We start from the raw sequence: 144,179 nt of genomic DNA on the forward strand, positions 1-144,179 counted from the left end.
AGCAACAATTTAATACTGGGGTGGAATTGTGGGGATATTGTACTCGGGTAACAAAGCACAAGCTTGTATTTGGACGGTTAAAAGTAGCAAAATAACTTAAGCAGGTGTATGCCAATAAAACACATCTTGTAATCGTAGCTTACATGAAACTTGAGTCATTTAAAGGAGGAAATGTGGGTATGCAGTGTAGCTAATTTGGATAATACTTCTAAAGGAAACTTTTTTCCCCTTCTAATGTAATTTCGGTTTTACTGTGTCCTTTGAGGTCAGTGAATCTCTGTCTGACTGCGCCTTGGGAAGGTAAACTTAATTTACTGCTATATCTCTTTCCACTACTAAGGCGCAGCATATCCAATAGTGAACCTCCTAAACATAATCAATTATTTGAGCTCCAATGGCAGAGAATGCAGGATGCTGATAAGACTTTGTAGACTTTTTTTTTTCTAATGAAGAGAGAAAAGACGATTTGGTTCAATACCCCGAGGGAGTTTTTTTGTCTCCTGGTAAAAGAGAATTATTCATTGAATCCTCTAAGGGAAAAGTCGATCATTCCCAATAAGTCACCGGATTGTTGTCCCTTTTTCGGTTGTGCTGAGTAGGACCCTAGGCAATGTCGATTTTATGTCATATGCTTTGCTTTGCCTTTTTCTTAAAGGCATGGTTGTCACGACGACAGTGAAGTGACTTTGACTCGGTGGTATTATATATACAACTGATGCTGTAGTATTTATCAAGGTGCAGTGAGTCTGTCATGTCAAGCAAAGCTAGAAATCAGCATCGCCACTGCGTTCAATGTCACCCTCCTCCGGCGAATCATCTTTTCTCTGTCAAGTATTCTGCACTCACAATGAAACATTCTGTGGGTGTGTATGCGTGACGTTTTTTCAGTATATGATTACTTTGACCATGCCTCCTCGGCTGTAATATTTTAGAAATCGTGTTTCTGTTAAAAACATTTATTTTGCTCCTTGGTTAAGCTTATGAGAGGCCGGCTCCCTAATGCATTCTATTGATCATTTCTTCCAGCTGATTTGCATGGGAAGAGCTGCTGTGTGATGCCGATGTGCAGTGCTGCACACAGATAAAGAATGACACTTCCCTGAAGATCATCTGTATTGATTTTTGGCCAGTTTTTTTTTTTTCCAAGCTTTGATGACAACCTCAGGCTTTTCTTGACAAATGCTACATACGGGCTTTGCAAACAAATGAAAACAATGCCTCTTCTGCCTTTTAATTTTTAACAGTAAAATGATTCAAAGTCATGCTGACCTTTTACAAGCAGCATCTGTGGGGAAATAGAATTTATGTTCCGTGGGCCAGGCTTTATGCCAACACACTGGCTGCTGTTTTTGTACCATTAAACAAGAGTTATGTCACACTTCCAATTTAATCACAGGCTTTTTTTTTCAGGGGGTCTGGGCTGAATCGGAGTGCTCAGCCAATGGCTCGCTGTGAGGGGCCCATTTGACAGATTACACCTGCAGTCACACTTAAAGGTAATGTTAGCAGGCCCTCGGTGGAGGTGGAGGAGTGCCGAACAATTTCATTAAATGTTTTCAATTGACCTTCACGGCAATGAGCAGTTGGGTTCCACATAGTCAAGATAGTTCCTAATGCTCACCGAAGCCACAACTTTCAATATTCCTGTAACAAATCTGTTACCCATTATTTCTGTCAAAGTAATGTTTGCCATCATTGTATTAAGTCCACCGCTCTCCCTATTGAAGTCAAATTTTATATCCTATAATTACTTAAGCAGGGGTGTTTTCTCAAGGGTACACCAGCAGCTCTAAGGGCAAACTTGGCAGAGTCACGGTCCAGTGGCGCTGTAAGCTCTGTACCGCTGCCTTGGAGTGTCGGAGAGTGAAACTGTGGAGCACAGACCTGTTTGACACTTCATCATCACCGTCATAGACATCCAAGAGGAGTGAGGCAAATTCACCACATACAGGGAGGGAGACAGACTCCAGGCAAGGTTGATCACATCTGTGAAATTAGAAATACTTTAGGCCTAAACGGCCACCAAGTGTGTTTGCTTTTGTAATTATCTGCAGCCACTCGTTCTCGCCCACCCCCTTTTTCCCAGAACAATGCTGCATGCTGTACCTGTGCTGAATATATACAGCTTGCATTTGTCAAAGTCAAATAGATTTTTTTTCCGCAAATCTCACAGCAATGAATAGACCAACAAACTCTATTTCATGCACTGTTAGATTTAAAGAGTATTTTAAGCCATCCAGGAAGATATACCTTAAGGGTATTAGATTTGGGTGTGTACCAACGTCACGGTATTCAACTGGCTGAATCAGTTCATGATTATACTTGTTCAATAACAGTAAATGTCCTGTTTAATTGGTGAAAGAAAGTCATATCGGTTGATTTCTTAAGTTTCTGAACTGGAGTCTGTGTTTTTATGGAACTGTAAAAATTCTCTTTCTATTTAAAGGAACTGGGATTTTACTGCTTCGTTGCCGCGAGGTTACTGCTATGAAAAAGTTCTGTACACGTCTGTGCACGTATCTTAACCTCGTCTGATGTTAAATAACCAAGCCTTTTTCCACTTTTCACTTCTGAAATTCAGATTGCTTGCCAAAGCAGCGGGTTTCTGGCCTTATTGTAGATAATAAGTGCACTATATGCACATACTGCCCCAACTAGTTTTACTCAACCGAGGATATGACCCAGCTGGCAAACTGAATGTACCACTTAGTAATGGGAATTGAATAGTAGATGCACCTGGGACAGAGCCTGCCTGTGTGTGTGTGTGTGTGTGTGTGTATGTGTGTATGTGTGCGTGCATGCGTTAGTGTGTGTGCGCGTGTGTGCACGAGTACGTGCAAAATCGTATATTCGCAGTTCGTCTGCCTGTGTGTATGTGATCCAGGTGGGTGAAGATGATAAGAGTTCGGAAGGGTTAAAAAAAGAAGTAAGACAGAAAGTAATGTGGATATTGACCCACATTCCCCGTCTGTGTGGAAGTACAGAGGGGGCATGCAGGCAGAGATAGTGGTTCTGCTAAGGCCACATGAGGTGAGGGATGAAGACCGTCATTGTGGAAGTTTAACAAAAGCGATCCAGCAAAGCTTTTGCCCTGGAAAGTATAATTTTAGGGCCTTGCCTTGAAATCTGGTTCAGCTTTCTCTGTGAACTGGCTCCCTCAGAACGGTTGTCATTCGCTGTCCAATCCATGCCCTTTTTGTAAAAGTTGCTTCATCATTTTTTGGCTTCACTGGAAGGCGACGGCTCTTAAGGGAGCTAACTTGCAAAGAAAGAACTGGCTCTCGGGGCATGGGAACTGGGAATTTTCAGAAGTGAAAGCTGACTAATTCAGTTGATATCTGTATTTGAGCCAAGTGCAAAGCTTATTAGATAGTAATCTACATATTAGTATATTTGAAAGTGTATGATAATTGTCATTAAGCAGACTTTACATTTCTAACGTTGGACTTTTAGCTGGTTGTGTGTACAGTGTACGTGTGAGTCTGCATGTGCTTCAGTATGAGCAGCCACTACAGAAAATAGAGGCAGAGCTGTTTGACATTATTGAACACTTACCAATTAGGATTCTCTGAAACCCGCACCACAGGCCTCATGGTGCATTAGTTAAGAAATACTCAATATGGGAAATGAAAATGAATTACTTCTGTGAGCTTTCGAAGTGTGTTAGTGCGATATGGTGGCTTTTGCTCAGTGATTAAGGATCTCGAAAATATTTAGGAAGGCCCGGTTAAATATACAGCCAAGGAGACGTTCTCATACCTTACTTAACCAAGTGTGAAATAGCTTAGGCTAAGTAAGGGGACAACCATTAATACTGATAAAAGTGGGACTAGGTGCTCTCAAGGTGGAATGTGAATTCTCACTAAGAAAGTGATTTATGTCACCTTCATCTGAGGTAAAAAAAAAGAAAAGAAGGCTGGCACCCTGAATAAATTTTTACCCACAGACACACGCACCCACATACTTGTATGCACATTCGCACTTTCTAGGTTTACAATGTTGTAGTACTTTAACTCTGAAAGTTACAGTTATGATATTGCAGAACAGAATACTGAATTATGAAGTTTAAGTCATAGTGTGTGTGCAGAGCTAGTCACATGACACAGCGTAGTTCTACATATTTTCAAAAATTAATTTGAATGTAGCAATTATACATGATCTTTAGAATCGTAGATCATAGATAGAATCATATAATCCTACCTATTTAGAACATATACCTCCATATATAGTCATGATAGGAGTATCCCAGATTTTGGGATCAATGGTCACTATTTTTTGTTTTCTTTCGTCAAATATATTGTTGTGGATAAACTGCTAAAGAAATAGTCCTGATATAATAATCTTGTTACTAAATCCACATTTAAATTGTGATTTACTGGTTCTAATTCAAAAGCTGCAGCTTTACTCTTGTTTCTTCAGTAAGGAATTTGAAGAAACTAAAGAACTACACATTGTTATCACTTGTACCTACTCTCAGTGTTCAGACCCTAATCAGCTAAATTCAAATTCTTCATCTTTGAGATTTTACCTGATTAAAGAAGCTCTGCAGAGTTCCCATGCAGAGAGCAACAGGGGCTGTTGGCACTATCTGCAAGTTTGGACCGAACGCAGGAGTTTGGAATTAATGAAGGAGCCAGAAGTTGGTACAGATCTGTCCCAAAAACCGAGTCGGATTCCAATAAAGAACTTAATGTTTTGTCTGACTTCAGCTCTTAGAAAGTTAGCAAACAAACAACAGCTTTCTGATTGGATCATAATGAATCCTCTGCAATCTGTCTGTGTCAAATGGCCGTTAGAAACGTGACAGGACCCCCGTCTGTTTCGATACCTGTACTGGGTAGTAAAAGTGGATTCTGTCATCCTTTTTACAAGTCCAGTTTCGAAATTTCTCCCTTGTGTCATTATCGTAACATGAGATTCTGCGAGTCTGCATAGAGAATATGTCCAGGGCTTGTCACCTTCCTAACTGGCCAAATCAGTGTGCGGTACATGCCTCTAGATATGCTTTATTAGCCTAATCAGGTCTCCAGAGGCCAGACCCCCAGCATAAGACCCTTCTCAAGTAGTTAATAAGGTCCTTGGTTGAAATCAGCATGGAGCACTATAGCATGCCAACAATGTAACTGTGGGGAGAAAGGTGGTGAGCACTGTATGCCTTTCAGAAAGGATTAGGGCTTCATGTATGAATGCCAATACACTGATCAGTCAAAACACAGACACCAGTCACCTGTTTAAATGTCGTAATGCTGAAACTACTGAAACCACGATACAAACATCCACAACACTGTGCAGTGAAACCGTGAAACAGAACCATTGAGCTCTCATGGCTTTGCTAAGTTTACAGTAGTCATATTTCATCTGTAGTACAACCCATGTCAACAAAGATATAATTCTCTTTTAAGTCATATGCATATGCACATTTCTTTCATTCAATTTCATAAAGCTGGATCTGATCAGACGTATACAAGTCTGAAGTTAAGAAAGAGGATACTGCCACTTTGACAGCATAATATCCCCTTTCCAACATCTGCAACCGTAACTGCATTTGCCTTGAGAAACCGTTTCAATAACAGAAATTCAAATACAGTTCAACATTGTTCACCTAGCGTGCCAAGACCCTGGGGGAAGTCTTTGATGTCCTAAATCCTCTGTTGCACGGAAAGTGATGCATTTAATGTTTTTGGCAGAAGCAAAAATATAATCACCATAAACCGCAAGACATTAACCCAATGTGAAGTCCAAGCTAATGCAAATGGTAGCCTATAAAACAACAAAACACAATTAACACTATATGTCCATCTAAGCACTCTGAATTAATCAACATTAATTAACATTTTACTTCTGTTACCCCTCCCCTTAGCACAAGATGCTACAAAAGGGCATAATGGCAGCACCCTTCTTTAATGTTTGGTGCAAAGAAACTAGTCCTTAACGCTGACTCAGTGAAAAGCCTGTAAACTAAATAAAATGATAGCTTCTTTTTAGCTGCAGTAGATCAAATACCTCTAAAAAAACTCCAGTTTTTTCATTTTTTTTCTTTTTACTCTGTGCCTTCTCTGAAGCTAAATCAGAGAGTATCAAACTAAATTGCAAAGCTCAATTAATAGCAGGAGCATGCCTATAGACTATTCCAGAAAGCCTCAGATGGAATTGTGGCTAATGGTTATCAAGTCCACACAGGGATGACAGAATCCGGCACCATGAACTGTGTTTTATGCAGCTCCTGTACAAAAGAGAATGGACAAATCAAGAGCATCACTGCAGGAGGGAACACGTAAGTACGCTGCTTCTTTGTCCAAAAGTTCTGGCCTTCACAATCTTTCGAAAACTGACCCCAAGACTGAGTTGTTTTTTTTACCAGAAATAGTCATACGGTATATCTCCATCCTATAGTTAAATATCAAAGCAACACGCTTACTTCTTAATGATTATATCTTTAACTAAAACACAAACAAGATTGATTAGCATTGTTGTATAATTGTGGAATTTTATCTTGAAGTTTTGATCACATCATTTTAACAGAAATCTGTTGATGCTCATATTCCTCGGACCACAGGACGAGGAGGAGGAGTAGCAGCAATCTACCAAGCAGACTTATTGCTTAACGCTCGACTTAACCATAGTTTTAACTCATTTGAAAGCCTAACTCTTAGCCTCCTTCACCCTAGCTGGAATTGTCAAAAACCAGTTATTGTAGTCGTTGTTTATCGACCACCAGGCCCTTACTCTGAATTTTTATCTGAATTTTCAGACTTTTTATCTGAGTTGGTGCTTAGCACAGATAAAGTTATTATAGTGGGTGACTTCAACGTTCATGTGGATGTTGCCAACGACAGTCTTAGTTCTGCCTTTAATTCGCTCATAGACTCAATTGGTTTTACTCAACATGTAAACAAACCCACTCACTGTTTTAATCACACCCTCGACCTCATTCTGACCTATGGCATAGACATTGACAATCTTATAGTATTTCCTCAAAACCCTCTGTCCGATCACTACTTAGTTACATTTGAATTCTCCATTATTAACTTTACTGAAGAAAAGTTCTATTACAGCAGGTGTCTATCAGAAAACTCTGTTAGTAAATTCAAAGAAACAGTTCCTTCGTTATTTACTCTACTGCCATGTGTCGATACAGTGCAGGATCGTTATCAAAACTTTACTCCCATACAAATTGATGATGTTGTTGATAGTGCAGCAGCCTCACTACGTTCCACACTTGACACTGTCGCCCCTCTGAAAAAGAAGACAGTCAAACAGAGGAGGATAGCTCCATGGTTTAATGCACAGACACGCGCTTTAAAACAGACGTCACGTAGGTTAGAAAGGAAGTGGCGTTCCAATAGTCTAGATGATTCTCACCTAGACTGGAAAAATAGTTTAATTACATATAAGAAAGCCCTCCGAAATGCCAGAACCAATTATTTTTCTTCACTAATAGAGGAAAATAAAAACAACCCCAGGTTCCTCTTCAGCACTGTAGCCAGGCTGACTGAGAGTAAAAGCTCTACTGAACAGTCTATTCCTCCAACTCTAAGTAGCAATGATTTCATGAGTTTCTTTACTAATAAGATTATTACCATCAGAGAAAAAATTTACCAGCTTCTTCCCACTAATGGCACATGGTCCAGTACTGTAGGTTCTGAACCAATAGTATCGCCTATTTTTTATTTAGAATGCTTCTCCCCTATAGATCTGGCTGAGCTGACTTCACTTGTCACTTCATCCAAGTCATCAACCTGTCTTTTAGATCCTATTCCATCAAGGCTATTTAAGGATGTATTACCTTTAATTAATAATTCCATATTAGATCAGATCAATTTATCTATATTGACAGGCTATGTACCAAAGGCCTTTAAGGTGGCAGTAGTTAAACCTCTGCTCAAAAAACCAACTCTGGACCCAGATATCTTAGCTAACTATAGACCCATATCAAACCTCCCCTTTATCTCTAAAATCCTTGAAAAAACTGTTGCTAACCAGTTATGTGACTATTTACACAGGAATAGTCTGCTTGAAGACTTTCAGTCAGGTTTTAGAAAACATCATAGTACAGAAACAGCACTACTGAAGGTTACCAACGACCTTCTCATGGCCTCAGACAGTGGATATGTTTCTATTCTCGTCCTTTTAGATCTTAGTGCTGCATTTGATACCATCGATCACAAAATTCTGTTACAGAGACTAGAACAAAGTGGGATTAAAGGAACAGCACTAGAATGGTTTAAGTCCTACTTATCTGATAGATTTCAGTTTGTTAACGTTAATAAAATCTTCCATTCATACAAAAGTGAGACATGGAGTACCACAAGGTTCTGTACTGGGACCGATACTTTTCACTCTATATATACTTCCTTTAGGCAATATTATAAGAAAACGCCGCATCAATTTCCATTGCTACGCTGATGATACCCAGCTGTATTTATCTATAAAGCCAGATGAAACTAATCAGGTCGACAAACTTCTGGATTGTCTTAAAGACATAAAGGCCTGGATGACTTATAATTTTTTACTTCTAAACTCAGAAAAAACTGAGGTCATTATACTCGGCCCTAAACACCTCAGAGAAACATTATCTGATCATATAGTTACTTTGGATGGCATTACCTTGGCCTCCAGCTCTACTGTGAGAAACCTTGGAGTTACCTTTGACCAGGACATGTCCTTTGACTCACACATAAAACAAGTCTCTAGGACAGCCTTCTTTCACCTGCGCAATATCAAGAACATTAAAAACATCCTCTCTCAAAAGGATGCTGAAAAACTAGTCCATGCTTTTGTTACTTCTAGACTGGACTACTGTAATTCATTACTGCTAGGATGCCCCAATAAGTCTGTGAAAAGCCTCCAGCTAATCCAAAATGCCGCAGCTCGAGTTCTGACAGGAACTAGAAAAAGAGATCATATTTCTCCAGTGTTAGAATCTCTGCATTGGCTTCCTGTAAAATTCAGAATAGAATTCAAAATACTGCTCCTAACATACAAAGCCCTTAATAATCAAGCTCCATCATATCTTACAGAGCTCCTAGTTTCATATTATCCCAATAGATCACTTCGCTCTGTAAGGATTACTTGTGGTTCCCAGAGTCTGTAAAAGTAGAATGGGAGGCAGAGCCTTCAGCCACCAGGCTCCTCTCCTCTGGAACCAGCTCCCAGTTTGTGTCAGGGATGCAGATACCCTGTCTACATTTAAAGTTAAACTTAAAACCTTCCTTTTTGATAAAGCTTATAGTTAGAACTGCTCAGGTGTTTAATAAACCATTTCTTTATTATGCTGTTATAGGCCTAGACTGCTGGGGGAACTTATATCATGAGCATCTTTCTCCCTCTCCCGTTCTCTCCTTCTCCCTCTTTCTCTCCCTTTATAGCTCTCTCCTTCTCCCACCTTTTCAATCTCTCTCTCTCTCTCTCTGCCCCCATGTATCTACATTACATGTCACTAACTCTGTTTTCTCTCTCCCCTAGTAGATCTGACCCCAGATCTGCAGGATCCAAACCCGTCATTATTATTATTACTATCATTATTATTAATAACATCATTGTATTTATAAGTATCAGTTTTCACTAATTATAAGTATCAGTCTGGTAGAAATTAAAGCAACTGTTACACTACCCCCCCATCCCCCGATATGTTTACAGTACATGTCACTAACCCTGTTTGTGTTTTCTATCTCTCCTAGTGTATCTCTGACCCCAGAGCTGCAGGACCCAAACCCGTCATTATTATTATTGCTATTATTAATATTAATATTAATATCATCACTAATAATGACAACAACATAATTGTATTTTTTAATTATAAGTATCAGTCTGATAGAGATTACAGCGGCGGTTGTACAACTGTCCTTTCTCTCTCTTCTCTCCTACTGTCTCTCCTCCCACCCTCTTTCTGCCCACCTCTCCTCTCTTCCTCCTCTCTCTCCTCAACCCAACCGGTCGAGACAGATGACCGCCCACAACTGAGTCTGGTTCTGTCAGAGATTTCTTCCTGTTAAAAGGGAGTTTTTTCTCTCCACCGTCGCCAAGTGCTTTGCTCATTGTGGGATTTGTTGGGTTTTCCCTGTAATATTGTAATATTGACCTCACTATGTAAAGTGCCTTGAGACAATGTATGTTGTGATATGGCGCTATACAAATAAAATTGAATTGAATTGAAATTGTCCAAATTCATTATTCTTTACCAACTGTAATGAAAAACAGAACAATATTTATGTTAAGTTTTATAATTTTATATACTTGGATATCTAATGAATATTCTTATAAACGTCATGATACTGATTTCAGCCACCTCACCCAGCCCTTAAATAATTTCAATTGGACAAATTTCAATATAGTATAAGTAAGTATATAGGACAATATATTATATACTTGAAAGATAAGCCCACATGAGGGGAGCCTTTGTGCTGTAAGGACCACTTGAATTTTTTTAACATTCCTTTGAAGCCATACCAAATTATTGAGCATTTATATCACACTACACGTGCTCCAACTCATACGATGAAGTCTGTCATATGAGGTAAAGATGACCAATGTTGAATTTGGAGAATAGAGTCTCTACCGGTGACAGGTATGCCACAAATACTTTTTCAAGTGTGTGTGTGCAGGCACAAAATAACTCACTTACTTATGGATGGATTTTCAACAAACTTTTTGGGAATGCTACTTCTCCAGATAATTAATTTTGGAGTTGATCGGTCGAGGGGGGGCCAGGGGTGGGGATGACACACACAACACGCAATTCAAGCACAGGGCTGGTGTTAAGCTGAGGTCTGCCTGCCTGCTGCTGTGTTTTCCATGAATTACCTATTAACTTTGCCCCCGCTGTTGCTCCCTCTCTCTTTTTCTCCGTCTACATCAGTGTTCCGTTAAAACATCCATAATGTTCTTACCTTCCCCGGCAGGCAGGATTCAGCATAACCTCGTTTGATACCGCTTCCACTGTGTGCGTTCACGTGACATCCACACAATTCTCAGCAGGCGGGCAGCAGACCTGCCCTCACTGTGCATCTGGTTTGCATGATGTTGAACTGCGTGCTTATCCACAGGGCATAATTCCAATATTTTAAAAAAAGTTAACATTGCTTTATTAGAATATATACAACATGCACACTCTGTATGAAACCCCATCCAATTCAATTATTTTTGTAATTATTTATGAATTGCCTCAAAGGCTTGATCACTGTCTTGCATACGGCCCAGGTGCTAGATGTTTTCCACCCCTGGCCTACATGATTCCGATACCTATGAGTCTGTTAACAAGATCAGTGTTTGCCTGATGCTTAACTAGTATCTTGGATGCTTTTATATAGGTGCTTGTAACCACACACTCTCGGTTTTTCTCATCGACTCATCTTGTTTATTCCCCGTTTCCCAATGATGTCAGAACTGGAACTATGCTCCACGACACAGGTAGCCCCTGGCTCAAAATGGCCCCATGTCACTGCTGCCGTGCCCGTTCGCTGAACCCCTGCTGGCTTGTGCCTTTCCGTGCCATGTGCAGCTGTCTCGCAAGCCTCCTAGCAACAGTTAGTAATGGCCCCAGCTGCTTTATAGAACACCGCGACTGGGTCAGATAGACACGCTCACATGTGCATAAACACGACCCGGTTTACTGGTGCACACCCGCATGTTTATACACACTGACACTGTCGCACACAAACATACGTACATGCATTCAAGTATAGAAACATGTACACGTGAAATCTAGTCCGTCTGCTTATATTTCTGTTTATATGTAAATCAAAACCAACTTCATAAACGCCCTCAATACCAACACAAAGGTTAGCAGTTATTAGCCATCATACAGAAAAGGCATTAAAAATATCACAGCTCTGCCTTCAAATACGTGGCAGGTGGATGTGAACGGCAGATCCAAGAAACCTCACACTGCCCCGCTGTGATCAAAATGCCCCCACAGTGATTGAAGTATACAGCCCTGAACCTAAATTTACTTGAATCCCACACATGGTCAGACAGTCTTCTCATATCATTGTGTGGCACAGTGCATGGGGCAGGGATACGAGGCATGCTATTCCTGGTGTTGATAATTGATACATTTGACCACCATCGCAGCCTTTCCCAGGTTATCAGGATGTATTTTCCGTGTCCTCACTTTTCATTTCCCTTTCTGCTCGTATTTACAAAATGAGGTAGACATTCATCAAAATTCTGCACGCCAGCCATGAAGGAGGGTAAAAAAAGCCGTGGGAGACGAAGTGGGGCCTCGATATTTAGTGGTACGGAAACAGCCGGAACTACCCAGCAAAATCAGCACAACCAAATTAACACTGTCAGAAATGATTTCAGCACTTGTGGGTCTGTAAAAAAATACTCTCTCACAAAGTCTTTTAAAACCATACAAGTAGGGATGGGTATCATAAAGATATTTTAACGCTACTCTTACTGTATCTGTTCTTTTTGTTACATCTTTAGGTAAAACAATGTAACAAAATGAGTCAGCATTCCTGAATGAATTAACAAATGTTTTATTTCTGCTATTGTACTCTGAACATTTTTGAACACTGAACAGCACTATTTTGAATACCTAACTAATATAAAGTACATGATATTGTGTGTTGAGTGATGGGACTAACACTAACATGAACAACGATAGAGTGTACTGTACATGACGTGACCCCCGCAGTTTACCGCATCCTCCCCCTCTCATACACATTGACTATACACTGTTGGACTTGTTTTTTTATTTTTTCATCTCATCTCATCTTCAACCGCTTATCCGTGGTCGGGTCGCGGGGGCAGCAGCTTCAGTAGGGGGCCCCAAACTTCCCTTTCCCGGGCCACATTAACCAGGTCTGACTGGGGGATCCCGAGGCGTTCCCAGGCCAGTGTGGAGATATAATCTCTCCACCTAGTCCTGGGTCTACCCCGAGGTCTCTTCCCAGCTGGACGTGCCTGGAACACCTCCCAGGGGAGGCGCCCAGGGGGCATCCTTACCAGATGCCCGAACCACCTTAACTGGCTCCTTTCTACGCAAAGGAGCAGCGGCTCTACTCCGAGCTCTTCACGGATGACTGAGCTTCTCACCCTATCTCTAAGGGAGACCCCAGCCACCTTTCTAAGGAAACCCATTTCGGCCGCTTGTACTCGCGATCTCGTTTTTTCGGTCACGACCCATCCTTCATGACCATAGGTGAGGGTAGGAACAAAGATTGACCGGTAGATCGAGAGCTTTGCCTTCCGGCTCAGCTCCCTTTTTGTCACAACGGTGCGGCAAAGCGAGTGCAATACTGCCCCCGCTGCTCCAATTCTACGGCCAATCTCACGCTCCATTGTCCCCTCACTCGCAAACAAGACCCCGAGGTACTTAAACTCCTTTACTTGAGGTAAGGGCTCATTCCCTACCCAGAGTAGACAATCCACTGGTTTCCTGCTGAGAACCATGGCCTCAGATTTTGAGGTGCTGATTCTCATCCCAACCGCTCCACACTCGGCTGCGAACTGATCCAGTGAGTGCTGAAGATCACAGACCGATGGTGCCATCAGGACCACATCATCTGCAAAAAGCAGTGATGAGATCCCCAGGCCACCGAGCTGCAACCCCACCCCACCACGACTACGCCTCGATATCCTGTCCATGAATATCACAAACAGGATTGGTGACAAAGCGCACCCCTGGCGGAGACCAACCCCCTCCGGGAACGAATCCGACTTACTGCCGAGAACCCGGACACAGCTATTGCTTTGAGTATACAGGGATTGGATGGCCCCAAGAAGTGACCCCCTCACCCCATACTCCCTCAGCACCTCCCACAGTATCTCCCGGGGGACCCGGTCATACGCCTTCTCCAAATCCACAAAGCACATGTAGACTGGATGGGCATACTCCCAGGCCCCCTCCAGGATCCTTGCAAGGGTAAAGAGCTGGTCCGTTGTTCCACGTCCAGGACGGAATCCACATTGTTCCTCTTCAATCTGAGGTTCGACTATTGGCCGAACCCTCCTTTCCAGCACCTTGGAGTAGACTTTACCCGGGAGGCTGAGAAGTGTGATACCCCTGTAATTGGCACACACTCTCTGGTCCCCCTTTTTGAACAGGGGAACCACCACCCCGGTCTGCCACTCGTTTGGCACTGTACCCGACGTCCACGCAATGTTGCAGAGACGTGTCAACCAAGACAGCCCCTCCACACCCAAAGCTTTCAACATTTCTGGGCGGATCTCATCAACCCCTGGGGCTTTGCCACTGTGAAGTTGTTTGACTACCACAGTGACCTCCGCCAGGGAAATTGACGATGATCCTCCATCAGCCTCCAGCTCTGCCTCTACCATAGAGGGCGTGTTAGTCGGATTCAGGAGTTCCTCAAAATGCTCCTTCCACCGCCCGATTACCTCCTCAGTTGAGGTCAACAGTGTCCCATCCTTACTGTACACAGCTTGGATGGTTCCCCGTTTCCCCCTCCTGAGATGTCGAATGGTTTTCCAGAAGCATCTTGGTGCCGACCTAAAGTCCTTCTCCATGACTTCTCCGAACTTCTCCCACATCCGCTGTTTTGCCTCTGACACGGCAGAGGCTGCAGCCCTTCGGGCCCGTCGGTACCTTGCAACTGCTTCCGGAGTCCTCTGGGATAACATATCCCTAAAGGACTCCTTCTTCAGTTGGACAGCTTCCCTGACCACCGGTGTCCACCACGGAGTTCGAGGGTTACCGCCCCTTGAGGCACCTAAGACCTTGAGACCACAGCTCACCGCCGCAGCTTCAGCAATGGAAGCTTTGAACATTTCCCACTCGGGTTCAATGCCCCCAACCTCCACAGGAATGCCAGAAAAGCTCCGCCGGAGGTGTGAGTTGAAAATCTCCTGGATGGGGGCCTCCTCCAGACGTTCCCAGTTCACCCGCACTACACATTTGGGCTTACCAGGTCTATCCAGAGTCTTCCCCCACCCCCGGATCCAACTCACCACCAGATGATGATCAGTTGACAGCTCCGCCCCTCTCTTCACCCGAGTGTCCAAAACATGCGGCCTCAGATCAGATGAAACGATCACAAAATCAATCATCGACCTTTGGCCTAGGGTGCTCTGGTACCATGTACACTTATGAGCATCCTTATGTTCGAACATGGTGTTCATTATAGACAAGCCATGGCTAGCACAGAAGTCTAATAACAAACAACCACTTGGGTTCCGATCAGGGAGGCCGTTCTTCCCAATCACGCCTCTCCAGGTGTCTCCATCATTGCCCACGTGGGCGTTGAAGTCTCCCAGCAGAACAACGGAGTCCCCTACTGGGGTCCTTTGCAGGACTCCATTCAGGGTCTCCAAAAAGGCCGAATACTCTGAACTCCTGTTTGGTGCATATGCACAAACAACAGTCAGAGTTTTCCCCCCTACCACCCGAAGGCGTGGGGAGGCGACCCTTTTGTCCACCGGGGTAAACTCCAACACAGCGGCGCTCAGCCGGGGGTTTGTGAGTATCCCCACACCCGCCCGTAGCCTCTCCCCCTGGGCAACTCCAGAGAAAAAAAGAGTCCAACCCCTATCCAGGAGTACAGTTCCAGAACCGAAACTGTGCGTAGAGGTAAGCCCCACGAGATCCAACTGGTAGCGCTCCACCTCCCGCACAAGCTCCGGCTCCTTCCCCCACAGAGATGTGACGTTCCACGTCCCCAGAGCCAGCTTCTGCAGCCCAGGTCCGGTTCGTCGAGGTCCCCGACCTCCACTGCCACCCGTGTGGCAGCGCACCCGACACTAGCGGTTCTTCCTATGAGTGGTGGGCCCACAGGATGGAGAGGAGGTAGGTGCCACGTAGCTTTTTCGGGCTGTGCCCGGCCGGGCTCCGTGGCAAACCCGGCCACTAGGCGCTCGCCGACGAGCCCGCCGCCTGGGCCTAGCTCCAGACGGGGGCCCCGGGCTTCCTCCGGGCTGGGTCCCTTTTCCTCTTCCTCTGCTGTCCATGGTGTCTTTGTTGAACCATACTTAGTCTGGCCCCTCGCCTGAGACCACTCTGCCATGGGAAACCCTACCAGGAGCACTAGGCTCCAGACAACACAGCCCTCAGGTTCATAGGGACACACAAACCCCTCCACCACGGTAAGGTGATGGTTCCCGGAGAGGTATTGTACTCTGAACATTTTTGAACACTGAACAGCACTATTTTGAATACCTAACTAATATAAAGTACATGATATTGTGTGTTGAGTGATGGGACTAACACTAACATGAACAACGATAGAGTGTACTGTACATGACGTGACCCCCGCAGTTTACCGCATCCTCCCCCTCTCATACACATTGACTATACACTGTTGGACTTGTTTTTTTATTTTTTCAACATGAGAAAAAACTAAAAGAGGTTGCACACGCTCGAGTCGTTATAAAAGGTACTTGCATTGTCTCAAAAAATTGTCACAAAATGCAGTCTGATGCCATGCTCTGTAAGGTGTTAATATAGCTTTGCACTGATTAAAAACCAAAGTAGAGGAAACGAGGCAGGCACTTCCTCCAACTCAGCTTCTACACTCGTCTCTCTCATTGGTTCCGCTTGGAAAGCACAGACGTAATCATCCTGAATTGAAATCCTAAATATCGAACATGTCTGATAATTTTTCGGGCGGGCCCTGATCATTCTTCAGTCAGTTTGGGAGGTCTAGGACAGCTCTGTAAACCCCTCACGCTACCATATAATCTGGGCCCGAGCATCTATACCGACCAGGGTTCCAGATCACATTCCCATGGTTTGCAAGTTAAATCGGCCCAAAATTCCTGTTGTCTGAGCCCAGCTTTAGCTTGCTTAACTCAGCTCAAAATGGAAATTTAACCATTAAACTGATCATATCACACTTATCATAGCTAGTTTCAATGAATTAAAATGTATGAAAGAGTTGTGACTGGTTGAGGCTTACGTGATTAAAAGTGTAGTGACGCTATGTGTAACAGTCCAATATTATACTTTTGCTCAAATGTCACACCAAAAAATTCAACTCTTCTCAATTTGCAGTTTGCAGAAGCTATATCAGCTATTTAATGTAAAGATACTTCTCAGTCAAAATATTAAAAGATATATCCACATACTGTGAAGTCTTTGGCGGTTCAGTGTTTCAAGCATTATCCTTTAAGGGGCAGTTAGCGATTTTAAAGAAAGCCAAAAGCCCTGAGTCGTAGACTCATTCACTAGGACGTCTCTTAACGTGTCAGGGAGTGATGTTAACAAACTGCACACACAATGTGTGTTCTGCATTTTTCGTGTTTCACAGAGCCAGGACTGCGCCGAAAAAACAAATTTAGTTTTGGCGCACACAGAACCATCAGCTTGTGGACCGTGAGGATATATTCGCAGATTTTTACAAAAAGTGTATTGGATTAAAATCCCTTACTGCCCCTTTAACAATTCCATTTGCTTCAGCAGCTTGTGCAGCTTTTGGAGCAGGATAAGTACTGTGACCATGCTTTTTTCTTTCCATCACAACAAATAGCCTCTAGACAAGTTTACGAGATGGGAGATGTTCAAGCACAAAGGGGCCAAATAATTATTCCTAAGCGAAAGCTTTGACAACACTGGCATTTGTCTTTGTCTGCATAACCCCCCCAAAAAAGGGAGAGAACAAAATAATTTTTGCTTCAATTACTGAAAAACTCATTTAGCTGATTACTGGTGTAGAATGAGTCAATACTGAAAGCACTTGGCTTCAATACCTGCCATGATGTAACTGAGCAATCTGAAAGACATATGCAACTTGGAAGTGACAGTGTGAAGTTGCATTTAATGAGCATCGAGCCCTACTGGTCTGGTTGATGTACTGCTTGTATAAAAGAATAATTTAGCCAGTTGTTGATCATCGCCAAATGAATGGCTCTTATCAAAATGTCATCCAATGCACCGTGTCTCACTCTGGACAAACAAATCAATCAATCACCACTAGTTATGACATGCTGCAAACTCGCAGGCGGGAGAGGTCCATGGAAACACCGGGGTGTCAGCAGCACTGCTAGATTTACTGTATTGCCCACCACCGTCATCAATATTTCTTAAGGCGTAACACATTGGCTTTTAAATGTATTTAATCTTCTTCCTTTTTTCAAATAATTTCCTTTTTGCTCATCTTAATCATTTTTCAAATGTATAATGTAAGAGAAGGGAAGACAGACAAATGCATTGCCTATAGGCTCAAAAGGATTAATAAAACTGAAGGCTACAACTAGCTTGCAAAAACCTCAGTCAGGCACATACTTAAGAGCCTATACTTAACTTCTGTGAAGGCTACAACTATTTAAATGAAACTCAAGAGGAATACTAAATAATTGACATACCCTCACTGTTACTGCTTGATTAGCCTTTACTTCTCTGATTAATCTCTGCCCCTGCACTGATATTACATCGTCCTCCCTCCATTAACAACCTGCAAAGAAGAGGAGACTATTGTGTGCTGGTTAGCTTTGTTAAAATTTGGAATTGAATCTGTCCTAATTGAGTTATTTCTGCAGCCCTGATATTCAACTCACAGCGAGGCGGTGTCGCCGACCCGTGGCTTACCACTGAATACAGGCGTTCAGAATAAAAGGCAATTTTGTGTAGTGCAGCCATTTTCTAGACATTAATTTGGACAGCAATAATGAGTGCAGTGCTTATACGGTTAGCACCAGTAAATTGGCCACACTTAACATGACATAATTCGTAAGCTTTAAATTACTTTTATTTCCGATACAGAAGATTGGTCACATGCTTTAGTAAATAGCAAGTAATGGTGCGACAAAGCAAAGGGGGTCACACTTCCAAACTGGTTTATAAAAATACTGAAAATGCATTTGTGAAACACGCCTCGAATTTCATGATTCCTGTAATCCTACGACAAACATGCAGCACTGTAGTATTTGCTTTTGGATGCCCGTCCTATGACACATAGTGCAGCTTTGTTATTCATTTCTGCAGAATTTAGTGTCTTGATGACCACTGAAGTCAGTCCACTGTAATAATGATTCTTCCACCATGCTGTCACCCCACGAACATGAGGCTTGCATCCTGCAGTGTGTGATGCTAGCAATCAACCAACCAGTGGGTCAGATAGACACCAATAAGCCATGGTCTCCATCTCACACAGCATGACTGCCTGTGTCGGAGATGACCGGTACCACCCACGAGGTGCCATCTGCTCTCCATTTCATATCAAAGTGGCCTGACTGTCTATCTGCATGCTTAGTGCTTACTTTGGAGACTTTCTGAGGAGCCAGGGCTGCGATTGGCTTGTAAACATCTATTGCTTCGGTGTGGGTGAATCTATGTATTTTGCATTTATGCCAACCTAAAGATGCAATAGACTTATTTTGTGGCAAAAAAATGTCTTTCGATGTTTCTAGCGTTTTTTCCCCAGTCCAGTTATGATTAAACCACTGCCCTAACCCTAACTCCTAGGGAAGTGGCCATGTTTCATTTAAACTGGCTTGGAAAAAAAATGACACATAGTCTTTGTTGTACATATAGCACCATTTAAAAATGGACGTGGTCAAAATTAGACTTTAACTCATGCAATGACGCTGACATCATTCTGTATTTTTTATTCCCATTGTCAACCCCCTTAACCAAGCTGACAACACGTGGTGTTTCTCTCTACTTCCTCACTGTGTTTATTCCACTCACCATCCTATTGTTTCCCACACTGAATCTTTAAAAAAACACCCAAGATAAATTTGCTATGATAGCTCGGCACTGTAGTTTTTGGAAGACATTTCTCAAATAGGCACTTTCATCATTTCCATCTACGAATACATGCATATGTGGTGCTTTGTCTGTTGACATAGTAGACACATAGTTACTTTTAGTTATTGATCAAATCATATCAGCCGACCTTTCAGTTGAGTGAACAACAACTCACTTAAACTTCAATTCTATGTTTGGTTGGAGACGCTTTCGATGCAGATTAACAAAACAAGCCTTAAGAGAAAAATGTGGTCTTTTTTCTTTCTCAGCTACCAGCCTGATTTATTCTGTTGTGGCTTGGTATTGACATAATCTGGCTTTCACTCTTGTTGCATGTGCCGTCACTAGTTATCGAGCAGGAGCAAACCTCAAAGACTGTCCACCAACTGTGTTGACCTTAGGGAAGTAAGAAAACAAAAGAACAACTGGGTTTGTCCAAAACCCAAGTTAATAGTTTTCTTGTTTTTATAGTAAGCTTTCGGGGAGCGTTGAAGAACATTTCAAACCAAGGCAGTTAAAGAATATTTGTCATCATAGTCTGTAAACCGCTTCAGATGAGGCATGAGAAGTGTTTGTGAGAGTGTTTTTGTGTGCGTCCCTGTGCTCGAGGAAGATAGATTTTTTGTTCTCTTTTTCTGAGAACTGCAGCCTCGACGCAATATACATTACGGCGACTGTCATTATCATCTTTGTCATTCTGACTGGGGATTTTTTCAATCAGCATACAGAAACAATAGTAACATTGTCTGCCACATACCATTGTTCTGAAAATGATTCCTCGCCAAACCTGCAGCAGCAGAGGAATACCTCAGTCTGCTGGCGGCCTCGACACAGGAACCTTTAGATCCATCATGCCATATCTTTGTCTTAGGGTGCTTTGTTACCTTTTAGGGGCCTTCTCTCGGGTGAAGATAAATGCTGTAAACACTCCTTTATGAATGAATAAATCCCCCCGCGCCAACACAGCTCCATGGCCCACTGTTAATAAACTGATTCATGGCGTAATCCACTCTCTCAAGCGTTCAGAGCCCCCTTTTTATACCCCCTATTTATGTTTGCTGTTATTTCAGAGTCAGCTGAAAGGAACCACAAGAGGAAGAAGATAAATCGCATTTCCCTGCTTTAATTTATGGAGGTGAGCGGTTGTTATATGAGCAAATTCTATCCCAGCAAACACCACTGGTGCGGTGCAGCGGAGGGAAACCTGAAAGGAGAGTTGGAGTCAGCCACAGCATTTCTCTCAATAACCGGCAAAGCAGGGAAAGTGAGCAAGTTCATTACAAACCTCATTGTGCGTAACCGCGACAGGGAAGAAAAGTTAGTCCGTAAGCAAAGAATATATCGCACTTCAGTCCCCAGAAGGACAACGTCTTTCATCATTGTTATCCAATGTCATGAAAACCTAAAAAGCCATTTTATGTCATTGAAGTGAAATCATTTTGCAGGAATACTGATGAGAAATATCATAATTCTTGATGCTGCTTCCTGTGTAAATATTTAAGAGTCTGACAAATTTGCTCAAACAAATGACAGCTCTTTGGACCTCTTACTTTGGGCAAATGTATCATATCAGTTTCATTCTGTATTTAACAGTGGAGAGGAAAGTACATCACTGTATGTGACAAGATAAATCAATTGTTTTGACAAATTATACCCAGAGGTCAAATAGATTGGTCACTTTGTGCTGATGCCACGATGAACCGTCGTCAGCTTACAAACGTGACACGGGTGTCTGTGGTTTGATCAGAATCCTCAGTGGGAGGCATGATGTTGTTTTCTTTTTCAATTAATAATCACATACCTTACATATACCTGTACACGAACACAAAATACATACCAACTGGTCTTTCAGGTTGAGTGGAACAGGTGAGCGCAAGCTGAGCGACTCCTGCTCACAGAGTGATTTGATCTGCAAATAACGTTGACCCATGGTCCAGGTCTGACGGAGTGGCCATCTGTTTGCAAGCCGCCGAGAGGCTGGCGGGCGAGACATCCAACAGTAATCCCTGTGCCTACAGCCCTCTAAAAATAACCCTTCCATCTTTGTTGTTCTTTCTATGCAGCAGGAATAATGGAAATGTGTTTTGAACACTGCATTTTTGTTTGTTTTTCTATACTGTTTATGCAGACATTTTGATAGACATATCAACACATATCCTGAAGACGCATTTTAAACATGTATTGTTAAGGGTATAGATTTCTCCCTGCCATGATTATTAATATATGTATGAGCTTCATTGTCTGGCTCTCTGCATAATATCCGAGTTAACCTGGATGTGGAGTCAAATGTTTGATTGATGAAAGTTAAATTCAGGGCGTGGTGGCACACTACTGTATATGTGCATTGTTTGCACAATTATTGTGGTTTGTTTGTGTCACTGAAGAAAAGAGAATGAAAACATGTTCTTGACCTTTCCTCGACACCGTCAGAGAATAGTATCTGCAGCCAACAACAATTAGTAATTCATTATTAGCATTACTGCCAGCATCACTGAAGATGAGCAGTTGACTCACTGAAAAGTGCATGTTGAATATTTTCACAAATAGCAGGATGATCTTTTTTTAACGAAAAACTGGCAACTGGCCCTGAAGTTAATCTATAATGAACCAGGAAAGAAAGAACTGCGAATGCTTTAGTATTTAAATATAAAATGCCCTTTGATGTGCAGAAAACACCTGATATAAGAGCTGGCAGGATGGAAGAGCAGAGTCTGAACGCCTCAGTCTGAACAGATCGCATTAAAGCCTTGACCTCAGCTTGGAGTTGCAGTGGGAAGTGTGCGGACAAAATAATCTAGCTGGAAGAAAAGCATCGGTACGAATAGTTCCGAAAACTCCATTTTCACTCGTAGACAGTTCACACCGCAGTGTACAGTACATGTATCTGAGAAGATGTGAACACACACTGAACACAACCCGCAGGAAATGAACAGGGTGAGGATTTGAATAAATGTATGAATGAGGAGCTACAGTGCAGTGCAACAGTTGGATGCAATTCACAAGAGCCGGGAACACGAGGAACATTTATAATGCTGAGGGACAAAGTCGGGTCGGCCGCATGGATATTGATTATGAACGAGAGGCTGCATAGCTGATTAGCCATTCCATTAAGAGAACCTCTCCAAGATCGACACCCGCAAGGCGGCAGGTCCGGACAACATTCCTGGTCGTTCGTGAAGGACTGTGAGAGGAGCTCAAAGATGTCTTCACGGACATCTTCAACGCTTCTCTGAGTCAGGTTGTTGTTCCGTCATGCTTCAGAGCCACCACCATCATACCTGTTCCAAAGAAGCCCTCTCCATCCACTTTCAATGACTATCGCCCCATTTCACTGACCCCCATCATCATGAAGTGCTTTGAAAGGCTAGTCATGGCTCACATAAAATCCGCCCTCCCCCCCCACCCTGGACCCTTACCAGTTTGCATACCGAGGTAAAAGATCCACCGAGGATTCAATCTGTTCTGCTCTTCACCCAGCCCTCACCCACCTGGATACCAAGAACTCCTACGTCAGAATGCTGTTCATAGACTTTAGTTCAGCATTCAACACCATCATACCTCAGCAGCTGATCTGCAAACTGGACCAGCTGGGGCTCAGCACTTCTCTGTGCAACTGCCTGCTGGACTTCCTCAGTGAGAGGCCTCAGGCAGTACGGGTCGGCAGCAACACATCGAGAACCACCATTCTGAGCACGGGGGCCCCCCCCAGGGCCCTGCTCTTCACGCTGCTGACCCATGACTGCGCTCCATCCTTCAGCAGCAACCATATAGTGATGTTTGCGGAGGACACAGCCGTGGTGGGTCTCATCTCCAACAATGATGAGACCCACTACAGGAAGGAGGTCAGCCAATTGGTCACGTGGTGCAGGGATAACAACCTCTTCTTGAACATCGACAAGACCAAAGAGGTTATTATTGACTTCCGGACAGGCCACACCCCTAAACCCCCACTGACCATCAATGGTGCTGCTGTTGAGAGAGTGAGCAGCACCAAATTCCTGGTGTTACACATTTGTGAGGACCTCTCCTGGACAATGAACACTGCATCACTGGCCAAAAAGTCCCACCAGCGCCTCTACTTCCTCCGCAAACTGAAGAGAGCAAGAGCCCACCAACCCATCATGTGCTCCTTTTACCGGGGCACCATTGAGAGCATCCTGACCAGCTGCATTACTGTATGGTACGGGATTGCACCTCCTCCAACCGCAAGACGCTGCAGCCCATAGTAAAGGCAGCTGGACGGATGATGGGTGTCCCACTCCTGGAAACCTATGAAACCCGCCTCACCCGCAAAGCAACCAGCATTGTGGGTGACCCCAGCCACCCGTCACACAGCCTCTTCAGCCTCCTGCCATCTGGGAGAAAGTACGAGCCCGTTCCACCAGACTGGCAAACAGTTTTATTCACCAGGCTGTCAGGAAGCTCAACACCCTCCCCTCCCTCCCTCCCCTCCCCTCTGCCCCCAATAACTCTGGACTTTGAACCACCCCCCCCCCACCTCCATCAGGAACTGCACCTGTCACTTTACATATACTCGTCACATACTTGTGATACTTGTCACTTTCATCAGTGCCCCCTACATTTATTACATTTGATCTGCACTCCATATACTTTATATTGCACATTTTCAATTTATTCAATTTATTTAGTTTCCTGAGTATAATACATACTGTACAGTATTCCTTTCTATTGCACATTTTCAATTTCTTTAGCTTTTCTATCACCGTGGGTCCGAGACAAACGGTTTTTCAATTCCTCTGTATGTCTGGAACAATACTGGAGGAATTGACAATAAAGATGACTTGACTTGATTACAGCCACTGATTTTCCGCGTGTCAGGACCGGAGCAGACAGCTAAACCGTGTCTGACCATCCAGCACATTTCGGAAGAGAGTGTTTAAGTATCGGGCAGGCTTTGTTCAAGTGACCCCACAGAGCTACCACGGGCCAAATAATTTGATAAGAGCACAATGTCCCCAGCAGCGGCTTGTTTTGGCCGGCCCCTGAACCACCATCTTGATCAGCGGTGATATACTGTGACGAGCAGGAATGAGCTGACTTGAAGTCATGTGTGACTCTTACCTCACCTGCGAGTGACTGCTATCTCGCCGAGCTGCTTATGGGAGTTGGGGTTTGAGAAATGTTTTATTTTACATTACGTTATAGTAGAATGTCTGCTTTTGAGTTGCCTCTTACCAAAATGCTTTGAGTGATTTAAAGTCGAGCTTTTGTTGTGAAGGGCAGGAACGGAAGGGGAGAGCGGGATGCGCTGTTGTGGCGTCGTCTTGGTTTCATGCTGGTTTGCCACTGAATCAAATATCGGTTGTAAGTCTGAGTAAAGTATTTATTTTAAATAAGTAGATTCAATAATGCTCGCTTTCAAATAGCTTCTTGTGTATACAAATGCGTATGCACGGATCGCCCGAGACGCACGGATCAGCTTACACGTGCGTGTGGACTGTTGAGACTCTACTTCTGCAGTCCCCTCAACAAAGATGCACACACGTAGGCTGCGTTTATGTGCTCATGGGAAAACTGGGACATATGTGCTTTCAGTGAATTCCGTTATTATTCAAAGTGGTAAAGACGCTCTTCTAAATATACAGAATAGCTCGTCACTCCTGGATTAGAACACATACAATATAAAATTAATCTAAATATATTTTTCACTTGTAGATCACGTGGTACACATTTCTGACCATTATGTGACAATTTCTTCGCCATAGTGCTGAGTTTCAACATTGAGTTATAAAGCAGAAAGTAGTCACATAATTAGAAAACTTCTGCCTTTTAAATTAAGGTTTATTAAGTTGTTGATATAATATGATTATATACAGTTATTTCTGCTACGATAATGTAATACAAATGTAGCCTCCACTTTCTCCTTTAATAACATGCTCTTGCTAAAATTTATTATTATCATATCATAATTCTTATTTATTTTATTAAATACATTTGTTGATCAGTCCCAAATGTTAGTATTTTGTCATTTTTCTCCCAGGTGAACAAAGTGGCAAAATTAATAGTAGTAGTATAAACTAGTGTGCTACCTATATCGTCAACGTTTCTACAAGGGTTAGTGTACATAATTGTTGGTATGATGGTTTGGATGAGGGTGGCCTGGGATGAAGTCAGATACCCAGCCTGAGTTATTGATCCAGTCCTTGTTTGGACCCAACATTATATTTTCCATTACCAGGTAACAACTGACAGTCGCAATGTAGTTTGTGTGTTGGATTCTAAATTTTCAGCTTGGAGGTTGAAATGGTATTTTTTGAGTGGTCATATCCAGGGAGAAAAATGAAAATTGAATGCAGCAATTGAATAAAAATTCAAGTTTGGTGCATTATATTATTTTCCTTGAAGTTTGTAAAACGGTTGGAGACACAAATGGCCTGTGTATTATTTGGGGAGGTTATTGGTCTAATAAGGGTTATGGTCTATCGTGGATATCTCCCTCTGGAAATCACCGCAAAAGTGAAAGCACAGCCAATGCTCACTCCACCACATCTGTCCAAAGCATACAGTAACTTGATATGAGCTGAGCTCTCAGTTGCAAAAAAAGAAAATTAAATGTTTTCCATCTATTCTGCTACCAAAGGAAAACCTTATGCCCCTCATTTTCCGCACTGTGAAAGGCAGAAATAATGATTTCCTATTTGATATGCACATTTCTTTTTTTCTGCCTCTCTCTAGTGGAATGTTGATTCTTTGGGAGCAGAAAAGCAATGTGGTGTCTGGGCCTTATTAAAAATCAGCTCCGTGTTTGGTATCAAACACTGAGACAAAAATTACGCAAACAACCAACTATGTTAGATTGTCTGGCTGAATGGTAAATATCAGGTGAATAATTATCTCTCCCTGTCGCCGTTTCCCTCTTTTGTAATGTAAAGTGGTTGAGCACCTCTGAGAGAAGAGTACTGTGTTGCTTCTGTAAACATCTTTTCTTCTATTGCTCCCATCCCTGGGACATCTGGTAGCTCAGCGGCATAAAAAGCAAACTGCATCCTGAGTCAGCCCAATTATGGGAAAGGTTCGATCAGCTGATCCTGGCCTCGTTTAATAACCTATGCTTCTCTTTCCCATAGAGGGAATAGAGGCAATGTCCCTGTGGACTATCGCAGTATCATTATTGTTGTAAGACTTGACAATATGCATGTAAGGGAATGGAAAGAATGACACGAACGAATGTGAGCATCAGTATCTGATACTCATGAAGTTAGTGTTTCGCGCTCAGGTACATGATTAAACAACGCTAAACTTGTCTAAGACATTTGTATGCACTCATAATTCACTCATAATACTGGAGTGTAGCATACATGGATTTGATTATAAAAACATGCTAAAAAAGGGGCATCATTGTGTCTTCTCGACATGTTGAAGTGTTAAGGGTCAAGGAAAGGTGGACATCCAGGAATTTCCAGCCGGAGACACGCTCCACCTCAGACCTGTTTCTGTGAATCCTGACACCCTTGAATCTTCCTGTAGTCTAATAGGCACTAAAGCTCTTTCCTCCCGTTACACATTTTCTGGATCAATTGACCAAAAAGTCGTGGCTCTCAAGCATTACCGTCCATGTATAGCTTTAGTAAACGGATCAATCTGTATACAACATTTCCTAACAATGCAATAATTTGACATGACGTATTAGTTATCAACCATCAATTCTATACTATATTTTTCACCGTAATCTCTATGCCAAATATAAAAGGCTTTTCATTCGATCTACATTAAAAAGGTGTCAGGAGAGAGAGCAGGAAGCAGGACCCAAATGCAGGATGTGGCAAAAAACGGATATTTAATAATAAAAGAAAACAGACTTACAACGTCTCAAACCAAAACCAAGTCCAACTTAGGGTGTCCACAAGATTTAGCAAGGTAAACTGAAAAAACTAGAGCCAGGGGCAAAAGGACAAACTGTGGCAAAACAACAGCGCTGACCAGGGAACATATCAGGAGCAGACGTCCCAGGACAGACTGGGGGACAACAGACGACCTGACACAGACAAAGGGAAGCACAGAGACTAAATACACACGAGGTGGGCGGGGCTAATAGAACATAGGTGAGACATTAGGAACAGGTGCAGACATTCACAGGGGCAGGAGACACAGGAAAAACAAAGTGAATAGACACGAGCCAGGGAAACCGGAAGTACAAAACAAATTCAAAATAAAACAGGAAATACAAAACCCGAGATCATGACAAAAGGTATCAAAAGGTGATTGTTATAGTGCAAGTCCTCTGAGAGGTTTTACCCACAGCTGGCAATTTCGTTCTTTTTTAAACAGTATTGATGAATACTGAAATCTCCTACCCATTTTTCTGTGACATTGAAAGAATGATAGCTACAAATTGCTGTTCAGATAGTTCATACAGGTTCGTGGTTACTCTGTTCATAGATCAGTCCATAAAAAAAAAAACAGGAATGCAAATGGCTGAATGCGATGGTAACCAAAATAATGCCTCTCTGTAAGATTATTTCACATTACCTTTTGAATTAATACAAATTAGTACAACGTAGAAAACAGAAATCATTTTATAATTTGGACTGTTTTCTAGTAGTTAACCACTACATTTGCATTGTGCCTCCATTCTACTGCAAGTGCTGCATCTACACTCAAATTTGCTCTCGCTCGAGGCTGTTTACTACTTCCACCCAGCAAACTCTACACCTACAGTATTTAATGTCCTGTGAAATCCATTTGTCAGTGTCAAAGTCATCAACGCGACTTCCTCAGACTTTTAAGAAAGCATACCAAGCTGTAACGACAATATGTGATGTTTTCAGACCATGATTTTTATTTTCTTTGAATTGTCAGTGACATGACTCATAAGTAAAAAAAACACACCACTCATCCAGTATCTGGCTTAGCTGAGGTGCTGGAGCTTTTAGGAATCATACTGATTGAGAGAAAATGCGTCTGCACACTAAAAACTGTCCAAATACTGTAATCTCCCACAGGACTCATGTCATCTTTCACAGAACTATATCTCATGGATCATGTTTGGTTTATAGGAAATTGGAAAAAACTATTAATAGTTATTTTAAACAATTGTTCATATTTATAAAATTATTAATTGTGATTAACAATTAGGGGGATAACCTAGTATCAAATTGGTGTCAACTATCATTATCTATGAGATTTTTATGCTAATGGTGAAAAAAAGGGTTGGAATCCCAGCACTGACCGTCACAACCCAGTTGTTATCACAGGTATTATGCTCAAAAAACAGAACCAATAGCTGCATAAAGCATGACAATACATATTAACAACAGCGATATTAATCAACAATAAATATCACCCTTAATAATAAAAACATCTCTTATCCAACTACAGCAGCTGCAACAAGCAACCATGAACACCAGCGACTACATTTCCCCCATCTCTCTCTGTCTCTCACACACATGTACACACACACACACACACACACACACACACACACACACACACACACACACACACACACACACACACACACACAAACACACACACACACACACACACACACACACACATACACAACACATACACACACACACACACACACACACAAAAAGGGCTTTCAGTACAGGTTAAAAATGGCAAATGGAAAAAAGAATAATAAGCAATAACAGTACAAAATCTTCTGCGCATGCCTCCTGATTTACCAGCTCAGTTCCTGCTATCTCTATAAGCTCCACCAGCTCATTCTTATTTTCATCCAATCACAACCTGATGGTTGCCCTGAGATGATCGGTTGTATGATGTTGACGTTAAATAATCTCACTCTCGCTCTCTCCTGTCATTTCAGCACCACGATGGTGATATACCTCCAGCTGGGATTTAAGCATCAAAGTCTGTTCCTCCTGTTCACAATGAATCAATTTTTTTTCTCAATTCAATTCAGTTCTATTCAATTTTATTTGTATGGTGCCAAATCACAACATACATTATCTCAAGGCACCTTACCTAGTGAGGTTGACACCTAACAATATTACAGAGAAATAATAATAACAATAATGATAATAATTTTAATAAGAGTAATAGTTGAGTAATTTTGATCCTGCAGCTCTGGAGTCGGAGAGAGTCGTTCTCATTTGTTTCTCTATGATTGAAATAGCATTTTTTTCTCACAGCCAGCATCTTTTTTTAAATATTGTTCTCAGTGAGCATCATATGGCTGCATACAGTAGAGAGAGAGAGAGAGAGAGAGAGAGAGAAAGAGAGAGAGAGACAAAAAGGAATTGTAGTTGAAAATCTTTTCAGGAAGTCTCTGGTATTGTCACTGTGGCTCATTTTCAAGCAACCAATCAAATTGGATGGGACTTGTCCCCCTGGTAATCAAGGAAATGGAGGAGAAACTTCTGTTCGTGTTTGTCTATCCAAGGTCGTGTGACGTGTCCCACGCGATCACGACGAAGACAGAAAAAAGCTCAATTGTTGGGAGCAGATCGGCTGGACACAACACAAGTGCACAACTGCTTGATCTAGGGGTGTTAGAGTGCGGGGCGACAAGCTCATCCATAAAAAGGACGGATGGTAAGATTCACTGATTTGCTGAGTTCACAATGTGACCGCCCTGATTTTAAAGTGTGCACATAATACATGTCTGGATGAACTTGGGATGTATTGGTGTTAACATTAATCAACTGCTCTTTGCTCAAGGCTTAGTTAGCCACCCTGGTGAAAGTGAAATGTGCTGGCAGTATCCAGCCCCCCCCCCCCCGCATTTCTTTTATTCAATGATAATAAAAGAATACTAAGAAATACAGGAATTAAAAATGAGTGTTTAAGGCCTTGTAGATGACCAGTCTGCTGGCAGTGCTTACTGCACATTGCACTGTGTCATTGTTAATCCTGAGCCGCATTAAAATTGTTTGACTGTTGAGCGCAGGGGGTGTTATAAAAGTGGAGACGGTGAACATGAATGGTTTAGGACACGGATCAGGTCTGGTTTTATTTCATCTTTAGTTTGAAACCATTTTTTTTTCTGCCTGTTTTCGAAAGGGCACAAGTGTTTTTCAGGAGTCAAAAAGCAACTACATATATGAGAGGATTCCTGAACTGCAGTACGAGAGAAACAAATTTCCCCTTTTCAGTGATTCATGATTTGCTTTGTGCTTAACATGTGTAGTTGCTTCATGCATCTTTAATGTATAATTCTGCTGCTACTGTTGTCATCAATAAAGATTAATGAGCCCATTCCACAAGCAGCTGCGCAACCCCCGAGCCATGATACCACCTCCACTGTACTTCACAGATGAGCTTGTATGTTCGGGATCGTGAGCAGATCCTTTCATTCTCCACAAGAGAGGCTCCTCTTGCTCTCATCAGTCCATTAATCGTTGTTCCCTTACGTCTTTTGGCCTTCAGATTCTAAAGGCTGTTGAGTGGTTTGTATCTGTGGCGTGGCCTCTGCATTTGTGTTGTTGAAGCCTTCTTTGAATGGTCGATTGTGAAACCTCCACCTCTGTCCAGCGGAGGTTGGTGACGTTGTTTTTCTTCATAGCTCTCGCAATATTTCTGTCATCAACCACTTTTGATGTCTGTCACTTGGTTCACCAGTAGTCTGTCTTTTCCGGGACATTCCAAATTGTTCTATTGGCTATGCCCCCGTGTTTCTTCTTTTCTCAGCTTAAGGATTGCTTGCTTTTGCCCATTGACTCTCTCTATCCACTCTTAATGTTGGTTCATCCTTTTTAACAAATGCAGTCGTCACAGATAAAACCCAAGGCTCAGACCAAGAGTAGCCTTTCAGAGCTCATACATGAACAATTAATCTAAAACGCAAAAGCTGGGAAACAATACATAATTTTTCTGTTAACGCCTCTAGATGTTAATACCAGGAAATAAAAGCTGAAATTCTGAACTCGCATATTCACTTTTTGTCTCATATTTCGTTCCTTTAACTCAAACATCCTCAGTTTACAACAAAAACCACTGGGGTCCTGTTCATGGTTTTGGTGTTTGGGTGAGTTTTGACTGATGGATATTGTTCTTTAGATGCTCTGCTATTGAAACATATGATGTAAATAGTTTTTTTTTTACGGTCTTGGAAGCCAAGTCTTTATTTTGCCTTTCACTGTTACTTGTGGGGGTGTCTTTTTCTTTCATTGTAAATAGGCTGGATCATCCAGGCATCTGCTCCTCCAGGGCGATTCCTCGCCAGTCAACGCCCACAGACCGCCCTCCTGTATTTGCGCCCAGTCTTCATCTGGTCCCTGCCTTTTTTGTCTTTCTCGATTCCAGACTTCAGCAGCAGTGGTCCAGTTGCACAGAGCCCGCCTGCTCAGGTAGAATTACAGCCACCTCTGTGCCTGTCTGTTAGCTGTTTGTGTGACAAGTAACAAAGGTAACTAGACTAACTAATACTAAGAAAATGTTAACCCGTATTAGACGAGCCATAGGTTTAAGTTATGGTGTTTGTCGTTCTCATTTCTCCTTTCCTTGCACCACATCTAGTTGTTTTAATTGTCCAATTACAAACCTGGCTTTATGGGTTGGAACTTGAAAGTGTTTTATTGTTTTCAAGTTAGAATAGTGTAGATAGGCAGTGTGTTATTTTAGTTTCTTTGAGAGGCGATGGTGAGTAGTGGGTTTTTGTGGGCTAACAAGTGTTTTGTTTTTTTGTTTATTTTATGATTTGTAACCACCATCCGCCATTCCCTTTGTTCTCCACCTCACCTGACTCGTACGTATTTTTTCTTTTTGTGAGATCAATTTTTGGCCTACAAAACCATAAATGGCATCATTTGCCATTCCATGACTGGAAATAGTTACTTCGCTTATTCTAAGAAGGCTGCAGGGTTGTAACAAGGTTAATCCTGTGAGTGATATGACAGGTTTTTCTAGAATTTCAGTTTTGAAAGATGATTTTCTTAGCCATTGTTAGAGAAATGAGTAAAGGGTTTCTCTGTTAAGGTAGGAGGGCATCTTGTGTATTATCTCCCAGCGGGCACTTGCTTTTGGGCCACCGTGCAATTTTACCTCTTGTAATGATGAAAGTGAGATTCTGTTTTTTTTTCCCCCAGTAAAGTTGAGACATTGAAAACAAGAAATCTGAGTTCAAATGTTATATTCAATCCCAAGCATTTTCACACAGTGGTAGTATAGTTAATTTGTTTCAGTTTATCGTCTTGTAAGAGATTGTGTTGAAGTTGTTAATGATGTTGAAAGTTTCTTATAGTGACACGTAAGGCTTCTGTAGATTAAAAAAAAAAGTATCATCTGCATAAAGACTAATTATTTGTTGTAAATTCCTTCAATTATATTGTTTTTCCTATTGCTGCTAGTTTGCTGAACATGGCTGATAGGGATGATGAGAGTGGGCATCCACTGTGTGCTGACCCCATTTGTAATCATTGTTACTAATGTTATGGTGGAGGTAGCCTGAGTTTCTGCGGTAAAAAAAAGTGGTGATGACATATCGCAGAAATGTCTGTAGAATTCAAACAATAGTCCGTCTGGCCGGAGTTATTTATTATTTGGCACTTTAGTCAGGGCTTTGTTGAATTCTTCAGAGGTTAAGGGGTGCAGCGAAAATATTTTCTTTCTCTCTGTGTGGTGCTGGCAAGTCCAGGTTATTTTTTGAAAAAAAAATCAGAAGAGTATAGGTTTCTGTAAAGTCTTTGAAAGACATTATTTATATTTCTCTCTCACTTTTTTTTTCGATTTTGAAAATGAATTTTGATTTGAATTTGAATTGTTCAGTTCATGTTATATTCACTGACTTAGGTTATTGGTATGTAGTGTATCATGATTAATCTAGGGTGGCATTTTAGCCCAAGTACGTTTGGGATTAGATTTAGATATGATCATTTATTTTTTGCTATTACCAAAAACTGAAATACAATTCAAACATCAGACAGGAGAATATGTAATGGTATCATACACACTACATGTAAGTTTGTGACTGAGATGTTATGGTAAAGATATGTTTGTCCACAAAATGGTGAGGAATGGCAGGTAGCACTTTCATTGAACTCCACAAAAACAAATAATAAAGTCCATCTTTCCTGAAACTGTCCGTGTTCATCATCCACTTTTCTTTTTTGTTCCGAAAAAGACATCTGTCACAGCCAAACAACAAATAAAGGGGCACATGTGGGTACCTTTGACCTTGGAAAACCAAATACAGTTCTTATTTTTATTTTGTATTGATCGGTAGTTTAAATTGGAATAAAACAACTAGGAAAAAAATAACTGAATTGAGAATAAGGTTGTGGGCCTGCATAATATTGTATTGCTGTCATTTAATGCAAAACAGAAATGGCCTGTGGGCCAGCAGTGTGGGACCCCTGTCCTAGATGCATTTCTAGTCCATATTTTGTGTAAGATTAGTTGTTGTCATTGTATGCAGTGCTGTAAAGATTGAAGGTCTCTCTCCTCTGGTCATTATTATAGTACGTTTCCTGTTAAGGCCCACCAAATGAAGACTTATCTCACTTACCTTTGTGGTATCACTTCAGTTGGCCTTGTATAACTGATGTCTCCGTAATTCATTGTTGTCGAAAAGGCCACTCAAAGGAGTTTAATTCAAGGCTTCACCAGTGGAGGCTGAGTTTCATTTTTCAGACTCTCATTAGGCAGCCATGCTTATATGTTGTTTTTTTTAAAATAACAGTCACTAACCTTACAAATGCATCCCATTGTATGTGTGCCTGTTTGTTTTCACCCTATATTCTCTTCATTAGCTGCAAAACAGTTGTACCTGGGAAAATCTCAATTATATGCACTGCCGACACACAACAACAAGTGTTTCATGGGATTTATATCCTTGACAGCAGTAGAAAACTAATAAATTATACTGCAAAGTCTTTTCATCTTGATAGCTTTTGTACAAAAACATCTCTACTTCTGCCTCCTCTGGCTGAGATAAATTGCCCCTGTACCCAGCACTGACATCAGCGTTTATGGAGGGAGGGCTGCAGATATGGGATGCCTGTATTTCAGGTCCTCCACCTCCCTTGCTTTTTCATTTTTTATTTTATTATTATTTTCCGTCTGTCTTGCTTATTTACCACTTTGCTGTATTCGCCAGAGGAAAAGCGCAGGGGGAGCATGTAATGGAAATATGGGAGATATGGCACTACAAGCTACTGCCTGCAGGGGTGGAGGAGAGGTGATGTCTCAAGTCATGATCCACCTCCCACATTTTTCTTAAATTCCACCTGCTGCCCTTCTACCACCACTCATGCCTTTGTCACCGACGCAAGTGCACTGATTCTAGAACCAGTAAAACAGTTTGTGTTCACAGTACGGATAGAAAGTATATGTTGCGGCACAGTAAGCGGGTCATGTCTTATCAGCCCAAATATTTGCACCTCCCGGCATTCAGGATTCTCATGTCAGTGACACTGACCTCATCTTTCTCAAAGGGTGGTGGGGAATCAAATCGATGCTATGTGGACAAAATCGGCCGGGCGTCGGACCGACCGTTAATAATTCATCTACCTTTTCCCACACGTGGGACTTCATCCTAGACAACGGCATGTGTCTCGGGACCTGAATAGGTTTTATTCTCAGCTGAATTAATTCTCCCTGTGCATTGTCCTGCTGTAAGGTTCTGGAGAGGGTCTCGGGAGATGAGCACTCTAAAATGCTTAAAAAATTCAATGTGCTTTAACATTGAGCCACTGATATAATGTCCTTGGACACCGCAGCTACAGAGCGTGTTACCTGATGACTAAAGAGATAAGACCTTAACTCAGTTCGCCCTCCCTCCACTACACTCATTTCTACAGGACACATATGTTAAAATAATGCTCCACATTAGTAATAACAGCAACAATAATAATACCAACCAACCCTGTTTTTATTAGCAATTAATCTGGCACTAATATTTCATTAATTAGTTGATCATGTAGCCTATTCAGAAAACAGTAATGAAACGGCATTTCCCCAATTTTATATTTTTATTTATTTTATCATATTAAGAGCTGGAACAATTATCAAATAATTCATTAGTTAATTATTTGATTGACAAAACTTTACCTTTCATGGAAAACGACAAAAATCCAACCCTTGAATCCTTTTTCTGCTTCGTCTTTGTTTTGGGGGCAGTTTCGAATTGTCGTTCAGGCTCTCGGGACGTGTTGGGCATTTTTTAAAAACAATTTATGACATTTGGACAAAAGTAATCGGTCAAAGGGGAAATTCAGCAGACTAATCAATAATGAAAATAATTGTTTCTTGCAGCACCAAACGTACAGAAATGTCTTGTTTTGTCCATGCAGCTAACAGTCCAAACTCAGAGGCATTCAATTTAGAACGATGTTGATCATATAAAAGCAGAAAATATTCACATTTGAAAGGCTTAATTGATATTTCATAAAAACTGTTAATAAATTTATCAAGTATAATATTGTTAGGGCTGATAATAGATAGATCATAACGGCCCTTTTACTAATTCCTTTTATTGTTTCTTGCTCAACACATGCCTGTGGCTCATGTTTACTCAAACCATTCACAGTACTGCTGATGTGTGTCAGTTCAATAATGCGAGCGCAAAGTGCTTGTGTTGCCGTCGACTATCCGTCACAAAGAGCAGGATGAGAGCCAATTCTGTTCCCTCGCCACCTGATTTCGTCTCTCGGGACCGGAATTTTGGTAGGTCCTCGTTCTCGGGTGACGCAGGACCCGCCTTGAGGAAGAATCCCTCACATTCTATTATGCCCCTGCCACCCAGACAACACCTAGAGTCACGCAGCTACCACAGACATCCATCATATCTCCCTGGACACAAACACAAACACAGAGGAGATAAACCAAGCCTCCTCCATGACCATCCATCTCTTCTTCTACTTGCACAGTCTCCTCTGATCTTCCATGAAGCAGGAGGGATTGAATGATAATTGTCTTTGACCACACACTCCAACTTGTTTCCCCTCCCAAAAACAATCACACCAGTGCATTTGTGTCTTTAAGGGGCGCATATGGTTCACATGCATGTTTATCACAAAAGATATGGGCCATTTGATTTGTTTATGGAAAAGACAGCGGAGAGTTAAAGCACTTAATATTTTTATGCTTTTGTCAAAGACATCATTGATTCCCAAACTGTCGCTGTAAAAAACCCATTTACTGACTTTGCAGATGAAGCTCATTTCTGATCACAAATTCACAGAAATCCACCAGGCAGCAACATTAAACGACTGTGCGCTGCTGTTTACCCCATGAAACCCCCCAACTACCCAGCCCGCCCCGACCCACTTTCAAGCCCCAGTGGCATTCTTCTTCTCAGCTGATGAAAGAGATTGCTCGGGTCTTGCACTAATGAATTGCCATTATTATTAAATGATGTTGGTAAATTATGACCCAGTTTGCCCACAATGAATGGTGCAGAAACTCCAAACCCACATCGTCAATTAGCAGCTCACAGCCACTGGCAGCAGCTAGCTGAGCTGAGTTGAACCAGAGTTTGGAAGCAGGTAAGAGTAAAAATTCCATGTGCAGCTCACTGGCGCTGCCTTGTGGTGCCAAGACAAACATCCTAATTTTTCCCCATAGATACATTTTAATAGCAATACATTCAAATATTAAACATTGTCACTATTTCAATGTCATTAGAAATGACCTCTCAATGTATGAGTTAGTCAGTAAAACAGCAGGTTATATGTGGAAAAATTGGAATAAATGTCTATTATGTTTTTACAAAAACGCCACGAACTAGAGTATTTTTCTGGCCACAGTTTCTTAAGGAAAGTGCATGTAAAATATGCACTTGCATAGATGTCGTGTCCCGTCCTCAGCCACAAGGGGGGAGAAGAGGGGAACAGATGCAGACACGGAGCTTCTCATCTCACTGATCAAATATTTCTTTTTCATCTGAAATTCTGCTTTGTTGTTAATGATGTTGACAACAACTTCAGTCCACTTTTGATTATTCTGATGGCTGGGCTTTTGACAAATGCAAATGAGCAAATGTTAATTCATGTTTTGATCTTCCTTTTTTTTATTTTTTTTATCTCTCTGCAGTGTGTTGATTATTTCCCTGCACGAGAATGGTGGGATTTCATACTTGCAGCAAGGTCATCCCTGGATGCTGGCAGACACACAAAACTTATTTGAAAGCCAAACTTTGGACTGCATTCAGATGCAGTTAATCATTCTTAAAAAAGAAGAAAAAAAATGACAGATGGTAACATGGCTGCATTCCATTCACACATTTCACTGACCAGATGTCTGCCCCACGCAGCAGAGAGTGTTTCCAGCCTGATTGTACGACCGTTCACAGAGCTGTCTCCATTTTATCATTTCTCACCACCAGAGAACTTATTCCGCTTAATCAGTGCTGAGTCACAGTATCAATTCAGGGGAAGCCACTCTTCGGAAGAAATCTTTTTCGCTTCTCTGTAAATATATATTCCCAATCCTCTCGGCGTACTTCACTGTTGGTATTCATATTTAGTTCTTCATCTGTAAACAGTTTCCACAGTATTTCATCAGATCCCAGTATTAATTTCAATTTTGGCATTTAGCTTCGAGCTCCATCCATGCTCGGGACATAATGGAAGAAAACTTCACTTAATGCCCATTTTTTATCGTGGCACAACCCTGCAATTTGACAAGGCTTGATTACAGCTCATCTCGGAGAACAAATACTAAGATCCTCCTGCAACTTTAGGACTCTTATTATTTACTTTACTGCTGAAGTGAATCTATATTATCGTAGCGCCTGGTTATCTGTGGATGCCCATGCGTCGCGGGCCGGCTGCATGTGAAACTGTCTCCATCGTAGATGCATTTCACAGCTTTGTCCCTTCCAGACGTCCTGCAGCAGCAGCAGCAGTTAGAGCTGTAGGCTGAGGAGGGGAGGGGGGGGGGGGGGGGGGGGGGGGGGGGGTCACATTCCGGACCCACTGAGGTGAAAAGGAAATGATGTCACCTTTCCCCGACCGCCATGACTCATTAGTTTAAGGCTGCGCTTTAATGTTGCCCCACATTCTGGAACCCTGGCAGTGCCAGTGGCTTGGCAGTGCCACACTAACTCTATGAGGAAAGGCAGCTGCGCTTTCACACTACTTTCTCAACACCCATTTCCATGCTTGTTTTTTTTTTGGTGTGCATGAAAAACAAGCCAAGGTTTTGATCATGCCTGATTTTTTTTTCACCTGATCCATCTTATGAAGCACATTTTTCGTGCCTTTTTAGCAAGCCGTACATTTTTACTTCTCGCGACGCATTCCCCTCTGCGGCAATGGAGTGTGGTACAAATTTAGAGCAATATACAGGATTGATGACTTAGGTTTTGGCACAGGAGACGCTCCTCAATGTTTTTCATTCCATCATGGCTCACTTGAGATTCATTTCAAATCATTATTGCTAATGTAAGTTTAATTTTTAGGAAAAATCTCTGGATATTTGTTTTGCACGTCTTCGGCTATGGGGAGTCTTTTGCAGTGCTAAGGTTAAGGTAAAAATGAGAGTTAAATTGAAATGTATTGACTTAAATACACTTAAATGTTGTCATGTACAGTGGATGACAAGACCAGATACAGTATTAAACGACTTAACGTACACAACGTACATGCAGCAATAAGGAAGTTCCTCCGAGTGCAAAGGGAAACAGAGTTCAGTAGCTGAATCAGCTGATTGTTGACTCTAGAGAACTATCCATAGCTCGGTGGGTACATTCAAATGGCTTCCTGTGCAAACGAAAATTACCCTAAATTGTCTACATCTGCATGTAGGCAAACATATACATGTAACCGCTGTTTGACCCCAGTTATTTCAGCCCTCTGACTTAATCCAATGAGTGCACTGTGTGAGCGTGAGGGTGGGTGTTTATGGTTTGGCCTGTCTACAGCATTTTTTCATACATTTATCATGCTTGCATGCATCTACTTGACTTGTGTGTGTGATGTAAATATTTATTCAGAGGAGTTACATCATGTACTTGAAACTGTACTTTTGAGATGGGGATTGGATACGCCCAAAGTCAGACTTCCTGTAGTGGGTTAAAACAAACTGCTTCATGTTAACAAGTTACTCTTTATCTCGTCACAGACTTGGCATTCAATTTTTTGGTGGGTTATGTCCAGCAACTGTTGAGATCTTCGGTCCATTTGTGGTCTTTGATACAAATTTTACTTTCTACTTTTTGTTTTTTAATTGTGTTTCTCATTGTCATTTGACCACACCATATATTGATTGGTTGCTTTAACAATCTGCGCTAAAGGGGGCCATAAGTGATTCTGGAGAAAGCTTGTTTCTCTCTCTTTGTTGTTATTGGGTTACTGCTCTGGCCCGGCCACGTATGGGAGACCGACGCACTAATCACTTGGCCAAAACCACGGTGTTGCAGTGCTACCCGCCAGCGCGTCTCTTAAGGTGTCGGCGAGTGATGTTTACAAACTGCACTCGCAGTGTTGTGCGGTGCGGTCCGTACCATTTTTTGTATCGCTTTTTTGATTTACGGAGCCAGGACTGAGCCGAAAAACCTGGATTTTCTTTTGCGCACACACGGCACCGACAGCTAGCGGACTGTGAGGAAATTTTCGCTGAATTTTACAAAACGTGTATTGCTTTAGAATTGCTTACTACCCCTTTAAATGTGAATGTTTGCTGTAACATATTTATGCTAGTGTTAGTGGTGAGGCAACGGGTTCGTGGTCCAGTCAGCGCAGTAAAATCCTCAACAACAGCAAAAAGAGAGACAAGCTTTCTTCAAAATCGCTTACTGCCCCTTTAATCCTTATAAGTGTTTCGAGAAATATTAACACAGAAAAGGGTTACAAGAGTATTTGCGGTAAAAGTTAAATTACCATTATTACAGGAAAGATTTTTCCCTTATAGTGGAGTGGCAATCTCATCATTCTTTCAATGGCCACTGTTTGTCCTGCACTAGTGGTCATTGTCAAGGAATGCAGATGCCGTAGGCATTACACTACAGAACCAGATGAACCAAATTATTTGATGTTCATATAAGTCGACACACACAGACATTCATTTTAGGAGTATTCACAAGCATGCCAGCATAACGACAAGCGATGAAATACGAGACTGTCCCAAGAGACTCTACGTTTTAGATGATGTTCCTGATACAGAGCAGGTGGAGACCTACAGTAGACGTGAATGTATTGAAAGTAAGGATTTAAAAAAAAAATCGTTATCAGGTTTGAAAAGTTTGCACTAAGCTTTACTTTTTACCCCTGTTGTGGCGTCACTGTCGTTAATGTTGTCTCACTACGACGGTGGCTTTCCTGAAAGCTCAAATGGGCAAGATGATTTACCTGCAGTCTGTGCAAGGCCTCGGTATTTTATGCCTTGCACCTGTTTGCATCCTCTCGGAGGCTCAAAACAAAGAGGTGAGGCAAAAGTTCAGTAACAGTGGGAAAGCTTGTGTAGAGCTGCATGCTCAGAGGTCAGGAGCCCTGTATGTCAGGCTGTGCACAAGAGGAGATGTATGTACTAAAGTGGAAACATATGTGTGCCAGCAGTGCGCATGTATCCTGCAATAAATCATAGATTATTGAATCATGGACATTTGCCACATCAGTGAGCTCTCTGGCAACTCCCAAGCCACATAGGAGAGGGTTATAAAGTACATGCTATTTTTGACCTATTTTATTCAGTGGTCTCACATGTTTTAAAGGCACCGGTTTGAGGAAAAAAGGTGGTGGAGAAGGAAGCTGCAGATGTAGGAAGAGATCGGAGAGAGAGAGAGAGACACACTTGGCCCTCTGCTTTGTGATTTCATGCTTTCGCAACTCCCATTGGTTTCTGACCTCCGTGTGTTTATGGTTGTTTTGGGGGAGGATGGTAGGGTGTGGGTGAGGATGGGGGGGCTGGGGCCTACCGTGTGCGGTCCTCAACGGCCAACGCTGGACTTTGGCGTTGTGCTCTGCACTTGTTTCTCTACCAAACCCTGACCTTCGAGGACTAAATTTATTCCTCCATCTCACAGAGAGGACCCTCTGCTGAGTTCATGTTCACTCTGTAATTTCATCAAACCAACCCTAATATTACACAGAGCAGCACCCAACGGATTTAAAAGTAATGCACTTTATCTCCCAACACCACAGACAATATGAAATAACTTACATAGAATATTAAAGTCATGTTCTGATAGTGAAAGGGAACGTCTCTAAAATATTTACTGTAATTGTACTGTACAAAACATTGTATTTCTGATTAAGCATTTTCTGGTGACAGACCTGTATTGCACTTGGTCATAGAAATCCCACACATAACATGCAAAACTCCATGTGTAGTTATTATATGTGCAACAACACAGTGCACTTGATTGTTGTTTTAAATTCTCTCCAACACCCCTGACTCAACAAGTTTACTGTCCTAGAAACAGCCTGCACACAAAAGGTTTTGTTTAGCACAGTACGGTTACAGGAAAGTTATGAGTGCCCCGGACATGAAATAATTCAACATGTTCAGCATAACTCTGCAACACTTGATGTAATTATGTGTTTTGTTTATGTAAAGTGAACCAAATTTTTTAAATTTAAGTAAACAAAAAAGTGAGTACTGGACAGAAAAGCATTTTTTTTTTTTTAACTTTATTAAACTTTTAAGATATATGCAAAGTGCGCAATTTATGTGTTGTCAATTAACCTCAAATTAATTGGGCTATATTGACCTGATAAATTTAAGTTAAAAAAAAAGTAGAATTCACTAAAACAAATCTAAAATTGTTTACTTAAAGGGGCAGTAGGCGATTTTAAACCAACACACGTTTAGTAAAAATCGGCAAATATTTCCACACTGTCCACTAGCTGTCGCTAGTGGACAGTGGTACAAAAAATTGGTACGGACCGCACCACATATTACTCTCTCCCATACTCAAGGCTGCGGGTTCGAGGCCTGGTCAGTGGAGTAAAATCATCAACAACAACAACAAACGGAGAGAAAATCTCCAACATCAATCACTGCCCCCTTTATAAAAAAAAATAGTCCTTGTGTGAAGTAAACATAAAGTGTTTGTCATTTTGACAGTCCAAACATTTTTTGTGGACTTAACAATAAAAAACTCAAGTCATGGAAGGAGTTGGGGTTTAACAGTATAAATGCATCTAAATGTATTTGCAATGAAAGATTTAGGTTATGGAGGCGTAGCTATAATTGGTAAAACAGCAATGAAACAGGAATCAACCCTTCAAATCGAGTAATTCTCCAAATGGAACATCTGTCCCCATCTGTTTGCAAGTGCTGCAGTGAAATTGGTCAAAAAGGAAAAATGTATTCACTGAATTGCCAACCGTAAAAGCTTTTAGGCATATGCAGTGTTTGTCTGCATGATGTCTGCTCTTCTAGGCATATCCTCCTCCTGAAATCTAATATTATATTGCACGTGTAGTTTCACTTGAGCCACATCGTAAATGATCATGAAAGTTGTGAAAGCCAACGTGAAAAGAGGATCATGGTGGGGCTGCCCAGCTGGAAGCAGGATGCCACAACACAGCTACGGAACACAAGTTCCAGTGTGGAGGATTCGCTTTGTGCATGCAACAGAGGTATCCAAGGGAAAGAGAAAAAAAATCCCTCACTTGTGGTTGGTCTTTTAAGTTGGAGGCAAAGGGCCATTTAGGAGGATCAGGGTGGATCACTACTGTTTTTGTCTTGATGAGCTGTGGTCACCAGATTGCCAGTCTGCTGTTGTATGGCTCCTCGGAGGGCAACAGGTTCGCATGGGGGGCTCACAACAAACACGCCTCTGCTGAGGGATTCTTCGTCTGTGGTTTCTGATAGGACTTGAGGAAGTGCTAACTACAAATCCAACAAGAGCCGCACGACTGGAACGTGCAATTATACCATACCGACGGCAGTGGGAGAAAGCTCTCTATGGCACGGGGTCAAGAGCAGTGATGGGAATGCTCTTGTGTCACGAACGCTGCTTGAACCCTGTTCATTTTCTCCCTCTCGGTGCATGGAGTACGGCCTGCACTGCTGCAGCTACTCATCCATCATGGAGCTTATAAGTGGCACAAATACACTCTTAGACACCAGGGAGAAAGAAAAAAATGACTGTGGTTGATGCATTCCTTGTTTTTCGATGAGCCTTGCATCTACGCCTTTTCTGGCACTTTCAGATGAGAGATATTTCACTCATCCATCACAGAGTTCGCAGGTTCACATGTTGCCTCTGAATGTCAGCATGATCTTGAAAAACCCCAACATCCCCAACGGCACGTTTGAGGATTTTGAGGAAGCACAGCGAGGCTTACTTGGATTGTTCTCTCTGTTACAGCTGATATAACGCTGTTGGTGGATTGTACTGACAGCTATTAACTTCAAGTTGTTTCCTGGTCAACAAAAAGCAGGCTAATGTTCCTTTTGAAAAGGCCATACTGATCCAACATTTTATTTCAGCCATTTATTTATTTTTCTCCTCACTTCTTCAGTAAGATGCTTTTTTAAAAATAGATATCTCTTTTCTATCCTGCTTTGGAAGTCAAAAATCATACACAGTCTAGTAAAAAATGTACCTGCAAGTCCTTTGAACCTCTTATATGTTCAATAAAACATCATATTTCTAACCTGTACAACACTGTAGTTATGTCTGTTTGATTATTAGAATGAACTTTTTAATTGTTGATTATTGTATTTTGTGTGATGCATTCATTGTGCATCATTAAGCTAAAAACTCATTGATATATTTAGGGCCTCTTTAGTCAAATTTCAACCCACGCTCCCTAGACACCAGATTCTTGCAATGTGTCATGGAAGTGATTGTGGGTGGCCATATCCGGTATTGTTCCAAAAATCACAAAGCAACTGATGAAATAGCGAGAAAAATTGATGACACGTAAACATATCAGAGACAAAGTTTGTTTGACGGACCTCAGCAAGCGTTGCAGAAACTAGCATCATCTGACATCTTGGCAATTTCACCGCCTGTCAGAGAAATGTTGGGGCATTTCATCACTTTCCTCTGCTTGTCAGAACAGTTGACAGTAGTTTACGCATTTCAAGATCATACTTCCCTCTTTTTGAAATCTGTCTCAAAATATATTAGGAATGTGCTTAAAAAAAAACTCACTGTGAACAGAGAAAAAAAAAAATCTATAAATCTTTTTTTAAACTTAAAGCTTGGCTGACATGGACTTTGATGTTGTAGTTCCACGAGGAAACAAGACCAATCAATGTGATTGTTCTAATGAGAACACAACCCTGAGGACGATATTTCATTTGAAACAACAAAACATCATAAAACACTCTCTTCAGAATTTATGCGTCGCTCGCAGGTGTGTGACTAACTTCTGCGGATTTGCTCTTCATTGCATCCGAGCTTGCACTTATATCCAGATGATAAATGTCGCGAGCAGAGCTTCTCCTGCCTGTGATATTATTGCAGGACATCTCACTTTAACAGTGGCAAAAACTGTTTGACGTCCGGCTTAGAAATGGCACAGACGGTCTGTACCCACATGGGGGCTCTGGGGGTCTGAACACAGGCCTCCTGTTGCTCTCCTCTCTGCCCATATATTGACCAAAGACATGTAAGCCTCCACGTATACAAAGGCACACACAAAGACACACACCCTGACACCAAAATACCCTACACTCCCTTTCTTTCATCTGGACTTCAGCTTTCAGAGTGCCGATTGAAAAGAGCAAAACCAGACCAAACACACTGAAGGTTCATTCAGAAATAGCTTGTAAAAGACATGTTGTGTGACTTATTTTTCCTCGCTCACCATAAAGGGAGCTTCTGTGGCTTTTGACGACTCCCCATCCTCCACCCATCTTCCTTTCTACTTTTGTCTTCTCCATAAATCAATATCTGTCAGCGAGTGTGGGGCTGCTGATTGTTTTTACAGAAGCGTCTCTGTGTAATTTGGCTAAATGGTACTTGCACCCAGTTTACTCTGAGATGGTAAACAGTCTGGCTGGTAAAAAGGGAGTGTGCCGATAGTCCCAAAGCATACAATCAGCCGTAATTGCTGTTGTGGGCTGTGGATGTATTTGATTACTTACCTGGATGATGGGTATGATGGCAGCCTTGCAATAATAAGTACTGTTTTGGTGAAATTGCAAAATACGGATCAGGTTCAATGTATCAAGATTTACCTGACATGTCTAAATCCATTTTTATATCACCTATAATCATAGGTAGTAGCCCTGCTATGTGAGATACCCGACATGAAAAATGATCAAGGACTTTGCACACGTAAATTCTCACGGTCTTTGTGTTTTAAGAGCCCAATAAAGTTTACCCCAAAAGAAACTTTTACAATTTGTCAGAGTCGCTACCGTTGCCAGAGTCAGTGGGTTTCTGTTGTTAAAATTAAATACCTCTAGTCTCCTTCTCTTCAGCTGCTACAGGACTTGAACTCACCACATGATAATGGAAATGTACAGGTTTTAAACAGTAAATGAGTAGGTCTATACACGTGCTGTTGTCCTGCTGGAATGCAAATGTAAAGATGATAAACTGGCACCAAAATGTTCCTGATATGGAAGAAGGGCTCATCATAAAGAACTAGTATTTATCTTTATCATCCTATAATAATGGTAGAACTCATGGACATTGTGTAAGTAGCTGCTCTGTACAACATTTAGTCTCATGAAACTCAGTTTTCTTTGGTTTGGTGCGTGTGACCTTGATGAACAAAACAACAGCAGGTCTCATACCTGAGCATTGCTGTCTTCCAAAAAAGAATGTGTACATATATGGTGCTGCTTAGCAGAGGTCGCAAGCTGCCGAGTCGTAAATTACACGGAGGGGGTCATGTTTTAGACTTTTAAGATTCTTGTTTTGAATGTGGCTTTGTCACATGCGCAATTTCGAGCTTTCTTGCGTTTGCATGAAACGTGAAATTCAATAAATTTAACTTCCTTTGAACTGCAACACACAAGTAAAACAATAATGAACACAGACTTTTCCACTGAGACAAACACACACACACACACACACACGTGTCTCTCTATAGTTGTTAGGACCCCTGTTGATATAATGCATTCCCTAGCCCCTTACCCTAACCTTAACCATCACAACTAAATGCCTAACCCTAACCCTAACCTATACCCAATTCTAACCCTAACCCTAAAACCAAGTCTTAACCCTCCAACAACCCCTTGAAGTTGTGAGGACCGCCCAAAATGTCATCACAATGTCAAAATGTCCTCACAACGATTGTGTAGAGCCCAAATTGGTGCTCTCAACTATAGAAAGACATGCACACACACACTGACACACACACACACACACACACACACACAAACACACACACACACACACACACACACACACACACACACTCATATGCATATGTATTGGACATCTCCTCACTGTATTCTGGTCAGTTTCCAGTACTTTTCCACTAATTCCTGACTGTCAGTTGCACCTCGCATGAACCCAGATACCCCCACCCCCATCCGCCTCACTCTCTAAACACAATCTGAGACATATACAGAAAGTCAAGCATGTGGAACATTATCACCCACACACCCACACACACACACACACACACACACACACACACACACACAATGCACACACTGGTTGCATTGCAAACCTGTATATGTTACTTTAAGCTGGATTTCAAATGAGCCAGTTATTTCTGTAGCCCACCGTATCCATTTCAAAACGACTCCATCTAAACAATAAAGGACTCCAGGGGTGAAGCTGGTGGTATTCTTTATTTTCACTGTCAACAAAACCCATCAAAATACAAAAAACAAAAATGAATCGGCCACATTAATCTGCCTGTATAGCTGTAGACCGCTGATGTTGTCCAAATACGATGTGGACAGTTCCTAATTTAACGAGCAGTTGTGAAATTTGCACAAAAAAAATTGATTCTCCAAACTTCTCTGCGGCACAGACTAGGTCATACCAGGTACAGGCATGTACTCTGACAATGGTGGAGAAGCGGCAGACAAAATACTGCTGAAACTGCTCATGCATGTATAAAGCATGACTGTGATTCTCAAACCATCAGCTCACCATAGTGTATGCCCACACATCGACTGGACTGCATTCTTGGTTCATTGCAAACACTGAAACACTAAATCGTGTGTTTTGTCAGGACCAGAGTGTATGCCACAGTAGTGCTAAATCGCTGTCTGTTACAGGGTACCCTGCAGTTTGTGGCACACTTGAAGCGACTTTGGTAGAGTATCGCGTTTCCCAACATTAGGGCTGTTGACCCCAAGCATGAGTATTTCCCGGGTTAAAGAGGGACGTGTGGCCTCCTCAGCTTACACATGTAAACACATGGTGTCCCGAGATGGATATTCTATAACTCAAAAGTAGGAAGGGATCTAAAAACAACCTGCCATTGCATTTCAAATATTCCGTTTGCTTTATTCGGCGTCCAACTTAAGAAGTAAATCAGACTCGGGGGGACATTTTCCCTTCATTAATGCCTTTTGATAAAGTCATCCCGGGGAGAACCTGCTAGGAATGCAGGTTTTCCTGTACGCCTGGCTGGAATCAATGTCACCTTTCACAGGGCAGAGCAGGGGGAAATGAGGGGCCACAAAGGGCTCTTTCAGCAGCACAGAGCCTTTCCCACGTGCTGACCCAAATCTCCTCCATATTTCCCCCCTCTCCTCGCCGCCTCCTAGCAGCTTCTCAGACATTCAGCCTTCCCGCAGACTTCACGGGGAGCAGAAACGTGGGCCTATGGTCAGGGAGTTCTCCCTCAGAGGCGGCGCGTGCTAAAAAGTAATGAGATTTGATATGGAGGTTAAAGGTAAGATGATGATTCATTAGTGAGGTGAACTGATCTGATGTTAATGTTAATGTAGTTTCTACGTGGATAGGCTTGTAAACGTCTACAGAGAACTCTCTAGAATTTCAAAAAATTCGAGGGATGATCAGGTTTCATCAGATTGATCCGTTTCACAAAATGATCAATAAGAGACGATTCTCCTCTGTTATGGATGGCAAGTGTTTCTGTAAACTCCACCCTCCGGAAACCCCCTCCCCCATTCTGTCATCAGTCTTACAGCCCCCGTCTGTACACCGTCCATAAACTTGCATGTAAATGTTTACACTCAGGCACTAAAGTAAACTGAACTGCACTTGCACTGATTTAAATCCCTGCACCACACCCACATCACCCCGGTGCTCCTCGGCCCTCAGCCGAGCAGAATTCCAAACCGGGCATGAATTTTTCCTACATGTGACGTGTTCACAAGATAAGAACTTGACAGACTTGGAAGGTGAACCGGTAACAGAGATAGCACAATGGAAATCTATCTGCAGCGGTGTGTTACACCATCCAGACGTTTGCTTTGCTTCTGCCAGAATCGGCACAGACGGCTGAATTAAGTTGCAGAAAAAGGACTACGATTTGTATATACTTTGAATTCGAGCTCACTCATGTTATAATGATGCAGGAAATAATCAGAGGTAGGAAAAAAGAGATAACATTTTTTTTTTTTAATAAAGAATTTTATTAAATTTTGACAATAAGTTAAACAACTTAATTTTTCCGAGTCCCAAAATCCATTCACACACACTTCTCAGAAAAATATATTGCAGGAAAAAGTTTCCAGAAAAGCAAATGAATGTTGTCAATCTCCAAAAAGAAAAAAGGAAAAACATAATATTCCATTTCATTCATCCAGAATTCACATTGAATTCTGTTTCATTGTTTTTTTTGTTCGTTTTTATTTCTCATGTGCAAAATTACAAAAATATATTTCTTTTTCACCGGGCAAAATTAAAGTTTGACTGAAACCGCACATCTGGACTGTTTTAGGGTGGAAAAACACCCCCACTAAATTACAGTATGATTGGAATTTTAAATGCAGAAACATGGAATATTGATGAGCACCAGTGGTAACTTTTGAAACAATGAGTATAATTTTACAGTATAAATGCATTCAGTGACATCTTACCTGAAACGCAAATAGATACACGACGGCTATCTGCATGCTAGCATGGTACAGCTACCTGCTAACAATAGCAAGGGTGCGCGTCAATGAAGAACACGATAAGCTACAGTACCAGTACGTCCTGCTCGGATCATGGATTCGAATCTAAGTCAAAATGTTTGAAATGGCGCCGTACCCTGCTAGCCGTTTGTTAATTGTGTACCTAATGTGTGAATTTCTTTTGGCACTTCCCTTTCCACTCTACACTCTGTTTGACAGAGATCTTTTTCAATGTAATCACTTACTTTTTTAAAGCAGGTGCTTTAACGTAAGAATTGCATCAGCAAAACACCTGGGGTAAAAAAAACAACGTCAAAAGCAAAACAGAACAAACAAAAAAAGCAAAGCAAGGTCAAGAAATGACAGTAAAAATGTCAGTATTAACCAGACAGTTCAAGGATCGATGAAGGACACTGCGATGTAGCGGGTGCCGTTGGTGGTGGGCAGGCCTTCGTGGAGATGAGTCAACCGTCCCGGGTGCATGAAGGTCCAGCCTTTCCTTGGTGACTTAATGGAGCAATTGTACCTATGGAAGCGGCAGCCCCCACCCTAAAAAGGAGACAGGAGAGCAACAGACAGTGGTTGTAGGCGGACCTGGATCATTGTGGAATGAGTCACTTTGTCTGTGAACGTTGGGATTAAATCTGATTTTGACGACATCCAGATGACATTCCGCTTTAATTTCATCACGACCCATCGCCCACCGCACCTCCCCCTCCTCTTTACCTGGAAGTCCGTGTCTTTGTTGTTGAGGGCGATGTTGATGGTGAAGGTGGAGGAGTCATGGTGCGGCCTCAGGTATGCTTGTCTCTCAGGCGTATATTTGACCACGAAGTTCATTACAGCGTAACCCTGCGATGGCGGCACGGGAACACAAAGGAGTTATCAAACAGTCGGTGTTCCTTTTAACATAACATCCAAACCTGTCTGCCACTGTTAGAGCTCACATTTCATCAAGGAATGTCAAATTCATGTAACGACGTTTCAGCTTTTGGGCAAATGGTGGCGGGGCTCACTGCTTACGTTTCTCCCTGAGGTCCCACTAACCTTAGTGTAGTAGCCAGAGAAAACTTTTAACGTGACGGGTGATATGAACTCTCGGATGAAGTGTAGCCACTCTTTATCGAAGCCGATTTGCTTCATGTGAATGTCATCCGTGGGCACGGTCTCGTAGCCTCCGGAGATCCGCTTGTCCTAGGGAAAAGGTGGGAAAATAAAGCAGGCTGCGGTGTGATTAACGACGGAACAAACGACCCGCCGTCCTCTCTGTGTGTGTGACCGCAGTTTGCAGTGTGATGATGGTGATGATGGCATAGTGTCCATGTGTGCATGTGTTCGTCTTCAAAACCGCAGGCTGTACTTTCGTCTGCCTGCAACGGGCTTAATGACCCATCCAGCTCGGCGTTCTCGCACACAGAGTACGTCCAAGTGTCCGTACACATTTACTCTCTCAGGCAAACTTTTTATGCACATTAATTACCAATTTCAAAGCACATAAAACAGGCCACATGACTCAAACACCATAAACACAACATCATAATGTTTTATTTCATTATATCTAAATGGAAGACCTGGAGATGGTGGTGATAAAACCAAGCAGTCAGTTGTGTGTCTGCTTGTGTGAGATGGAGCGTGTCCTGATAAAAGCATACATTGCAAGTTTAATCTTAAGAACAGGCCATTTGTATCACAGCACATCTGGCTCGCACAAGGCCGTGAAAGGTAGCTCACCCGACCGACACAGGAACGTGGCAATACAGTTTACAAGGCCAAATCATTTTTCACTTTCAATTCTTCTTAATCACATCACACGTAGAGCAGAATATTCAATTGCAATTAGACATTGATTGGTTCATCTTTACTATGATAAGTATGTAGCTCGGACACAAAGTGATCAAATTACAACAAATTTCTTTTCCTGGAGGTTAGAGAATGATCCCCGCTGTTTCCAGCTGTACAGACTGTCTGGGAACATTGCTGGAAATGATGTGTTAAGGTGGCGCAACCTATTGCCACAAACCATTTGATAGGTATCATTGTACAATAATCAGTTGATTAAGAGTTTGACAGTAAATGTAAGAGAGTGAACATGGGAAACATAACATTTACTACACATCAGCATGTTAGCATTTTCGTTTGCATTCTGGTAATAGCTGTGTTTTGAAGCATTACTCCTGTTTGAGACGAAAAAAGAGCGATTGAAGCCAGAGCTAAAGATGTTGCTTAAAATTTTATAAAATAAATAAAAAATTGATGAATCAAAACAAGTTGAGGGTAATTATTTGCGTCCATAATTTTGGTCTGCGCCCATTTCTGCCCTCGCAAAAGACGTGTGAACACCGCCACTGTCTGTCGTCTGCAGGGTGTTGACCGCAGTTCTGTGTTACTGTACTGACCTCGTGTCTGCCTCCGGACCATGTACCGTAGTGCTCCATCTCCTCGACTATTTCATCACAGGCCTTCTCTGAGAACACTGGGAACCAGAAAACATCTGGACAGGGCTGCAATGCACACAGACACGCACATGCTGAAAGAGACTTCTGAGAATAGACTTCAGCAACACCTTCACCTTGAGCTGCACTGACCAATGTGATACGCAGATACTGTATGGTAAAAGCAGATGTTTGGGATTTCCGCGCAACATTATGCCATTCACTTTTATTGTGTCTCTGCCTGTGTCTACTATAAATCTCAAACACACCCAGATACACACACACGTGAACACAAACCTCCTCCATGTGGTTCTCAGTGAAAATTCGAGTGTAGTTTTGGTGGATGTACTTCTCCTTCCAGTCCTGCAAGTAGAAAGAGTTTCTGATTAGTGACTGTTTGCTGACCCACATACCACACAGAGCTAATCCTCTCTCCTACAGGGCATGCCCCAGCGTGCCAAGTACAGTGAATCACAAAGCCTGATCGGACAGGAGTGTTATCACACTGAAGTCATTATGTCGAAACATCTCACATCTCTAATCCTTCCATTGCTAATAACCTTTACAGGAGACTGCATCTTATCTCAGCTATTCAGAAACAACAGCGTCTTCTTCTTTTTTTTGTGACTGAAGAATAGTGAGAGATCATAATGACTTACCAAGGGGTTTTCAAATATCTGCCACAAGTCATTGTTGTAATGAGAAATGTTATAATTGGCTGTGGAAATGAGCCTCCCAAAGTCATGACGGTTTGTTAGGTACATGAAGACGCCCTGCAGCAAACGGGGGAAAAAAGTCCAGTCACTTTCACAGAACTTACAGAGGCAAAAAATAAAATCTCAGTAATGTCTCACAGGTAGCTTTTCTAACAGACCCATAACAGCATAACCATAACACATGCAGAACTACAGTACAAAAGCACACTGTAGGTTATAATTATTAACACTCCTCAAAGGTCAGCACTGGCATAAAATTAGCAAAAACAAAACAAAAACTAAAACAATTTCTTGTTGCAAACTACTACAAAGCTTCATTTGCACCAAAAAATTCAAAGTGAGCAGGATTTCAGTGTGTCTTAACACACTGAAATCAACCATGATAAACTAGGAGAGAACCAAAACAGACACAGGGGCCATATAAATAATCAAAGATTATTTATGGGTTGTGGGTGGGGGGGGTGGACGGAACAGAAACAGAAGGGGTGCTGGGCAGCTTGGGATGAAGCAAGTCCAGGAATGATATTCCTTCTACATTGAAGCATTGGGGGGAGGGGGGCGCTGTGTAGGGGAGGATGTGGACTCACTATCAGACTAGGCTTCGTAAATCACAAAAGTTGATGAATTCGGGGTGTTTTCGAAGCGCCCGCATTAAGTTTCCAAATGGCTCGTAGTTTAGACCAGATGATTTACACGTCTGTAAATACTAATTTTTGGAGCCTAGTCTGAAATCAGTCAGTTTGTTTGGAGGTTGCAGGTGGTTACGTGTGTTTGCTGTGAGGTTTGGCTGTTCTCTGTAAAGCATCAGGACAGGGGACTTGCATGTGGACTGAATCTCCAATCTTCTTTCTCCTCCTTGATCTCCTCTCGGAAGCGATTATAAAAACAGGACACAACACAGGTGTCTCTCTCTCTCTCTCTCTCTTTCTAGCTCAGAAAAGTCTGCTTTTAGACCGAAACTCATCACAAGCAAAAGGTCAACATCGATTTCCAAAAAGCTGCCAGTCAACATTTCTTATGTATGAACAGTGGGCAGCAGCGTGGATAGCAAATCAATATTAAAACTTTTTTGACAAAACAAAAAAAACAACCCTGCAAACATCGAGATTTTAACAGGGCAGGGGCATTTTCAATCAAATCAGAGATTTCCCAGTGCTAACCCATTGGAAATGGATGTTTGACAAAGCAGAATAATTAAAACAAATGGAAACCTTTGGGGGCCTGAGCATATGGAATGATTCCGGAGAAGGGGAGTCTTTTTCTCTGTGACTGGTCTAAAATAAAGGAGAAGGCATCATGTAAATAAGATAACACGAATCAGTGTTTCAGAATAAAAGACAGGGTGACAGTTGAAAATATATTTATGTCACATACATAGCAACTCAGGAAGAGGAGGGGGAAATTCGCCAGCATGAAAAAAGGAGCAAGATTCCCTCTGAAGCTGATGTTTTCGTTTGTTAAGATGGGTGGAATGCATGCTGGGAATAGGGGTCAAGCAATCCAAAAGTACCCAGTGTTTGGATCAGGCGAGGTAGTTGTTTAGAGCTTAGCACCAGTGATGTGTCAGTGACGTTAAGCATGAGCTGGAAACACATTTTTACAGGTTTTAAAAGGGGAAAGAAAAAACACATAGACGCAGACAAGACGGCTGTGGTCATATGACAATGACGGCAAAAGAAAGTGAAGGATGATGGAATATAAGTGGGCGCAAAGATCCTTAGCACACCATAGAGCAACCATCAACAGGGAAGAATCATGCCTTGATGACAGACAAAGACGTTCCAATCCGCTTATACTTGCCACGCTTTCACCGTTGGTTGCTGTTGAGCTGTAAACTTTTGTCAGGGTTAAGATTCGTTGCATTGTTTAAACTAGCAGCTAGCATCTATTCAGTATGTAAGTACAGAATTTCTAGTGTAAACGTCCTATGTTGCCATTTTTTTCAGAAAAGATAATGTTCATTTTTTTAAGGACTACATGACTAAAATACAGCATAATCACAATACTGAGACATGAATCCTCAAGACCGAAGCTGGGCCTTCTTACCAGTTCTCTGGCATTTCTACACAAAGCCATATCTGGGTCCAGTTTCTCCAGAACAAAGTAGTTCCTCTCTTTCAGCTCATTCCTCAAGACCTGGCCCTTGACCAGGTAAATGTGTGCCATGTAAGGAATGTTCCACACACCCCTAGAAACAACAAGACATGGAGAAAGTGAGCTTATCATTCTGCAGAAGCTCACCTGCCAAAGTTGGCATTCTTGGATTGTTGGGCGAAGTTTCGCATTGTAATGCTCATGTCATCCATGACTACAAGTAGGAGTTGTTTGGGTCCATGTTGGAGAACTACATATATGGTCAAATGAAGCAGCATGTCAATTTTGGAAAACATATTCATTGGGTTACATGAAGGAAACCAAACTGTAAAGATTTTTTTTTTCCCCTCCCTAACTTTTGACCTGTTTTTCTGTTCAGTCCCGTTACATTTCAGACTGCGTCACCACAAACTCCCACTTTTGGCACCGGAGGGTCACACTATTCCCGGATCCCAACCTCCTCCACGCAGACACCCTAACTAACCAGGAGTTTCTAATGCAGAAGGGAGGACCTACTCCCTGCAGGTCCGCGGGTGATTAAATATGAGTTTCCACTGTGGTGGGTGAATGTTTATTCCTCTGCGCCATCTGGCCGCTATTTCAATTTATGTCCAAACACATAAAAAAGTGAGTCAGTCAGAGAGGAGAAGTGAATATGACTACTGCTTTTTTTCACGCCTGCTCAGTGCTCACACTGCTCAGGTCTGATTGTGGCTTTAACTTGACTCTGCCTATGTGCGTTCTCAGATTAACTCACAATAAAAACATCTTATGCGTCTTGTTGTTTATGGCTAAACATGGGTATCAGTAGTCTCAGCACAATCTTTACAGTCATCAACAACATGATGCGAACCATAAAAACCATAAAAATGAACCATAAAAATGTGCAGCCATGGCCGTGCGTGCCCTTACTGCACTTGTGACTTACATGCGTTTCCTCTGCACAATGTCGACATAATCTTCAGAGCGAGCATAATAACCATCCAGACTCAAGGCTCCCCAGAAGTTGGACCACAGCTTGCTGTGACGAGTGACAAGGGGACCAATTATTTTTCTGTAGGGAAGCAGAAGACAGAGCGGAGATATGGTAAATCTGTCAGGGCTGATAAAACTCAGTGTCATCTCGCAGACAGCCAAACACCTAATGCACTGAGTTCCTCAGTGGTAACGCCAATGCGCGCTGCATCGGGAAGATCAGCTTTTGACTGGAAAGATACGATCACCGCAAAGTCAGTAACAGATCGAAAGCAGTGAGTCATGTGAACCAGGCCCCTACGTCATGCCGGACTGAATCGGTTGCTGCAGCAGGCTGTTTTTTTGGGTTTTTTTTTTGGGGGGGGGGTCTTTTGAATTTGCATCAGATACAGTGACACAGGATTTTTCCACGGTCTTTCTTTTAGTCTTAAAAACCCAAGCCACAATGCAAGGAATTCCTTTTTGATTATTTGAAGACAAGGAAAACTGGGCAGCCTTTAAAAAATAGGGCCATAGTTCACATGGTTAGTTGATATTGATGCACCACATTGTGCTGCTAATGCTAAATTGTCTTAGCTGAGATAGATCTGTATTTTTCCTTCCACAGCCTCTGTGCCAGCAGAAAATTATCATGCTGTCTTTAAATATCCTCGAGAGGCTTTCGCTTTGCATGCTTTCAACAGGTCACAAAACAATACCACAGCCACTATGAGATCTAGTTTGTGGGAAGCTTTCTTCACAGTCTCTGAGCTGCAGCAGAAGAGGAAAAAAAAGGGTTTGCATGTTTGTTTTTTGTATAATGCAAAGTGGCACTTCGGGGTTAGCGCAATAGACTCTTTCACTGTTTCCATGTGGTCGGGCAAAAACAGGAAGCCAGAACGGCTTATTTTTAAAAACTTTCATTCACTCGGCTGTAAGGTTCGTGTGGTTTCGCCAATTGAGACGTGAATGCAATGGTTCAATGCTTTGCAACACCAAGGAGGTCTGTTGGATGGACTCCCCTGTTGCAGTTACCGTGTGATTACCTGTTTTGCTCAATGAGGAGCTTCAGTGTCTGCCTGTTGGTGAGCATGACGTCAGGGTCTATGCTGAAGTAGTAGTCACATGCGGCGTCCTGGCGGCAAAGATCCCTAATGAAAACAGAAAAAAACACAGACACGGCAGGGAAAGTAGTGATTGTTCAATCCAGAGCTGATTACAGTCAGTGAAATACTTGGAAGTAATCATCGCCACAAGCAGAAATTTATCAGCTCCTAAGTATAAGATGTCGTCTTTAATTGCAGAGTCAGACTCTCACTGACTATCTTTAAGTCTCCAGTGGATAATGTGATTATAGGGAAGATTAGAGGCTTCTCATAAACCTTACGACTTCTTCATTACAGGGATGTCCTGACCAGTGCCCTTTAGTCTCACTGTGCTTTGAAGCCCCACAGATTGAAATATCACTGTGACAACAGACTGTTATTCAACACTGAACAATGGAAGGAAGTTCCATTTGGGATTAACCTGCACCTGTCTTGCTGCCACATGGAAAATCACATCCACACTTCCCTACAGTTCAGCCAAGGGACAGGATATAATAAAAAGTCTGGGGCGCATAACTTTGAACCCACAATTTTTACAATCATACTACATAAAATATATGTGTAACATATTTAGTTTACAATGCAAACACTAGGGGAGCCACGTAAGGATCGATATATTAACTTATCAATATGTGAAATATCTATGCTTTGCTCTGAAACCTGTTTGCTTTCTTAAATAGAAACCGTGCAAGACCATTAAAATTAATCTCGCAGGCACCTACGATTGATCTGTGCCAACAATACCATAATAAGGTTTCATCAATTTTGTTCTTCAAACCGCAGGCTCTGGGAGATGACAGATTTAGAGAAGAGGTACACATACATGGCCATGTTCCTGGCCTCTCCTTGGCTCAAAATTTCTTCTGGTCCCACCACCTTGAATCTGCTGAACACATTCCTGTTCTCTTCCCAGAACTTCTGGATGTGCTTCTCGTGGTAAACCTCCTGAGGAGGGAGCCAATGGATAATGCATTAGGAGCCAATGATTAGGAGTCGTGCTTGATAGAGATGTTGAAAAGAAAAGAAGAGCAGCTGCCGACACTCACATTGTTGTGGACAAAAAGTTTAAGTTTGTCCTTAGGATAATCCAGAGTCAGCAGCCGCTGGAAGAATTCAGGGAGAAATGGAGTTGGCTGCTCGATGAACACTCCGACCAACACATTTGGATACTCCTGTTTAGATTAGTGGAGAGACAAATCAGTGCAATTTCAAACAAACGCTCTTAGTAATGGAACAGTTTAGCATAAATCATGAATGATTTTGACATTTTGCATTAGACATAAACAAACAGTGATGTTGCTACAGGTGGTGTCCATGACAGCATTCTCTTTTTAATATCACCTAATAGCTCTTTATTAACTGATGTGACACTAACAAATATTCTCTGCAGTGTTCTTTGTTAGAGTAAGGACGGCTGTTGTTATTGATCTAATGAACTCCCACTGGGTAAGAACATTCAAAACCAACACGTTAATTTTACAGCTTTGCAGGCATTCTAACTTATAACTTCCCAGAATTGCCACGTGTAACTCTTTGTAGAGAACAGCGCATGTACAAAATTATTGCTCAGACAGTTGGGGCTAAGATGACATAAAGAAAAATGATGCAAGCGACACAGGGGAGAGAGGAGGAAACATTTTCCCATGACACTCCGCTCCAGCCCACAAAGCTCAGTCTGGACTCCTGATCCCCTTGACCAGTTCACAGCGAAGGTCTGGGCCAGGGATCAAAAGGGATCCGAGCAGAACCGTCTAATTTGCAAGTTCCACAATGACTGTATTTGAGGCACATGAAGGGGAACTCATGCATCCAACCCGTTGAAGCTTAAATTGTGACAGAAAGACAGTGGACAGCCAGCAAAGGAAAGGGAGTGGCAAGAAGGACAGTGAAAAGCTAAACTAAAAAAAAACTATTCATGCAGAGAGAAGCAACACCAGGACTTTCATTTAAACATGAGACAAAACTACAGTAGACAGCAAAGTGGTCTGGCTGGCACAGTATTGGTTCCGGTGGTGTAGCACAGTGCCTTTATAGGACCTAAACTCAGTCCTAAAACCAAAGCACACAAAGAACCGAGTAGGTTTACCCCACAAGAAAGGACAGTGTGACCAGTGTTTCCATATGACCTGATCTTCCCAAAGTCTCTGTCCCAAACACAGAGCAGCCCAGTGGAATGAAATGTCCACTGACTTGCTTATTATTGAAAAGCAGCTTTCACAGAGATCCCTTTCATGTACCTGGGTTTGTCTTGAATCCACTCCAGTTATTGCTGTTGAAGCAAATTTATTTATGGATTACAGTAGTCTCAGCAGTGCATTTTGTGATATTTAAGATATTGTGCTATTTGTGCAGTGTGAAATCCTTGAAGGTAAAATTTAAGTATTATAGAATACAGTGTATTGCCTGCATGGGATCTTGTGTATGCTTCAATACTCTTCCCCCAAAGGAAGAACAAGAAATTTGGGTAACATTTTTGACAGATGCAACCACACAGCCAGAGACATTTCCTAGTGCCTGCCATTCCTGCTGTCTATACGTCGCCGGTCTTGGCTGACAAATTTTCGGCGTAACCACTATAACTTATTATTATGGATAAAACCCATACTGAGAAGCCCACTAAAAGCAAGGCTGGTCGACAGAGGCACCCTTTCAAGTTAACCCTTCTGAAAACCCCAGAAGCCATATCCTGCACCACAGCAGTGCAGTGCTTCCTCCTCCCCAAGTAGTTTGCCCTGGCACTTATTCTCTTTTAAAAGGGTCCAAAAGGGCCAGTGAGTGCATATCCTATTATTGTTGGAAAGGGAGTGTGTGCAGCACCAATGGTCTTGCTTATCTGTTGAAATAGGACTAGCTGGGCACCAGTCTTACTGTCTAGACAGTCACTGATAGATGGATGGCTCATGCTACAAAACCAGGCCATGTTTCATCCTTTCCTATACAGGGAGGAGGCTAAAAACAAACTTTCCACAGCTGCTATTTAAATGCACTAAAGTGGACGGCAATAGTGTAATGGCCTCATTTGAAGAACTTACTTTTAACTGAGACAAGTCCAAAATATTGTCATCACAGTGGCTGCATCCATGTTCATAGTTCCATGTATTGGGAACATAGTTGGCTAAGTAGTTCAAGTACATCTGTAAAATTAAGAATACAACACAGGTAAACAACTGGTTACAGACAATTAATATCATCATTATCAAAGCATAATCACTCACTCACATTTTCATGATATTCAGATTTACTGTGGAAATGTGGAATGACCAGGGAGACTTGAAAGTCAAACTAAAGACCATAAGGTTATCAATGTCTCTTCCACTGGAATAGAGACATGACAATCTTTATAAAAAAATAAATGAAGACATGGTAAAAGGGATTCTCTGATTCTGCAAGCCTCTGATCGTCAGACTAGGAGTTTCAGAGCTAAGGGGCCTTGACTGCAAAGGTCTGGTCACTGTTGGTCTTCAGCTGGGACTTGGGGACAGACAGCAGAGCCCTATCTGAGGATCTGAGGCTGCTGTACTCTCATATGGGAGCAGCAACTCAGCGATACCACTGGGAGGTAAACTGTGATTTAAAGGTGATCAGTAAAATTTCAAATCAATCCTAAAACTGACAGTTGACCAGGCTAAAGCAGGGATGATAGGATCTTGTCTTCATCTAGTACTTAGATTTCATTTGGGGGGGACTGAGATAATTATTGACAATATATTTTAATGTAGCTGGATGTTTTGAGACATTCAGCACTTCATGTCTGACAGTAAAGATAGAAGATGATTAAAACTGCCTTCTTCACTGGTTGTGAATCGAACATAAATTTGTGTACCATCTGCATAACAGTGGTACTAGATTTTGTGCTTATTTAAGATATAGCAGTGTCCCAAGGGACCAAGGATGGGATTGAAACCAGTCTACAGCAGTGTACCTGATGCCGACCCACTTTTAAATGATCAAATAAGATAAAGTAACCCAGAGTGTAAAATCAAACCTCAAGTCCAGGATTATCATAATCAAACATCACCAGCATCTGCTGCAAGTAAAAGAGTATTCATGAAACAGATAAATTCCTAAGTACACAATATTTTCAAAAACAATTTTTTTTTCAAATGGGTAATTTAGGAATAGGGCTAAAATTTAAACCAGCCTTTCAAGATGTGGATGCATTACTGGGTGCTTAAGACAGGGGGAACATGGTCAGTGGACAGAGAGCTATTTTATTCTGGTTCACTTCATAAATTTCAGCATATTGTAATCACAATCATAGCTGCTCTGTATTTAGTGTGCATGAATGCTATACATTTTCTGGGAACATATGAAATCCATTGCACTACTCTTAAGGAATCATTTAACGCAGACATATAAAAGAGTGATCTTGTATCTGTCGCCAGATCGTACTTGGCGTGTGGACTGGAAAATAATTTCAAAACTAATGTTCATAGATCCAGCTAGGCAGCCCCAGCGTTAGAAACCACTGGGAGGACACAGAGTCTGTGATCTACCATTCAGAGCTTCTCCTCCAGATGCTGAGGCCTCTGGGAAGGATGACTCAACACTGTGGTGGGTTTGGTTTTCTTTATCAAGGAAGACCAGAAAGAGGCAGCTGGTGTTGGAGCGAGACGTGTGAAGAGTGAGGGGAAGGAAAAAGATGAGAATTTTTTTTTGTTTCCGGACATCCTGCTTTTCAGCGCGCAGAGCCCATCACTCTAATGTACAAAGGATGATGGTGGGGAGAAAAAAATGTACTTGGTATTATAACCTCGTTTTGGCCAGACCTCTCTTCTCTGCTGAGTAATGAGCTGATTTTAATGATCAGGTTCATCAAGTATCAGATGAACAATATGAATATTTCTCAAATGCGTTGGAGATGACACACTGAAAAGTTAGTTGGATAAAAATCTAAAAGGCATTGGCAGACAGAAACCCATCAGCAAATGGGAAAGAAGAGTTCAATAATTCAACCAAAAGCTAGTGTCCAAGATGAGGATGATGAACTTAAAGGAGTATCTATACTGTGCCTTACTGGAAGTAGACTATATGACGTGTGTGTGAGTCCATTATTTCTTACTCACTTTGGTGTTTCCGTTGCCATGAACAACCACTGGCAAGGAGTCGTACACTGTGTTTCTAACTCTCACTCGGTCTGTTCCAAACTTGAGAAGCACTTCATCTGCCAAAAGAGGGAACATGACACATTTGAAGGCCAGGTTAGGAAAATTGATTTACCACATGGGCGAGAGCTGCAAAGGTTTACAATTTGCAGGGTAAGTTGCCAAGACTGCAAATTCTCTGAAAAATATGCAATCTCTCATAGGAATGTGGGAGCCAAATGGGGAGCACAAAGCAGGTTTAAGTGCAGTGCAGGAAATGTTATATAATACCTTTTTATTTATTTTTTACTTCTAACTGCCAGCATAAGGCAGGGCTTTTAAATAACAGAGTTTGGAATATTTTACAAATAATATACAGATTAGCAGGAAATTGAGTTGTAGAAATGAATTTTTTGGGATTTCTCACCAACTGCCCCATTCAGATTCTGGAAAATCTGGCACTTGTGGTCCAAAGTCATATTGAGTGTTTGCTGAAAAACAAGAAAATATAGACAGTTGCTAAGCGTATGTTAACTCTGGATACATTTATTCATTTTTTAAATGTTGGTGTTGACACAAGATACTTACTCTTTGTAAGGGATCCACATATATTTTAGTGTAAAAGAGCTGGTCATCATCATTGTCGTGGAGGTCCCACTGCGAAACTATTCTGTTTATGTACGTGGCATAGCCAATTATACCTGCAAGTAATAAACAGTAAGAATCACATATACAGCAGTAAAGTAAAAGCGGAGAGATGTTTACAAGGTCGTGTACAACTGGCCGGCTATTGGTGACAATTATACTCTATCTGCGGGCTTCATGGTCTAAACACTTCTTTCTAGGAAGTGTGATTTTTGGCCATAATCCCAAACACACAAGAAATGGGCAGGGACTTTCCCTTCCTACAGTTTGTTTTTGGGGAAGAGTGTAACAATGGCCAATCCGAAAGATGTTATCTATATATTATAACGGTCCCACAATTCACTACTAGTTGTGCAAAAATCTCACACCCTCTCTAAATGTACATTCGCATGGCAATCCCCGCTCCACTTTACCCGTCTCTACATTTTCCTTCGCTTGGTGAGAGGTCACTGACCACAGACACAGATTGCAGGGTTTGGCTTTGTTGCTGGTCTGTGCCATTTTGCATCCCATAATTTAAAGAAAGAAAAAAAAAAGCCCCAGACACTGTAAACATGATATAATCTAAATGGCAGGAGCGCAAAAGAAGTTAAAAGTAAATCACAACATTTTGTGTGATTCATGCTGTCAGTAGCTAGTCCTAAAATGATGGCTTTGAAAACAGTCAGATCCAGGAAAATCCTGGGAAGTGAATGGCTCTTTCCCAATCCTTTTGGGAAAATATCACTGTTTTGAGCTGGTCCTCGTTTTCAGCCATTATTAGTGTGATCTTCTTAAATAAACACACACACAAACACAGTCCTATGTATCTGGAATGCGTCTCAAAGCCATTCTACTCTGTGACCCAGCAGAGTGTCTCCAGATGCTCTCAAACATTCCCCAATGGTCAGTTGGGCAGTATCCATAGGAACTCAAACAAAACCTACAATTTTGTACAAACTGTGGCACATTTGGGGGGCCAAGATAAATCCACATGTCATGTCAATGACAATGACTGCTAAAAGCAGTCTCTGATCAGTCGGAGACAGCCAGGCTCCAATATGGGAGGTCAGACCAGGCTGATGACCACAGGGAAAGCAGCAATTCAGTGTCCTGAAGAGCGGGCGGGATGCAGCTGGCCCTGCCATTTGAGAATATACTGCTCCCCTGTCTGCACATATTCAGCACTTGTGTGCTTGATATAGTGATGAGCTACGTAACATTGCAACAATCAGGCACATTCTGTCTCAAGAAGATGCAGAAAAACAAAGTCTCTACGGACCCTGCAGCTGATCCAGAATGCATCAGCTCTCTGCGATGCAGAATAGAATTCAAAACCTCCTCCTCACCAACAAAGCTCTTAATGATCAGGCATCACAACATAATACAGAACTCATAGTAACTCCATTAGAACACTGAGCTCAGAGAATGCAGGCTTACTTACCCGGGGTTTGTTTCAACTAAAAGTTTTTCCTTTCCACTGTTGCCAAGTGCTTGAGGGAACATTGGGCCTCTGTAAATTATATTGTAAAGAGCACAGACTCGACCTGCTCTACATTAGAAGATGCCCCAGAGATAACGTCTATTTGGAATTTGCCGCTATATACATAAAATGCCGTTGACTTGAGGTCAAACTGATGTTATGCCTTGGAACATCTTTAAAGGATAAGTCGATATCTAGGGGGCGGAGGAGAAAACAATAAATCCAGAATAACGTTGAAATGAATTGGCTTCTGTCACCTCATGTCCGCTTGGACAGGAAATACCTCAGGGAGGCCGGTTACAGAGTAAACACACTTCCATTTTACAGCAAGCGATAATAATAAAAGTCTGGTGGTGTCATTTTTTAAAACTAACACCAGTCTGTTGCCTTTCCTTGAAGACACTTCACCACTCTAAACCAGTGACACTGAGGGTAAACGGGTGTTTGGCCCGCCCACTGAATTCCTACTAGGCCTGCAAGCCTTCAAGGTTTGACAGCTAATGGTAGATTTTATAAACCAACGCTCACCCATAGAGGTCGTGTGTTTACAAGATAACCCAAACACTGATCTACCCCAACACTGTAATCCCTGGCTACCATTTAGTGGTAACCATTGCTTCACTGATCTTAGAATTATTTTTTTTATTTTTTTAGTCTTGTTCAGTTCAATATCACACTAAATTGCTGTTATGTATTATCGACAGATTAAATTGTATTGTTTATTTTTTTAATCTTCATGCTGATGCTAGACATGGGAGGGTTAAACACGGGGGGTTAGGTCATGTTTAGGGCTAAAATCAGGGTTATGGGGTATGGCTAGAATAAGCTTAACAGCAAGATGTCAAGGGTGACCCTTTAACACCACCTGATCGTTGACAAGTTGAGGGTGACCTTTGCATTGTCCAAACAAAGAGTTAACATGGCTTGGTGTCAGGGAAGAGACATTCAACAAGTCGAAAGATTTCAGCATTTCAATCATATTTTTGGAACCCACCTCCAGAGTTGAGGTAGCGCTTGCCACTGCGCACTGAGGGGTACTTGTCAGCAAGTCGCTTATCTGGCCATATCAGTCCCTCGGCAGCGAAAAGCACTTTGTGATTGGCTTGCTGGAACTTCCTGAGAATCTCCTCGGGTCCCCCGGCAAAGATAAGATCATAGCTGAAAAGGGAGAAGCGAAAATGAAATGCCACGGACCTTTATCATTTCTTTAAAAAAAAAAATCCTTTAGCAGTCTGACAGTTTTACATCAGAAATACCCAACCTAAGGCTTCTACTTGCTTTAGGTAGATCTAGATCTAAATGTAAACAGTGGACATTCTCCATGAGTGAGTATTTGTATCTGCAAGCATTCCTGGAGACATACACACGCACACGCACACGCACACACACACCGTGTTGATGCATGCAAGGCCTATATAGTTCTGTGATAGATGGAGGAAAAAGTGCCCAACCGTTTACATGGGCCTCGTGGCGACTTGCATGCAATTATTCAAAGGGCAGATATTTTAGGATGTGGAAAATCCAAATGTTTCAGCTTATTTCATTACTTCACGGTGTGAAGTCATAATAGTAAAAGAGCCTATTCATGCCGGTGATACAGGAATCACTGACTATATACACTGTCGTTGCGAAGTGACCTTTTTTTATTTCCCCTAATTCCATTTCACATTTTAACAGTCTCAAACAATTTTACGATAAATCATCTCAACAATCAAACAGCTTTCAACACCTCTTTCCCTCTTTACTTTCCTCTTAAGTCCAGCTTTCCCTATACTGATTGCTCAGACTACTGCCTCTCGTGTCGTCTCTCCTCTGTCTTTTTCACAATGATTGGCTTGAGTTGCATTATGGGAAATGATTTACAACACGTGCAATTGGTCTGTGCGTTTTCTCGGCCGCACACCGAGAGCAATAAAAGCTAGAGAAACTGCACCGGTTAAAATAAAAATTATCTGTCCACTTTAAATAATTCTGAGTGATTTACTGGTTATAGGTCCGGATAGTACGGGGTCTGGGTCTGGGTCCTGGTCTTGACCGTGGTCAGTGACCTTGGATATATATACGAAGCAGTTTACAGGAAAAGGTTTTAGGAAAAGTAAAATGACATTCCTACTTTAGATAATCTGACCCACCACAGTCAGACATGTAATGAGAGGAAGGAACGGAAGTCGAATGCAAGTCCAATGTACACTCTGCTGTATCCACATGTGGCTGACACATGCTCACACTCGCTGTCGCTTGTTAACTCATCAATCATAGTAACTGCTCCAGTAAAAAAAGGACCTGTAATCTGTAACAGAACATTTATGACAGTATTTTAAAAAGTTAATTGTATGAAAATAAAGACTAAACTGGCCTGGGAGCTAATTGGCTTGTTTCACACTCTCGGCCCTCTCACTTTGGTGAGCATGGACTTCATTTCCTTTTGTTATTCATTCTTTCATTTTGAAAGCATTATTTATTCACTTCACCTTCAGACTTTGCGCTGATTTCCCTCAAAGCCCATCTCTCTCACGTCTCACACAAACTTTAGAGTCGAGGTCTGTGTCCACGTAGTGCGTTTCGTTTTGCAGCAAAGCTTTTGCTGTTCGTGCTTTTTTCCCCTCACTGACAATGAAATGTGGACAACACAGAAACATGTAGCCTTCCATTTTGTTGTTTTTTTGCATTGCAACGGTGTTTGCACAATTTGTTAAGTTCCCCTGTCCATTTGTTGGTTGGTTGGTATGTTTGTCTGCAGGCCTTTGCAAAAAACTAGTGAACAGATTTCCCTCTACGAAACTTGATGGAAGGTAGGGACATGGGCCAAGAAAGAACCCATCAAATTATGGTACAGATCCAGACTCTAAGGGGCGGAATCCAGTGATGTTTTTAAATCACTTTCTATCATAACAAGATAGCCTTTCTTTTGGGACATTTTCAACGATTTTCCTGGGAATAATTAATGGATCTTGATGCAATAAAAACGCATATTAGGAGATCATATTTAGGGGACTGATATCTATGAGTTATGTGCTCTGTTGAGTGCCATTCTAGTTGGCTTGGACATTTTGAGTCATTTTACAAAAATCCCAGGGCAAGAGCAGAAAGTATTGAGAGCACACAGAAGCACCCGAAACGATTCTAAAGCAGTGCGCGTTTTGTAAAAATCCTCTGTAAAACAAAAGCCGCGCCACACAACACTGCGAGTGCAGTTTGTAAACAGCGCTCGCCAACCACATGCTAGCGGGCTGCGCTGCAAATCTGTGGTTTTGGCCTAGTGGTCGGCACATCGGTCTGCCATCCCCGAGGTTGCGGGTTCCTCGGCCCGGCCAGAGCGGTAAAATCACAAAAACAACAACAAAGAGAGAAACAAGTTCTCTCCAAAATCGCTCACTGCCCCTTAAAGTATATGCCTTACTTTTCATACAATAACTGGAGACTAAGATGCTGTTTAAAAATGTCTTTGTGCTTTTTGACTCTGTTTAATTAAGCCTCGTCTTACAAGTTTGCGAGGTGGAAACGATCAATAGTTTGCAGGACAGGGGTCAGCGTGCGTTCAAAGCTGTACTGAAGGTCCTTCTGCAAACACTGCTCTAACATGTGTCGATGACAGGGGTATATTTTGACCGGAGAAGGTGATTTGGGTTATGGGGGATGACTGGACCTGGTGTGGTGTGCCAACTAAAATAGCTTCTGTTTTGGAACTATTAAGCTGTAGGAAGTTTTCTGTCATCTCAAGGCAGGAGCTCAGTGATGATGATGACCATGACAGTGAGGCTTCAGATGAGATAGGGTCGGTTTTTATGTAATCAACAGAGAGGGTGGCAAAGCTGCTTCAAAGATTTTAGAAAGGCTCATTATCTCCTGTGAAGGATGGATGCTGTTTATTCCACTACAATCATTTCCGCTGAAAGGAGAAAAAAGGACAACACACATTCCAATAACCTTTTTCAAGGGCGTGACGACCTTGCTCAGCAATTACAGGTGAAGTTATCCATGTGACAAGCTACAGTAAGTATCATCTTCTCCTGCTCTATTTGAGGAAATATAGCCTCCATAGCTGTTATTATTCTAAATTACTCTCATTACTTGTGGTGAAACTTTCCATTGGCCTTGACAACTGCATGTGTGCGTTACTCTCCCCATATATTTGATGACACTCTATAATAATGCCTTTGCATGGATGAGTGGAGGAAGCGTCGCTTTCAAAGCAATTATTACAGGCTGCGGTTGTTAAAAATAGGTACAAAGTGACTGGGGGTGTTTTTGCACCCCTTCCTTGTTATGGACATGTTCTATATTTCACATAAAAGATAAATCAGATTATAGTGAAATCAAAATGTCTTTTGGTTTGAAGCAGAATTTGAAAATCTCTAAGAGAAGGAGAATGAATCAATATATGAAGTAAGAATGGAAAAATTATGACAATTAGATTATCTTTTTATTTTTAATATATTTGTTGGCTGCAAACATATGAATGAGAGACTTCACTTCTCTTCAGTATTTTAAAGCATCCCTTAATGCCACTTTGTCAGAGATTCAAATAATCCTGTAGGAGGGGATCAATAAACAAGGATGCATTTAAGTTTTGAGATGTAAATGTAATGTTTATTCTGAAGAAATCAACAAAAATAATGTCTGAATTTGAATCATTGATAAAGACAGACTGTGAACGTAGCATTTACCTGAAGATAGCTTGAAAATAGTATCAAAAGGGCATGTAAAGGTAAAATGAAACAAACAAACAAATAATTTACAAAAAATAACATTTACAACATATCATTGAGCATCGACGTACCTATCCACGGACAGGACAACAAGATCCTCCTGGTCAGCCAGAGCCCACATGGCCTCCTTCAGTAGTCTGACTTTTTGCCCTCCACCAATAGAATGGCCCACGTCACCGCCCTTCCAAGCGTCTCCCATTCCCAACACCTGAGACATAAAACAGGATGCTGTAGAGTCCTAACATTAACTGGCTCGACATGGAAAATTCCTAAAAAATATCCATCGATCTTCACAGGTGTGTCACTCAATTTTTATACGGAGTATCTCGCAAAACTTGGACTTGGTTGTATTTTCTTGAAGACGTTTCACCTTCCTCCAAGACTCTTATTCGGTTCTTGGATTAGAGGTGAAACGTCTTTGAGAAATAACAACCAAGCCCCGGTTACTCCGCTATTGTGTTTGCTTTCCGTGCCGTGCTGAACTGACCCGGAGGCACACTGAAAGTTTTGCGAGATCTCTCTTTTTTTCTTTCTCTCGATGTCCTCTCCGCGGCTCCGTATTTTTAAACCATGAAACCCAATGGGAGATTTTAATTTTTATACTTTTATTTTTTTTTTACAATATGGAAGAATTTAGTACATTTAGGAAAAAAGATAACCAATCTTACCCTAAATTAGGGTCATAATATCAAGAAAATTACACTTGATTCAAGAAAATAGGTTAAAGAATCTTCTTTGGAAAATGTACACACTGGAGTGAATAAAACATGTAATTCTAGTGATGACAGGATGAAAATAATCAGATTATTTTCATCCTGTCATCACTAGAATTACATGCTATTCACTCCAGTGTGTAAATGCTGCCAGAATAAACTTCCACACATTCTCATGACACTGATGGGCGAGATATAGATAAAAATGTGAAGCATGGAGTTTACTGTAGCCTCATTCTGATAATCCACATTAATTCGGTGCTGTGGGACTTGTATCTTGTGCATGTGTGTGTGTCTGCAGGTGATGGGAGCACAAAATGGAGCAGGAAGATCTAAGGAAATGTGAGCAGGGCATGAACTCAGAGCTCCAGGCCACAAAATACAAATGTTTTTTTTACTGTTGTATATTTTTTAGTGTTGGTTTTCAACCAAAGAGGGGAATTTTGCACCCACATGCAGCAGTGTCGCTGTTAAGTTCCCTTTTGCAGCCTGCTACACTTCACTGTTTCCTTTAATAGGTCTAATCAAGCTTGTGACGTGCTGTCGAGTGTGTGTGTGTGTGTGTGTGTGCGCGCGTGTGTGTGAAGCATTGTTCGCTGGGACAAACATTTGTGGACATCATTTCAGAACAGGAGACAATAGGAGACGATACAATCCTTACCTTCACAGTGTAGTTGAAATAGTTTGCAGACTCCATAAAGCGATGGAAGCCATCTGTTTCCTGTGTCGCTACAGTTAAGACAAGCAATTTTTCTGAAAAAGAAAGAGCACATTTCCAAAGTTGATTATAGGGATTTGGGAATATAGTCTTGCCGCAGAAAAACTGCAGACAAAAAAACAGACCTCTTGAGTTGTGAATTCAGCTTTATGCATATGGCAGGCATATACATTGTTCTGTATTATTTAGATTTCTACTTCTGTCAACCAAGTTCCTTGTAAACCTCAGACCTATGTCAACCAACTGCTTACTATTTGGGTTTCGCTTTCTAAGGAGCATCGACGGTCGTTTCAATTGGATTCAAAAAACAGCGGCATATTTTTAAACGTGGACTCGATAATTTTCTGTCTTCCTGGGTCAACGGAACTCCCACAAACCTCCAGGACATTTCCAGTGGTCAGGAGTGCTGAAAGTCTGAGGTTGCAGGAAGGGTAAGACCAAATACAAATCAGCAAAGTGTCATGTGGCGCTACAGAGGCAGACTACACCCACGGAGACGGTTTTTCACTTCTTCTGGTTCGTTTTTGTAAAACCAAGGGCGAGGGAAGCTTTGATCAGAACGACTGCAATCTGTTAATGTGAGTCAGGGAGAGATGTAGCTCCTAGATCTGGTTCATAAAACCTTATTACTGCATGGGGGGAGGGACTAATTCATCCCAAGCTGCGAACTGATCATTTCAAAATGTGCAAAATGTTGTTCTGTGCTTGTATTTAGACAGGCCAACAAAAAATGGCGATTACACATTAATACGGTTATAAAGGAACACTTGAATGCTAATCTTGCTTTTCATGTTTGGAGGGCCAATCTGCCTTCTGTTTAATATGCACCACTATGTTCCACTAAAGCCTTGTAAATTATTTACTATTCTACACTGGCAAGTAGGAGTGGAAGTATGAGAAGTGCACATCGGGGTTGTATAAAGGCTGAGAAAAGACCTAATTCAAAGTGCACTCTGCCGCAGAAAAAAAGCTTAGGAGCTGACATTACACATTTAGGATAAAAAAAGATGAACAAGTCTTCATTATTTCCCTTTATGGTACTTTTTAATCAGCCCGGAAAGTCAAGATTATTCGTCTTGTTGAACGCACAGCAAATCTCCCCTTCCATTTAAAGAAAGCTAAAGGGACCTCCATTTCAAATAGACTCTGATGTGGTACAACCCACCTGACTCCCACCGGTCAAGTAAAGACTCCACGGGCGGCCATGAAAGGGAAAGTTATGACGCCGGGAGGAGAACAAATATGTTGAAATAGTATCTGAATAAATACCAGACGTACTGTAGACAGTCCCTGGGTTTGTTAAGAAAAAAAGTTGGACACCAGTAAATTGGCTTGTGCTGTATTTGTACCTTATTTTACACCGGGGAAGTGAACTAAAGCCTGAGGGTATACAAGAGCCTTTTTCAGATTCACCAAAGTCTTCCACCTCCCACCCACTCAACAGCGCTAAAGTACATTACAAGCAGCCCCCTTGAAGCTCTTCTCCAGCTTTTCCAATCAGTGTGACTCAGCCCTTCTGTCATCCCTGTCTAGCCTGTGGCCCGTGTCGTCGCTGTAATAACCATTCCAGCACTCGTCTGACACAAGACGCTCTGTTACAGGTTGGAAGTAGTCCCCCCCCCCCCCCGTCTGACTCAGACCAACAGTAACAGCATCGGATGGGACGTAGCAGAGATAACTGGGCAGACGTAGAATGACGTGAGTTTCAAATGAAAAAGCGACGCAGAGAGGGAAGGGCCACAGGTGCGTCCCTGTTTCTTACTTGGCTGGAAGGCGGTGGATGGTGGAGCACAGTGCTGGGAGGGGGCCGTCTCCCCTACATTCTGGGGGACACATTCTCCATGCAGGTTATCTAAATGGTTACTCAATAGCTTTACATGCGGCCTATTCACCTACATGTTGTAGATTAGATGCAGTTAAACACACAAAAATGGAAATAATCGTTTTTGGCCCCAAAGAGGACAGATTGAAAGTCAGTGTTCAGCTTGAATCCATGACAATAAAAACTAGAAATCGAGCTAGACATCCTACTAGTTATGGACTCAACAGTCACGTAAAGACAATTTACAAACTTTGCGTACTATCCCCTTAAAAACATGAGAAGTTCTCTGAAGAAGACAGAGAAAAAAACTAGAAAACTCAACTATTGTAACAGTGTCTGTACATTACACGCTGCAGCCACAGTCCCACCGACATCAAGAAAGTAGTACAACACAGCAGTCCATAAATCACTGCACTGGCTTCCTGTGTGTCAATGGATGGACTTGATCGCTCCGGTCACCGGGGACAGGCTTACTCCGTGTTCCAAGAATCAAACACAAACCGTTTTTTTGCTCCCCTTTACTGTGAAACAGAGCTTAAAACACAATTGTTTCCGGCAGCTTGCGAACAGATTACATATTTATTTAGAATGTCTGTATACGATGCTCGTGGGGTCGGCGCACTGCGACTTGTTCTGTTCTCGCCAAGATTTAAGATCCAAGATTTGGAAATATGAGATGAATTATCTTGTTTTAAAAGTTATTTACTTGTTTCTATCTTTGAACTATCAGAGCTGACTTATTTTCTAGAATGAACTAACTTATTTCAAGATTTCTTAGGTAAAATTTTCTTGCTGCATGGACGGATAATTTACCCTGAACCATGTCATTTTCTCCTCAAATTCAGTATTTGATCCGTCCATTTGAGCTTTTCCTTTTTTTGCAGTACATCGCCCCTCCGATGCTTTTCATTTTCTCTGCTTTTCCTATGTGCATGACAATAACAGCACATGGTGAAGTGAAGTGGTTAGCACTGTCACCTCACAGCAGAAAGGTCCTGGGTTTGAATCCTCTCTGTGTGGAGTCTTCATGTTCTCCCCGTGCCTGCGTGGGCTTCCTCCCACCATCTCAAAAAAAAAATTTGCCTTTAAATTGCCCATAGGTGGGAATATGAGCATGAGTGTTTTTATTTTGTCTCAATGCGTCAGCCTGTGAGAGACTGGCGACCTGTCCAGGTTGTACCTTGCCTCTGGCCCAATGTCAGGGGGGCTGGCTCCAGCTCCCCAAGACCCTGGGGGGAAAGCCTTACAGCTAATGGGTGGACGGATGGAATTTCAGACGGTCTCTTTTGGACTGTATACTGGCGCCTTGAGCATTTTCGGCCGGGATTTCTTGGCGCTATTGAAAAAACCGCCACGATAAATTCCACATTACATAATGCCATGATTACATCCAGGAAATGTTGTGTTTCGTATATCTGTGCAATTGAAGTTGACTTTTCTGTTCCCATATAAAAAAGTGAATTCATCACCATCCGTTTAAAGCGAAATGGTAAGTGAATTGAATAATGCGAGCCGTGCTATTGTCTTAACTTTCATGCTCATACCCTAAACACAAACACTGACTTGTCTGTGATAACAGGGAGACATTTCCTGTCAGGAAGAAATAGGCTGACTCCCAAGTAACACCCGTTATCCCTCCATGACTTTGCCCTGACCTTCTAGATCCACACAGTTTCCTCCTGTGTAAACACGCAGGCCACATGAGTGAATCCCAACAAGTAAGCTCCCAGTTGAGTACAGCCTGGGGATGCAAACCTCCTTGGATTGACACTTTTATTTGCTACTTTCAGTGTTACATAAACACTTTAACAAGTCTCTTTTATGGGGGCTCCTTCCTTAATTCCTGATGGAAAATACATCAACATTGGAATTCACATCATGTGACACCACAAAGCCACAGATCTCGGCTGGATGCCATAACATTGTCACCAAATACAGCACCAAGTGCCAAGGCAGTAATTATGATCTGTCAATTCACTGCCAAGCCAAGGCCATTTATCTCTGTCTCTGTTACATTAAACTGCGGGTTGTCAATAGGCCGCCTTAACTTCCGTTTTTGATTGGGCTTTTCGTGACCGACCATACTGAGGTGCCAATTTTTTACAAAGGAAAAGCCTGGCAGAATATTATTTTACCTGACTTTCATTCATACTTATTGTCCTTACACAGCTCAAATGTGTTGTCACACCCTACTTACTATGGTTAAAAAAAAATTAAAAATTGGGGGGGTCAGACTTCCAAACCGGAGGTTGCGGGTCCGGCCGGAGCAGCAAAATCACATTAACAAAGACAGAAACAAGCTATCTCCAGAATCACTCACTTCCCCTTTGAACGTAACCCATGTATTTTTGATCATCCTTTTGCACATCCCAAAAAAATGTACTGTTATATGCTGCATGAAACATTAATACTGCAGGAGATTGATTGTACAACGTAACATGACAAAGGGCATGAGGATGGGTTCAACAGTAACTGTGCAAGAACATACTCTAAACCGTCAGTGCTTCCAGCCAGCATGTGATTCTTGATGCAATGGAAAACTAATCTCAAACAAAGTGTGTGAACCAAAGGCTGCAATAAAACAACTCAACTAAGGGTCTATTATACAGTAAACAGTATAACTTGTAACCAGGCAAACATATGTAACACGTCAGTATGTTACCGTAAGCCACCAAGTTTATACATTCATGTCATAATAATGGCAGGTTCTTCACTTAAGACATTGAGGACCAAGGATACCACACACCTGATTTGACCTTTGATATAGAAATAGTGTCAGAACTCTCATGTCCGATTTAGGCATTTTTCTAATATTATCTTTCTGTTATTATAATGTGTTGTTTTTTGTTTCCAAGCAAGTTCAATTTAGTCCTATGGGAGAAAAATAACTGCACGTTTACCTTACTGGTTAACCACAAAATGAAATCCTGGGCCAGATGTCCAGTCCTTTTGTGTGTTCTTTGATGTAAACACCAGAATTACACGAATGATGAAGCATAGCTGAGAGACACATGGCAACACTCAAAAGGAGAAGCTTTTAGACAGCTGAGATTTGGGAGGCTGGGTGTCTAGTCAGAGTAAATACGGCATGTTCTCTTGTCAGTACAGTATGAACAGCCCACTGGGGGGAGAGGAATGTAGCTCATACTGTGCTGCTGCTACCCTTCACAAAGAATGGGCTTGGACGCCGAGTGGTCTTTCCCTCTCGCGCTTTCACTGTACCACATGTGGATCAGCCGTCTGGGTAAACTTTCACACTAAGATGAGCAAAGATCCTGACTCATTGGCTGGCTCTAAGCTTATGTCAGCATTTCTTGCCGAACGGAAAGAGGCATCATGGGAATGTGCCCTGGCCTTGAGCATAAGGATAACAGGATCTTTCCTCTTTGACAAGACATTCCTGGACAGCCAACAGTTCTATTTTGGTCATCCAAGTAAATAAACCGTTTACCTTAAGTCTCACAAAAGAAAATTGTCCAGAAAGTGTCGGACCAAAGGAAAGTGCAGGTTGTTAAGTTCATGGCCAACATATATCTTAACCCTACATTTATTTGACTGAGCCTGCCATTGATCTTAAAGTAAAGCAAGAAACAATGGGGTGGGAGATGGAAAAAGACTGTGCCAACAACCCCGATTGAGCTCAATCAAACTTTCACGCATGAATTGCACATGGTGAGGCATAATTCTGCCTTTTTTGAGTGCACCCCAGTGTGCCATTCCTGAACCTGGAGATTTGCTCCAAGAATTTAACTATAACTCAATGTATTCTGTGTGCTCCTTCCCTGCACATAACGTAATGAAAGATTTTTTTTTTTTTAATGGACGGGCCTTTGAACTTGGACAGTGATGCACACTACTGAAACTTCTCCTTTTATGGCACAAGGTAAACCTTTTCCACCAACTGCACTCTCTAAGAGGTAGTGTTGTTGAAAACTTCTGAGCAATGTTTGATAAATATAAAATATAAAAGAAAAAAATATAAGTGAGCACGCTGTTTTTGCCTATTTGATAAATGTTCATGTACTCCATCGATTCTATGCGCCTTTGGGTAATATCTTAATGGGTGAATCCAGTTATCGTAAATTGCTTTGGACAGAAGCGTCTGCTAAATGAATGTAATGTTGCGTGAGAAGAAATGTATCGCAAACATCGAACTTGATGAGGATACTGTTGGTATGTCATGCAGGCTTTAAGGGGCAGTAAGCGATTCTGGAGAAAGCTTGTTTCTCTCTTTGTTGTTGTCATGATTTAACTGCACTGACCGGGCCACGAACCCGCGACCTCTGGTATTGGAGAACCACTAAGCGTTTTGCTTCATAGTCACTTATTGCCCCTTTAACTAAAGCGCTTTTTGCTATATTCACAGGGTCTAAACAAGTTGCTTGGCTGCCAAAGTTAGTAACATTAACGGAAGCAGCCACGCACCCAGGATCGAGTGATACCCGAGCAACAGTCCCATTTTTCATCACAGCAAAGGCGAAGGGCAAAATCCGTTCTCAATAACTTAACTGTGTAAGCAAAGACCGACCCACAATTCATGTGTTGGACACTGAACAGGCGAAGACGGAGAGAAGACTGAGCTCATCTGTGTCTGTGGAGACCTGTACAACATTCCCCAGTGTTGTTCAGATCCATCTTGCAAGAGATGATGAAAGGGCATGTGTCATGTTTCCGTGTGCTATAAAGGTTACGATACTGATTTTACTCGAATTTGTGCGCAAAAAATATTTGAATACTTAGATTAACTGGATATTATTTAAAATATATTCATATATATACTGTATATAATATATATGTATATAATATATACTGTATTGGCCATCTGTGACAGTAGAAACATGTGACATTTCTCTCGCCTCAAGTTGTCAAGCTGTTTGGAGCTGAGAAAGTTGTGTACATTTGGTTTCACTGCCTCCTGCAGCTGCACTGAGACTAAACAAACTCTGAGGCAACAATGAGCTGAACATCTCTGGAATGCTCCGCGTGGAGCTGCAGATTCTCGTGATGATTATCTGTAGATTCATCGTTTGGAGCGACCCCTTCTGCACTGTCACGTTGTTTGCTCATTGTCAGTAAATATATGATACGCGATGATTACAGCCGCTTTGCGGTTTAATTGTCAGTCTATACCGGAGAAGAACTTGTACAACGCTTTGTCCAACCATGATGGAAACAAGACGTGTTTACACTTGTTTCTTAGTATCCACAGTCGAAGGTGGGGAGACAAGCCGGCTGGCATACAGGTGGTTGATATCTTCATAACACGGTGATAACGGCGCATGTGTCCAGGCCGTCTCTCCTGCAAAGCATTGACTCAGTGTTGCCCTCAGCTGGACACATGAGAAGTCACCTGAAGAAAGAGTCCATGCGTTCGTTTCTCAGCCCTCAGCTCAACACAGGATGCCTCCTACCCGACCCACTGTTTCTCTTATAGGTTTTCCAGCTTTAGAATGTATTAGAATTTACTGAACCACAAGCAGTTTCAGTACAGACGTACATCTGATATCTAAAAGCCAGGAGCCCCCAGACACACACATATTCCTTTTCACCTACGAATAGCATTGTCGCTGCCTAGGTGAGGATTCCTCGTGCTCATAATTACATACACATTAATACGTCGTTACTTAAAATGCAAACGGTTTGTGTCCACACAAGTGTTTTGTCCCCACATTAGAAATGATCTCCGCCCATACGAACAAGCATGGAAATGTATATCACAATGCATGCGGCCAACCGCGTCAGCAAACGGTCACGTGACGTACCACAGCAGGATGCGGTGTGATAACTGCCCATAGGGGAAGTGAACGTGACTGTCATTGGTTGAAAAGTCTCCATGTCTGCCTGTCTAGACTAAAATGCAACCCTAGAGTTTTTAAACGAAAATAGGACAGGCGGTCAAAAACTCCAGAGAAGTATGGACACCAGGTGTAAACCTATAGCAAAAGTAAGCTATAATCAAAATGTATTGGTGTGGATGAGGGCTCAGTATCCTGATTCATTGGGGTTGATACGCAAAGGTCTAGAAAAAAATAATTGCTCACAGTTTAGTTGGTTGGACATTATTTTAGCTGCCAGCGACTCAGATAGAGTCAGAGTCACCATAATTGATCAAACACACAATTTCCACAATACAGGAGCTGTGTAGCGCATCTGCGGAAAAAGGGTGTGTTTTCAATTACATGTGTTAAACCGCAGGTCCTTCAGTCTTAGGATGTGGCATAGTGTCACCAGCACCCGGCCAGGAAACAATTTTGGCGTCTCGTCGCACGTCATTTTGAATCAAGAATAGCTCAATTACTTTACAAGACACCCCCCCCCAAAAAAAACTAAAAACAGCACCGGAACAAATTTCATCTGGGTTGTGAGTTCATGAATGATCTTATCAGATAAAGATTTACAGTTGGGACAGTCATTCCCAGTCTGTTTTTAGTGTGGAGCATTAAAGCATTTATTGTCGACAGGAACACACACCTGGTTTAATTCAACGCAATCAGGAAAAAAGGTTGTGATTTATGTTTTTTGCTGAAATTACTCCGATTGGATAAGCAGAGCACCATTTTATGATCTGAGCTATTGTCCATATTTGCTGCGGAGCGTTTTTCATGTACAACCACATGCTGCTTCTCTCCCTGGAAAGTCCTTTTTTTTTTTTTTTTTTACAGATTAGGTGACCTGCTCCCTCGGCGCATTGTTTGGTATCTATCTGCATGTTCTTCTCAGCTGGTTGACTGGTTTTTAGTCATAATAACTGAATATAAACTGATACAGAAGGAGGACTGGAGTTTCATCTGCCTTAAAGACATTCTCCTGCTTTTAAAAATGAGACCACATTGTTACAGTAAGTAATCCAGCCTTAATATTGCAAATGCCGTTTACAACTACTAATGATTACAATTCAAAACAAGCTCTATGAGTTGGAAGAATATTGGGAACGTTGAACCCCTCGGCCCTCTGAGCTGTATCAATACAAGATTCAGCCAAAGTAGCTTTTTGACGAAAGAACAACAGCTGCTTGACTCCCACTTCCAGACGGTCGTTGTTTAGATGGCTGATAGGTAGAATAATTGGAATATTTATATTATTATAAGTCCACTGGTGAAAAAATCCTCTGTTTTTAGTACCACGTATGATGAAGGTGTTGCATCATGGGAACTCTGCTGGACATCCTGCTGTTGTTATCTGCTTCATGTTTGGCAGAAAATACCAAAGAAAAAGGAGAGAAAAAAAAGGGAGTAAAAGAGCAGACAACACATTTGGCTGAAACCGAGGCACGGAACCTACCCCGTGGTGATATAGTGACAACGATCAGAGGCGTGATTACAGGTCTGGCCTGCCAACGGGGTTTGTTAGTTTGTTAGACTGGAATTAAAGGCACTATAGAGCGCTATTACACAGTATATACGGCCTTAGGTGGAGTTTCCTTTTCTTCTCCATAAAACGCTGCCTGCTGACATGTCAGTGATGACTGGGAAAGGTCTAATCGAAAGACGCCAGTCCCACGGGACAGCGGAGCAGACCGCATCATAATGATGTTTGTCCCGGCCTCCCATAAACATTTACTGAGACTAACTGTCAGGAATACAAGCTGGGTTTTTTTTTTTTTTTTTTAAGTGAAGAGTGTCAACATTTAGCAACTTTGTGAAAAAGAGTGAACCACTTTGAGACCGGTTTTAGATCATCAGATAGTGGCGTCTTCGGTCTTCAAGTTCAAACGTATTTCTAACCAAGCAGTTGAGATGAAGACTTGTGGAAAAAAATGTCTTCCATTTATTACAAAGTGACCCTGAAAGCAACTCAAGATGATGGAATTGGACGCCTGAGTCCTGAGCTAAGATGTGTAGCGGTGAGACTCACACAAAAAGAACTACCTGTTGAATCCAATATGTACTCTGTTCACGCAGTGGGTCAGTAGTCAGTGAAAGGCTCCTTTCAGATGGCCGGACACCGCCCGATTTTTTATTTTTTTTTGTAACTTTCCGAAACGGACAAACCAACAGCCACGTCTGCTGTTCTCAGTGACTGGCCAGGTGCACATAGGTGAGAAACGGGCCGAGCTCGGCAATCCAATGTCCCCCACCCTTTCCACCGCTGAATCGCCCCGTTCACATCTGTGCTACAACTGATGGAGAGGTGCTATGCTCTGAGAAAAGAGAAAAAGGGTATAGGTCTGAGGATACATTGAGCCTGAACTCTCCCTACATCTCCATTCGCACAGCTGGCATTCGTCGCGACAAAAAAGTCAATAGGAATACCTCTGCAGTGTCAAATGTTTTCTATAGCCCTGTTATTAGTGCCTTAACAAACCACTGTTTCTGCTTTGCCCTGTCACTATGACGACCCACCTAAAAGGAGAGTCCAGTCTAAAAAACACGAGGAACAACGTGTTCTCTTTTTTTCTGACACGCTGGATAGCATGTAATCTGACATCTTTCCCAAAAGACAATTAATCAGGCTTTAATCCCGGGTGGCCAAACGCACAACGTGATTCTATACCAACTCCTAAAAGTTACCTTCTTCTCTTTGCACATCAACACTGCGTGTTACGCTTATTTTCTCTGGAAAAAAAGGGGAATTAAAAGAGGGGAGTGGGATGGGATGACTCATGAAGTTGATATTCCACAATGCTCTCACATTGGTGTTGTGCACGAGTGTTTCTTAGAGACATTGGGACCCCGACAGGTCCAAAAAAAAACCCAAATAACCGGTGGACTTCAGTGTTTTATCCTCATGTCCCTGCAGTCAAAAACATATTTGGATGAGAACAACGAGAGACAAAGAACTTCTGCACGATCTTGTCTGCTTGGCTTGTGTTTCAGGGAAAAAAAGGTTTCACTGCTATACCTTACCTAGGCCTATGGTGTAAAACTTACATTTTTAGTATGATACACTTTAAAACTTTCCCAAACTAGATACCTGATAGAAATCCCAGTGAATACTAATCTGATCTGAAGTGTTAAGGTCTTTAGAATGTCCGCTAGTCTCAGTCTGCGAGTCTGTCACGTGAAAGTGTGAACGTTTACATTAGCTGATTTAGTTCAAATCCTGTTTGCACAGATTTGTATTTGCTGTCTGTCGTAAAAAAAAAAAAAAAAAGAAGAAAAAAAATCCAGACCACAGTAACATTCACTGTTCCCTGGTGATATGATCCTTCCAAGTAGTTGGACGGATCTCACAGGCAAACATTTGAATCCTTGTAAAAAGCTAAAGTGGCTGCTGTGTGGAGGACACCCAGCTCGTCCAGAACCAGAGGACAATGCGAGCCTGTGGAGACTGAGGGCAGCTGCTGTGCCCTGACAGTACCCCCCCCCAGATCTGCAGACTTCTGACTACTGTTCAATATTTATATTTATTCCCCATGTGCAACTATTGCTACGGCTCTGTACATATTATTTATATTTTTACATTTTGTTATATTTTGTACATACATACTGTCTTTTTCATTTCCTGTAAAATGTCCACTGTTCTGCTGTAACAAACACATTTCCCCATTGTGGGACGAATAAAGGAATATCTTATCTTATCTTATCTTTCAACTGAAACGTGTGACACCAGCACTGGAATAAAAAAAAACAAACAAAAAAAAAACAAGACGAAATGAAAACAGATGTATCCTCTTATGTTGTTGTCTGCGGGATTTAAAGAGGTGCCCCACTGTGACAAGAAGCTACGTTTAACTGAAATCGTCTCAGGGTAATTAAAGGGGCAATTTCACCACAGCAACACGTTAACAGGGGGAGGGTTTTAAATCAAGTCAATGAAAGTGTGACCCATCGCTGTTACTAAACCTATACATGTGCAGCATATATGGTTCGTCCGAGCAACCAACGGGTACGAGCGGGTTGCGCTCGGCTCCGCGCCACGAACCCTAAATCACGACAGGTTTACAAACTGCTGCTCGGGGTATTACGCGCCAGGTAACCAAATGATTTCATGCGCACCCCGGGGTAGCAAGTTTTCTCACATTGTGCATTTAAATGCAAAGGGAGGGGGGTGGGCGGCGTAAAAGCGAAAACCACCAAAGCAGTCGCCTCCAACGCGCGGACATGTGTTTATGGAACAGCCGGGGCTGCGCGCATGCCAAACAACATCACATATACAACACTGGAGTGTGAGAAACCGCAGACGGTTTCTTTTGGGCTTGGCACTATCATGTCATTTTACGCGCTGGCACATACAGTTGTATGTCGACCTCTTCCAGGCTGCAGGGAACATTGTGTAATAATTGCATAGGATATCCCTCCAAAAAACATCATTTCCAGTTTGGACGATTGGCGTGACGGCACTAAACGAGTCCGTTGAGAAGTGTGATGTCGCGTCGTACCGTTAAACCTCCTATTGTCCGACAACAATAGGAGGGAGGAAAAAGTTTATTTTTATTTTTATTAAAAAACAAATACCTTTAGGTCGCTTACCTTTGGGAATAGGCGCGGGCGCCTGAGGTGCGTCGGTGGAGGAGAGCGAGTTGGCGAACTTCATCCAGCATGAAAACACAAAACAGAACTTGAGGTACTCCATGGCTGCAGCTGCTGGTGCGTGTTCCCGGACAGGACTGATGCTGCCTCCCTCTCAGGACCAACCCCTGGAGGGTCGTAATGCGCGCTCTCGCGATAATTTAAAAAAAAAAAAAGCAATAAGGAATGAGGTGAAAACTTTTCCTTTTTTGGGGGGGGGGGATAAATAGCACTTTTTTTCTGGATGAAGCGTTCGTCGGTCCGGGCTCTCTGCGCTCCGGGCTGGGCTCCTGTATAAGTACTGCGATTCAGGGAGATTAGAGAGCAACAGGCGTGGTTCCCCTAATTGCATCTGCAGCCACTCGGGCTCCCGATGAAGTCAGGGCCCATGAGGGGAGAGACGCGGCGGAGGAAGGGAAGGCTCCATGTGGCGTCACGTGATCCGGACCGCCTTCTGCGTGTTTACGTGTCCACGCTGCTTTTCGGCGGGGGGGGCTGTATAAAAACACCACCTCAGCACCATCATCATCATCATCATAATCATCAACCGGGGGCACATCGCAGCACCGGGTTGGTTACAGGGGCTGTGAGTTCGACCAATCAGAAAAGAGCTGCGGAGATGTCATCAATGTCGTTTTCCCCTTTGGGAGTGATGTCATGACCAAAAAAAAAAACGATTTTCAATTAAATTTTTATGATTTTTATGATAATCTCATGTGCTGTAACAGTTACCTATGTAACCGCTGCCTGGGGTGTGAGAGTTAAATGTTGGGGTTGGCGGTTGCGTTGCCAGTTCTGGGCCCACAAAGCCTTGCTCCCCAGGGGCCGCCATCCATCATTTGCCACAACTGTGACAGCGATTAGACCCTTTTTGCAATCCATACACACATGAACATATTCACGCAAACACCTCCGCTGGGGAGGTTATATTTTTGTTGGTTGGTTGGTTGTTTGTTTTTTTCAGCAGGATAACATTAAAACTACGGAATGGATTTCCACGAAACTTGGTGAAAGTGTGGGACATGGGCCAAGACAGAACCCATTAAATTTTGGTGGAGATCCAGGAATATTTTATTACTTTCTTTAACATTGTAAGATAGGACAGGTTTTTTATTTTATTTATTTTTAGTTTTCCAGTTTCCTGGGGCATTTTGATGATTAGGGGATTAATATCTATAAGTGAGTCTAATTTGAAAAGTGGATTGATTGAATGTAAGGTGACGGATGGGCCTTGGCGGAGGTATGTGCTTTGAGTGCCATTCTAGTTCTACAATAAAGGTCTTGCATGAATCGGATAGTGTGGTTGTGCTGCAACAAGCAACTACATGCCTAATGTGGAATTTAATATCCAAATCATGATTGAAATGGATTGATGAAGTGGATGCTGAATCAGGAAGACAGAAACTGTGGATGTCTTCACCAGAAGTATTTATTATAAGAGCTCAATATTGAGGAGACTTCCTGTTCGCTACACAGATCAACAGTTTTTGGCGTCCCAAGACAGTCTGCCTGCATCTCCGGTCTCTGTCGTGTATTCAGCTCAGAGTAATGTCGCCATCTCCCCGCGACTATGACACCTCGAGTGAGACTTCCGCTGCTCACCGATTGTTTTGGCTTGCCATATATAAGATGGCCTTGCTCGGTGCCTGAGAAGACTCATCGTAAGAGTTTCTCAGGGAGGATACACAAAATTCCACGACAAGGATCACCAAGTAGATTTCAAAATTAGCATGCATAAAATGGCTATATTAAAGCTCCTGGTCGCAGGCAGCAGAGAAGTCTTGAGGCCGGGCCTCAGTGGCTGTAAACTTGTCTGTAAAGCAAGTGTTATACTTCCCACATCCATTGTATCCACATCCAAGTATGTGAGGGTCCGCATGGCCTACATTTCATCATCATTTGTCCGTGTACCCACCAATTTGGTGTGTCCGCGTGGGCTGACCAACACAGACACTGGTACCAACTGTGCATGAGCTGAAAACAAACTAAGACTTTGAAAAGAGGCTGTTTGTTGGAACCTGCACATTCAAACTAATTTACATTTACAACTTAAATGTAAATAAAATGTAAATGTGTCGGTGCGCTAATACCTTCATCTTTAAAAGAATACAAAGACCGGAGCAGACAAAGCAGCTCTTCTTCTTCTTCTTGCATTTACGTCATTCTGATTTGATTTGTAGTCAGCATGCTGGCAATATATAATATAGATGCTGATATACTGCACAGCACGTGTGTGGAACGTGTCCCTCAAGTGGACTGCAAGAAGAATGTATAACACCAACAACTTTGCATCTGAGTATAACTGAGGCATAAGGTGTGTAGAAAGTGCCCTGTCAATTCTACATGCAATGACCACTGTTAGCGCAGCACCTACGTCCACACATCACATGTGTGTAACGCCTTTGTCTCCGTGGTGAGTCAATGAACATTTCTGGGTTGCATTCAGAAGTGTGGTCAGAACTTGACTAGGCGTTAGTTTGGGGTTTGAATAATTGACAGTATTCAACCCCTACACAGGGACGTCTTGTGTGAAAGTGTGACCAAGCACAGCTGTATTTCAACCCCCCACTACTTGGCTGTTAAATGCGCCTCCCCCTGAGCACTCAGCCCCTGTTCTGACCAACGCCCCTTTCTGCAGTACAGCCCTGCTCAGAAGAGACTGTTCCAGGCTCCTAAGTGTGACCTGTGGGATGAAAACGACAAAATCACACCTTAAAAACGTAACGTTCAACATATATCATTATTTTCCTCATCACATCACATACAGTCGTCCACTTGTCCCTGTTCTGATGCTGTATATGGGGCAATTTAGCATTAATATGCCTCTATGTACTGGCAGTGGAAGAACTATTCAGATCTCTCTTTTTAAGTTAGTTAAGTACAAATACCACAATGTAAAATTACTCTCTTGCAGTCGAGCAAAAAAGAGGAAAATGTACTTCAAATTATAAAAATGTACTCATTATGCAAGCTGCCCCATTTCAGAGTGGCTTATTATGTTTTTATGGTTCATTATATTGAATTAAATTTTTTGGATCCCCATTAGCCACTACCAAGAATAGCAACTACACGCACAGCAGTGTGACTAAAGCCAGGGCACAAGGAAAAGGAAAAGAATACAATGAAGTAACTACAGTAAAAAAAATGTAACAACAAAGACAAAATGCACCCACACTATATCATGAGTATTAATGTGGCACAGTAAAAACATTTGATACAGCTCAAAAATGGTAGTTGATGAATAGTAAAAGAATCGTATAGTCACATACTCTGTGGCGAAACTAAGAAAACCCTTTTAGTGGAATATATTAGGAGTAAGATAAGATGCAATACGATACAATACGATACAATACGATATGTTATGATACGATACGATGCCATAACATTGGTACTTTTCAAGCTAGGACATTATATCTGGATTCTGGGTACAGGAATCTTATCATATTAATCAGCCAATATGTATATAAAAAGAACAAATTGCAACGATTCCAAAGATATTGTCATCAAACCCTTATGATGAAGAAATTTAATTGAGGCTTAATGTTTTTCAGTTTAGATATAAACTATATTATAAATAAATTTAAATAAAACACAAATACAATCAAAAATATATAGAACTTGAATTGAGAAAATAAACATATTTTTGTGTGAAATGTAAAACATATATCAACATCGCTTTTGCATTTGCATACAAGTATTCATATGCAGATATCGATATGTCCGTGAAAGGCTCATATCTGACGATTTTTATGGGTTCATATCCCACTGATAAATTAGTCGGGCTCTACATAATATCGTAATTATAATATATAACTAAACTGTTCTTAAAACAGTGTTACCTGTTCAGTGTTTAATGTGTGATGGCAAACCATTCCATGTTTTCATTCCTCTGTACATAACAGTACATTGTCTTGCATTGATGTTTGAGACAGGAGGGGAAATGCAGCCTTATGATTAAAATTATGGCCATTAATGCGATAAATTGTCCCGAACCACTGGCCAACCGAAGGTTGAGTACATTCTGAAGACGTACTCTCCTGTTACCCTTCTTTATTCTTTATTTGATGCCACACTATACTGTACACTAATCCAAACAAGTACTGTAATGATTGAACAATTTAATAGATGTATCAACTGACCATTATTCTCACCCGCCAATTATTTTCTCGGTTAATCGTCTGGTCTTCTAAAACGTCAGACATTAGTGGAAAAAGCGCCTTTTACTTTTCCCCAAGGCCTTTCTGACCAATGCCCACAAATATTTCATGCAATGTAAAAGAAAGAAATGGTCAACAGTACAGCAGATTACCCTATGGCCTCATCTGCCTCAATTACTGTACAAGAAACAGTCAAGTTGCAGAGCTGCTCCCCTACAGCTGTGTACACACAGAAACACGCACACACACGAACGAGACATGATGAGGAAAACTGAAACCAGACATTAAATCCCATTTTCATTTACCGTCACATTGTATTTGTGTCTCTGCTGTCCGTGAAAAAACCTTTGTTTCATTTGTGTCCCTCATTCATTATTAGGAGAAACAGACCTGACCTCTGGCTCAATCCACTCTGGCAAAACACTGCATGGCACTTGTGACTGCCAGTGCCCAGACTTTTTTTTAACTTAATGACATCACCGGGTTTGTGGTTTGAAAGTCGGAGCGACTAGAGGCGGATCTTTTTTTACATTTTTTTTTATGATGAATTGCTTCTCTCCAGTGGAGCCCTGTTAACCTTCAAAATGTAGAGCGATACCAACGAACTCCACATTGAGGACTTGACTTGGACATGAAACGTTCCTTATACTGTAATTCATCATGCAACTGACACTAAAGTGAGCACTAGGAAATTATTGTGTCATGAGAAAATGAACGCTAAATCTTGCCCTCGACTCCCAAAGAAGTACATTCAGCCTACAAGGGAGATTCTCCCGATTATGAAACTTAAAAATCAAGTTTAAAAAAAGGAAAAAGTAACGCCTGAGCAGATTTACAAAGATATCAACTTTCCGCAGCTGGAAAATATAAGCGTTTGTGGTACAGAATCTCATGTTGCATCTTGGCAGCGTGTGATAGGGAATATACTATGTCTTCAGTTCACTAGCTCAAATCTGAACTCCCTCCAAACATTTAGAAAAGCCAGTGAATTGTCCTCTGGATTACATCACACCCTGACAAAAAATGTGCAGAAGTTGCATGAGCAGCTTTAAAATCCCTTCAGTGTCTCAATACTGGGAAATGTGATACACCGTAGAAAGACTAAAAGAATCACGAGCGTTCAAGTTGTACTTTTCTAAGCAAGGGTTCGGAAAAAGTTGACACGTTTCGAGTGCGTGCAGCAGTGGCGGGGGCACTGATGGCAAGTTTAAACTCTGGGTGCATGGTGGTGTGGGTGGAAATGACATTTAGTTGCACCAAAATTGCCAGATGCAGAGGGTGTATGTATAGACTGCTGAAGCAAGTGGGATGAGCACGGAGGAGAAAGCCAGGAACTCATCAGGACAAACTGGCACATAGTTATTCCAGCTCCACAGCTGCTTAGATATTTCAGTACTCAGACAGATGCAGCTGTTTACCAACCTGCAAAGACGGGCACTGGTGGAGCTCAGGTGGCTGGTTCTTGCATCTGCTTTTTAAAAAAAAATGATTTCAGTGCCACACGAAGCCTCCGGCCTCCACCATCCGCATTAGGAGAAGACTAAACAATGTCGCAGCAGCTTCCTGACGACGGCAGGCCATCATCTGTTTTTGGCGCTGTTGTGTAGACAGTGGGTTCAACAGGGCGCTGTCTAAATGCAATCGAGCTGAAAGAAGAATCAGATGATTCAATAGGCAGACTCTGAGGGAGATGCCGAATGCTGTGCGTACTAGAAATTAATTTGAGGAAAAAGAAGGGCAGGAGAAAAATAAATAGTGACACATGGGAAAGTAGAGTAAAGCGGTAATTGTTCCTCCATTTATCCGCTGGTTTTTGGGGCTGCTGCCAATATTTTGGGCTACGTAATCCAAAAGACAATGTGTTGTCCCTTTAATTTGTGTCTGTGCACTGCTTGAGGCCATATCCAAGCCCAAATCACAGAACTGTCAGCGGCTGGGCCACACCTTGGATATCTTTCTGCCCTATTTTTGGCATAACCCTCTATTGGTGGTACAGCCGGATGGTTTTGCAATTGCACTGGGGGTGAGTCACACAGACTGGATACGTGGTCCGCTTCACTTTGCTCGAGAACCCACAACTGCACCATTATTGTAAAAAAGAATGCGCTTTTATTTTTATCCCAAATGCTTTGATCACGCCGCGGTTTAATCACTAGTGCAGGTCGATAGAAATGAATTTCCTTCGCGCAGCTCATCTTTCTACGAGCCCATGACCACATCATCCCCGGCCCCTCCTCTGCCTACGCACGATGCCACAGGGCATCCACTGGCTCTCGGTGTGGTCCAGGGGTTGTCATCAACACTGCATCTAATCTGAGACCAAAGAAGTTTTAACAAGCACAGCAGAGTACATTGTTAATGTCACCCCAATGTCTGGCTGCAAAAAAAGGGAAAGGGGTTAGACGAGAATTAATTCACTTTGTTCACGGGCGGTCTTTCATCTCTTGTTTCATACTGAGCCTACCATAAAGACCAGAGCAGCAGATTTGCTGTAAATTCTGGAGGAACGCACAGTTAAATGCACAAAGCTATGCGATTTTCGGTCCCATTCACATTTCCACTGATTAGACCGGGGGGGGGGGGGGGGGGGGGGGCAGTGTTCCTTGAAAATTACACATAATAAGCTTTTTTTCTCGGCCTTCTCTTTGAATGTCTTCATTAGGCGGCCATTGCTTAAACCACAAGGCTACGAAAGCCTAGAGGTAGGTTGACAAGAGGAGGACACAGCCTTGAATTAATCCTGTCCCTCCAGTGCCAATGGTTTGCTTTTGAAAGATATGGTTGTACACTTCTAATTTGATTTGCCAGATATAGTTTGGAGGAAATATATTTATTGCCTGGCTTCCATTCAATGATTTTCATAATCCAGAAAAGGGTGATGTCTTCATAATGCTCAGGAGTGACAGGGACGAGGTTTAAGGTTCAATTGATTTGGGTCAGTTTTTGGTATTATTGGTAATATTGTAAAAAGTCAATTGTCTCGTTCATCAAACTCTGCTGTGGTTTTTCATCAATGCTTAAACAAAACTACAATCATTTGCTACCAATTACCAAGTCATCTGTGTTACTAAACAGGGTTATTGTTTGGAAAAACAAGTTTGCCAAACAATTTGCTAAAGGAAGTTAACAAAGTATCAAGGAGTCTGTGAAAATGTCTCCACAGTCTTTGATTGTCTTCTTAGGGAAAGACGGTATGAAAAGCAAATAACCAGCCCCCCCATTTTGTATTACATCTGCTGTCTCCCGCCCAGTGGTGTGTCATGTGGTGAGGTCATTGGCAGCGTTTGCGCAGGTGTTGCTTCGGCCATTTGTTTGTCACAAGTGGGTTTACAGCACAGATGCCGGGAATTCCGCTTGGTGTGTGCGCGTTGTTGGGAACCGTGAGCAAACTGCTGCGGCCAATAGATGGTATTCTCTGTGCCGTGCTGGTCAGAAACCCGATAATACGTAGTTTCCACTGAGGTTTGCAGGAAACAGTCCCCATCTTACAATTCTTGTAGTCACTCTGGATGGGTCACAGTGTAAACTCAGTGCAACACATGGCTGGCGAGGTACCCAGCCTGTTTCCATCAGGAAATGTATTTAGTGTACCCCCAGGAGAGGGCGATTTCGGAAGGAAGTCTCAGGGGCCCGTGTTGCATGGAATTTGTTGGAAAAAGACATTGAGCTGTGCTCACCACAGCTGTTCTCGTTGGAGGAAACGTTCGAAGCATGAATCGGAATCTAAAGGTCACGAGGAGTTCAAAAGTGAGAGAGTCAAACCATAGAAGTTGTGGTCAAGAGGAAACAGAGAGACGGGGAAGCTTCGAGCCGGTCTAATTCCAGCGTGTTTGTTTATGTTGTTTTGTTTAGGTTGTGGAATTAGCATGTGCTTTTTTATTTTAATTTTACCAAAAGATGTGCAGTCTCTGATAATTACTTATTGCTCCAGTTTGTGAGTTAAAGTAAAAAAGTTGAAAGTTGAAAGTTGAAAGTTTGAGGCCAATGATCAAATCATCCCAAACCATGTCCTCTGGCCCAGCATGTACCCGCCTCCGCTGCTCACATTGTTTTCCAACCGCAGTTTAGTTTGCGATAGAACTCAGAGCAGTACTGCCTCATATATTCCAGAAAATCATGCCAATCGTGGCAACGTGTTAAAGCCACCACTAAAGCTAAATATATATATAGTTGCCATGACTGATGGGAATTCAAAGAAATGTGAGAAAGTATTTATTGAAAGGTTAAATGCGTCCGCCAACCAGAAGATCGGCGTTTCGATCCCCCAGCCGCCATAGTGGACATGCAGAAGTGTCCTTGGGAAAGACGCTGACAGCTGTGCAGGCAGTGGGCCGAATGTGTACAGAAGCGCTGCATGAATGTGTGTGTGAATGGGTGAATGGGACTTGGTACTGTATAAGAGCTTTGGGTGGTCAATAAGACTAGAAAAGTGCTATACACAGTAAATACATTTATCTTCCATCAATTGAAGGTCATAATTAAAAGACTATTGTTCCAGGGTTGTAACAGTTTGCGAGAAAAATAAAAAAAATTCATACTGTATCAACTGAAGTAGGAGGGATGTAAGCATGACCTTGTATTCCGGCCTTCCTCTTTAGTCAGAGTAGCTCTTTTCACTGTTGTTGGATAAAAAAAAAAAAGAGACTTCTTTAGTTCACACCCAAGGTTAACAGCTTGAGGTTAATGGCTTTTTTTGGAAGATGGACACAGTTGAAAGTCCTTTTCATGTAAGGTCATCTGCGCTCAACGGAATCATAGGAATAGTCAATTTACTCTGTGCGGCAGATTTCTTTGTGACATTCAGATTTTCACCACAGCGGTTGCAGAAGACAGAGTAAAGATGAAGGCGGCAGTAACAGTAGCAAGTGAACTGCACTAATTAACAAGCAAGGCTCAGTGGTTCTACATTACCTTTTTTTTCACAAATCTGACCATTAGAGTTACAGCCTGTACAAAGGAAGAGAGGCCAGATTTAAAATAAGAAATAAATGAAAAGATCAGATTTCGAGGCCTCAGTAGGTTTCGGAGCCTAATGGATCTGGTGATTTAAGAAAACAGAAAAAAAACAAAGGATGCTGCACACGTCACACTGTTGTGTTTTATTGAAGTGTTTCCACAATTGAAGCTAAGCTCACAGAGTTAGTTTGGCGTTGACTGCATGACTAAATGACAAAACGGTTCATTAGTTCACTGTATTAGTGCAAAAGTAGAAGAATAAGTACTTTTAACTGTTGAATATACAACTGACTAGGAATAGCTTCATTCCCTTTGTATCACATTCTGTTTGATTTTTGGCTTTTAAACACAATCCAAAAAAAGCGCTCAGAGGATCTAGTACCAGCATCTTACCCTATTAATGCTTTTTTTAACCAAACGAGACATACCAAATGATCAGAATAATCTGAATGATTTTTCACTGAAGGCAGAAAAAAAAAAAGCCGTTGACACAAGGAAATGTAGGTTTACACTGGAGACATTAGGTTTCCCAGCTGGCAGTTTAAAATACTTTGTACAAAAATAGAAGCCTAAATCTGTTAAGACTTGTTAAAATGACTTTAGGTGGTTGTTTATTTTTAAGTTTTACAGATTCATACATATGGAGAAAAAACACTTTTTATTATGATGCTACACTGGCCCGAATGTGGATGTAGCAAATAGATAATATTGTACGATTCCTAATCAGGCCGATTGCCACACTAATCAAAAATGATTCAGAATGCTGGATGGTGACAGAAGATCTGACTTTTGCATCAGCCACATATGTAGAGCTGCGACACAGGGAATGTAACCGCGGAATAGCTTAACAATCCAGGATGCACCAGGACATTTATGCAAAATATGAAACATAACATTGATATTCTCTTAGCCAACACTTTTTTTTTTTTACAGTAGCATGTAATTCAACCTGAGTTTGTCCCAAAAAAAATTTACAATGTCATCAGACACTAATATCTGAATACAAACCCGCGGCATAAGCAAGTGGTGAGTTTGTTAGTTCGGGCAGTGCTGGCTTATAATTCTTAAATGAAGGGCTAGCTCCCTCTTGTGGACAAGTCGGGGGACAGCAAACGTGTGTACTGTCCGCCCATCGCGGATCGACAACCCCTTCAGAGTTGAAAATGCATAACTGTTATGGCATCGGAAATATGACCTCGATTCCTATGATAGCTAGTGTTTCTGTAAACACCTACAAGTGCACTCGTTGCACACAGGTACAAATGCACACATTCAAAGCAGTGCACACACACACACACACACACACACACACACACACACACACACAGACACTGCTCTATATTGACAAATAAAATACAAAATAGGAATCAATAAATAAGGTCATCTGAACAATAAACTAACGCATTTACATGAGACCACTGGGTCTCATAATATAGCTACAAACATAAAGATCTCTATAAATGAACATCTTAACTTTGAATCTGACCAAACCACACAAGGCCCAGACTCTTTGCATACAAACTATAACGACATTAATCCTTCTTTCTCTAATAGTGTAACCCTTTCACTTACTTTGAAATGTTGTTATCATAAGTAGAAACAAAAGACACTTTGCTCTCACAGCCCAGTGACAGGATTAAACAGCCGACCTCAGCAGCTAAGACGAAAAACAAACGCCCTGGTTTCAGTGTTCATGCAAAATTACAACATTTAGACACCTTGTAGAACTTTCTTTACACCATCCATTTGAAGGTTGTTCTATGCTAGGGCTTTCAGGGCTGATCATCATGGCTTAATGGCCTTGTTCTCCCTGGAATGTTGTATGCTGTTTTCACTGAAATCTTGTTTGGCTACTAGTTAGTAGACTCAAAGAACATGAAATCCTGTACAGAAAAAAAGAATAAAGAAGTGTTAATAGAAAAGCAAAAAGAACATTAAATTGACATTTATCGAAATGCATTATAGCAGTTAGAATATTTTAAATAGTCTAAAAGGTCTCTGCTGAATTAACTTTGAGTGTAACTCGCTTTGAGTTTAGCATTTTTAGCAAATGTGTAACTTGGGCAACATCCGGAAGAAGCTCTGTCGAGCTGCTTTGCATTTGTGGAGATTGGGCTGGTCGCGGGTCACATTTCCCACAACATGTAGTGTTGTAATGAGGTGGTACATTAAGTGGGAGGGACATGAAATCTCAAACTGCCGGGGAAGAGACATACATTTCCCATAAAAGCTGGGTCACATGAGGTTCTCATCTGTAATAGCCAATATTCTGGCAACACTTAATTCTGAATCCTAAGAGGAAAAAAGGAAAAGTGAATTTTCTTTGTTGACATGCTGGTGAAGTTAGTGTCAAAAGGCTTGACGTTGCACTCACAATGAGAAAGCATGCGGCGATCATCACGGCCTTCATCCTCACATCCAGATCCATGGGGAACTTGATACCGAAGTTGTCCGTATCTGTGAACGCTTCCCGCAGCAGCCCTGACCACTGCTTGCTGATTTTCCCAATCTTACTGACTTCGTCCATGGTCAGAATCTGAGGAGAAGTGACAGGGGAAGACACACAGCCGACGTGTGTTGTGTTAGGATGAAGATCAGTCGTCAGACTTTAAATAGAGATCGTGTGGCAATAAACAATCCCATCCAAGTGCAAGTCATTTTTTAATTTTTCTTGCCCGCCGCCACAAAAACCTCAGTAACAACATCAAAGCGGCTGAGGAACCAGGATGGGTAATGTCATGCTTCAGTTACCTCTCTTCTGGGTCTGGTGAAAGGTCTGCATCATTGACCCAAATCCCTTTCACAGCTCAGTGTAATGACACCAACTGAGCCATGGAACAATGGCCACACTGTACGACACAAGAGCATGCCCTGTGCCATGGCTTCCTCCCAGCTACAGTGTGCGCTGATTGGAAACACATTTCCTGCTTCAGAGCACAAAGAGGATCCCGTACAAAAAAACCCCCAAGAACCCCCTCCCCCCAGAGGGCGAGAATATTACCGTGTCATGTTATGTTTTCACCAATTGAATGTTTTTTCTGTGTTTTGATGAACCCACCTCAAAGTCAACGTCTGGAAGGCAGCTCCATCCACAGAAGGGCCCATGGATCTTCAGCACAGGCTCGCAGTGTTCGTTCGCTACGAGGAATTTCGGCGAGAACGGATGCCACTGTTGTACAACGTACCCCACTGTGTTACCGGGGGGCGACTGCACCTCCAGCTGAGGGGGGGATTGTGGGAGAACAGGGTGTGATTTGTAGTCATGTACCCTGGCAGAGACCGTTTAAAAAAACAGATGTAAATGTGGGTCTTGCGTGAACAATACAGTGAACCTTGGACCCTGTCATTTCACAGACACAAAAAAGGGAGCGTGTTTAAAAAAGAAAAAGAAAAAAGAGGCTCCACTCACCTCTTGCAAACAGCACGGGAACAAGCAAGACGTGCACTTGAGTGGTCTGGTGATGGTGATGACCTCCTGTCCGAAATTGTCCAGGATGTGGATGGTGAAGGAGCGCATGGGGCCGCAGCACTGTCGACTCAGGCAGTCGTTCTCCTCGACAGCGTAGAACACGTTCTGACCCATGGCGTTGCGGACTTCATACTTGTTGTTGCTTTCAAAACCGACGAGGGCTGAGCCAGGACGAACAACATGCGCAAAGAGATTATTGCTAAACGCACCCAACTGCGCAGCACAAGCCCAGCAGCAGAAATATTTCCAGTTGGCATTGTTTTTCCTGTACCTTCGATGAGCTCCACTTTCTGTTTGATGAGCAGCTGATCCACCTGGAAAACCAGATAACCACATACCCTTGACTTTTTTCCTTAAAAATGCAGCGGTTCAGTAGCAAGTGCATGATAAATGCTATAGTTACTTGTGTGAGAGACACACTCACTACCAGTAGTCCTAAGTCTGTCTGGTCTTGATTAGTATTACAATTGCTAGTATAGCTGCCTTGTCTCACTGGAATATGTTTGATGTTAGCTCTGTCAGTGTGTGGTGCGTGGTTAAAATTAGAATTTTGGAAAGGAGGACGACAGACAAATTCAGATTTCCAGCCGGCGACTTTATTCCTAAACTGACATAAATCATTTTTCTTTCTGGAAATGTCCATAAATAAACCATGGTGGCATTGTGGGCATAAATGCTCCACCCTCCAGCTGTGCAAATGCTCTGGACTCTTTGTAAACAGGAAACCCATCTATTCCAGTGTCCCAGTAAGCCATGGCATTGTGGAAGCGAGCCAGCAGCGTGCACAATAGCAGGACCTTAAAACTGAAGCAGCTAAATCTGTTTTCCCCCTGAGGTGACGTTTAAATGACTGCAGCGGAAAAGGATCTCGGCCTTGTACTATCTCCCTATTTTCACATGTACAGTGTGAGATTTATTAGTTTAATGGGGAGTTAAGCCTTTTATGTCATAGTAACTTAAAGGGGCAGTAAGCTATTTTGGAGAAAGATTGTTTGTTGTTAAATTGACTAAACTGGACGGGGCTCGAACCCGCAGCTTCAGGTATGGGAGACAGACGCGCTAACAACAAGACCAAAGAGTCGTATCATCTGTCGCTCACACGCTTCTTAAGGTGTCCAGGAGTGATGTTTACAAACTGCGGTCAGCACCATTATTTACAGAGCCCGGGCTGCACACGTAATCGACAGCTTGTGGACCGTGAGGTCCAGTGTATTCGATTAAAATCGCTTATTGCCCCTTAAATCAATGTACTCATCTCAGAAGTTACCCACATTATGAGCCACTGCATGAGTCAGTGATAGGGGGTAGAAGGGAAGGTGACAATAGTTCATTTCTTCTGTCCCTTGATCCTGTAGGTTACTGGTGTATGTGACACTTGTCATAAAACATCTGTAAGGCAAAAACTTGATTATATAGATTGTATATAATATAGATACTTGCTTGAGTCAGGTATTCTAATCCTGGTGGACAGCCTGGTATCCCCGGGCTGGGCACGGCATACATATTCATCTTTCAGACTCGGAGGGAGATCTGTTGACGAATGGAAAAGTTTAAAACGGAGAAATGGCGCCACCATGTGTTTGTTTGGGTGACAGGGACGCTGGAAGTCAGGCAGAGTTGGGGGTGCTGCAAGAGTTTATCTTAAGATTTTCATATTAAACGCTGTGCAGCAGCACAACCTTCGTGATTTTAGTATTCATTTGAATGGCCAACAACATTTGACACCACGTTTAGAACATTTTATATTCACATGTGGTCAAGTAACTCAGTGTCTCACATCTGCGTCTCCTATAATTCAAGTGGGATTCTGAGAGGATTTGCTACCTGTTATATGCGCTGAGGTCACAGATCACCGGAGTGTGCGGGTGTGTGTGTGTGTGTGTGTGTGTGTGTTTGCCTTTGATCCTTTGGTCATTGCATCAACAGGGATTGGTGTGAGAGGATTTCAATCAAAGATTATCAAGAATTAGAAAGAACATTCAAAATGTTACTGACTAATCAATAAGCATTTGGCATTCAATGGGCATAAACAACACAAATCTAGCAAGTAAAATGTGCAGAACTGTAGCTAGCAGAAAAATGCAACACAACACAGAAATGCTTTTGCAGGCTAGCAGTCAGCTTTGAATCGCATCATTTAAATAGACAGAAAACAACTCTCCAAATACACGTACTGCTAAATAGAAACACAACCAGAGTGTGCATAGAGGCAAGGTCTTTTTTTCTTCTTCATATGGCTTGCACAGGAGAAACATTCTAAGATGAAATACCTTTTTTAGAGAGATGCTACTTTTCTACTATGAAATGTTTGTAAATAATTTTCAAAGTAAACTTTTTCTTTGCCCTGCAGTTACACCCATGGCCAGTACGTGGTGCTGCGTCACCCATATTCCTCCCCGCGTCTGTGTGACAGTCATAAACAGATCTATGGATGGACAGCGGTGAATATGTTCTTTTCTTTCCTATCTGCCGGTGTCGTGTCCAGTTGACTGAGCACTGGTGTCCTCTCTGCTTCACCGTGTAGGCCTTTATCGTTACGAAAATAAACTGAGAATGTGAGTAAACCGCCGTAGACCTACAGTACGGTGGGCGACACGGATCATTTCTTGGCTGAGTCTGGAAGTGGCGGACGCCACCATGATAAATCCTCTCATTACTCCGTGTGCGTGCGCGCGCACATAAAACCACGGCACCGCACGAGCGTCGCCGTCCGTCTCCTAACTAACATGTAGGTGAATTCGCTGCAGACTTCGTTTTGTGAAACGTGAACGTTTCAGTAGCTCGTGAAGAGAGAGAGAGAGGGAGAGAGAGAGAGAGAGAGAGAGAGCGCTCGCTCCCGCGCCGAGGGTCCATCTGCCTCAGTTTTAGACGGCGAGCGGTTAAAAGCGACTTCCGGCCGCCTACACTGGTGTATATAACGTATATCATATAGTCAACGTTTAACATTCACACCACGAGACGCGTTACTGTAACACGGGGAGATACTCACCGATATTTCCACCTGCTACTTGAAATAGTAACAGGCCACTCCAGAACCGGGCCGACGGAATAAAGCTCTGATCTCATTGGCCGATGCTCCCGCACTTCCCATCTTCACGAGCCAATGGCAATCGGGAGTGTAGAACAGAGCGCGACAGAACCGAAGAGGACTGCACTTTAGAACCGGGTGTGATAGAAAAGAAGCGACAATTTGCATAATTAAAAAAAAAAAGTCTGGCTCATAAAGGGAATACACACAGGCTGGCTCATTTCACTTTGCTCAGTTGACTTATTGTTTCACCTCTCATTAATAATCCTACTTTACAACACATGCAAGGTTTTATTGGAAGTGTATTAGGAATATTTATAACGATAACAGGGTGTCATGTTTTTGTTTTTCATCCTCTAGATGTCACCATGGATACGAAAAGCATGATCTCATGCACTGCACAATGGGATCTGTTAAATAAAACATCACATGCACACACACACACACACACACACACACACACGCATATATACATACAATGACTCTTGAGAACCATTTTTGGTTTTGCCAAATTTTCAATACAGAGGCAGATGTTAGGATATTACAACAAACTGGTTCATACACTTAGTAAGTATTGCCTAGTATATGATCATGTGTCAGGGAATGGACACATGGTATTTGAAGCCAGTGTGATGTAAGACCCGTTGCTTTGCTTTTGGCTATATGAAACTGTTAGCTGATGCGTCATTAGCAAGTGCTGAATGTGTTTTCACCTATAGTATTCTTCAATGTAGGTCGTGAGCCAGTTAACGCGCCACAAAATACTGTTAAACATGTTCATATAATAATATAGTATTAGCATGGACCAGAGGAGTTTTACAGGCTCCAAAGTGTGTTTAGAAAATAAAATGTTTAAAGCCTTTATGTATCCATATAAATACACCCATAACCTATCCATAGTCACAATATAAGTTTGTCATCAGGAGATGATAGCAGCACACACACACACACACACACATCAATGTTGTATAATTTCATAAGACAATCATTATATAGACAGAGTAAAGTATGAATAAAGCAAATTGGTCCTCTCCTCATCCTGTACAAGCTTAGAGCGGCCCACAGGTTTTTATGGTCACTCCTGTTTGTCCTCATACAGTGTTTATTATTAGTGTGCAGCTGTTGAGTAGTGAGTGATCCTGTAGTTCAGATCCAGTAATAACAAGTTAAAGCCTCCATATTCAAAACCAATGTGTTGTCTTTTTATTGCTTATTGGTTAAAAAGTTCAGAGTTTGGCCAAGTCAATCTTCAGAGAGAAAAATTCTACTTAAAGAAATAGATTTCAAGATGATGAGTATTACACCAGAAAGAAAAATCTCCTCTGAAAGCCAAAATTGTTGTCATGGAAACAAAGGAGAAAAATCGATCTTCAAGAAAGCGAATTCAAGGAAATATATATATATATATAAAAAGACACCATTTCACAAACTGATTAAACGTTTCTTGAAAAATGAAATACCTGGCAGTTTTTCTTTTATTTAAATCCCCAGAAACAAAATCTCAAACCTCAGTTTGGCAAGGTCAAACTGGTTGCCGTGGAACTACAGGAAAAAATAAAATCATAAAACCCCAAATACCAAAAGGCACCAGTCCCTGATTACCTGATTAATATAACTGTGAAACCGATTGGCGTTGGACGGACACACTGTTCACATATGCCCCCCACATTATATACCAGGAGGATGAAAACCATTTAATCAAACATTTTTAAAATAACATTACATGTGTGGAATGTGTCGATACTAAACATAAAGAGTGAATAAATGCTTTGCTCCAAAAATAGCATCGCTTTTCTGTTAAAATTGTATGTACACTATCAGATATCAAGCCGTGATTGTGCTACATCTCCTGTACTGTATTCGAGCACAATGCATGTTATGAGAGACGCAGCAGTGTTGCTGTACCAACAATGAAGCGGTGGAGTAATCCTTCACAGCTGTAAGCACAAAAGCTGAATTCCACATCACTCAGCTGCTCATACACAAAAACAAAGACAGAACCGCGAAGGTAAAGGTTCTCAGGCAGACATTTTGGAGGTCAGAGCGTGGGCGGGATAAAAAGGTTTGTCGTTCGTTGTGAGTCCGTCTGCAAACTGCTTCGTCATCGCCGCTTACATCTCATCAGTCTGCAAACTGATTCTTCAGATAAATGCGTTGATTACAACAGTCTATACCACACACATGTTGATTAAGAAGCAACTATTTGCACAAATGAAAGTTAAACCTCCTGTGGAACAGATGACTTTTAACCTTTTATTTTTCAATAAAGGATTCGTTTCAAACATTTGTAGTTTGTAGTTAACATCACCACGTTTCCAATTTTAAGCCGGAAATGTAATTGATAATGAAGGGGGGGGGGGGGGGGGGGGGGGGGGTCTTCTCACACAACTGATATGCACTTGAACTTTATGGGCAGGGAATTATACTTTGCCTCCACTGGAGAGCAGTGTTGAGCTAATGATGCTCGGCCTCACGGCCATCACTGGGACTAATGCAGAGTTTGCCTTTTCATTGTAAAATAGAATAGTCACAAATAGAACCACACAGATGTACACATATACACACGCACATATTTGCTACTCTGTTACAGATGACGTGACGTGTGTTGGGCCGAGTATATCCTTATTTGCGAATACAAATTACCTGATTTCCTCAAGTGCCACTGATTTCTCCAAGAAACACTACTAATGAGAACAAATGATGACTCGCGTGCGGATCTGCTGACACTTCAGGCACAGACAAGTAAAACAAGTTTTAATTGATTTGCGTTATGGCAATTACTTATCGTGACCTGAAATAGCAGAGAAAACACTGTGTGTGTGTGTCTGGCCTACAGATGAACGCGTGTTTTAAATAAAGCCTCTGCCTTTGTTAATACATATATATATATACATATATATATGTATATATATATATATTACAATTCCAATAGATATAGATTCTTACATTTATTTGCATTTATTTATTTACAATTTGAACACACTTGTATAACGCCTGGAGTAAATTGAACTGCTTGTAGCATCAAGGGCCCTTTAAAAAAAAACGGAAAAATCTCGACTGCCCAACGAAAACACTGAAACATGTTCTTCATCAGAGAGATCAAAACAAAATAATGAAATGACTTTGAAATGGCCGCGATCTCCGCTCCCATCTGAATAAACAGAGCGGACAGTCAGGGGTCTTTGAGAGTCAGATTGTCTCTCTGACTCCGAGAGCCCAGTTACCCCCACCAGGGGTTTGAATGTGTGTGTGTGTGTGTGTGTGTGTGTGTGTGTGTGTGCTCCAATTGTACAGTGTCTGCTCTCTACATTCCTACCTTTTTTACAATTTTTCTGTTTTGTGTGTTTGTGCTTTTTTGTGTGTGTGCATGTGTGCGTGTGAAGGTGGTGCTCTTTACCCGCATGGGTAATCTTTCGTGCACTCCTAACGAGGTTGTCATATTCGCCGCATAATGAGGAGCATAAAGATGAATGTTAAAATGCCTCCATTACACCGCTTTCATCCTCTTGTTCATTAGGTTAGCATAAGGTTACAATACATTACTCCAGTCCCGATGTTCCACACACACACACACACACACACACACAATTGCATGTCACTGATGGCTTGTGTGTTTGCCGTGATAGTCGTCATGCATGTGCAGACAAAGACACACATGCACATAATATTACCTGCCTAAACTTAACCCTTAACTGAACCGCAACATAACAGCGATTCTCTGACTTTGTCTGTTAATGTTTAGAGAATAGGTCTTACACATATCCACATCACAAGGGTTTCTGCATTACAAAATGTATTTCATTCACCACTCGCATATACAAAAAAAATGCAAATCCATTGTGTTTCATTTTTATCATCCGTGGATGTCCAAATTTGCCACATCCACCGCTTTTGTTATTCCGTCTGTGTCTCCTCACCTCTCTGCCCATCCCTCACCTCCCTCCCTCTTCTTATTTCTCCCATTTCTGCACCCCTGTCAAGTGCTTTGTTTGCTGTGACTTTCCATGCGGTTATCTGAGCGGAGACAGTATGCCTCACCCTGGCACAGGACCTCAGTTTCCACGGCAACTTTATAATTGTTTTGGATACGTTCCAAGCGCCACTGGATACCGAGGCATTATTGATGTCAAAAGAAACATGTATGAAATGAGGAGATGTGGAGGCGTCCATATGGTTCCGTACACAGCCTCACGCGAAGCCATTTAACCGCTCTTCAATGGGAGTTTTGTGATACCGCTGAATAGATCCCACATGGGTCACATGATATTTCATAATTTTAGATTTTTCTACATTACAAAGGGATAATGGGCACGCAACACAAGCCACTGAACTGTGCTATACTATTCCATATTAATTTCATGAAGCCATTGTCACAGTATGCACTGCTGGGTTGAGTATGGTGACCTGACTGAATACAATATGTCCATCATAAAAAATTTGAATAGTGAAAATGAAAATGAACAAGAATGAAAAATAAAAGTCTGCTGCAACCGAAGCATCCCTAGGAGCCATAAAGTACGTCGCTGTCAAACTCAATCACTTCAACTTGTCTTTGTTTTGACAGGGGAGGCGGTATGAGTTATCTCAGCGCATGTCACCATAACCATATTGTGACCCCCCCCCCCCCCCCCCCCGCTGCCTCACCCTACCCCGCCCCACTACCCACCAACTCCCTCATGAACACACACACATGCGCAGCCTCGCAGCACCTCTGAGCCATGAGCTGTGGCCACATTAACCACGACGCCGCAACACTTATTAAAATAACATATAGTGTCAACAGAAGTGTGGGCCCCAAGTGGATGAACCCAAACTGCTTCACTCTCAAATCCGCAGACGAGTCTTGAGGATTTGAAAATCCCCCCCCCCCGCTGACTTCGCTCCTGTTGCTTATTAAACTTGTTAAACTATTTCCGCGCAGTTCCGTCGCGGAATACGCGGTACAAACAAACCGAAAATAAGGCCATGACTGATCTTTTTTCTCTGATCCCATCGCCTCCCCTCCCTCCGCTTAATTTATGACCTGTGAGGAGGAACCCAGGGAGTGAGAAGTGAGTGAGACTGGTGTGAAAGCCCTGAATAGAGCAGGGGCAACAGGCCCTCCAAATAACACAAAAGAGGCACCACAGCTGTTTGGAGGCACAACAAGCCTTCAGGAGGAACTGTCTTCTGCGCTGATCCCCCAGACTGGCACTCACGCTGACTTTTTGAGCTGGGTTGTTATGTGAACACTGTAACGCAATCATCACTTTCAATTTGTGGGCGGAAAAAAACACCCCTCCACGATGAGGTCCATGTAACGTTTCAAGTTTAAAAGAAAACATAGACACGGTACAAAAATGAGTCTGGATATTCCGCTCGAACGAAATCCGTCATTTGTGTAAGAATATTTATCGCGTGCCCTTGGAGGGTCTCTGGGAAGAGGATGTTTCAAACTGTGGCGTTTTGCCTTTGAGTTATTTTGATCTTTGCATGATGCTAGCGATTGGACAAGGGGGGGGGGGGGGGGGGGGGGGGGGGGGATGGATGTAAGTGAGGTGGAAAGAGGGATCAAACCCACTCTATTCCGCGGTGAGAGCCAAGAGGAAGGACAGAAAAACAGCGCAACAGCCGATCGCCTTCGGAGAGGGTTGTATCATCCGAGGGCCCCGCTGAGCTGCGGGAAAGTGTCACCAGCCTTCGTGAGCTCGCTGTCAAGTGACGGTTACCGACTGTCAACTGCAGCTAAAAATGATTTTAGAATCCGGGGGGTTAGAAGTTCAGTGCACTGTTTTCTTCCCCCAGACTGAGGGAAAAAACGCTGTACGCAGCTCGGCCCGTAATAATTTATTCCCCCCTGTACAAAACTCTGTTGGCTCCCCATTCCTACATGTCTGCCTCTTGGTTTTCCACTCAGGGCCATTAGCTACTGCCACATGCAGGACACGTGTGAACTTTCAGACTGATGGCAACGTTTCGTATGACTTAATTGCAGCCCCATATTCATCATCGTGACTGTGCTAGAAGAGATCGTCAAAACCGCTTGCTGTTGAACGTCTTCGTAGGCTTTTTCTTCCATTGTATATCAGTCATGTTGTCGGCATTACAGAACATGGTCTCTCCGCGACCTTCTTTTGAAGCAAACGACGTCTTCTCAGTCTTTGGACACACTAGCTCGAATTTGCATTTTTGTAAGATAATAGTGAAATATCAGTGGTTAAATGGTTAGAAACTCATTTGGACATCACGATCACAACATTCAAACCTATCCCGGTTACGAAATAGATTAAAAAAGAAGAAAAAAACGTCTGGTCTCTTTCTTCCTCTCTCTCTCCCCCTCCATCCACAGAGAGAGTATCCGGAGCCATCTGCAGACCACGATCCATCCCCAAACACTGGGGATCACAAAGGTGTTATTTTTCAAAGCTGCCCCTGTCCACCTCCTGCCGAGTATGTGCGGCTGCGGTTCAAGGGAAGGTGGGAAACTTCTGAGGCTCTGTTCCACTTGTACCCCACCCCCTGTCGCCTGCCTCCTCAGGGGCAGCCCTTTGAGGGTGTCATAACTGCGGCCTGTATAACATGGGTTACTGCTGACGGTGGCTGGTCACAGTTGACGAAGCCTTTTAAAGAAGCCTCACCTCTCTGTTAAAATTGCGGAGAGCAGGAGCAAGGGCCTGGCGACCAGACGATTACAGGCCCGGTGTGCGGGACGACTCTTGGGCAGAGCGGGGGCCTGCATTTTGACCTGCGATGGGTAGAGGGTGCTCCAAGTCCATGTTTGAGCTGAATGGTGTTCAGCGCTTTGCAATCCTACACTACTGCCTTCTTTCCCCCCCACCTCCCAAAAAATGAAATGACCCCTCTCCATTTTAGTTTGCCTGCAAGTTGCCCACACAAAATGAGTCCTCTATGTTTTGTGCTACACGGCGGTCTCCATTTCACAAAACTAAGGCAGGGGAGAAAAAGGACTATGACATGTCCTGTAAATGGACAAAGCTGCAGAACATGCAGCTGCTGTGGTGCCATCCTGTTGTCTAGGGGGGTGGGGGCGGGGGTGCATGCAAGGTGAAGCGGGACAGAAAGCCACGGCAGTGTGGCGGTTGCGGTGGGAGAGGCTTCGCAGCACCTGGTATTCACCTCTCTCTCCACGGAGTCCCCGTGGACACGGTGCGCTGCTGGCACACCGTAAAACTTGATGGCGGAAAACACCGTCACGCTGAGACGGATAAAAAGGAGAAATAGGAGATGTTTTTATTGTCACATTTTAAAGTCGTGCTGCCGTGCAAGTAATATTTCTAGATTTTTTTACGTCCCTCACCCTTACCGATTTATGACAAATGTTTGTCCGAGGGCAGAGACCTTATTAGATTTTGAATGCCAGTCTGTTTTTTTTCGTGAAAATTATTTATTAGGGTTACATTGGCACAAGACACATTAAATATTTAGGTGACAGGCAATTACAGATAGTTAACAGATGGCATTTTAATTTGAACTTTTCCTTCTTTCTGATAACTATATTATTTCATTATTTTTCATTAAGTACTATATTGTAGTTTGGCTGTATTTAATTTCACTCTAAATTATTGGTTAGATAAATCAATTTTATTTTAAAATAATTTGTTTTGCAAAGGACAAAAAGACAACAGATTAAAGAGATTCTAATTAATAATTGTCAACACAGATGCTGCAGTTTACCATTGTAATTCCAGAAAATTATTGAGAGTGAGAGTCTATTATTTTTACATTGTGTACTTTTTTTAATAATTTGAAGGCATCGCACATTTTACTACTATTGATTTTCTGATATGAAACAAAAATCATTCCTTGGATTTAGGATTCATTATCCATTTCAAATGTCATTTTTCCCCCCGCATATCTGAGCAGAACAAAGCCTGTGGAGATTGATGCGCTGCGGAGAGTGCGCCGGAGTTGAATATTAAATGAGAAACAACTTCTGCGGGGAATGTGTTGAACCTGGCACCGGCAAGACAGATAGAGCGCTGCGCCGTGCGAGACAGTGTCAGTGCAAAGGTCAAAGGTCAGTGTGGTTCAGGACTGCTCCTCGGGTCGTGCTACGTGAGCTGCAGCATGTGGACGACGAGCTCGGAGTGGACCGGAGGAGGCCCAGCGCCGCACAACGCTCCTCTGTTCTTTGTGTTGTACTGATATCTCCCACTCTCTCCCTGTCTCTCTCTATTTTGTCCTGCACACACACACACAAGCACACGCGCACACTCACACACACACACTCACGGGCACACACACTGTAGAGTTCTCTCCACACAGTTGGAAAGACAGGGGTCACTGACTGGATGCTCCCAGCTGAGTACTTCAGTGCAGCCCTTCACTGAAGCACACACACGCACATGTGCACAGCCGCACACCTACACACACACACACGAACGTGCACTGTGTTAATGTCTTTTTCCATGCAGGCACAAAGCTTTGTGCGGTGTTGTTGTCCGCATTTCTCCCTGAAACTCCAGCATTTACTGAATGTTTTTCTCATTCGTTACATGATCAGTTAACATTGTTTCACAAAAACACTGCCAGACTGTTGCTAAGAACGACAACCTTGACAGTGAAATAATAGATTAATCAGATACATTTAGATAGATAGTTTTTGTTTTTTTTGTTTTTCAGTGTTCAGTGTTTTCTACGAATGATTAGTTTTCATTGGGGACGATTTAGTCTGTGTTCTTTAAATAACAAAATACAGTGGTGAAGTAATAAGTCCTCTGTCATCACTGCTCTCATTCAGGTGCTAGAGGATTTCCTGCGTCTCAACCAGCACACTGCTGAGATCTAATTCTGGCTGCATTGAAGCCTGGAGCAAAGAAACCTTCGGCCTGGAATCTTACTTTGTGATCCCTGTAAAATGAGTCATTTCTTTGAGAGATGCTTTTTTTTTTTTTCATATTTATTTTACAATAATGCGATTAGTATTGGTTCAGGGAAACTGAAACCATGCAAGATATTTGAAAACAAGGTTTGCGTAGTGAATGGATATTTCATTAGTCCTATAAGGGATGCCCTGCAGTGATAAGCTGGAAAGCCCATAAAGCTACTGAGTTCCTATTACAAGGCGAGTTTTTCCCATTATAGTAACTTGTAATAACTTGTAATAAAAAATAAAAACAAACTGAATTTACAGTAGTAAATAGTACAGACAGGGTGACGGAATTAGACATAGGCAATAGATTTTTACTTTCACAGAACTTTTACTTTCCCTACACTGCTGAACCCTGCCGAATTAATCGCCGCCATAATTCTGCAGTATCGATTGAAAAAACGCGAGTAATCCTGCAGCCGTTAATCATTCGTGTCAAAATCGCAGAAACATGACCCAGCCAGGCAGTGCAAGGGGGGGGGGGGGGGGGGGGGGGGGGGGGGGGGGGCTGCAGAGGAAGTGGAATGCACGAGGAACAGGGAGGTTGATCCCTCTGCCGCTTTTGACGTCAGGCATCCATCTACTGGTGTTATTCCTTAATCTGATTCAGTTGGCTGCTCAGCCGACCAGTGTTGCCTGTTGGAAAGGTTTCATGTGTGTGATGGATGCTATTGTCAGAAATGCCAAGGTCAATATGCGATGCAGCGGCAGCAGCAAAAAAGGGAGAAATGAAAAAAAAGAGGACTTTCTTATTTCCAAAGTGCTTCCCATGTATCATCATCTCTGCAATCTGACCTTGCTTCCCTCTGTAATAACATTCAGAGGGAGGACAACTGCTGGGTGCATGCTCATGGGCCGGCGTTGATCTTTAAAACGGGTCACGGCGCCGCGGAGAAGAGGCCCGTGTCACTCATGGCAGTATGCAGGCGTATTACTTACAGTGAGACAGATTTGGAAAATGGAGTTGTAACGTCCGGCGTGAATGCTGGAGGGACAACTACGTCTTGATTGGAGCATCCTGACGGAGAGGCCGCGACGTGACTGCACGCTCCCTGTTCTGGAGCAATTAGCTGGTGTCATCAAATCATCGCGCTGGCAAAATGACAAACAACAGAGGTCAACTCAAACAGATGAGAAATGAATTCTTAACAGTTTGTCAGCTCGACTGACGGACGTCAGCCTTAGTTACGTTTGCCTCGCATTATATGATTTATCGAAATCGCGTCGCCATTAAAACGTCTCAGCTCTGGCAGTTATTAATGCCACATGAGGCCGGGGGCAAACTTGTGAAAGTGGGATTTTCTTGTCAACATGTGCTGATGCAGAAAACTACATGGGCCGATCAAGTCAGAGACCCCCCTCCAAACCTGTTCCAGGAGGGCACAAAAATAGCCTGCTTGGAATAATAATTTGTGTCTGATCGAGTTTTCCCAAAAAAAATAAGTAAAATGAACTCAGTTGAATCGCTTTAAAAAATACACCTACTCCTTCTCCCTTGTTAAAAAAAGAAGAGGATTTATGAACCTGCTAATATTTTCCACTTCACAGAGAAACATTTGACGCTCTCACTTCACTGAGAAGTCTATCCTCTGTCTCTGTGCACTGGAGGCTTCGAGTTTCCACAGATCACACTTGTGTAAGTACGACTGACTTCCAAAGTCGTGATGTCACAAAGTCCCGGTCCTACAGTATATTTACACCCCACGCCCGGCCACCAGCCGGCTCCACCTCTGCACCACACATCCTGTCCTCTGTCTGTACAGTGGAGGTCAATCACACAAGTGGAATAGGCAAAAGACAATTTTGACCTGAGGGGCACTTTGAGCTATTACCAGTGATTATACTACGGTGTAAATTTTCACTTACCGCTTAGTTAATAGCTTAATTACTAATGTCATTTTAATGGGATTTGTCTGATGAGGGGAAAAACATTCCATGTTGAGTTATGACAAGACTGTTATCACCCAACAAGGTGGACATCACACCATCACCCCCATCCCCCTCGTTTTTTAATCCTGAGGGATGTAAGGAAATGGTTGCGAACCCGAGCGGTGTTTCCCCACTGAGCCCTCATCTCCAACTGTCCACTGATTCACCGCTCCCACAGGGGAGACGGACTTCCTCAGCCACCTGGGGACGCCCCCCCCCCATGCACAGTTAAATATGCTCACAGGAAGGAAGCTGAGAGTAGAGAATCATGTCGTGAAGACTCTCCACTCTGTCCAGCGTCCTTCTTTTTTTCTTCTTCTAAGGCCAGAGAACAAGAAATACCCCAAGTCTTGGAAAATGACTTCAATTAACTATAATGTTAATCACTATTGCTCGGAACAAAAAGTCAAGCTGAGAAATCCCTTGATGGAAATTGTTATAATTGCCCTAACAGTGGGGATGGATATTTCTCCCTTGCTTAATTACATGTGACTTAATATTTAAATATACCATTTGTGGGTTTTTAAAGCATCTTAATCACAGCCATTAATTTTAAATATCTAGCATTTGGAGTGGCGGGGGAGCAGACAAACACCTTTTACAGTGTGACTGGTTACATGTGGCAGGTAACGTTAGCAGAATGTCAGGTATGTATTATGCACGAGGTGCTGCTGACAGGGCCTGTGCGCCTCGACAAGAGCAGGTAATTGTGCTTTCCCCGTGCAGTAGGAGGTTAGGAAGCGATCTGTTACACCCGAGCTGGAGTCTGACTCGCGGCTCCGACCCATCCATTGTCAAACAACAGCACCTTTCCGACAAAACTCCGACTGAATTTTCATCCCTCGAACAAAATGCAGTTGTGGGAATGCGCTCTATTGCAAAAAAAAATAAATTGCAGGCTTTTAGCGCTTAAACAAAGTTATGTTGGCCAGGAAATTTATTACCGACAGTTTTGGTAATCACTTAATTAAGTCAGTCGTTTATCATCCAAAACTGCTAAACATTAGCTGGTTGTTAGCTAATTCATGTTTAATATCGTTGTAAATTGAATTTGAGTTTTGCACTGTTGAACCAAAAAAGCCAGTAAAAGAATTTAGGGAAATTGTGATGTGATGGACATCTTTTTATTTTATTTTTTATTTCTTAACAATTTTTTTGACATTTTATGGTCCAAAACAATGAAATGACTAATTGAAAAAATGATCTATATAGCACTCAACAATAAAAATTGATCACAACGTGCAGCCCCCTCGGGATTCACTGTGATCAAGAAATGAATATTTTTGCGAGAAAAAAAACTGAGTGCAGCACTGGTCATTAAAATGTCCATTCCGTCCTCTGCTCTCACTGTGGTCATTTAGGAGCTCTGCGTGTGTCGCGGCTTCTCGAGGATCAGGGGTGGCAGACCCCGGTGTCCTGGCCCGCAGCCAAACAGTGACTCTCCCAATCTGGCCACCTAAATCACCGCCTCATCTAATTGGCCAAATCACCCGCTGTGCTCAGACCCCCGCCGCCGCGTGGCAAAGGCCTTCTGAGGAATCAGACGGTGTTTGCAAACTATTAATGTTGTGTTTGGTCAGTGTTCGGAGACGCTTCCAACAGTTGGGAACATACTGGTTTAAAAGGTCTAGGAATGAAATGATGATATAAATATTGAGGAAAAAACCTTGTTTTTCCATTGTTGTTCCATGGTTTTTTGTTGTGAGAGTGAGTTTCCGGATTGCACAGCGATTACTGCAATACACACAAATCAACCCGACACTGGGATGCAGAATTTCCACCGCGCTGTCACTTATTGAGAGTCGACAGCAAGCCGAAATGCTGCGGGGCTGACAAACGCGCAGAGACACACACACATTTCAACAGACCATAGTGCGTGCACAAGTTAAGTTAAGCAGGCCTCAGAGTCACGCAGTGTGAGTGAAAAACAGAGAGCGGGAGTGAGGGAGCAGCTGCAGGAGCCGTGGGGTGGGTTGGGCCTTGCGGCGAGCAGCGAGGGGCTGGGGGAGGCTTAGGGGGTGGAGGAGGGCTGCGGGGAGAACCAGAGCTAGGGGCCGCCTGTTTAATTGGAGCTCATTTACACAGCAGTGGAGCAGGAGACACCTGAAGGGCCTTCCCTGCCTTATCAGCTAAACGGCTCCCGCTCCCCATCCTCCACACGTTGATTCCTCCCCTCTTGTTTATCCACTTGTTTCCTCTCTCAGACTACACTTCTTCTCCTGATATTCAGGCTTTTCCTCCCCCTTTTGGGTTCCTTGGAACTATCCGTCTCCTCAGTCAACCAACTTTGTAATGGAGCACGCAATAAAAGTCCTTTGAGAAAAAAAATAAGATGGCAGGAATGTGCGAGGAAGTCCCGAGAACACGTCTGCACATATAGGTTGCTGACCATCATGTGTGCTTTTAATAAATTGTGCTCCTTGACAATGATGACACCAGCCATACCATCTCAATGTGGCTTTGAGACAAAGATAGAGGACCGCGAGGTGGAAAACAGGAGGGAGCTGTGATGAGGAGGAAGAGGAGGTGTAGGAGGAGGAAGGAGAGGAGCCAAAAGAAGGAACAACTTACTGTAATCATAGTCGTGTTCAATCAGACACCTGCTATTAAGTTGATAAATACACTTTTCCCAGTGTGAGTCAGGATGCACTGAGTACCCCTAAGGCACTGTTCTGCTCTTTAACTACCTGCTCCGCCCCGGCTTCTTCGCTCAGCCGCCGACTCTCTCCCCATTAACTCGCATTTCGCCCAGTCTCACAAGATGTCCCAGAACCCCGTTCCTTATAGGCCACTGCATGATGGACTAAACGGCGTCCTCAATAGTGGGACTGAGAACAGATTTGGGTGAGTGGTCTTTCTGGCTTTTGGGGAGTGAAAGGCAAGGGAGTCGGGGACATTTTTAGTCCATTAGTAAGTACAATTTTGTTTCTTTTTTTCTCCCTTCGTGCTTACGGTAATAAGAAAAAATGGGAGCAGAGTGTATGTGTGTGTGTGTGTGTGTGTGTGTGTGTTGTGTGGTGGGAGGTGTGCAGAGAGGTCGTGGTGTTTTTAAGCAGGGAGGGTGCACAGACAAAGCTCCTTGCCTCCTTAATCTCTTGTCTCGCCTTTTCAGCTCCTGTCGGCCCCCACATGCTGGTGATGGGGCCAAGAGGAGGCCTCCCGTCGAGAATCTTACTCAGCACGTTGTCATGGCCGCCACAACACCTGATAAACATTAAGTACAGGCAGTGATACCTAAGTGTTATTATTGTTGTTTATTCATTTTATGTCCCCTTAGTGTTTTTACAGTCTCGGCAGCTCGTCCGCAGCTGTCGCCCTGTGAGATAAGGAAGTGTTGTGAGGGCTTGCGTGTTTTGAAGATCACTTTTCTCTGGAGCAGAAGACAGGCGAAAAAGAAAGAACTTCTTCAGCCCAGGTTCTAGATTTAACCGGACTCTGGGATTTAATTAGCTACGATACCCAGATAACTTTGTAATCCTACTTTGCGAGTCAGACAGCAATAACTGCTATTTTAGGGACTGTACAAAAAGGATAGTGTTGGTGAGGGGAGCGATATTTCCTTTGAACCTTTCTCTTGGGATGGAGAAGCTGCAACACTCTTCCCAAAACATAGCAAAAATAATATACCAGGGGTCAATTAGTACAAGGTGTTTGAACTGACTTAAACCGTAATACTGTAAGGGAACTGGTCATGTGCGTTATCAGTGTACACACTATTCAAATCGTGACACAAGACAGAAGAAAAAAATCAAACTTCTCTACCTTCAATCACAAAGGAGAAAAAATCTGAGAGCCTCCCCCTTCTCTGACCCACTCTTCCCTCAAATAATTTTTTACACATTCTCTATACCTTCATACAAAATGCCTTCCAGCATCTTTGGTCCTCCTGGCCGCCATTACGCCCCCCGAGGTGGCTGCCTCTGGCAGGATCACAGGCCCATTCAGGATGTGGTTAGGCTACTACGCACAGCAGAATGTATGAACAATAATCAGAACGTGCGATGTGAAAGCCGCTAATTATCGTGTTTGGAAGAATAAAGTTGCACAAACTCATCTTCTTTCTTTCTGAGTGAATCAGCTGATAAGCGCCCAATCATCAGCGCTGCAACAATATTGTTCTTGGGCTCTCCCTGCGTCAACATCAGGAATGTCCTAAAGAATGAGCAAAAACAAATTTGTGGTAGCAGCGTGGTCCAAAAGGCCAGATTTCCCAATGTTACCGAAATGAAAACTCTCTTTGAAACATGAATATCCTGTGTACACTGTCCCCGAAAATATTTTCCCTCGCTTTCCTTTGAGCCTCGGAAAGAAAACTCATAACTCTGCGGTCAAAGTTCAGAACCGTCCCCGTCTCGAGGCACATGAAAAAAATAAAGACACGGCTCCCCTCTTGAAGTCACATGTCACTGATTGAGTTGAAAAACTGGCTGAGACAAGACGCGCATGGAGGGGGGTCTCTCTCCATGTTTCTCATACTCCTCTAAAGTACCTTCCTTCCTTCCTTCCTACCTACCTACCAACATTACCTACCTATCAGCTGAGTGGAATTAATCATGTGTTGCGAGGGTGCAACGCAGCCAGGCCGCTATATCACTGTATGAATGAACGAACTCACTTTGACCCAACCAGGAGAGGAAAACACATGTTCTGCTGGTCTTGGCTGGCTGGCCACCTGCAGAGAGGGTTGGGAATTCCTCCAGCGGGAGGGACGGGGAGATGGAGGGATGGAAGTGGTGGAAAAGGAGGAGGAGGAGGAGAGTCGGCCTCCATGTGTCTACTCTGCTCTGACGTTAACTCGGAAAGGATGTTGGCATATTGGTCTTTTGTCAGACACGACTGACTTCTTGTTGTGTTAAATAATTGAAGGCGTATAAAAGTTTGGAGATAGAACTTCCAGAGGAGGCAACCGAGACTGAGGGCGGCAGAACATGTCAGCTGCATTGGAAGTTTGGTGAATATTAAAAGTATATTGAACTTGTTATAGGATCAATGTGTGTGAGTGTTAACCTCTGCTACAAGTGGAGCCTAATAGACATTAAACCTGACGTTACGAAGCTGCTTAGCTCTCGCGGACCCCTGCACACGCTGCAAGTCCTGTGTACCCTGCCATGAGCTCAGCGAGCTCTGTGGCTACCCATTGTTTTTTTATTACGTGTAAAGCATTTTTCCACTTTCTAAATCTGCGGGGGAAGTGTGAACCCTTTGTCCGCCGTCGACTCGATTCACAACCGGGCTCTTATATTTTCTCCACCCGCGTTCCAATGAAACGCAGCTCTGGATTTCATTAGCGGCGACCTTGTGTGTGCGTGTGCACGCGCACGTATGTTTGTGTGTATGCATGCATGTATTTAAGTGTGCAAAGTGGGGGAGTCCGCCGCACTTGAAAACCTTAATTTGAGCTAAGACAGTGTGCAAATGCACGGCCTCAATTTGTCACAGAGCATGCTCACGTGTGCACGCATGTTCACAGTTGCGATGTATGTACACATGCTGCTGTAACAGATTACATTTTGCATGTACGCGCATGTCTGCATGTGTGCATATTTTGCGCCCATGAAGGCATCGCTGTTTACGGCGCCACCGGAGGCTGTGTCCTGTAGCTACTTGACTGTGTTTCGGTGTCACACTGTTGCAAACCGTGGAGAAGGGGCCTTGGCCTCGTGTCTGGACATGGAGCTGCAGAATGTAGTGCAGGCGGCATGTGGCAGTGGAGGTATGGATGTCTACACGAGGGTGTGGTCACTGGATAAAGAAGCTGATTCCTGTTACTTGGATGTGGGATGGAGGGCGGAAAAAGGGGTTGGTAAGGGGGCTGCTGGAGGCGGTCCACATCGCCCCTTTATTTACTTTGACCTCAGGTCCGCAGGAGGCCCAGGGAGGGCACATGCCAAACTCCCCAGGCGGGCAGAGCTGTCCTGCCCTCTGTCTCACCTCTCTGCTCGCCCCTCCATCTCCAGTTAGATATATGTGTGTTTGGAGCAAGGGCTGCAGGAGCGGCGATGACACCCCTCCTCTCTTTTAGACAGTCGGTTGTAGTCGTAATAAGATTTAGGTATTGCTGTTTGATTTCGAAAACTGATTCTTCCAAATGTTGTTTTACATTGACAGTGTTATTTAAAGTCAGAACATTGATACTGCAAAAACTAACTCATAAATCACAGTGATATTGTAAATGTGTTTTTTTTAAACCTAACCCCCTAACCCTAACCAAAAAAAATAAAGTCCTGATTTTGTCTTTTGTTCACAGAACCCACTGCACTGCAGTTTTAAGAAAAGCCTTCACCTAAACATTTCTTTTAAATGTGAATCCCTTTTTTCGCATTTCACTATGAAGACACCTATGATTTATATTCTCCCAGAATTGCTTGTGGGATATTCTAAGACAAATTAATTGGCAGTCACGAGCAACAAGACAAATGAAACTTTAATCTTTAACAAACATGGCACGTGTTATTTTTAAGGATGCAATTTCAAAAAAATGTGTAGAACTAATCGTTAAATTATGCATAAGCCTCATCAATCCCTTCCTTATTAATAAACTTACAATTAGAAGCAGGAATAGAGGATGATAGAGAGAAAAAAAGGGGGGGGGGTAGGGGGCAGTGGCTCTTAAGATGTTAATTATTCAAATGAGACAAAGTGTACCTGCCTGATGTCAATGTCATCACAGTAGTAATTATTACCATGGTAATGCTATTGCCATGGTGAATCAGAGTATGATTTATTAGTTAAAGCAATTAGGTGTGGTGATTAGAAATACCAACATAATTGCAAATTTAAACTATTTTTTTTTGTGATTTTTTCTGTTACGGACCATTTTCATTTTTCAATGCACACTCACCTCAGCAACCTTTGACGAGACCCTCCACAGTCACGAGTTCAAATATTTCAATGAACATTTCTGCGAAAAATATTTCTTTATGAGTCTGTAAGAGAAGAAAAAGCTTTCAGAGTCAGTTTTCAAACTTCAGGGAAATTAAGAGAACAAGGAAATCAAAACAGAAGCATGCCTGTTGAAAAAACACTAAAAAGGGAATTTTTATCAATTCATTTTTTGTCCGACAGTGGAGGTTTAGCCTGATGTCGACGTCACGGGCCGACATTTTTCTTCCAGCATTGAGGGTTTTGCAATCAAGAGGCCTCATTCAGCGAGGGGACGGTTAATTGATTGTCAAATCCTGTCACAGTGTAACTGGGATGACTCCGGGGCAAATATGTCCTCATGAGCACGGTGCCCTCCTGCCCGGTGAGCTCAGCGGAGTCGGTCCCAGCACAGTGGTGAGCGCTGAAAATGTCACCCCCAAGATGACAGTCATCTTCCATTACAGCCATCGCTCAATATCTGCATGCGGGGCCAATGATGCCGTTTTAACAGAGCGTAATGTCACAAAAGAAAAAGCCATATACACATGAAATAAACAAGAATTATTATAGAGAGGGCTTCAGAAGCTAATAAACTGAACTTAATTTGTGGATTTGGTAGCGAGCCATGATTTCACACTTGCAACAAAAGTTCAAAAGCCAAGGGGGGGAAAAAAAACCTTGAAAACACATGTTTTGTGTTGAGGATAACATGCTGTGACACATTGAATGACCAATTACACTACTGTAAACCCATTTGCCATTGAAAGCTGAAGCCAGTGACCAAGATCCATCCAATTCCGGTGGTTGTAAGTATCCTCAATGTATTGGACTTCTATGGGGACGCGAATGAAGCCGCTGGGCATCCAGCGAATTTCAGCTCCATCTTGTTTCTCACCGAAAGGGCTCTGGCGTGGGCCTGTGGTTGCCAGGCGCCTCCTGAGGTGACTCTATCAGAGCCAGTCAAGCCTGAAATCAATCACTCACACCCATCAAAGACTGCCCTGCACCGCCATTGTGACTGAGCCATCTGGGCCTCAGCACAGTGTCTACATTTATCTCTATGAACTATACTGTATGTGGATCTGTGTGCATGTTTTTCTTCTGCATGCATGTGTGTGTGTGTGTGTGTGTGTGTGTGTGTTTGTACACGGAGTATATTTGTGTGTTTGTGTACTTGCATCAAAGGATAAGTGCAGACGAGCTGAGAGAAACCGGGTTAAAATGAATAAGGCAATCTGCATTGCTTCCTAAACCATGACCATCGCCAGTTGTGAATGCAGGAGGAAGAAGTGGCAGGTCTTAGCATCCATCAAAAAAATGTTTTAACACCTGTTCACAGCCTTCAACTACATGCCTCTCGTGCATGGCATCATCTGCTTGAACTAGTTTTCCTGTTTGGAGGCCTTACTCCTTTGGCCCCCGCTTTTGTCACTCTCCCTGGCCTCCAGTCCGTCCTCTCACTGCTGAGTGCTCACTGCCCGGCACTGGCAGGCAGAGTGGAGTGCATGGAGCCGCACTGAGTGTGTGTGTGTGTGTGTGTGTGTGTGTGTGTGGCAGTTGCCATTAGAGGGCAGTAGAGCACCGGCGCATCCATCTCTATCAAAGTGGCCCCCTTCGCCCCAGAGGGTGCCCGGAGTGTAAAGCACTACTTAGAGGGATGTTGGGAGCACAGAGACAGGCTGGGGAAAATGTGGACAGGTCAGGCCAACATTGGACTCCAGCGGCTCCGTGGACTCTGTGCAGTATGTTGCCCTCGCAGCGCCACATGGAGACACACTGACTGGACCGGAGTGCACGGAGGCGGGGGGAATAATTGCAACAAGGGGAAGAAAATAGTCACAATGAATGTTGCTTTGAAGTGAAAAAAATGAAGAAATAAATCATTTGAATGTGTATGTATCGTTCAACAGGGATTATTTTAGAATATGCCTTAAACGCAATTTTATCATTATGCATACAAATGCAGAACTGTGCAAATTATGCACATAACGCACGGTATGCACTACACATGTCTTACAACAGTGTGTTTGCTGACCAGTAACAAAACACGACTAAGATTAAATGTGAGACTCTGATATTTCCCCTCCCAATCATAAAGTTGTTCCCTTTGTCCTCTTAACGAAATAACTCCTCGTCATTTTGACAGGAGGACATATAAGGTCGGCACTATTCACCCGGCACCAGTCGATGCACGTCAATGCTGTCATTTAAAAGCCTTCTCGAGAAAGAGAAAACGTCAGACGCACGTCTCCCCCCTTTTTTGCCTGGACATACACCCTCTAATCCCTTTTTCAATAACAGTTCAATACTGTAAGGATCTGCTGCCAATATCCATCAGCTTCACAGCTACATGTATTATTCAAATCCCCTCATATGCGTTTGGCCCAATAATCTTCTCTAATGTAAAATGAGCGTTAAAGCCCTTTTATTACTGTACAGACACACGGTGAGGTGACTTCTCGTTCTCTCAGATTGAAAGTCATTTTTTTTAAAATCATGATTTCCCAAAGCCGTATTCAGATAAATTAAATATACATTTCCAACAAAAGTCTCAAGTTCTATGAAAAAGGTTCACCAGTACTTCCTTTTGTGAAGGGGACGATGTAAGAGGAATAGGAGCAACATATTTTATTAAAAGAGATATTTGCAGACAGTTTTATGGAATAGTCTGCGTGTAATCATGCCATTAAGGTTTCTTGTAAAACATTTCTACAGTGTTTTTCTTGCACAGAACTGTGTTGTTATATTCTGAGTGAGCTGCACCAGTATGTTCATGTTTGCTTTTTAATTATTTGTTTTTTTATGATTATCTATAATATTTCAGACACCTTTTTTATTTGATAATTTACATATATCTAATAGCTCTGCTGTTTAAATGATTCAAATGCACTTGGTGCATTTCTGTAATGAATACATTTTTAGAAAAACTGGGGCACGAAAATAAAGACAAGTCCATATGAAAGAAATTAGAAAACACCGGCAGGTTGCCCTAAGTAGCTCGCGATTCACTTCAAACACACCAGCCTGGAAACTTTCATGTCGGGAAGAAAAAAAAAAACACATGTTCCTTGTTTTCTGCTTCTACATTAACGTCCATGTTTTCTCCATTCCACTTGGACGGAGAACCGGGATTCCCCATTCCCGAGTGCAATGTCCAAGACCTTGGCCGGCTCTTTTTATGTAAACAGAAACTCCTCGCTGTGAAGGGGTCCCACAGTTGAGAATTCCACTTAGAGAGAGCACGTCCAATCCTGGCGCGGTACGGGGAGACTCGTGTTCCGCGCTCTGCGCCTCAAAGCTCCTTCATGCCGAACCTAAATGTGGCCTCAATGCCCAGTTGGTTGCGGATAAGTACAGTGAGCAATTCAGCTCAAAGTCGCAAACTTGTCTGCTCCACAATTGTGCTTGTTTGTGAATTCTTCGTGGTCATGTTTGAACCCCTTCAGTGACTCCATTAGAATAAACATGCCTCTACATTAGTGGCCTGCAGGTGATCAAATCATTTTCTGGAGACGTGGTCAATATTTACCTCCAGACATTATTGTTCGCTGCGCTGCGGTGTGAAGTGCAGAGAAGTGCCGTTGAGCTGTGCTGAGGGAAATCATGGAAAGAAGGGCTTTCTAATCTTTGCATTGCTGCTTACCCAAACATTATTACATGGGAATTCAATATGTAAACAATTCATTTGACGTAATCTGACTTAATACATTTGAAGAATTCACCCTGTTCAGTACCACAAATACACAGAAATAGTAAACCACCAAAGCACAAATCCTTTCTTATTCAAATTGCAGGAGTGACTTTTGTCCTTTGGTCAGGATGTGGCGCGTGACAGCATGGCGACTTGCAGCATGGGCTCTGAACATGGGCGCGATGACGGCAGCGTTCTCCCAACCACCGATCCCATGTTTACCAGTGCCAGAGGGCGAAAAGGGACCTTTTATTTTCCCTCCTGCTAATTGTTTGATTTCCTGTTGCCGCTGGAGAGCCCGGCGTACTGCGGGGGGAGAGAGCGAAGGCCCAGGTTGGCACGGGAGCGCGCATGCAATGGCTGCAGGCTATAGCCTCTCTCTCATTCTCTCTCATTCTCTCTCTCTCTCTCTCTCTCTCTCTCTCTCTGGAGCTTTGTAGGAATACCAAACAGTCACATCTGACGTTGTCTGTCTACAGTTCCTTTTTTTTATCATCAATGTAGTTGTTTTTTTTTATACCCTCCGCCGTCTCAAGCTGTTGCTGACACCCTTGCGGTGCCTGACGTTGTTTGTTGTGCGGCCCTCACTTCACTAATAAGGAGAGGATGTAACACGAATGCTTCTATGGTCATCATACAAGAGAGCGTGAAATGCTAAATCATAAATCATAGCTATTAAAGTGCAGGTTTTTGGAGGGAGGCTCCTCTCGCTCCTACCCCGCAGGCCGTCATTGCGTATCTGGAACTTGTCATCGGTTCGTTTGCATAGAGATACGATCCTCTCATCCCACACTGATCCCAGTTCTCGCTGCAGCAGGTGGTGGGCTTTAAAAGTTCTTGTTTGTAAGCTGCCGTGGGAGAGATGACACATTTACGACGAGCAGCGCCGGCCAAACAGCCTGGACACAGCCGGGCGGGGAAGAGTCCCCGGCTTGTGGCGCGCGGCGCAGTGCATTGTGGGCTTCCTTCTGAGGGGCTGTGCCGCCGCGCACGGCGCCGGACTCACCTACCACTGTTTAATCGCAGAGGGCTATTCTCATGTAAATGTATGTTAATCAGGACACAGGGAGATTGTTTTAATCGGATTGCAGGTTTTTCTTTTTTGTTTTGTTTCCCCTCTGCCTTCAGAAGTCGGGAATGCGTCGGGAACAGAAAAGTGCCGTTGTCAGGTGGCAGTAAGCCAGTAATTCCTCTCGCGGCTTCTTGACGTTTGCACAATCCCACCGACAGACAGATTCTCTGCGGGGACACTCCACGGTGATTGGGCTTCTGCGCTATCTCACCCCTGAACCTGGCCGCTGTCCCCTTGAATTAACTTTACGCGAGGCTGCATGGCCGGGCTGCTGCGGCTCTCGCGTTTGAAACGGAGCCATGCAAAAAAAAGGGGCAGCTGTGGAAATGTAAATGAAATACAATGCGGCAAATAAAGAACGTTGCCACGACCCAAACAATGAGCCAAGCTCCAAAAGTCAGAACTCAACTTTTACTATCACTTCTCAGATGAATACCTAATACCCGTATTGTTTGAAACAAATACGTACAGTAAAACAATGAGCAGAAATGAACCACCCTTGTGATGAATTCAAATGTGCACCTTCTTATTAATAACCTGCAAGTGCCTTTCCCACAATAAATATCATTCTATCTGAACGTGGATGTGAGTGAATTCAAATCAGGTTATATAAACATTTCCTGGAATTGCAGTTGCACCACCTCGTGTGATTGTGTTGCGGAGGACGACGGCGGCTGCGAGTGACTGACTTGTGCCACATCGCCTTGGGTTTTGTGTGACGGATGCCCCTGCCAGTGCCAGTGCGTTTCTGCCTGCCAGCGGGCCTTTAATCCCTCCTAATGGGGGTTGTCATCTCGCTGCTAATTTAAATGCTCCAACCACGAAGCTCCCCCACCTGGCCGAGCTAATCCCAGTGCGAAGGGCCCCCTACCCCACAGCTAGCCGCCTCGTTCCGGGGCCCGGGGGCCCTCGCCACCCTCCTACACAACAACAGCATCTTTCAATCATCTCTCCCTGATTGTATTAATCTTATCTGTGTTTAATTACATTTTTTAAGATTATTGCTGTATGCCATCTTTGCACACTGTGGGGGCCGCAGAGGGCTGCTCATTTCGAATGCATTTTCATTTGGGCACAAATCCCCATCAAAGACTGCCAGAAATTATAGTGGAGCCTTTTTTTTTCCATGGTCGGGGGGAGTTTGTAAACTTGATTCTACACCCTGAAGTTAGGCGGGCCACAGTTCTGGATTACATTGATTACAATGTTTGTACGATTTTCATTTGGAAATCATCTTTAATAGATAATAGATTTAATAAACTAGTGCATTGATAGAAACAATATTCACATCTTTCTAAGAAAGAGTGGAAATACAAAAGCGTAAAGGTGTTTCTGTATAGACATTGTCACTGGGATGAAATATATAATAAAATGTTATTTTTTGGGATCACGTAATTGTGGAACGGGCATTTTATTGTTTCATTTATTATTTATTGTTTAATTCGCAGAGTATAAAGTGGAATGTTTCCCTCTGAAATGTATGAAGTAGTAGGAGTATGAAGTGACGATCCATCACTGTCAAGACCTGTGTCGACCAGTTATTGGTTGTTTTATTTGTATTTCTGCGACGACCGGACCCTTCCCCTTTTCCCACACACTGATCATAAAACATTCAGGCCTTCTCGGTTCATGTTATTCAGGTGTGCGCCTCCTCATTAAAAATTCAGAACACGCCTTGTACCGACAGTAAGTAATTTTGTTACTGTTGTTTGTGCATTATTTACACGGACCCCGTCTGAAAGGGGAGAGAATCGCATGAAGGAAAAACAGAAGATGTTTTAATTTTCGTCAGTTTCGTTAACCTGAGGATGGGGAGCTGGGGGGGGCTCCGAGCAGGTGCATTAAATGAACCTTGGGCAAAATGCTGCAGTGTTCGACTGACTTCATGTGTTCACATGTCAGGAGGATGCACACGCTCCAGACTAACACTAAGGTGGTAACTGGCAGGTGTTTCCACGTCTACATCATCGTGATTTCCCCAACTCTGCCTCATGAGGCTGCCACGGCGGACAGTGATTGCAATCACGAGATATGCTTCTTTCTTCCCACCCCCACTGCACAAGTAAACAATCAGCCATCTGGTCAGATGAGGAGTTTTTTGTTTGATTGCAAACTCGACACACTTGTTTTCTTGGCACTGACCCACCGCATTTATCCGTCGTCCTGCAGAAACACATTACAGCACTCGTTCGCTGCTAAAGGGTTTGCCAATAAAATGCACCGTAGCAAATACAGTGTTCTGGGAACTGTGTGCCATGCTCAAATAATTTACACATAGTCACGACGAAATCCTTTTTCAGCCCAGAACATCCATCAGCAGCGGTGTGACGCCGTGACTGTAAGACGCGTAGCAATCAGCAGGGCCTTGTGCGCCACCGTAATGTGGAGTACTGGGGGGGCCGGTGGATGATTTTTTTTTTGCTTTCTTCAGTGCATATTTCAGGGAGCGATCTCAAGTTGGATCACAGTGTTTCCATCCTCAGGTGCGAGTTAAATGCTCGGGTGTAAGTGCCGCGTGGCGAGGGGGGCGAGGGGCCGACGGGCGTTTGCTCAGTGGCTCCCCTTGAACTCGGGTTCACCGCCCGGCGGGGGGGGGGCCCGGTGGAGCTGATTATCAAAAACATTTTCTAAAAAAAAAAGAAGAAAGAAGAGATATTGGATGTTCAAAGGTGCACCTGAAAAGGAGGTGAAACCGCGCTACGTGGGATTACGCGCACATTATTGTCAAGGCTTCAAGTGGTGCTGCAAAAATAAATAAGATGGATCATTTGAATAATATCCAGTGTGTGAAAACAGATATGGGGTTTTTTTTTGGGGGGGGGGGGGGGGGGGGCAGACGGTGTGTTGGTGTTCCAAAAAGGCACAAAGAGACAAGGAGAACATGAGGCACATGAAAACGATCGTTTGACTTCAAACATCCCCGTTTCACCAGAGATGATTTCATGTGCTCCGATTTTTATTTGATCGCGTGTCTCTTTTTCTAGTTGAGTGGTTGTACAATCAAAAGGGGAATAACCGACTGCCTCAAACACCTCACTTGACAATGACACCCCGACACTTAACCGAGGCCAAGATTACAGGGTTAATGGTGCAAATGGAACCTGTGACGACATTTTTCTTCCTCTTCTAGATTGCATTACTCCGCGAGCCCGCCAGGCCCTCAGGCGTGGCGTGCGTTTCTCTCCGCGCGCGTTCGTTGTCTTCGCAGCCATCGGCAGATCGGATCCCTTCTGACAGCCATTCAGGCCCAGAACACTGACCGAAGACGAGCCCCGGTCCACGTGTGACACGGGAAGAGGAGCCCTGTAAAGACACCCCTCCAACAAAGCGTCACTGATAAAAAGGATTAACTAATTAAATTAGGGGAGTAAAGTACTTTATAACTGTTAATTATGTGGCTCCCTCGGCTGCTCTGGGCCACTAGCACCCTTTGTTTGAAAGCCCCTTGTCTGTCCTAATTGACCTCTGGGGAGCCTTTGGTGTGTGTGTGTGTGTGTGTGTGTGTGCGCGCGCGCGCGCGCGTGTGCGTGGGTGTGTATGTGTGTGTGCGTTGGAGGGTGCCTTACGCAATCAAATGGCGAGTATAAACAAACTGACAATTTACTTTGGTGCGGAGTGACAGTGAACACTGAAGGTGGCCACACTTGCTTAAATGACCTTGAATGTGCCACCAGAGAATAGTGCCCCCTCTCTCTGGCTCGGCCCCTCAGAAGCTTCAGCCTGCCCTCTAGGAGGGCCCCCCTATCTGTTACACTGACACGACAGTCAGGGTTCAAACGCCCGCCTAGTTTTTGGAGACATAAAAGTTACTTTTAAAATCCTCTTATTTTTTTCATCCATTTAAATTGAAGTGTAAATTGCAATTGGACTGTTAACAGTCAAATATTGGGAGCACGTACAGTACATGTGTGCATTATTTATCATCCAAAAATCTGTTGCTTACGCGGTAATGCCATTTTGTAATATAGTGCTTTATAGAAAACCATGAAAGTTTTTTTTTGTATTGCCCCCCCCCATCGTTTCCAACTTGCGGTGCCATCACAAGCAGACGTAGAGACTCCTTTGTCCTCAGTGGTGTCTCTTATAACGCGTAGCCAATCACATTATCAATCTCTATGGCTGCAGTCAAAAGGCTGATATATGTGACCTGGTCCCCCATCTTTTCCTGCCTGAGCCAACTCCCATCTCTTTTTTTCCCCCAGTCATTCTTTTTAACCCCTTCCCCTCTTCCAATGGGCCTGGCCACCGAAATCCTAATGACGTCCTTGACAAGCGATCCATCAGTTGGCAATTACAACATCTGTCGCCATGACAAGGCTGCCCCTCAAAGATGGCTCTGGTGCTCTCTTTTGGGGAAAAAATCTTCCTCCCCCGCGATTATGTCTGGGTTTTTGGAGAGAGAGATGCAGAGTTGGTGGGGTCATGTGGGTGGAGGGGGGTTGGCCATTTTGTGCAGTAAAAAAGGGGCCGCCCCACATCACAGACAGACATGTTGACAGCAAACACAAACATAGCAAAACAAATGTTTCACGCCTACCTCTTTAGATTGCCATTCAAATGCACTCCACAACTCGGTGAAAGTGCTCTATCTTCTATAGAGGGAAGAACCTACCAGCTGCCATCGTCCCTCCTCACCATAAAGAGGACCTTTCACTTGGGAACAATGAGAGGGCTTCTCTTTTCTCTTGGCCCGGAGTCTCTGCCGCACCATGTTTAATTTCAATGGCCATAGATCAATACAGAACAACACTCCAGAAGTGATAGGGCTCATCTGAATCAGCCAACGAGACGTTTTGTCAACGTCAGCAAACACGCATTCAAACGGTGATTCAGCGATAACCTACAATTGTCCAGCGTAACATGCAGCATTTAACCAGCGGGCATCTCATTCCGAAGCACCTACACACTTTGCAGAGCCCCCTAATCTGGGAAGGTGTGTTTTGAGGGGAATGAATCCCGTTTCAGGTGGATACATTTGCAGATGATGCCTTTCATGCTGTCCTTTCTGTGGCCCAGTGGGAGGAAGGTGTGGGACTCTGCCTTGCTTTTCTTTCACCACTTTAAGTGGAGCACGGGATAGATGGCATGACATCACGGGCCAAGCCGGCAGCACAATGCAAAGGTCACGCGGCCCATTGATCTAGGGGGCCCCTGATAGAAACCCCCTGTATTATGGGTCCGCGCACGCAGGGTCTTACACACACTGAGCCATAGAAACGGACCACAAATGGAGCCTTGTTGTCTCCCCATTCAGGGCCTGCAATCAGCGGATTTACACTTTGATGTGGAGCTGAGGAATAAAGCCCTTTCGAGCGCTGACCTTTATCGGCTGACGGATTAAAATCCATAGCCCTCTCTCTCTCTGTTTCGCTCTACACTACACATCCAAGTTACAGTCTAGCTAGCTCGCCACTGAAGCTTTTCTGATGCTGAGCTTTTCTAAAGCCAGTGCCATTCTTTCCCTTTAGGCTCCCCTCTCCTCTCACCCTAACTTTTGTGTCTAACATGGACCTTCATTTTTTTGTGTGTGTGTCAGGAAATGACTGAATATTGCTGGGTATTTATACATAAACCAGAGAACAAACAAAAAAACTCTAAAAGAAGTAACAGACAAAGCTCTCTGCCTTACTTGGTGTCAGAGCTCTTACAATACTGTAAATATCTATCTATATATATATAGATAGATATATCGGCGAAGGCCGATAATCGGCACCGTTAATCACCGTTTTTATGATTATCGGATTATTGGTATCGGCCAATTATGAAAAGCCAATTTGACGATAAGATAATTACATTTTAAAATGTACTACTTTGGCTCTGATGCAGCCGCAGTCCCTTCTCTCTGGACTATGTCCCGTCCATGTTTGTTTGTTCAACTTCATAATAATGCTGCTGATAGCTCCCTATACCATGTTGAAGGTTTTTGTGAATTAAACATATGCTTTAACTTTCAACAAAGTTTTGTGTAAACAATTTGTGTTATTCTGAATTGTTTGACACCTTTTGCCTCCTATTTTTATACTGCAGACAAATAACGATTATCGGTCTCTTAGATTTGTAATAAACGGAATCAGTATCAGCCCAGTAAAGCCAGAGATTTTTATCACAAAATTATATAAATATACATAGATATGAATATATATATATATATATATATATGTATCCTCATTATTGTCATTCAAGGAGGACTTTTTTTTTTTTTTTTACATACGCTCGTCACTCACACAACTTCAGCTGTCTCTTTTTCGCAGAATGTGCCATACAGATGTACAGCAATGGGCCTTGAGACTCTGTATTGAGCACACAGCTTCCATTTCGTGCCTCCTAATGCATGGCTTCCCATCTAATGTTTTTTCAAACCATCCCCGATGCCATCTTGGACATTTCTCTGTCTGCTGTTCTCCCAGAGGTGCCAGCTTGAACCAAATTAACAGAAACAGATTGTACCACCTTCCTGGTCCACTATCGGGCCAACTGGTTTTGATAGCCCCATTCTGCTTGGTCAGATACATGCCAAAGCCGGGCTGTAATCCACTAAAGAACACTTAACAACCAAGTAATGTCACGGTCGACCAGCGGACTGTGCGCCGTGACGCACTTTAAAAATCTTGCAGCCATATCCACTTAATTCAGCTAGTGCTTTAGGAAGCCCCACCTGAGAATTGTGAGGCTGCCTACAGAGAGTCAACCATCAGCATTAGAGAGCATTACCGCCGCAACAACAACAAAAAACCCCATCCAGGCCATTTCCCACTACTGCCGGCGTTACAGGCCCACATCACCAATTCGAAGGGTGATGCGCGGGTTGCATTCGAGCAATTACTGTTCTGTTACTGGCAGCCTTTGTTAGGGAGTCATTAATTTGTTAGCTAAACAATCATGGTTAAAGCACTAACTGGGAGTTGAAAAGGATCAGCGCCGCATAGATCATGGAGCCACCCTTTGTTTTGTTTCTCAGTTCGCAGCTCGTGAGAGGTCTGCGAGCAAAACAATTACATCACACCGCAACAAGGCCCTGAGTGTACAACAATGACAAGAGGATTGTGCCTTCAGGCAGAAAACACTTTACACTCTGGAGATGGAGAATTGGGTAGTTGGGGGGTGGGGGTGTTGTGTGTGTGTGTGTGTTTGGGGGGGGGGGGGGGGGGGCATTTTCTGGTTGATGAGCATAAGGTACACGGTCCATTCAGACAAATGGGGAGAAACAACAAGATACACGGAGAGACAGCTGCAACAAAAAAACAGTTCCATGAAATATTAATGGGATATATTTACTGACAAGCTACTGTAACCAGCAACTCTCATCAGGGTCTTCAGGGAGAGGGGGAGAGAGAGAGACAGCGCTTGTTTTGACTGACAACCGCTTGGTGCAGGGGTACATGCACATGACACACAGACACAGAAACACACTCATACGTGCACTTGTGAAATTATGACCAGAGCGGGGGGGGGGGCGACCCCTCGCATATACCTCCAGAGGACACTGAGAGCAGTATGTGTGCATTCTGAGAATTCCACAGACCAAAAAAAAAATGCTGTGTGCAGTTGTGTTGTACACTTGTCACAGTTTCTCTCTTTTTTGGGGGGTGTGAAAACACCCACATAATTTGAACCATGATCGCTGGTTTATCGGTTGACAAGGTAGAGAGAATTATGTAAGCATGACATAAGACTCCTCCATTCACTTGTGCATGCATCAAAAAATGGCCGTGGCTCAGGAGGTAGAGAGGTCGTCCAAATACTGGAAGGTCATTGGTTCGATCACCGCTTCCCCCAGTCTGCATGCTGAAGTGTCCTTGGGCAAGAGATTTAACTCCAAATTTCCCCTATATGAATGTAAGAGATAGAAAAAGCAGCGCTTTATGATTGTGTGTGAATGGGTGACTGTGACTGTGGTCAGTCAGACTAAGAAAGAATAATCTAAATACTGTCCTTGCCCCTCATCTTGTGATCCCTCTGCTCCCCGAATTCTCGCCCTGACCCAGATATTCCGAACTTTGCTTACCTCATTATTGCGGCATATTTCCTTGCCACAGGAGGTGGTTATGACAAATTAGAAGTCTACGAATGTTCTGATGGTGTAAAGGCTCCAGCTGTCACTAGGGAGATGGTGATCAGGTTTCCGAGCCGCATGGTCTCTTGGCGCCACAAAGAGTTCCATATGGTCATCCAAATGCTGCACCTAAATCTGCTCCCAATCTCCACCCCGGAGCCGAGCGCTCTGCGGAATTAGTCACAAGGCTTCTGAGCATACGGGGTACGAGACAACAACAATCATGTGTCCTCTGTGTGAAAAAAAGAGTGCGAGGAAAGTGAAGCAATAGTAGATGAAAAAAAAAGGAACATGGAGCATATAATTCACGTTCGTTTTTATTTGTATAAATCAGTGCTTTTCCAGAGCAAAGCACAATTATTGGGAGAAACCCAGGAGTTCTCACAAGGAGCGAGCACTTGAGCGACCTCCGACAGAACCTGCGGCCAACTGCCTCAGGGACAGTTGTGGTGTGTTTAAGCACGGTCAGACTTGGTTGTTATAATTGTCAGTAATAATAGCAATACGTGTCTGCCTCCCGGACACAACCTACGGAGCCAGTTCCAGAGGAGAGGAGCCCGGTGGCTGAAGGCTCTGCCTCGCATTCTACTCTTACAGACTCTGGGAACCACAAGTAGCCCTGAGTTCACAGGGCGGTAGTGATCTGTTGGGATAGTACGGAACGACGAGCTCTTTAAGATACAATGAAACTTGGTCATTGAGGCCTCTCTATAAGGAGAAGGACATATTCCGGATTTTACAGGGAGCCAAATGAGATTCGCAGTCTTGCAGTACATAGTTGGACGGTTGTAAATTCAGCACCATTCTTGTTGACACTGGGACGAGAGTTTCTCTGGACACCTGACATTGTGAGATGGTTGTGAAAAAAAGGGAAAGGTGAACTGTGCCAGACCTGTCAACCTGCTTCAACAGAACCCCCCCCCCCCCCAGCCTCTTGCTCCTCTTATGGCAGAGCAGTGAAGAGCAGGGGATTGGTGATCTATAATTAACCAGTGGGTCGGTGTTGATGTCATTGACACAGCGTGGAGGTAGAAGGTGGCAGTGCCAAGGCACCTGTTGTTGTGGAGTGTGGCATCTGATATCATTACCTACCCAGCCGGAGCGCCAATGTCCCCGCTGGGTCGCGAACTGTCCAAGCTACCGACCACGATCACCTTTCACTCTCTCTCACGCACACAAACACACACACACACACACACACACACACACTTATCTACTGTCATCATGTCCGCCTTTACATAACTAACTCTGACGGCCCCTAACACCTAGAGGGCAGAGATCCGCAGAGACTTTCAATTACTGTTAATGATATTTTGATGGTAGCTGGTTAACGTATGCGACCGTCGTTGCACAGCTGTATAAATATTTGATGTTCGAATGGAATCTCTAAAAAGCTACAGTATGTGGACGTAAGGCCCGAGGGGGTTCAAAGGAACAGTCCTTTTTTTTCTCGTATCGTTTTACGATCGGACCAGGAAGAGTGGCGCGTTTAGCGTCTGTTAGCTCAAACACTGGAACTGTGGGGAAACTATTAGCCCAGCTCCATTAGAAGTGAGGATGAACCCATCTTTGAACTTGCATGTTTGACTATGAGCTATTTAGATTCTTTTTTTGTGCCCAATGCTCGTTGGCAACAATATATTTGCTCCTACATAACAAAAAAGAATTAGACTATGAGCTATTATCTTTTTCTTTTAATTAAGGATAATTCCAGTTTATTTACAACCCTGGCCCTATTTTGCACCCTTGGCCATCGTTTATTATAGTTTAAGATAACATCATGCTCCCTGGGGTGTTTGCCGCTATCTTGAAACACAGCGACATCACAAAGAGATGGAGCGAACAGCTGTCACAATCAGACCGACGGTAAACAAGCCAACAGTTTAGCCGGGTTATCGCTATCTAAAATTTCACTTCATCCGGGCCCATGCCTGTAGCGACTGCACAGATATGAATACTATATTGATTTTCTTCCTCTGGCTGTGGGTTTGATAGCAAACAGAGGTGCGTCTTAAAAAATGCTGGACTCTGACTCAGTGGAATAAGCAGCCATGTCGGAAAGATAAAGGTGTTGTTTTTTTTTGCCAAGAGATTATTGAGCTGATGTGATCTGGTCGTTGCCGATTTCCAGAGGGCAACGCATTAGAGGGAGCGGGACTTCTGCACACGGGAGCATGAAAAACGAATAGAACGTTTACAGTGAAACAATGTGACCGTTCCGGTTTAATGCTGTTTATTAGGGTAGCAGCTTTCCCAAGCAGATCAGAATGTCTAAGCCCTGTGCACTGACAGGGATTTCACAGCCCAAACTGATTTTCAGGCCGGCAGGGTACACACATTCTGTACAAACACACACACACACACACACACACATACACACACACACACACACACACACACACACAGGTAATCTGTTAATATATTTAAAAAGTAACTATTTTTATTGCATTCTTTTATTATTCCACTTTCAATGCTCCAAGTTTAAAGTCAAGTGTTCCTATACAGACACTGCTGTGATTAGCAGCGTGTGTGCAACTAAGAGTCACTTCTTAATAACTTCATATTTTTTTTCTCTTAGCTCTTCTGTAAATCATTATTGTAGATGCGTACATCAATAAATCAACAGGCGTACTTTAAAAAAAAAACCCCGAAAATGCTCAAAATATCTTTTCATTTCAATACACACAAAGCCCTGGGCAAGCAAATCCCATAATGTAATGTGCCTTTTTTAATGAATCAGTAGCTCCCTAGATATGCAATAAAGACACAGCAGTGCTCTACATTATTGATTCAGTTTCATAACAACCCAGAGTGTCTTTATTCACTGCAATCGGTGGAGCAGGAATCACACACACTTATTTAAAAAATCATTGCACCAATTAGTGAAGTTGGAGCTTCCCGTTTTGCTTTAATAAGTCCTGCGAGATCTGATTTATAATAACTGCAGTATTGTGTTCACTGTGCTGGTGTCTTATTGCTAATTTGAAATCATTTAGTATATTACTGAGCATTCAGCAGGTGCATCACATATCACTGTGTACACAGACAGTCGGGCAGGTAACTGTGTGCATGAGGGCAGGAAAAATACGATTCATCTTGTGGGGTCAGATTTCTGCGTTTAACCATTAATGTCCGTTTTTTTTTTTGCCAACTACCACAATCACAACAGGAAGAACATTGGTTTTCTGTCAGGAATCTGTCTGCGTTAACAAAAACGTCATGCCTGTCTGTCGAGGGTTTCCGATCTAGCAATTGTGAACTATTGTGAATATTGCAGTTTATGTGTCAGTTAAAAAAAGAATTGCAAACTTTTCCGCGTGTTTTGTTTTCAGTCTCTCCTGGCCATCATCTGGTGCCGGTGGTATTTCTTCAGGGAGCTGCCTGCCTTTTCATTAAGGACCCTCAGAGTTAAAGCCCGGTGTCCTCTGGGACTGCATGTCATCGGCTGACAAGGCTGAGGGATTTGAGTGAATTTCCCCCGCAATAATGGAAATATCCCAAGCCCCTGGGAGAGACAGACAGGAGACGGGCAGGAAATATCTTAATCTGCATTGACCCTTTGTTGGCACAGTCTCATACCCATAGTGCGAAGAAAACACATGCACGTATACGCCCGGCGCATGCATACCTGCACACCTCCACACGCACAGTAAGGGTACATCTGGATTGTGTTGCAGTGACCGTAGGCCCCTGAGTGTGCGGGCCTCAGTGGCGGTGCGTGGGTGAGAGCCAGGGTCCAGTGCACCATGGTGGGGGCTCTCCATCACTCTGGCTCCTGGCTTGACAGGCCCTGGCTCTGGGGCCTGTCAAGGTATTGCCGGGTGCGCTCAAACTGTGCACTGCTGAGGAAGGGATTCTGTATCCCTCTAATGGATTACTCACCCACATCACCTGTCCGAGTGGATTCTGTTGACCGACAGACACCAGGCCGCATGCAGACATGTACTCGTGCGCTCCCGTGCATGCGCACATCTACATACAAACTTAAAGGAGAACTAGAAGGATGCGTAAAACTCAGAATATTCATTTATCAAATCAACATTACCATCAAGCATAATCTACTCGGCACTTTCCCTATTTTCATTGTGAAATATGACAAACAAAACATTCCTCACTTTTTTCCTTAAAGAAGAGCACAACACAAACAGCTTTTCTTCAGACCGGATAGCTTTTAGAGTGGCTTTTCCTCTAACCGAAAGGTCACATCCGTGCCTCCATCATTTACCCTTAATTCGGACTGCGAGAGAGGCCGCTGTCACGCTGCTGGACACCTGCAGACCCCGGTCAGGGCTGAGGCCCTAATCAGGCTCATACATATGTGTCACACACAATGACCTACTGGCTCTATTCGTAATAAAGGTCACTCAGTGAGAAACACTCCCCCAGGTCCTCCTTAATGGGGAGCCACTGTAGTTTTTATAACCACGTGCACACTTGCATGTGTAAACTGCTGCACAGACATTTAAGACATTATTCACAAACTCCATACAGATTTGAAAATAACAATTAAAAAAACAACACTAACTTCCCAAAAAATATGTTTTTGTTTTTTTTTACTTTTTCTCTTCACCCTTTACTTATCTCTACTATCATGTACATACTGACATTATTATTTAGCCTCTCGCTTACAGAAATGGAGCAGACAGAACAATAGAAATGGTATGACACAAAATACAGTGTCTGTCCTGTTTGTCTCCATTTAAGATAATTGGAAACTCATTTTTTTAAATAATTTTTTGCTTACAAAATAAGCAGTTTGAGGACACATCTAGGTCAATTACATGAGACTTTATTTATACATGGTAAATGGACTGTAATTATAGAGAACTTTTCTAGTCTTATTGACTTACTGTACTGTGAAGCGCTTTTACAGCACATAGGTCACATTCACCCATTCACACATGTATTCGTACATACACACACACACACACACACATTCATACATACAGCACTGCTATTTACCGCGCTGTTTCCCAAGGACACTTTTGCATGCTGACTGGAAGCAGGGATCGAATCACAGACCTTCCGGTTTGTTGGCGACCTCTCTACCTCCCGAGCCACTATTGGGCATCTGTGCTTTTATTTGACAGCACACATGCAGTACAGAGATGAAGAGAAGCAAAGGGTGAGACCTGGAGGGGGGCGACGTGCATCGAAGGTCCCATGCCAGAATATCAAACCAAGGAAGTGCCAATAACAGTACAAAGTACAGATCTTAACCAAGACAACTAGACACCTGTGTTTCTGATATTTAACAAACAAACCAATTTACCAAGAAAATAACCAGCAGAAAAAAAAAATGAGTTGCAGTCCTGCAAATCTAGTCAAAGATAAGTAGGAAATATGTCCATTACTTAAACCTGCAAAAGCCTATTATCTCAAGGTTAATAACATTGTATCCCTTTCCCCCCCAGACAGATACTGTACATCATTTTCAGAAAACGGCGAAATGCTATTGCCGGGTAATAATGGCTATAGAGGTCAGCTATTGATCCGGTGCTGAAGGGGACCTCAGGGGCATGTTAAGAAAGGCTATTGTTGCTTGTCAATGATCCCTTTATGGCCTCCGACTCGACAGGTCTGCGGCTATAAATCAGGGTTAAACTAGTCCTCTAATAGCAAATCAATGATTGTTCAATGGATATTATCCTGTGATTATAATTCAGTCAAGTAAACCATTAGTCAAAACTTAGATAGTCCCTCTGGCCGGCCCTGCTGCTAGAGAGGAGGAAGCCGAGTCTCTGTGAGGTTCAAGTATTGATGCAGACTGTTTTCTGAGTTCGCGGTCCTCCCTCTGAGTCGTGCGAAATGCCAAGGTCCTCCGTTAGTTCAGCTGAGGAGGTTTGTTGAGATATCGGAGAACAATGCAGAAGTTGTACTGAGATAACCTTTACATGAGAGTAGATATTTCACCTGCATTACGATTGCCGCTAAGAGTAACCTACTTGTTATTCAGCTCTAAGCCTCCTCTATCAATGTGCTTCTTTCCTGTTGGAGAGCAGCATCAGTCAGAGGTGTCCGCGATGCAACTAAATGGGGCACAGGGCCCCGACATCTATCTAACGGTAACCTTTGCAGTACTGATATTTATGATAAAGACCATTACGCATTTGTGAGTTTGCTGGCGCAAGGGGCTCCGGGGCTAACAACGGTCGCGGAGCGAAGGCGCTATCCCCGGGGTTTCACGCAGACGGGCTGCGTCATCTGTCTGCGACTGAGCACAGCCGCAGGACAGGAGGGAAATGTCAAATCACTCAGTGAATTTGGGAGGTGGCGACACTAACCTCATCTCTAAAACTTCTGTCCATTTCTCTTTTATACGTACATATCTTTGTTAGCTGGGATTGGCTCCAGCCCCCCCGCGACCCTTAAATGGATAAAGCGGTAGACGATGGATGGATGGATGGACGTACATATCTTTGACACTTGTGTGGCCCCTCATTACCTGCTATACACTGACTCTACTCACCTTGCTGTCATGAAGGACAATGGAAAGGAAAGTGAGAGAAAGGTGAAAAATGCATTAATTTGAATATGCACTGAATTTACAGTGACTTCTATACAACTAATGTAATCTGTGCTGATATACAGTTCTACATAATTAAAGCGATGTACCCATTTCATATCCATTTGCATTATTTCATGGCAATTTCATTCAGTGGACAGACTTTACCATCCAATACAATTAGAATTCAGTGTCTTCGGTTGTGTGTCTCAATGCTAATGTGCAAAAATGTCGACTACCAAACAAATCAAATTCAAAAGTGTCCTTTCAGCTGCTTCAACGCAGCAGCGGGAAGCCCCTGTCTTTTATTTTGCATATTCATATGATTACTCTTCCAGCGTTCACGTCAGCGCCGTTGTCCTTTGATTCCGCACGATAAAAGGCTATCTCATTTCATTTTTGCACCTTTCTAGTCCAAACCTCGACTCTCTGATTTGGTCAAATGTAATTCTAATTTATCATTTTTCCGCCCGAGGCAAAACTCTCTCAGGCCTGGGGCTGTTTGAAAAGCAGTTGGACACAAAGACAGACCCTGGGAACTTTGCCCATGCAGTCAATCAGTCAGACACCCCAGAGTGCCCAGACCCGAACAGCTTGTTTTTTGTCCACAGATATCAAACAACTTCTCCTCTCCCGTTAGATAATAAAAACATGTAAATAGGAGTGAGTTGTTTCTGTCTTTTTTTTTCTTCTTCCTTTTTTTTTTTTGAAACTGGAGATGTTGGTGGATACGCAGTGTCTCGGTGGTCAGGGGCTGGGCAGCAGAGCGGACATCAAAGGCCGGCAGAGGTCTGTGACGGTGAATGCAGCTGGTGTCTGAGTCTCGGTGCTGGACGGAGCTACAGGCAGGGCCTCAGCTGCCCCACAATAAAGACACACAGGGGAAGGCTGCGTCTTCAAAGGCGAGACAAATACACTCTCAGCGATACACTGGCGAATACACACACTCGTGAACACGCAGAGGCCAAACAAGCACATGAACACAAACAACAATGCCGCCGGAGAAATGGTTCCTCCACCAAACATATCATGCCGTTTCTGCAGACAAATCATGGAAGCGTGCTGAGCTTCTCCCCTCTCATCTTCTTTCTTTTGCCTAATCTCTCACAGAAGCGGCCTTTCTCCTTTCTGAAAGTAGCACTGTCTGTTTTGGAAATAATTTCAATACTACATCAAAAACAACATGTATTTACTGTAAAGTAGTTCTCAAAGAGGGGTCTTAAAATGTGGGCTATCTCGGGGGACCCCCGAGGTTCCAGAGGGTCAAGAGCAAAGTGACAACATATTTAATTCACTGGAAATGATTAATTAAATCATTTAATGATTTTTTAAAAATCCATTTAATATATTTGGTCAGATGCTCTTTTCATCTTTTTCTTGTTTGAAAAAATGAAATAAACACACAGTCAACAATCTTTTTTCTTTCATCATGACTCTGGACCATTTTTTTCCTACTCAGTGTTATGAAAAATAATGAATGGAGTCGATTGAGACAGACTAAATCCGTAGCAATGAAATCAGAGCAATGTTGTTGTGGTTGTTGTTGTTGTTTTTCCATTTTTCATCCAGAGGGAAAAAAATAGGAAAAAAAAATCTGAAGGACAAAGAGTGAAATCCTGATGGCATGCTGTGGACAGCTCCATGTCTGACGTGGTCCTGACTTTCACAGTGGGAATCTGTGTCTGTGCTGTTGACAGCTTCTCCCTCAAAGGTCCTGAGCCTGATAGAGGAATAACAACAACGCAAATGTATCATTTATCTAAAATAATATCTAAATAATATCTAAATATTAGATTTTTATTGAATAAATATCAAGAACAGGATTGTTTAAACGGTAGTGTTATTGATTGTTAATTTGAAGTAAGTAAACAATTTCTCCTCCTTCTTAACAAGGCATCCGTTCACAACCCATTATGAGGATTTTTGAAAAGTGGATCTCAAGAGGACAGTTTTCCAGTTCTCTTGCCTGTGGATGATCAGTTCCAGGTTTGGCCTGTAGAGGGCATGCCTAAACAGCAATCTGGTCAAGCTCAGTGGGGAGTCCACAGACACACAATATCCCCACAGGAGAAAAGCACAGGGCAACTTTCATCTGTCCATAAAGGGAGGAAATGGTTTTGTTAGATAGAGGAATACTAATTTATCCAGTATACAGAATATGAAGGTGGGTGGCTGTGCTGATTAACTCAGATTTTACAACATTTACAACACTTTGGACACGAAACTTGATTTAACCCAAAGAAATATTACCTAAATCATCGAAGACAACTTTATGTGGTCGACCTGTATAAAAGGATGTCTGCGTGACTTTATTAAGGGGCATTGGGTTGTTAAATGGGCCGATGAAAATACACAATTCCGTGTTAAAATACTATCTCTTTACTTTCACACAGAGGGAATTTAATTCCCTCATTAGAGCAACGTCCTCGTCGCTCTCTAAACGGCCTCGGAGTCCTGAATAAAACATGACTTATCTATTGCGATCACGTTAGCCGAGCCATTATTCATTTAACCATTTATTTATTACTCCATTCGTCTACATAAATATTTAACTATGTCTTGGCATCTTTATGGACTGCTTGCTCTGCCGCTCATTTACAAGGCGCACTGTCCTACCACGGCCATATGCCTTCTATCTGCCGACACTATATCTCCACAATTTATGGATGCCAACTCTGTGCAATATCATTCTGTTGGGTTTTTATGTATGTCTATGCAAGTATTAATCTAAGCCTAATGACTGGCTACAATATGTTCCAGCCTGTGTCCCCAATAGGGCCACTATTACAAATATATATACATGCCACATGACATGTATTGTGCATTCTTTTTCTATTGTATAGATTGAATGGTAGTCTAGACTCCAAGTAGCTTGACTATGGTTTATTACTCACACAGCATATATTCACACCACACATTAGAAGCCCTCGCAAGTTTTCACTTGCCCTTGTGCAACAAAAGCTCTTGCTCGTTTGGCGATGGGAGCACGGAGGCATGTAGAACCGAGAGGGAAGGCGAGGAACCGTAAACGCCCACCATGGGTCCTGCTTCAAAGTGATGAACAGCAACAAAAGCAGCACTGGTTGTCTGCTGAGAGACAAAAAGAGCATTTGACCACCTGGGCGCACATCATTTTCTCATGCCGTTTCTCAAGCATGACTATCAGGAAATATCCTCTTTAACATTACACATGGCTAACTCAACCCAATTCGCAAGTCACATACACTGTGTGGCTTTCCTTCGTTCGGTGAGAATGCGGGACTCACTCTGTTTATACCTGACTCGATGCTGAGAGAAACCCCTTCACCACTACGGTGTCACCTCAGAGCCCTGCGACACATTCACGTATCACTTTGCCTGCTGCAGTATAGGTTGCCACCGACCACAGACGCTTTTTGACCAGTTGAGGGTCCCATTATTGGGACTGAAAACTGAGGGGAGAAACCAGGATGACTTCATGAGGGAGTGTGATGGACTGAGATTTGAGAGCATGACAGTATTTATCAGTACTGGATTGCTAACCTTCCCACACATGGCACATAATTCAAATGTGCTGTAAATCATTATACCTAAGGGTCAGAATTCCAGAAAAGAAATGAAAAAAAAAACGTTTTTGATCTTCTCTTTCTGTCCCACCTTCATGGTCCATGAAAAGAAAAGGGCAAAATTACTTCCAGAAGCCATTTAGGGTTCATGTTGTTAATGTTAATTGTGGGACTCTTGCAAATCAACTGCAAATCAAACATCCAACTACATATGACCAACTCCCTGTCCCCAATAGCATTTTTGTCAATTACAATCAAAGGCACTTCAACTGTTGTTGCCTAAAATCACAGAACATTGCTTCCACTACATTTTCAACAGAGGAACTGTGGGATTGGGAACACAATTATTATTGTTTTGTGTCATAACAAGCCCCTTATTGATTTAGTAAAGAGTCAACCGATGATCTCCAGCGAATTGTGAAACTAAAAAACACATGTAATCCGGTTCTTGTTGTCCATACAATTCAACAATCAAACAGTCAAATAGGCATTTTCCTTGTGCTTTAAGTCATCTTCCATGTACAGTCCTCGTATAGTATATCTTTGTGATTCATCAAGCTACAGTGTGTCATTATTGGCATTTCTTTCAAGGGAGCAGATGTTTTGCTGAATCTTGGATACAACCCAAGAGGCAGAATCCATACTCCACACACTGCAGCACTGCTCATTTGCAACACACACATGCTTGTATGTAATATGGCAATAGGCAACAAAAACTTTTAGGTTCTGAACTTGGAAAAACACATTGCCATGGCTGCTTTGTGAACACAACCCATCTCTGTTTGGTTGAGTCCGCTGACCAGTGGCGTCCCGCTGCCTCAGCTTGGCCTCTGAAGTCTGTCTGTCGCATGCGTGACATGTCCGGCATGCCACTGCTGGCTCTTTTTGATACGACAGCGAGTGTGTGACTGGCAGGCCATATTTCCCCCATGTCTCCGTTCACTGAAACAGCCATCACTCTGAGAGGATGTTTTCAATCCCCCCGGCCCTGCACCCCTTGCTGCTCAGAGAGGAGGTCAAGTTAGGCCCATCCGTCACTGACCATATGGGCGGGGCCTAGCAGCTGGCGGCCATCAGTGGCTGTTAAGATGTTCAGTAGCCCCGGACCTATCACATGTCGGTGCTTTAAAGTTACCTTTCATATGGTAATCAGGAAATAAAGTTTAGATTGGGTAGCAGGGATGCAACGTGAACTGAATATTTGAGATAGAATAATTGTTGTAAATTCTAAGTTTAAATAAGAACTTGATAAAGGACTCAAAACCCACTTTTTTTTAAACGTTAAGGGTACTCAGAACATCTAGGACATCACACTTTGATGAAGACCATATAAATACTTGCACATGTGACCTCACATGGAGAATGCTTCACACAAACAGGGCATATGTTAGAGCACTGACACATTCAGCTGCACGTCACGAGTTCAAAGAGGGGAAACCCATGAGGCGGTCAACTTGCGTGTTTACCCAAGTTTGGGTCAGTGTTTTCAGGTGCATGTACACCTTTACTTGCCCTTCTTTCACCACTCATACGCTCACACACACACATCATTTAGACCCAAACCTCTACCTACATTGACGCACACTTTCGCCCGGTGTTGTTTTAGCAGGGGGAAAGCAGCAATGGTCTGGAACAGGTCTGTTTTTTAGTGCGGGTCAATCTTTGGCCAGGCCTAAAGGCGGCAGCCATCCGATCCCTCCCAGGGTGCCTCTGGTGTGGGACCCGTTTGAACCTCCACCTGCTGAGAGGGCTTCACTTTAGATACATTGTTCAGGCCTCTCTGAACGCTGCCGAGGGGGAGGCGGGACACTATGTTAAAATCAACAGCACAGGATCGGTCCACTCTTTGTACAAAGCTTTGAGGGTGACCTCCATTCTTGGACCATGTAAAGTGAAGATGAAGTGCAGCGGCTCATGTGGTCACACACACATGGACTGAGGAGGACCGCACAAGTCTTACTTGTTTTTAAACTGACAAGATTTGAACTAAGTTTGAGTTCTATTTCATTGGGTTACTGTACAATCAACATTATACATAGGATTGGGCAAGATGACATTATATACCACAAGACAATAGAAATTTGTAAACTGGGAGATTTTATGATTGAGTCTCAAGTGGCAACCCAGCGTGACGTCACCCGTTGCTTTGTAAACTGCAGTTTTGAAGCCTTGAGTTCCGCCATGTTGGTTTTTTTGCATAGGACGCACTGATTAGACATTACCAGCTGTCAATCATGCTGTATCCATGCACACGGTGCTTTATCGTCTACTTGGCTCTAAATGAGACCACAATTTAGTAAATGAATATCACGCTGTATTGGAGAACACTTGAAACTATAGGGATTGAACCATAAACTCCAACTGACTTCTTTTTGCAAACAGGGAGTCGCCCTCTGCTGGTGATTCCAGAGAATACAGGCTTCACGCGCTTTTGCATTGGCTTAATTTTACACACCCGGTGACTATGACCATTTTTATATATCTATGTCCAGTCTATAGTAACTCATTGTGGCAAATGTGATACACGTCTTTATGCATTGCTAATGATACAATACTTTGAAGGTACATATGGAGCAACTCCTAATGCAATCAGTTCCATTATAATGCAGTGTGATTCGACATGATTTGATTCAACAGAATGCCTGGACCTTGATATAAGCAGTTCTTTTTTCCTGTTCTCTTTCTCCAGATACAGTTTATTAACACCACACAACATTTATACAAGTTAAGCATGTTCATGATTATCAATGAAGGGTTGTGCATTTTACTGTAACTTCTGCCAGCAGGAGAATTTGCTTCAAACTTGCAAATTTGCACATGTCGCATCGAATTATCCACCTCTCTTGAAAAAAAAAAGTGTTGCCAAACATTTGTTTCATTGCAGTTGGTTGGGATGAACTCCTCTGTGATAATGTGACCTGAAAACACCAAGACTTAGCTTTGAGACTTTGAGAAATGTACTTCAGAAACAGTTAAGGAAGGATACATCAATCTAAGGGCATCTACTCATAATTACATATAAATAAATTAGATTATACAGATGAAAAGATGTTCGAAAAAATATATATCCACATACATACATGGTCAAATATGTATACACAGTATATGTGTGTGTGTGTGTGTGTGTGTGTGTGTGTTTATTCATTTTTTTATATCTCAACAATCTCAAAACAAAGCTACTCCTGCATGTTCAGGTTTCCTGTGTTTATTTTCTGCCTGTGCACTGTACTTGTCGGAGGAGGCAGGATGAGAAGTCATCCATCTCGAGCTAACAGCCACCAGTCTGGCCCCATGCTGGAGCCCCAGAGAGAGGAAGCGATCGCTCACAGCACAGGAGCACATTCCCCTTCAACACAGGGGGGACATGGCCATTTAACCCATCAAAGCCCGGTCTACTTTTCTTTGCCATCATGTGTAACTGTGTGCACGAGTGTCTGCCATAGTGTATGTTTCTGTAATTACATGTGCACATGTCTGTGTGTATGTCAATGCATATGCGCCCATTATTGCCATGTTCCAGTCTTTCCTGTTTGTGTTGCGGGGCCCCACACTATACTGCGCCTGCCGGTAAGTAGTTAAATAGCAATCCAAGGGTCAGACCACATATACAGCAGCACAGCACATCCCTCACATCTCCCTACCTCGACCCCCTATCCCCCTATCTCTCCTTGATCCTGCATATATAATTCCTAGAGCACCCGACCCCTGTCTCTTTGTCCTGCTGGCTTGACGATAGCCTCCCTGGACACACAGAGACTTGCAGTATAACCAGCCTGAGGAATTGACACTCCAAGTGTTTCTCCACACGTTTTCTAATGGCACTGTGAGCCCCCCGCCACTGTTGGGATGGAAGGTGTTTAGCTCCTCACTGTTTTTACTTTGACAGAGGAGGGACACTAGCACTCCCCTGGCTATATAGGCCTGGACCAGATCCACTGTTATCATTTCCCCTGTGGGCACACTTCCTCCCATTGAATCAAAAGTATTTATGTGGGTGGCACTTTAGCTTGGCTAGCTGTGCTAGCCCTGGGTTAGTTTGAGGTTTGATAAAAAGATAAAAACCCTGGACAAGGCAAGCCTAGGTGAGGCCAAGGTGAAAAGCTCCATTTCCAGATTTCTTTTTCCTCTTTTTTCCATCTGGATGAAAAATGGAAAAACAACAACAACAACAACAACAACAACATGCTCTGATTTCATTGCTACAGATTCAGTCTGTCTAAATCAACTCCTTTCATTATTTTTCATAACACTGAGTAGAAAACAAATAGTCCAGAGTCATGATGAAAGAAAATAGATTGTTGACTGTGTGTTTAGACAGACAGATGTGTGGTAGGGAGATAATGGTTGACCGTGCACCATTACAGAAATAGAACTGTCCATGAAGAATGAGATGACAATGAAGGGAACACTGGAAATGAAAGAGGTCTTGCGTGGTGAATACATATGTGCCGAAGCCATTGAGTGCGAAAGACGAGCACTGAACGGATAGTTAGGTCAAGAAATGAAAGAAAATGGAGGCAATAAGGTGAGGCAGAATGACTTTTAAACAATAAAATTGACGACCCTTGTCTATGGAGGTAAAGTGTGGACGTTGTGAGCCATGACCAAAAAGCTATTCTTGACTAACCTCAACTGAGTGCGTTATTTTTGACCCCTGCGGCAGGAAATGAAAAAAGAGAGGGAAGGGATGAAAAAATATATGAATAACAGACAAAGTGTGGTGGTATGGCAATGGAAGGAGAAGAAATGAGTCTTTACACATTCAGAGTCAATTGTCTAAATGATCGCACAGTAGCAAGTATGCTCAGGTAATACATTTGTATTCATAAAGAAAGTGCAACACTTCGTCCCCCCTTCTTTATGGGCAGTGTTCTCCATGACAGAACAGCATTCTGGGAGAAGACAGACTGCAAAGGTCATAATTATTTGCGGTCATGCTGCTCTTCGGCTAACAGATGGAGACAACCTGAGTCAACATTTTTCAATTAAAAAAGAAGAACACAAACAAACAGAAGGGAAGAGAAAAACGCACACACTCACACGTGCGCACAGAGACATGCACACAAGCTGGCAAAAACGGAAATGACCTTGAAGACCTGATACCTCATTAAAAGTGATGCTCGAAGCCTGCAAACAGGCTAATTAGACCAATCCTGATCACACTTAGCAGTAGTACACATGGTGGGGGGTGCACAGGATCGGATCGTGTTTGTGTGCTGGTTAAATGTTGTAAGAAAGCTTGTTTTCGTCAGATCTCAGTGCAAATATCTGAAGTCAATTAAGGTTTTTGTTAAACAGGAGGGCAAGCTGATACAGAGATGGGCTGAATTAACATATGCACACGAACATATGGACGCATTAAGTTTCGGTTATGGATGGACGACGCCTAACTCACTGAAGTAACAGCAGTTCTAGCTCCATATGAGGCGAGGATTAAAATTAAATTGAAATTAATTATCTTTCCATGCCATTTCACACACAGTTCATATAGTTTCCAATTTAGACAAAAGTTAAGATGGTCAAAGTTCACCCTAGTCACAAAAAAATTAGACTGGAGCATGTGAAAAAAAACCTGAAATCTTAGACATTTCCTCAAGTGATGCAACTCGAGTCAGCGTCAGAAGACCGTAAGCTTGAAACCTAACAGAACTTGGGGGT

General features: G+C 42.8%; 2 protein-coding genes across 8 annotated transcripts; both read right to left on the minus strand.

Annotated features, from left to right (window-relative positions):
• Positions 1–48,970: 48,970 nt before the first annotated feature.
• Positions 48,971–82,763, minus strand: plod2 (procollagen-lysine, 2-oxoglutarate 5-dioxygenase 2). 2 transcript variants are annotated; one of them, XM_035619426.2, is made up of 20 exons: positions 82,345–82,763; positions 70,054–70,145; positions 68,751–68,887; positions 64,965–65,128; positions 62,452–62,564; positions 62,291–62,354; positions 61,846–61,943; positions 59,812–59,913; positions 57,826–57,951; positions 57,603–57,724; positions 56,720–56,824; positions 55,648–55,773; positions 54,672–54,813; positions 53,837–53,899; positions 52,569–52,682; positions 52,207–52,272; positions 51,874–51,978; positions 50,525–50,671; positions 50,204–50,329; positions 48,971–50,026 (listed from the first exon to the last, which is right to left on the minus strand). In XM_035619426.2, exons 1-20 carry the CDS (start codon positions 82,445–82,447, stop codon positions 49,871–49,873), a joined length of 2,271 nt encoding a protein of 756 aa, XP_035475319.2. In that variant the 5' UTR covers positions 82,448–82,763; the 3' UTR covers positions 48,971–49,870. The 2 variants fall into 2 exon arrangements, with proteins under 2 accessions (XP_035475319.2, XP_047185856.1); XM_047329900.1 differs by lacking the exon at positions 53,837–53,899.
• An 8,850-nt stretch (positions 82,764–91,613) lies between these two features.
• Positions 91,614–98,358, minus strand: si:ch73-206p6.1 (phospholipid scramblase 1). 6 transcript variants are annotated; one of them, XM_035619664.2, is made up of 7 exons: positions 97,955–98,358; positions 96,406–96,495; positions 95,237–95,279; positions 94,906–95,126; positions 94,555–94,716; positions 93,871–94,032; positions 91,614–93,379 (listed from the first exon to the last, which is right to left on the minus strand). In XM_035619664.2, the coding sequence occupies exons 2-7, from the start codon at positions 96,472–96,474 to the stop codon at positions 93,350–93,352; spliced, it is 687 nt and encodes a 228-aa protein (XP_035475557.1). In that variant the 5' UTR covers positions 96,475–96,495; positions 97,955–98,358; the 3' UTR covers positions 91,614–93,349. The 6 variants fall into 6 exon arrangements, 5 of the variants coding, with proteins under 5 accessions (XP_035475557.1, XP_035475561.1, XP_035475558.1 ...); XM_035619668.2 differs by having other exon boundaries at positions 96,402–96,495; positions 97,955–98,007; XM_035619665.2 differs by lacking the exon at positions 97,955–98,358 and adding an exon at positions 97,428–97,461.
• Positions 98,359–144,179: the final 45,821 nt, after the last annotated feature.

Source organism: Scophthalmus maximus, chromosome 21, assembly GCF_022379125.1.
Source record: "Scophthalmus maximus strain ysfricsl-2021 chromosome 21, ASM2237912v1, whole genome shotgun sequence".
Lineage (NCBI taxonomy): Eukaryota > Metazoa > Chordata > Actinopteri > Pleuronectiformes > Scophthalmidae > Scophthalmus > Scophthalmus maximus.

Coding starts and splice junctions, on each gene's coding strand:
- plod2 (XM_035619426.2), bottom strand. CDS start 82,447: ATGGAGTACCTCAAGTTCTGTTTTGTGTTTTCATGCTGGATGAAGTTC. Junction 65,129..68,750: donor GTTGTCCTGTCCGTGGATAG/GTACGTCGATGC, acceptor CTCCCTTTTCAG/CTATGATCTTATCTTTGCCG. Junction 57,952..59,811: donor TGGACTTGTCTCAGTTAAAA/GTAAGTTCTTCA, acceptor TAATCTAAACAG/GAGTATCCAAATGTGTTGGT.
- si:ch73-206p6.1 (XM_035619663.2), bottom strand. CDS start 96,347: ATGACAAGTGTCACATACACCAGTAACCTACAGGATCAAGGGACAGAA. Junction 95,280..96,236: donor CTCATGCAGTGGCTCATAAT/GTGGGTAACTTC, acceptor CTGGTTTTCCAG/GTGGATCAGCTGCTCATCAA. Junction 94,717..94,905: donor TCCCGTGCTGTTTGCAAGAG/GTGAGTGGAGCC, acceptor TCCCCCCCTCAG/CTGGAGGTGCAGTCGCCCCC.